At 41.2% G+C, this 137833-nt stretch overlaps 1 protein-coding gene across 3 annotated transcripts; it reads right to left on the reverse strand.

Annotated features, from left to right (window-relative positions):
• Positions 1–8836: 8836 nt before the first annotated feature.
• ARHGEF28 (Rho guanine nucleotide exchange factor 28) lies at positions 8837–109216 on the reverse strand. 3 transcript variants are annotated; one of them, XM_074856354.1, is made up of 34 exons: positions 109131–109216; positions 106983–107273; positions 95586–95769; positions 94175–94355; positions 88746–88818; positions 84788–84834; positions 83199–83259; positions 63788–63918; positions 61084–61385; positions 58480–58621; positions 57068–57179; positions 53716–53755; positions 53041–53164; positions 51527–51659; positions 51096–51151; positions 49553–49604; positions 48840–48987; positions 48616–48734; positions 47612–47752; positions 46904–47154; positions 45863–45985; positions 45358–45475; positions 44226–44480; positions 43201–43277; positions 41427–41605; positions 40657–40748; positions 39599–39781; positions 36832–36963; positions 36065–36126; positions 32166–32204; positions 32035–32082; positions 29771–30250; positions 26600–26900; positions 8837–9910 (listed from the first exon to the last, which is right to left on the reverse strand). In XM_074856354.1, exons 1-34 carry the CDS (start codon positions 109177–109179, stop codon positions 9750–9752), a joined length of 4887 nt encoding a protein of 1628 aa, XP_074712455.1. In that variant the 5' UTR covers positions 109180–109216; the 3' UTR covers positions 8837–9749. The 3 variants fall into 3 exon arrangements, with proteins under 3 accessions (XP_074712455.1, XP_074712454.1, XP_074712456.1); XM_074856353.1 differs by having other exon boundaries at positions 36041–36126; XM_074856355.1 differs by lacking the exons at positions 83199–83259; positions 84788–84834; positions 88746–88818; ... (2 more) ...; positions 106983–107273; positions 109131–109216 and adding an exon at positions 70971–71450 and having other exon boundaries at positions 36041–36126.
• Positions 109217–137833: the final 28617 nt, after the last annotated feature.

Here is a 137833-nt window from a genome sequence, read left to right on the forward strand (position 1 = left end):
CACTTACTTATGTATAAAAGAAACTCTCAGGCTTCAGAAAATGAATAGGCATATTTTGCAGTACTGCGCCTGCAACTCATATCATAAAGGCAATTATGAAAGTATCTATAGCAAAAAGGTATTTCCCCAGTGAATGTACTATCTCTCTAGTTCTGCTACCTTATCAACTTAGGCTCCAAATATGTGTTTTGTCAAGGTGTGATCCCCATTATTTAAATCTTAATGGCGGCTGGAGTAACAGCAGCTGTTACAGTTAATGGAAGAGTTGCTTGTTTCAGTTGTTGGGTGGGCAAGAGACTCCCATTCTCAGTTTTTGGCCTCATGCTCTCTATAGCTACATTGAATGAGGTACTGAACTGGATGTCTCCACCATGATGGTGTCAGGCTGTTCTGCCAGCTGGGTGGCAGGACCCGCTGCTTCCCAGGAATAAAAAGCTCATCTCAGCCCCCTGGCGAAGGCAGTCCTCATGGCCAAAGGCCAGGAGCAACCCATTGCCAACCCAGCCTCTCCCATAGCTAGCACGGCACTGGGAGGCTGTTTGGATAAAACCTCTTAGGCCAGCCTCAAAGAGGGAAGCATAAGCTGTCCCTGCTGTTTTCCATGCAGCAAGTGCCTTCCCCAGGGGCAGCTGCGGGAAGTGACTGGCAGAGGACCCCTGTGCCCCCAGGCCAGGCTCCCTTGGTGGGGCCGGAGCAGGGTGCTGCATGGGGCCAGAATCACACCCGTCAGTTATCATCCTGTAAACCCACAATTATTCTTCTGTAAAAAAAGAAACAAAAAACAAAAAAACCTAACAAGTGACTCAAGAAGGGATTTGAGTATTACAGCAGGTGGGAAGGAGGCAGGAGCAAGCAGCTTCAGACTGTGACTGTGCAGCAGTGACAAGTGGATGGAGGGCACGATGGCTTGGAAAATATCTGAGTGTTTGCATCTCATACACTGCCATATCTTTCCTCTGGATATTAAATTAAACTTTAAACACTGACGGCATACACACAGGTTTGAAAAGAATTATTTTGCTATTGTATGCAGACAACTATGTTGCTCTGAAGATATGTACAAATTAAATGTTAATCTGAGTCTAGGGATAATCTAATTATTGCTTCCTTTTGAAGTAAGAGGAACAGTATTTGCTGAGTAAATTATGGACCTCTACAGGTAAAACTTGCTTTGAAGATTAAACAACACACGTTATTATAACCATTCCTGACCCTTGTTGCTTTGTAAAAATATAAATTAATTTTGAATTTTCACAGAGATGTTGAATTTCACAAGGCACTACTTCATATCCTTGTCTTTTAACAGTAGCTGAAATGGCAACGTAACAGAAAGCACCAAATATATGAGAAACTGCTTGTGTGCTATGTGTAGTTCACAGCTGCTCTGCAATACAGAAGGAATCCCCATTTTAGCATAGAGGGGACAGTGGCAGTATGGGGAAACCACGCTCACCACCATGGGCCAGGCTTGTGGGCCAGATCCCCACATGCTTACAGCTCTGTTCTTGGGTAGAAGAGCCCTGGCCAGATGCCAGCTGGAAAGGGCCCAGAGCATCCTGGTTTTGTGCTGGGGCCGGCTGGGGGTGGGGGTGGGGGTGGGGGGGGGGGGGTGGCAGGGCAATCATGGAGTAGTGATGGACTGAGAGGCAAGACCTGGCATCTCCAAGAATGTTTAGATGGATGGCGATAATCCTTCCTGCTACCTGGCTGTGAATTCTTCTGCCATATTAAGCCCAGTCCATCATATTGAGCTTTACTTTCATCACTAGAGATATCCAGTAATTTAATTATATAGTAAACCCCAGTTAACAAAACCCCCAATCAAATAATAACAAATTATTGTTATAATAATGTAATTTCATAGAACTCCTATATGGATTTTTTCCACCAGTAACTCCCTGAACACTGTACAGAAGAAGTGGTTTCCACTATTTCTTGTGCTGTTTATTTCCCCAATCACTTGTTTTTGATTCAGTATCACTTTGTCTGGCAGTTCATAATCTGAGTTTGAAAAACATCATGTTGCAGTGGAGTATTTTGTCTGAGTCTTTCAAGCTTGGATTCAGGTCTGCATGTTGCAAATATCTGATGGCCTTCAGATCTCTGTTATGTTCAGGCCCATCTCTGTAATTACCCCAGAACTGCTGACAGAAGTTGCAGAAATAATAGGTTGGAAACATCTGAGCTATGTTTAGAGAAATGTTTCTGCTTATCAGAAGACAATCAGGAAATTAAGTGGTGAGCACTAATTGAGTTACATTCAATTGAAATTATGGATGGTAGGACTACATTCTGAGGAATTTCAGTTGCCCAGATATTCTGAGCTCCCAATTTCCCAGAAGGAAGAGTATTTTGAGTTTTGCATCTGTAAACCATGCTCTGTTAGTCATGTTCAGAATATTCAAGAACCATATTGGGACACCCAGCCATCTCATGGGATTTTTAGCTCATGAGACTCCAACACAGTCCTGCCTGCAGGACAAGCAGAAGTGACTAACCCCTTACAAAGAAATTAAAACTTCTTACCCTCTTTTTGTCAGTCTCATGCAATGCTAATATATTGTCCTTGAAAGTTGTTATCCTGATGTCTTTGAAGAATTATACTGTAAATCAAATGAGAACATCTGCAGTCAGAATTAGAAATCGAACTGTTTCTGCTGTGCAAACTGAGATTTCCAGTAAAACAGCTGATATGCCCTACCTTTTGTCAGTAATTACTTTGTATTGTGAAATACCCTTCAGCGGTCAGCATTCACTTTATATTCTAAGAGGTGTTTCCCAGGGCAGTAAGCCACTTCTCACAACCTGCACACAACCATTCAAGATAGGTACCAGAGGGATGAGAGGCAGGCAGGGGGATTACCTGACTGACGCACAGGCCTGAGGCCCCTGGGGCCCCACCACTCTGCTGTGTGGCAAAGCAGGGTTGAACATGCAGCCAGCTTCCAGCATGACCTTTGGCATCAGCTTCAGCAGCACTGAATGCCTTGGCCCTTCCACAGAAAGGTTTCTGGATTATGGCCGACACGGAAGTCTCGGACACAATTTAGATGACCAATTTGATCAAGTTGATGCCACTTTATTAAAGGCTACACAGCAATTTATACTCTATCACAAGCTTCACGCGCCGCTATCTTATTGCTAATAGGCTAAAGCTACTTGTTCACGCGCCCTTCTGCCCTCTGTGATTGGTCCCAGTGTGGTGTCAACGCGCTGCTCTCCCCCCAGGTAGACCCCCTGTTTTCAGCATTCCAACATCTTTATCTCTTGGGCAGGAATGTAGTCTCTCAGGCCATCTCGGCCTTGTTTATGTCCTTGAACACAGCTGCAGCTTGCTGCTACAGTGAGGCCCCTTGGTCTGGATCGCTCACAACATGTCTGTTGTTCTCCAGCGATGCCACAGATTATCAAGCTTCCAGCACCATCCAGCTGACAGCCATGTACCAGCCCCAGAGCTGGAACCCTTCTCTCCACACCCACCATTCCTGTTAAGAGCCATCCGGAAGAACATGCTTCATAGCTCACCTGCAACATTAGCAAGCACCTGTAGTTCTTCAGGGACTTCACGCCCCATCCATGGATCAGCCACAAGCAAGTTTTGCCTCCTGTACCCTTGAGTTTCACTTGATGATAAAAAATTCTGCTGTGCCAGACATAGAAAAATATCAAACATGCCCTCTAGTCTGGAGCTTTAGATGCTTACTGATTATCTTTATAAATCTTTCTACAGAAAACCTGGGCATCAACTGGAAGGTAGTCTGATGTGCTTAAGACAGGTTCCACAGCATTCAACAGCAGCAACAGGATTTCCTACAGTCTCATGACTTACTGCCCAGACATTTTGCATGGCTGTAGTCTAGATATCAAACGAAGGTCAGCCAAGCCAGGACATCATTTCCATGGTGGGATAGTCTTCACATCATCTGGAAGAAGGAAGGGAATCTTACCCATGGATACGGGTATGTGCCAGCTTTTTCTGTCCATAGAGCATCTAGAAGCACTGCCAGATCTCAAAGTAAATGACTGATTTGATGCATGCTTCAAAGAAGGCCACAAAGCTAAGGAGCTTTGGATCCTCAAAGTCCTTCCTTCACCTGCAGCATTGACACTGTTCAGCTTTCATTGAGATACAAGCTGTTTTGCTATTACTCAAGCATCAGGCACTTGGAGATAATTTTCTGAAGTCCATGCCACCTTGCCAGTTCACCTGGTGGTTGCACATGGGTTTAAAATCAGACCACATCTGGTCATGTGGGACTCTGCAAAGGAAAGCAATATCAGCAGAGAGGCAATTTCACTCCTCCTGATATTTTCCTTTTCACTGACAATTTGAGTACATCATGCTGAAACCTTGCTCCTTACACATACGGGACATCAGTAGCATGTACTCAACAGCATCAAAAGCTGTAGAGAGGTCCCAGAGGATGAGAATGGTTACCCTCCACTTTTGCTGATTGCACAAATTTGCTGATTGAAAGCAGGAGATGCTCAGTCAGTGCTATTAAAGCTATTTTTGTCTCTTGGCTGCCTTTGTATCTGGATTGGGCTTGGTTTGATGAGTTTATAACTGATCTACAACAGCTTGTTGTAGCATTCATTCAGCAGTGCTAGGACAACTATGTACATGTAGGAAAAGAGGAAAACTTTAATTTCAGGTGAGGAATTACTTTAACTAGGAACGACACCAATTTCTCATGTTTCTTGCAGTACTCAAGAGGAACACAAGTAGGTCTACAGCTTGACCTGAGCATCCTCAATAAGCTAAACAGAGAATGCAGGTATCCTGCTTGTTCAGTTGAATAGGAGGGCAGGGGACTCACGCTGGTCTTGATAAGCTGTCTCCATGGGACCGTTCATCCATGCAGGCCTTTGTTGTTAGTGGTAACCTGGGTTAGTGGAAGGTTCACACCACTGCATATCTCCTGTAGGCATGGTTTGGCAGTTTTATAGAAAGCTCATAAGAAAGTTCCCTTTAGTCTGTTAAGCAGTCCCCATAGGAGAAACTCTTTGTTTCAACTTCACCGTCACTGTTGTAAATATCTGATCCTCACTCCATATGGCACTGGATTTAAAAAATATGGCACCTAACCAGTCCTCAGATTACCAGTTTAACAAACAATAAGTAGTGTGATAATTACTGGGTTTTTTTCTCCAAATAAAAAAGTTTGTTCCATGAAGGAGCCTAGAAAACATACCATAGTAGGGGACACTCTCTCTGCCTTCTGTATATCCAGAGTGCCTTTTGCATGTTTCTTTTCTCTTCTCCTGGTCTCCACCCAGAATATTTCAAGACCCAATCTCAGAATTTGGTGGATGTTGCAGACCTCCCTGTGTCAGAGCCCTTCCATGTAAGAGATGGCAATATCCTTATCTGAGACTGCAACTGAATGAGCGAGAAGAGGAAGAAACTTCTGCATAGCTGATCCCCAGCATAGGAAACATAGCTCTCTGTGTATCTGGGAGCCAATTACTGACCTGGGTAGAGCTGCTGGCAACACTGCTCTGTGTGTCAGTGAAAAACACTGACATTCCCAGATGACATATCTGGACCATTTCACCACCATGGCCCACAAAACACTTGCAAGTTCCCCCACAATCCTCTTAGTCTTTGGTGATCTCTTGATACAAGCCGCCCAGTAGTCTATTGTCTGATGCACTTTTGCAGAGCAAAGGGCTATATTAACAAGAACACTTTAGATTAATGTCAGTATGGTTATCCTTTGAGGTTTTTCCTTTATACCAAAAAAAATAAAACACTAGTTTCACATCAGCCTGTCAAAGGGAGCCTTTATACAAAATTGAAGCCATTGAATTCAGGCCATCCTCACAGTCTTATCTCAGAACTTTGCAGCAAGTGAGACAGGAAAACCTTTTTTGGAGGTTAACATGTAGCTGTGCTTATGATTAGGATAGCCAAGAATATTCACAGTGACTTCGGCAGTGCTTCTACATACAGATATTTACTAGGGATGAGAAAACAACAAATACATCCATTTACCTTGGCAAAAAAAGTCACAAAGTGACCGCAATTCCCTAAAAAAGAGCAGACATCCAACCTGTTACAGTGCTCTAATGGCCCACAATCTATGCTGTTTCTACCTCTGTAATATAAACTGGGCACAGTGAAGGCTTTGGATGGGAAGGTTTTGGGGTTGGAATTCTTTTCAAATAGAATATTCATTAGAAGGTATCTGAGCAGTCACACTATTTCCCCATTTGTCATCAAACGCATAAGGAAAACTGCCTCATCTGCAACTCTTCTTTGCTTTCAAAATTCAGTCAGAGCAAGCTGTACATGCTACTTACCACAGCACAGCCTCTGCTTTTCTCTGAATGAACAACAGCATGAACATGATTTTACCAGTGTTATGGCACATTACTTCAGAATTTGCACTTACTTGATTAAGAAGCAGTGAAAAATCTTACTCATTCTTTTAGCCTAAATGGGCGGCATATAAGTTAATGCAGCCCACAGGGCACTCTAAGTAAAATGATTCATGTTTCTTACATGGCAAGTATTAACAGATTTTTTTTTAATCACTTTAGTAAACAAGCTTTGGGGAGTTTTGCTGAGAGCCCAATCTGTATTTAATGTAGGTATTTGAAAATTACATGGACAAGCTTTGTGAAAAATCTCTTAAAAATGCAGCTGTGTTGTTTACTTCTAACAGCAGCCAAGTGAAGCATTTGTTCTGTTTTGACCTCATTCTGTAAATGACAATGCATAAATCTAAGGTTCTGGATCCAGCCCACTGTAAGCTTGATCCCTTCATGAATTCCTTCTTTACCATTTTTACAGATTTGCTGAAAAAAGCTTTGTTGGGAGTTTCCCTTAAAAATCTCTCAAAGTTGTCAGATACAACAGCTTTACTAGAATACCACAAAACTAAGGAGAAAATGATGGTCAAAATCTAAGTATTACAGTAAAGAAATCCCCCCTTCACTAGATGATGAAAGAAAGTTAAAAAAAGCAAAAACAGAGAGAAAGCTCAACCCAGTGCAGTGGAGATTTGCGGTACAGCAGCTGTTCCTTTAATTTAAACACTGAAATGAATTACTAAATTCGATTTTGAGCTTTCAGAGGCAAGAAGCCTTGAGAAGCACAGCAGAAAGAAAACACAATATATGGAATGAGTTAAAAATAAAAACAACATGCCTTGCAAATAAATCCACTTCAAAACAATGTAATAAAGGTGAAGGGGAGAATTTCTGAATATATTTTTCTAATAAAAAATAAGATGAATCATTAATATATGCCTGACAATGACTGAAAATGGAGTTTAGCAACTTCTCTGCTAAAACGGCTGAGTCTCATCGGGGTTGCATTTAAATTCTGCTATGTATTAAGAAATGCCTAAATAATGGACAGAGTTCAGGGTGCATAATACATCTTGTTATAAAGAACACCTGCTGAGACCATACTGGTCTATAGTTTAAACATTTTCTACAATTAAAATACCTAAATCTAGAGGCCATCTGTTTCCTCCCTTTGCCTTCTTTGAGTGCCAGAAGTTTTACTGTAAACACAGGTGAGCAAAATAAGATGCTGCCTGATGTTAGGGGACTCAAGGAATTTGCACAACAGCTGAAGTCCCAGCCAGCCACTTTTCAACTCCCAGTCCCTCAAATAAAACTGATGAGAGAAGCAGTATCCTCTCTTCCTCTCCCAGTGGCAAGATGTTTACATGGGAATTCCCGCACCAGGCTGGGACACCAGCTATCCATCCAGCAGCTTGGATTTGACAGTAAGCAGTACCAGATGTTCCAACGAAGGCGTAATAAAATGCAGAGAGAGTAATTGCAGAGAAAATAACTCAGTTTTTCCCAATTTCCGGCTGGTCCCTGCAAAATGCACATATTCTGGGACATACTACATCCCAAGAACCTGGTCAGGCTATTCAGAAATTTGCCAAAAAGCTGTTCTGATGGCAACCCTGAATTTATCGCTGACTGGTATAATAGAGAGGCTGTGGAGTGTCCTTACTGTACGACCCTTAAGAGAGGTTGGATTCCCATTTTCATTTTAGTCTAACTGTGAAAAAGAAGGTAAAACATTTCCAGAAATTCTAAAAGGGTTTTTTCTCTTATAAGGAGACATATTAAAGAAGTGCTGTCAGGTGAGCAGGAGTCTTGAAGGCTGGAAATAGAAACCAGAAAATACATCTGCAGGTCCAATCTTTCCCTAATAACACTGGCACACCAATTAATACCAGGTAGGAATCAGGTCCTACTCATCAAGAACGTCGGTTTCTCAGTTCTTAGCCCAAGACACCAACTGAACAGTTAGTCTAGTAGCCCAGGAAGACTCAACTCAGAAAGCTCTGCTTTTGAATATTCCCAATAGCACAGAAGTTCCTGGAAGAGAATCCTCTGCATCAAGAAATGCTTGCTGACAAACACCTGTCTAGAACTCTGGCCCCTGCAAAAGATTTTCCACAATGCAAGGCTTAAGGTAAAATGAAAACCATACGATGCTTGGGTCTTATCCAGACCAATGGGCAGGGGCAATCCTGTGCTCCTCTGCTCCACGAGCTGGGCAGATGTGAAGCAGCGCTGATCCAGCAGCTGTGCAGCTGCATCTCTGCTGCACCACTGCCAATGCTGTCAGCCAAACTAAGCAGCACCTGGCCAGTCCAGAGGACTGCTCACGTCTTCTTGAATAGGCACATCCTTGGTTTTTCCAGCTGTGGTGCCTGAAGCACAGCTTTGGCTGTGCTGGACCAAGGCAGGCACATCTGTAGCAGGGCAGAGTGTGAAACAGGCAAGGAGATTTTACTTTTTTTGCCTTCTGATTTCAAACTTCTCTGGAGGACCTGACAATGAATTGAAGTTACAGTTTTGCAGAAATGCACAGAATGTTTATTCAAGTCAACAGAAGTGTACAAATATTTCTGAAAGACAAAAAGGCATGAACAGGTCCTGGCTTCTTACTGCCTAACACACTGATGATCCCGTGAACCTAAAAGCAGGAATCTAGCTGGCTTCTACATGGGAAAGCAGAAGAGTTAACTAAAAGCCTATTATTTTTCCCCTTTCTTTTCTTTTGATCAGTGAGATGGCTTCATCTGGTAAATTTTAATGTGTAAGGGCACTTACTGAAATGAGGTACGGTTATAATACAATAACAAACTGATTTACACCATCTCTGCACAGAAACTGGCAGTAGTACCAAAATGATGATAAGCTTTGGGACATGAACAAACACTTACAATTATGCAATTAAGTTGAGACCATAAAAAACATCCTCTTCTGAGCAGTTCCTGAGCCAGGGGATAAGGAAAACAACCCGATAGTTAAGGGTTCATAGCACATTTCAGCAAACACTATAGTCATCATTCTTACATTGCTATATGCTCATGTTATATCACAACTTTTAGAAGGTTAACGATCCATACTCTGAAATCTCAAATAACAGGCCCATCTCTCTTAGCTTGCCCTTTTAAAAAGAGGACTCAAGAGAAAATCAACACTATCTTTCACAGTTCTTGGTGACATCTTTAAAGTTCTAAATTAAGTCTCCTCTGCTACCCATTGTTTCTCACAAAGCATTTGAAATCATGTCATAAATTAAAGATTATGAAACAAAGGCTTCAGAATAACTTAACCATTATATTTATCATGGGGAAAATCTTGCACTGAATATTAAATACTATCCTTAAAGCCATTTGGTCATACAGAGCAACTATGGACATTCAGAAAAGCAAACACAGTTATATTTCCAAAGTGCTACCAAGATTAAAAAAAGAGCCTCAGAGGTAAACAATCTTCTCCTCTACTCTGCCTCCTCCTTCTGCATCTTGCAGGCTCTCAGGCTGGTGGTCCAGCAGCTGTGCTTCTACCCCTGGCAGCTGGATGGGTGCCTGGTTTGGAATGCTTGTCTGGGGACACTGGGTCTGTGATGCATTCAGATCTGTAACACACAAGAGAACGACATTTCACAATCGTCTTCTGCCATGCCTGTACCATCATAAAGAGCAAATTCTGACTTTTTCATTAGCACCATTTCCTAGTTTGCTGCACCTGTCTAGAAAGGAAAACACTGCTATATTACAAATTATACTACAGCCTGGTGAGAGGTACCTTACCCAAACTTACTGAAATCTGTTCAAGTCTGTTCACTGTCATCCAAGGTATGATCACCGACACTATTTTTACAGTAAAAAAAATTTATAGCCCTACTTCACTAGCCAGACACGCAGTAACGGAAAGGCATAAATGCTGTCAGAGATGGGCTGGAGGGAAACATACAGCACATAATTAGTACTTTTATTAGTAATAATACAATTGTAAAATAATAATACAATTGTAAAACTAATAATAATACAACTGTAAAACTAATACAGTCATCACTGCACAGAATTTTATTTGCAAGCCTTCCTTTCACAGACAAAGAAGAATCAACTGAGTAAACAGTTAAAAGTCTACTTGACTAACACTTGCAGTCTGTAACAGATGTATAACCATCCAGCTTTTTCTGCCAATTTATTTGCACAAACTACTCTATTATTGTCTCAATCCTTTAAGTGTGACATGGAGATAATACTTGCACTCAAACACTAAGAAATTATTTCACAAGGATCTTCATTTGTTATCTTCCCAATTTGCTCCTGCAAATGCAGAGGATTAGGTACTTGTTTTCCATCATTAAGCTCTGAAGGCTTTTGTGATGATCTGTGCACTACTTAAAAAAAAAACAAACCATGGTTGGGTTTTCTCCTTAGTCAGCTCCCTGTACCCCTTCAGGCCTTTGGGAACTACCCCTTAGCAGCTGGCTTTTCTACATCTGTATTTCTGCAAAGCAATTTTTACCATAAAAACAAGCTGCATAACAAGGGAGCGTGTATGCTCACACCTAGGGATAAGTAAAGTCCACAATGGACTGGCTGCAATACTTTTGGAGAACTAATTGGAGAAGCCTAATTACAAATTTGAAAAAACCCACAAAAAACATGCAGCTATTTCCCACCATTGGTACTATAATCTTGGCCTGACCAACCTCTGCTATTTCATCACGAGGGTTAACTTTTCAGTCTTCCTTCTGCAAAAAGGACTCTGCAGGAAGAAGGGGAGCTTGGCACTGCTCCCACAGCATGGGTAATGCCAGAAGCAAGCAAACCCAGCAGTGGGGTCCTTTGAGCCTCAGCCATTCATGCAGAGCACTGAAAAGACATTTCGTGCCTGCTCTGGTTCCTACTCCTTCTCACATGCATGTGCAATGAAAATGTATTATAAAGGAGATATTTGGGTTTTTTTTTTTTGTTTGTGGGTTTTTTTGGTTTTGTTTTGGGCTGGGGTTTTTTTGTTTGGTTTTTTTTGGGGCTTGTTTTGGTTTTGTTCTGTTGTGGGGGTTTTTGGGTGGTGTTTTTGTTGTTGTTTTGTTGGGGGGTTGCCTTTTTGGTTTTTTTTGTTTTTGTTTTTGTTTTTTTACACACAATGTCTCTCTAACTGGTGGCAATTTAAAATGACACCTGTCCACATTTGGCATTCCCCCAACACATGTGACTTTCACCAGTCTTGTTGACCGAGGCAGGAGTTTAAGGCAAAACAAGCTTTCTGGCACCCTGCAAAGCCTAGGCTCCCACACTGCTCCCAGCCACGGCCATGTGGAGTGGTGGGAGATGCAACAGACAGGTGGGAACACATCCTATCGCTGCCTCTGCCTTCAGCACCTTCTCCTCTTTGATATTCACACAGCTGGGGGGAGCAAACAGGCTTTGGAGCTTCAGCTACCAGTGTATAAACCACATGTATGTTATACCTGCTGCATCTATACTGCGAGAATGCAGTTACAGTAGCAGAGGCAAGGTATTTATACACAAATGTTGCTTGGTCATGGTGGGATGACACAGCATGTTAAGAAAACTAATCCCAAATTCCCTTTCTTTCACTGTTTTACACTGGATTTAAAGGATCAAGTTTTGGTCTTGCTGAAAATCCAGAGTAAGTCTTGACTGCAGACGAGTTATTTGCAATACATAACACAGCAGGATTTGACTCCCTAACTTACTTGAACTGCCTCGCTTTGTTAAAGATGACTTTTGCATTTATTTCTTTTTGATAGCCACATTAGAAAAATATTACAATTTGCAGTCTGATTTTCTTTATAGAAATTTGATAGTTCACTTTTATTTATTTACTAAAAAGAGCCCTACCAGTGAAAGGTCCTCTAAACGCTTTTATTTTGGGGTAATTTTACCCACATTAATATTCCTTTTAAGTCCTGTGAGTCTATTCACCTTAACAAAGTTATGCGCATAAGAATACCAGGCAGTAAGCACTTATTTGAAAGACATTTCCAAAGTTTATGAAGTACACAATTGGAGAAGCCTAATTACAAATTTGAAAAAACACGGAAAAGAGAGAAACACCTTACATGCAGTTATTTTCCATCATCAAAATTAAACAGTAATTGCTTCACCAATTAAAACAGTAGCTGTTTCCAAACCATTTCTCGTTAACTGTTACAACTCTAAGCAGCAGAGCTGAGCAGTGGAAACTGTCAGTGTTCTGGAAAAACAAATCAGATTCTGTAACTATCAATAAATGATCTATCGGTAGTTTAGCTGCCCTTTTATTCTCCCCCCCCCCCCTTTTTTTTAAATTCTCTTGTATCGGGAGAACCTAAACAGCAGGAGAGCACCCAGGAGGTGAGAGCCCAGCTGCCACTGGGGTGATGAGTGGCTTGTTGGGCTGGAAAGGTTGTGCTTAATCCAACTGAGGAGGGAAGGGGCTCGCTGTGGCCACACTTCAGGTGGCATTCAACACAGGCTCTGCCTAATAAAAGCACAATGTGTCCCCAGGGTCAACAGACTCAGCCTGTTGGTGGGGAGGGGGCCTGGTGCCATGCTGGAAGCAGCCACGCCAGAGACCAGCCGGTATCGCAGGCAACAGCACGATGCACCCCAAGAGCAGCTGCTCAGGGAGGGCAGAACTGCCAGAGTTGGGAATAACAGCCTCAGGTGAAGGGAGAGTGGGGAAAGGGGACCGATCCACCAGTTAGCACTGGTTCTTGTTATGCAGAGAGCAGCAACAGCTGCCAAGAAGCCTCCCCCAAAGTCCCTGGTGCAGCACAAGGAAACTGGATGCCCTTGGCCCCAAGCAGGAGAATGGTAGAAGAAATCCTCCTCTATAAATGATCTTCCAAATCAGGGAAGAAACCTCCAGAACCAGCCTTGAAAGCATCAGCTGCTGCCCACTAAAGAACTCTTGAGAGCTGAGGATACTAAAAAAAAAAAAAAAAAAGTTAAACAAACCAGTTATCCACGCAGACGAGGCAGAGGAGGGCTGACAAAGGGGGCTGCTATCAGAAAACTGCAGCCGGGAAGCTCTCCTGTGCTTTCCAGTCAGCCGGGGGACCCCCAGGAACCTCCTTAGCCCTTCTCTCCAAGCCCTCCTCTGCTGCACTGTGGCTGACAGTCAGAACTCGGTATGGATCAAGGTACATAAGAACCACCGGCCTTTTATGAACCTCCTTCATTGTGACTGTAACTCAACTGCCAACATCAGCCACAAAATGAGTTTCGTATTATTCCCTTTCTTTAAACTGAGCATTTTCTTATGCTTTCTTCTGCTCCCTTCCAACCTGCCGAGTGATGCTCAGGCAGGCTGTGTTCAGCTCAACAGCGCACCCACCAGACCGGCACCCACATCACCAGCACCCAGCAAAAGTGTTCCCACTGCCCCTACCTGAACCCCTCCTGCCTGGACTGGGCTCTGCCCGCTGTCTTGCTCCTGCACCCTGCACAGAAAGGGCAAGCGAAGGTGACTGTACCTGGCCACAGCCTTCCTCTTGCTCATTTATACCTACTTTCCTTCATATTTATATAAGGGCAGAGAATATTCCCAGATTTCCAAAGCTTTAACGAAGCTGAGCTGTACCTCAGGCCCTTCCATGAGGTCTTCTGTGAGAGTCCCAGGTCCCCACACCCTCCCACTTCTGCAGCAGCCAAGGGCTGTTGGCATCTCACCACATGCCAGCCCCTGGAGGTTATGTGCAAACTGAAACACCCTTTAACTGCTTCTCAGTTATGCGAAATTTATTTATCCTACAACACTCCAGGTAACTCTTTCCTAAAGAGCCAGAGCCAGATCCACAGCTGCACCATGTATACCCTAGACAAAACCAAACTGCAGACCAGAAGAATGAACTCTTTCAGTGTTGGGCTGGTCAAACTCCCCAGCAAAAGAAGGACTTACTTGAGGCTGGAGACCAAACATTAGGTGAACTGTGACAGCACTTGCAACATTTTGGGGCCATGTAGCCTGTTCAGCCCAGCAGGGCCACACCACAGCGCAAAATACCACTGAAGTCCAGCTTTTTCTCCTTTTTATCTCAGCTGACACCATTTCATTAAATAAAGAAAACCCAGGCATTCACTGTTGTCTCCCCCATCAATTTTCTCAAAAGGACTTAAGAGTCTGTTTCTAACAAATTCGGGGGGGGGGGGAAATCACAAATTGTCTAATGCACATAGACACATACTGCCAAATCCAACATTAAAAACAAATCTAATTTTTTCCCCGTTTTCCATGAGTGCACCTCCAGTACCATGAGGATAGGTATCAGGAAATTGCAGAAAGACACTCCCCCAAAATAAAAATACTTTTCTAGCAACCTAAGTATAACAATAACAGCACACTGCAGGCCTGTCGTGCGTGGGGCCAGCTTTCACAGGAGTTTTTAAGGGGACCTCAGTTCTCCAAATGGGGCCTGGGTCCAAACTCGGAGAAACGACAGCTCCTGGCTAAAAACATGCTAATGTTGTACAGGAAAGGAAAAAAGGTGGCATTCCACATCCTAACGACCATAACCTACCCTTCCTGTAGCACTAAGAAACAGAATTAGTGGCATCACATAAACTGCTCAGAAGGTGAAGGACAAAGCAATGGCATTTGTAGGAATCTGAGATCAATACATACCAAAACAAACACAGCCCGTGCTGCGGGGGCCAGGGGGGGTGCGGGTGGTACAAAAGCCAAGTAAACAACTCATTAGTCACACTGATTCTCACCTTCTGTCTGTTGTAATAGGATGTAAGCACTTCCACATCAAATATATGCCACGGATTTTCTCCTTCACCCCTCCTCTCTCCCCTGAGGATCAGAGCTCTTCAGGTAAGCTGGAGTGCCCACAGTGATAATTATGGGAAGGACAGGAAGGCATTATCAAGGCACTAGGAAACACTCCAGGCAAAAAAAACCCTGTCAAGTCTGTGTTTTTAATAGACATCCCCAGTTTTTCTCCTTCAGCTCTGACCCTTATTTCACAGCATCACAGGATAATTCAAAGTGGAAGGGATCTTAGGAGGCCTCTGATACAAACTCCTCCTCAAAGCTGGGTCAGCTCTGAGGTCAGGCTGGATTGGATACCCTCCCTGCTGTTTATCAAAAAAAAAAAAAAAAAGAAAAAGAAAAGGCGGGGGGGGGGGGGGGGGGGGCGGGCATGACATTCGGGGGGGGAAGTCACCACACGGATTTTGCAGAAACTGCATATATACACTAAATTAATTTGCAGTGACTTTCAGAGATCTGTGCCATGTTGGCCCTCTTTATGAAATAAAATTTCATTAAATCAGAGATTTATGCCACTTTTAGCAACAAATTTTAAAAATTCTCAAAACCATTACTCCTCTGAAAATAACAGAGAGTTAGGTTTTGGGTAACAAGTTCATCCGGACTGACAGCTGACACATCAACTTCAGGTCAAAGCTATCTGAAATGGCAGAGCTGCTGTATTTAATCCCACCACCGGCACTCATGCATAATGCAAAGAACAAGTAGACACCTAAAGACCAGTGCTAAATCTACAGGGCCTGGGATATTCAAAGGAATTCAAGGGTAACATGCTCTCATTCGCCATTACAGTTCAATAGCAAATGGCAGCCCACAAGCTCCACTGGAAGTCCCCACTGGCAAATCCCACAGCACCTCTCTGTCTCTAATGATGCTCCCAGTGGTTTCCATGCAGATTCATTAGCAACAGCTGATTCCCCAGGGAACTCCAGGCACCTCCACCTCTCTTCTTCCTCCCGAAGAAAGGCACTATGATCAGTTTTGATTGCTTTTTTTAGTGCCTACTAAGACTGTACCAATTTGCAATGGATTTTCCATACCGCAGGTTCAGTTGTTTATGGAGCTGATGGTTGGTGGGAGAAAGGGAACCTCACTCAGCAGCACTGGACCTGCTGGGGCAGCACAGCCCTTCTCCATGGAACAGCCAGGACATCACTGCTGCCACACAGGTTCAGACCACTTGGTATAGAAAATGGGTCTATAAGCATTGAAGATCTGAGGACAATTCCCAGCAGTTTCACTGGGAGTCGAAATCTCAAATACCATCGAGAAACCAGGCCTTCATACCTCAGTAAATCTGATTTCACAGCAGGAACTGAATTTGGTACCAGGTCTCAAAAAACACTGGGAAAAATATTTTGACCCTGAAGCTACACCAAGGAAAGGGGAGCCTAATCTATTTCCCAGCTGACTGAATAAGGCAGGAAATCAATCTGGGAATTTTAACAGTGCTATTTACTTTTAACCAGTTCAACCCTGTGAAAAGAAGAAGCTGCATTTCTTAGGCAAACAAGCACCTTTCACAAAAAGCAGATGAGCAATTAGGCCATAATAGATCCTACCATAATTAGTCTTGTCTGCTTTTCGTGCATTTTTTTTGTTACAAGACACAGAACAGAAAGAATTCAAAGTCTATAACATCCATGACAAATAAGGTCTGCAACATAACTCTTCTTCATGTCTGTACTTTGGATTTTTGATCATGGTAAAATTACTGTAAATGCCATTATTCTGCATGTTTTTGTTCTTTGTTTACTTGTTGGCTTAGGTAAAACAACGCAATTCAGTTTTCAGGTTTTGCCTCATAATTCTTTAGATAAGTTTGGTCTAGAGAATTGGGACCAAATTGTTGGCTAAGGCAAAATTTATATTTATTCCACCAAAACTGCTTTATCATAAAGCTCCATAAGGGTTCCAACTCATGTATTTGATACTTGTCTTAAATATCTAGGTTTTGGAGTCATATGATGATGCAGCTGTCTTTTGTTTTATTAAAGCCCAGTAAACACACTATTTTAACACTGGTGTTATCAAAAAAAAAAATTTAAAAACATCTCAAACTCAAACACTGCCAGTGATAGCACTTTAAGTTCATAGCATGCCCCTAGGTTGAAATAATTTAAAATTTTAACCTACTTACATGGTTATGTATCAGTTATGTCAGCTTTAAAGCACACAGCTTCTATACTATTTTTGGCATGCTGTTTTTTAATGCATATCAATAAGAGACTTAAAAATAGGTCTGACTTGGAATCATAACTTGTCTGTGCATTAAATACCCACAGTCTCACCTTGGCAGGGCATCCTGCCTGCCAACTGCAGCTTCTGCTTAATATTAATTTATTTAGGTGTGAATTCCCTATTAAATTGTCTTTGTGCTAAGCTTTGAAGCTTTAGATGGTCAATTACAGACACACACATGGTCCAACAGGTACTCTGCTAACAATGAACACATGTTTTATTGACCTACTTCTTTTCCAGCTCATTAAACACAGCTGCACTCAAATGATGAAGAGAAAATAACCACAAAACCCCCAAAACACCAAGAATACCAAGGATCACAAGGAATGTAACTGGCTGCCAGCGTGGGGCCGCTCCTCCACCCAATGCAGCAGTGCCGGCACAGGGCACCTCTCCAGGGGCAGGGGCGACTTGTCTATTCACTGATGACAACAGCAGGGAAGCAATGGGGAAACTCCCACAGCCTCTTCATTGGTGTGTCCAATGCAGGTGTATCTGAAGTGAGCTGCAACTGTTGTCCCTTGGCCCATAATCTGCAGAAGACATTTGGCCAGCAGGCTGAAGTCTAAACAAACTGTGGCCAGTGGCTAATGCTCCTGCTTGAACATTGCTGGAGAAACAGAAGCGTTTCCAAAGACTCAGAAGATGAAACCAGACCGCCTTTCTGCCGCCAGCCAGCACATCCCCACGCCTCCCTTGCCCACGTCCCAGTTTGCACCCCGCAGGTGTGCAAAACACTGCAGTGAAGCTTCCTCTCCTTCCCTCCCAAAGACAGAAATAGCTTAAACCCTGAAAAAAAAGTGTTTCTGGCACATAAATTCACTCCCTTTGAAACAAAAGGGGACATTTACACATCAAAACTATTCTTTTGAGCTCCCTGTTACCACACTCAGACATTATTGTGCTGATTAAGTTTGCTTCATATTTTATGGACAGTTTGGGGTTTTTTTAAACTACAATTGTGCTTTGAAATAAACATTAAATCAAAGACCTTGGCAAACAATCAGTTTAGTCCCCAGCTTTTGGACAGTCTTTCAGGTACAACACAAAGGAGCGTAGTCTGGACTTTGGGAAACATTTTCTTGAGTAGCAGAAGGGCACAACTCTGTTACAAAAGCCAAAATGGGAGGTCATTTATAAAACACTCTCAAGTCTGCCCCTAAGCACCTTGGTTTTATACGGTAGTTTCCCAACAACAGACCAGATCCATCACTTCTCACTCACAAAAGCTGATGAAATCAAAAGTCAAGGCCAATACACAAAATTACTGCAGAAGCAAAAAATAAAGCAAAGCACCTGTTTCAAATCCATTACATACTAATATTACCCTTTAATAGAAGCTGCTTCTTGTTGATTAATGCAGGAGAAAATATGGGCATTATTATAAAAGAGAAACCTCTTATCTCATAATCACAGAGATACTTGTTCTCCCTTGAGCTCAAAATACAGGGAAATAGTCACTAATTTTTGACTGCAATTTGAGTATTAGCACAGCCATTTTTATCCATTTTTAGTGTTTGGATGGAAGTATATGCACTGATGTTTTCTTCTTGTAGTCATTGAAAATAACAGCAAAAATTGAAAAGTTGCACATTCCCCAAGTTTTACATCATTCACATAGGAAGTTTCAGGGTGTGATTGAATATTTTCAAATGGGTGTCCTTTTTAATCATTTGCTAAATGCTCTGTGAACATGTAACTGCTGTGAAAACAGTGTGCATAAAAGCTAAAGGGAAAACTGTACATCAAAGCCAGAAAAAAGCACAATTATCAAATAAGTGCCTCCATCCCTTCAGCCAAGTCCTTTCCTTGAGTGCACAGAATGTACTTGGATCCACTGTCTTCTGCTCCCACTTCTCTCCACTATGAGCAACACTGGTCTTACCCTTAAGTCGAAATTCATCAGCACCTCCTTCTACCTTGCCTTTACTAGAAGTTGCCTTCGTCTCCAGTTCCGCAGCTGCATGTCTGTAGACCCCAGCTCTGCTTTGGTCTGACTCTCTCCAGTGCCTTCCCACCCCCTTGCTTCATGCACTGCAGCTCTGCACCAGTCCCATCCCACCACTCCAGAGAGCGGGCCACTTCCCCACAGCACAAAAATTGTGATGCTATGTTTTAAAAACACCCTCCTGCATTCATTTTTACCTTCAGTTCAAAACTGCCTGTGTTTAACACATAAGCCTTTCTTAAACCTTCATCCCCTTCCCATTGCCACTGTGTCGTAAAGGCAAGTTCCTTTGCATAGGAGACAGCTTCTCTGCAGTTTTTGTTGTCAGCAACAACTATCCTGCAATTCTCAACCTCAATTAAAAAACGAACAAAAATCTCTTTTCATTCTTGCCACCAAATGTACTAGTTTCCCTGTCTCTCATATATTCTTTAACATGGAATACATTCAATGACTTTTAAAGGCCATTGGTTTCTTTGATTTTTCTATGGCAGACCCTAAACAAATACAGTCAAATCAAATTTAATTTCTTATCATTTATGATCCAGCTCTAGATCAAACTTCCAAGGGACAGTCAAGGAATCTCGGCAGGTGACTGTTGGAAGACTTCCTATTTGATTAAACTAAAAACAATCTCTATGCCAACACAATGGTTCCTCCCCTCTACTGCCCCACCAAAAATTTACACTCAAAGAAAGGTTTACTGTAGCATCTGGGAAGGCAGAACAAGATACTCCATTAAATCTCCTCTAGCAGCTTGGCTACAGCCAATAGAATGTATGTGGAAGGCAATCACGTGCTCCTGTGATGAATGCCAGTAAAAGTCAGACAACCTTCCCCAGTTTCTCAATAAATATTTAACAGCAGATGCTGCTGAGGAGGTTTCATGCTACTAAGACTTCATCATTTTACACAACATGCTACAGACCATTTCCTGGAATATGTAAAGTACTATACTAAATAATTAAAATTAGATTGTACTTTTCAAAATAAGCCAGACAGATATACTTGGTGATTCAGATTTTACAGGGTGCGTTTGCATACTCAGTATCTTGCAAAATTTGATCATCCATAAACAGCTTCTCCCAGCCATTACGATGCATTATTTATTCACACTTGTGCATCTATTTCAGGCTCTAACTCCATTACAAAACTTACACAAAACATGTTTAATGTACTAAAGCAGGGCACACGGCCATGTCTCCACCCACAGATCACACTACCCGAGGAAAACATGGACCTCCCAAGGTACCTCCCAAGGTACCTCCCTGACATCAAACAACAATTAGCAAGACTCTTGTTTCATGACTGCTTTCCTGAAGTATCACCTCTTTTCCTGCTGCTAAAGTCACAGCTCTGCACAACCCTGAGCTGGAGCTGCTTCTCTACAAACCAGTTGTCTGGCAAAAGATTCCCCACCCAGGGTCTTCTCCTTTGTTTCGAAACGTGCTCCTTTCCCTCATTCTACTGCCCTGAACCTAATATCTATTGGAACAACCTTACTTAAGTAAAGAATAAATTAGCATGTAAGAAATATGTCCAAACCATTCCAGTTTCATTTGTGCCAGTAATTCCACTGACTGCAAAAAACACTGCACTGAAGTTGCTGGAATCATAAATATGAGGAAAATGAGAAACTATCATCCTGTTGTTTAAGAAGTCTGCAGGCAATGAAACCCTGAGTATGGTGTGCAGATTTACACCAACACCAGTGGTACCTCAAAAGGCAGTGATGGACTTCACTCCATTCATCACCTTAAAAATGTGCACTACTTTTAACTTCCCTCCTAATGAATGAGCTCTAAATGAGAAGATACTAGAAACAATAAAATCAGCCATGCATTATACTGGAAATTCTATACTTACATTAGTGTACAAAATAAAACCAGAACATTATTAACTGCTTTAATTAAAAGGTTATGTAATACTGCTGCATCTACTGTGGTTATGTTCAGAAATAAGAAAAAGTATTCTGAGATGAGAAAATTAGTTACAGAACTACAAAATCCTATAGCGCTGCAAAGCTGAAAAGCAAGTGTTACTTGAAATATCTAATTGCAGATGACATATAATGACATACTTTTCACTGCCATGTGATTTAATCCCTTTTGCCATCTGCTTTAAACAAATGGCAATGTTATTCCCAAGAGGAAAAAAATACTTGCCCTGTGATTCACTTCCACAAAGTACCATACAGACACTGATGTCTTATGGCAGAACACGAAACTCAGTGTTCTGTAGTATGGAGAGGAGGCAAATTTGCTGTGATCTGTTGCAGAGTTAAAACCAAGATCTTACTTGTTCTAATAAATTGATGCAATTTTGAACTTGGAAGATGTGGGTGCTGATGTTACTCAACTTCATATTCTTATATCTTTGCATTTCATTTTATTCTCATTATAACTTATGTTGAGCAGTGAATGGGCTCTGTGCTCACCTATGCAGCCATCCGTGCTAAGACTAGAGGGCTATGTTGAACACGGAAAGGGCAATTTGGAATCAACTGCACGTTCTCAATTCAGCATCTACTCAATTAAAAAAGACAAACAGTTTAAAGTAGCTCAAAATATCACATCTGCTCAGGAGGCTCCCTCACAAACCAGGAGCTCCACAGTCATGTCATCCTTTACTTTTAAAAGATTTCCCTCCTTCCCTCTTCTCAAGTGAAAGAATAACAGACAGAATTTGCTCACTGTGCAGAGCACAGTAAAAAAATGGCACTATTCAAAACACTGTGAACATACAAGAAAAACTCAAAATAGGCAGAAAAGCATCTTCACTTGTTATTCTGCAGGTAGCAAGGGGTTAGCCTGCTGTTGGCAGGAGGTGTGCAAAGTGTGTGCTGTACTGTACAGGGCACAAATACATTCCAGCTCAGAACACAGGCAGGTCGGATGTGCTCAGAAAGAGTTCATACAGCAGCAGTAGTACAGAAATTAACTCAGAGTGGTCACACATGCAGACCTGTGATGACTTTTTTTGCAGGAACTAGTCATTATTTAACAGGTTCCAAGCAATGAAAGTGATCTTATTCAACAAAGTTCTCAATATGGGAACCCATTAACCACCTCCAGTGCTGGCAGCAGTGGCTATGCTTATTTGAATAAGGACCTGAGTTAGAGCTTTGCTCCTTGCCAAATCCTGTACTGACTTGGAATCACAGGGAGACAGCTTGTACATCTTCAAATGACTTTTTAACACTGTAGTGTAAAGCATATTTCACCTGTTTTTTTTTTTTTTATCGCACTTGCATCAGCTTTACATTGTATACCTCTTCTGAGAGCAGCATTTGCCTTACACAAATATGAGAAGAGAGCCAGGACCGTACAGCACCATTTTCAATCTCGCTGATGCAAACATATGCAGGTACTTTTATACAATGTCATTAGGCCATAACTGATGTTAAGGTAGCCAAAAAGTAATGTGTTGTTCTAAACCTCATCTCAATTACCAATGGGAAACTAAAACAAATTAATCTGATCTACAGTTTTAAGAACAGATTCAATAGACCAATCACCATTAGCACAATCTGCCTTAAGGAATGGGAAGGGAATTTCTTATTAAAAATAAGGAAAAAAAATGGAGTTATAGAATACTACACATTGTTTCCAGGGTTTTTGCTTTTTCTACTGCAAATTACAGATTTTACACCTCTAGAAACCACTTTCTTTGATGAAAATCACTATAAATGGATTATTTTGCCAAAATCAAACTATCTCATTTGCTTATATCCATATATGTACAAATTTCTGTCCTCTAAAAAAAAGATTAAAATCACATTAGTCAAATAGAGCCCTATTTTTGCTCCCTGGTTTGACATTCGGCTGTTTCCAAGTTTGGCTGTGATCCTGAGATCCCAGTTTTTCCTATGTTCCCCATAAAGATTTAAACTATATTTTTCACTAAATCATGCATAAAGATCCTTCCATGCTAACAGTGCAAACACCTGGGGAAAAAAACCTCCCAGAAGGAAGATTCAGTGCAGTTTTCGAGATTTATCACTTTTCAACTCTGTTCCTGTAGCTACAACATCTGAATAAAAAAAAGTAAAGTCAGTACTAGTGAACAATGCTGTTCACTTCAAAGCTTAAGAGAATTAAAATTGCACTGATTCCTGAAATCAAAGAGGTGAATCCATAGGTAACACCTTAGGCATCACTTCAGCTAGTTAACCTGTCATGTCAATTAAATGCAAGAATAATTTATTCAATTCTCAGTCTAGTCTGACACAAAACCTATACTTCCCGATTCCTAACTAGCCAAAGTACTTGTCTGCTTTCATGCAGATAATTTCATAACCATTAGTGTAGAGCATTAACACATTTTTCTTTCAATCATATTTTCCTGTTGTTGACGACACACCTTTTCTAGTGAGTGTACTTGTGCCAGTTTCAGCTTTGTGGGAACTTGCCGCAAGGTCTTTAGTAAAGTTCACTCCCATACACATAAAACAATGGTATATAGTCATGATGCTAGCTATGTGAAGAGACATATGTCTTACCTTGGAAAATATGAATGGAAAATTATGCACTGGAGGAATGTAGCCATTTACATTTGAGTATATTTATGAAGCTAAATTGCATAGTACTTAACATACAGTGGAATGCAGCACCTTGACATATTCAGGTGGTGCTCCTCATTAAACAATTTAAGGGGTTTTTTTGACAGACCAGACTTCTTACAGGATGCCTAATAATTCTAGAAAAGTTAATAAAACCCAAGAAATTCCTTTTGTGTACACACAAAACTTACTATATGCAAGATCTGGCCATGTATGTGTCTGGTACATGGCTATTTCCAATAAACCATACTCAGTATTTGTTTCTTAGTTCCATTTTGACTTATTATTTAGGAATGTTTTTGAAAGATGATTGTGAGACTTTATACACAGAGCTGGTTCAAAAAAACAGAAAAATGTCATGAAACATTCATCCTCATGAAAATATTGAAAGTTTCAGCTAACTTTCAAGTTCTTTCTAGTCTTTCTCTCATTGCATCTCTGTTGGTTTTACTTCACTTACTACAGTGATCAGAACTGACTATATCCTGCAGGGCTATCAGGAAGTGAAGGCACAAGGTCAGAGATCTTCTTAAACTCTACAAAACTCTCTCAGGGAAAAAGCACAGCCAAAATAAATGAAATCAGCTTCCTTGTATGAAATGTTTGTACTGCTCTGCTTGATTCACATTGCTGAGGCTTCATTTCCATGTGCAGAGCCATTTGCTAGGGCTTTGGATGCCATCTGTCTTTCAGGGGGAAGTTTAGCATTCTCATTCCTCACTTCCCGTACGGTGGCTCCTGATGCTTGACAGAAGCAAGTCTGAATCATGCAGACTCATGCACTGCACAATCAGAGCACAAAATACTTGTCACCATCCAATCACAAATTTGACTGTGGAATGTGATGGCACACCTTCCTGGGGGGAGGGTCTCAGCCCTGTCTGCTCTAGCGATGTACTGTGGGGCTTCACAGCACCATCAGGATGCTGCAAGGATTTGCTGCATTTTGCCAAAGGTGCCTTGTGACTCAGTCAGGGCAGTAACTGCAGATTTTATGGACATGACTTAGCCAGAGAGACTTATACTAGCCTGTTTACCTCTTGGGCAGGCTTTGTAGCCAGTGCTTGACCCCAAGCTGCTGGGACTGCACTGGTGCCCTGTTACCAGAGAAGATAAGGATGTCCACACAAAATGCAGTGGCAGCAGCTGAAGACAAAGCTGACCCATTGTAGGTGAAGAGCAGCTTTACATACAGAAGCTCCTCCAGCTTATCTTAGAATCAGTGGAATTAAACTGGTACAAGCCAGTTTAATTAAACCAGACACTCTCATGTGGGCTCAATAAAAAGTATCCTGGTTAGCTTGCATCTGAACATTTCCCAGTGCCAGCTAATCCACTTTTGAGAGGTATCAACCCACATATGTGTTCCTTTTCAAATCTGCACTAGCTTAGCTAACCTATTACTAAAATGACAACTTCAGTCAAACTAGAACAAGTTTCACCAGGCTAATTATTTAGGCATTTTTAGAAATATTAATCTCTTTTACTAATCAGCTTGGTTTGCTGATTGTGGTGATGAGATAGCCTGCCCTACCACCTTTGATCATAAAACGCTATTTTGGCAATCCATGTACCAAGGCCTAGTAAGGCTATAGTGGATACCTGCTTAATACATTACAAGGAGTACTAAGGAGCAAGTTCCTTAATCAAGGACTTTTTTATTTGAAAAACTTCAAGATTTGACCTAAGACAATTAAAAACCATTGGTACCTGTGTATGTTTTCAACTTCTGATCCTGCTGCCTACTGTTTTTTCTGTGACCTGACCTGTATGCAGCTGGTGGGAGGACAGAAGTTATCCTGCACTGCCTGCTACAGAAAAATAGGAGCTCAGACACTGCTACAGTATTGACTTGCCATGTCTCACCTTAATTTCACAACTGTGCAGGAAAATCCACCACATTACTTAACCTATTACATCAGAAGCATACCATTGTCCCCTAAGACTTTTAGCTGTTGTGTTTTTACAGGCTGCTCTGCAACTCTCACAATAATGAAAGAATGAAGACACAAAGTCAGATCAATACTAGCACTGTGAAACATAGGAAATAAAACCCAGATAATTTAGAGTTTCTCATTAGTGAGTTTTTAAGCCCTTCAGGGAATTTTCAGTGCAATGCAGTGCTCAGCTAGGTGGCTTCTTCCACTTATCTTGATAGCCACTGTCAATAACTGTCATGCAATCTACATATCTTTGGGGGTTCTGATAAAATACAAAAATAAAGAAAGGTAATGCAGTAAGAGCTGTTTTTACTAACATGGAAACTTATTGTCAAAGATTACATTATCCCTTAGAAGGATTTTCTCTCCACAACTACAGAGTCTTTCAAGATATTCCCACTTCATTCTCAATGAAGAAAGAAGAGGATGTTTGACCATCCATTATCATTTTAAGATGGTAAATCAAAAGCTATTCTAACTAGAAATAATCAAGTAATGCACATGTGTTCTAAAATAGCCAATAAAATGCATTTGAAAAGCAAGAGTGACTTCAGCTTGCAAAAAAAAAGTCAAAAAGCACTAGGAAAGGATATGGGGAGAACAACATTCTGAGCACTGTCATGCAGACACAAACGGGGGGGGGGTTTTCAGAAGTTTTCTGGATTGTTCTGTTCATTTTCTCACTTACCTTCAACAAGCTTGCAAAGTGGCATGCAATTGTTTTAGGAAAATCTATTGCTTCCACTGGTAGCAAGCTGTCTTCTTTTCTAGTACTATTCATTCTGAGAGGTGGCAAACTGCCAGTACTACTTGTTAATTAAATAAAGTGTTAATTACCATTATTAAAGGCATCTTTGTTGCTTTTGCAGGAAAAAGACATCTGCTGGTAAGGACCAGTGGATTTCCACAGTGCACTCATTAACGTTGGCTGACAAGAAGTGTCCATTTCGAGGTCGACCTGATTTTCACTAGTCTTTGCCATATCAGAATTTGAGATGTTCAGCCCATACACACCATCCTCATAAATGAAAGAAGACTCTGATCTGTTGAGACTGCTTAAAGACACACACACTACAGCTTCATTTAAGCAGAATGTACTTTTGCCACATAAACTGTCCGATTGATTACGTTCCATTATCTGCAGAAGGGGGAAAAAAAAACCAACATAACAGCATTTTCACCTTTGTCTAGCACCAGAATCATAGAATATCTTGAGCTGGAAGCAATCCATAAGGATCATCAAGTCCAACTCCCTGCTCCCCACATGACTACCTAAAACTAAACCATATGACTAAGAGCATTGTCCCAAGGAATTCTTACACCAGGATACATAAAATGAACTGCCAGACAAAATGGGGATTCATAGCAAACAGTCACCTAATTTTCCAAAAGTTAACCTCAAAACATGTTAAATGGGATATGAGTTCAGGGATAAACAGCAATAACCTAGCACATTTTGCCTTAGCTCCCCTCAAAACACAGGAAAACTCAGTAATAATTGTAGCAAATAACAAAGGACTGCTACTTGGGAGTCACTGAGCTCTGCTGACTCCTTTCAGGGGGTTAATATTTTGCCCTATGGCTCAGTGAGGTACCATTTCACTTATGTAAATCTGTGTACACTGCAATCTAAAAGTAACACTGTACCTCACATAGACAGGTAATCGTAGAGAATAGGACTGCAGCAGTCAAATCGGGGATGGCAAACAGCATTCAGCAAGCAGCCATGGCTCCATGGGGCTGAAAATGCAAATCCTGCAAAGACTTCCTGCCTGCAGGTATTTACCAAGGCTGAGCTCACAAAAAAGCAGGAGTAGCAGTGTGAGTTACTGCAATGTTTGGCCATCCAAAACTAGCTAGGTTCCGTATAATGGCAAAACCACTGGGCTGGGAACACTGGCTGACTGGCAACACTGAGCCACCTCTGCTGCTGCAAGGAAGTGGAATCAGAACAAAGATGATTCCAAGGCCTGGAATGCATCCAAAGCCATGTAGTTTACTTGAAATAAAAATAAAAGTAGTCTTACACATTAAATACTAAGAACTACTATTCTTTGACACTCAGCATTTCATTATTTTGCCTCAATCTGTGTGCAGTCCTGGCCATCCCTGCATCAGACCATTGTCCCTCAACTTCCTCTCCTCTAAAGATTTCAGAAGTCCCATCCATTAAAGCTGATGGGTAAGTTCAGTTTTGGTTTTATCATCCACTTCTTAAGCACTGCTGAACAAGTCAAAATTTTACCACAAGCTATACTAGTAAGAGGTACCTTCATTCTTTGGGCTGGGCAAGCATATATGGATAAGTCGTGTTCACACAGCGTTCACAAAAGCTGGATCAAAAGGAGGAGGTCAGAGGCCAATCCTTCACCCTCTCATGCAGGCACAGGCTTAGATGCCGAATGGTCACTGCCCGTTATGGGTCAGTTGCCAGCTGAAAAACTAGGGAGGTGACAGCCTGAAGAAAGGCCCTACAGATTTTCTTGTGAAAATGAAAACCTGGGGAAAAGACGGCTGTGTGGGTCAGTGAGCTTTCAATATATGCAAAAGCCAGGCAAAATGTTTTGATTGTTAGGTGCTTTAGAGAACAGTAATGGAAGCCAAGACCATACCCACCAAGGCAGGGACTAGAGGCCAGATCCCACCTGGCAGGTGAGCACCCAGACAGTTGAGTTCAGAGTCAGCCTCTATCTTTCACCCTCAACAAAAACTTAATTATTTTTAGTATTAAATGCTTAAGCAGGTTCAGAGCTACTTTAAATTGCATCCCCTAATAATGACCATCTCCAACCAATTATACTGTTAGGGATGGAACTGCACACCAACCTCTTCCCCTAAGGGGCTGCTTGTTTCAGGAAAGTGGGACAGCAGGGCCTAACACATGGGGTTCACAGGAGCCTGGTGTTTCCCACTCCTGGAGCAACTGCTTTCCCTCACTGGAGACAGTGCTGTTGTCCAGGAACAAGGACAGTAGCCAAAGACTTCACTAAAAGCTTTATATGCCTCAAACATTACAATAATTTAACTTTCCTACAAAAGGCAGGAGACACAATGTGTCTTGCAAACACAGCAGCAAAGCAGAATAAAATACAGATTCTCACAATTTCCATCTCCTCAATTTAATACCCATCAGTCAAGTTTGGCTTCTGTAGGCCACCCAGCTTAAAATCCCAGAATGGTTGAGATTGGAAGGGACCTCTGAAGGGTGTCTGGTTCAACTCCTCTATTCAAGCAGGGCCACCCAGACCATATCCAGACAGCTTCTGAGTATCTCCAGTGATGAAGACTCCACAACCTCCCCGGGTAACCTGTGCCAGTGCTTGGTCCCTCTCAAAGTAAAAGAGTGTTTCCTGATGTTCAAAGGGAACCTCCTGTGTTTCTGTTTGTGCCCATTGTCTCTGGACACTAATGAGAACCCCCATGAGCCTTTTCTTCTACAGGCTGACCAGTCTCACCCTTTCCCTATAGGAGAGATGCCCCAGTCCCTCAAACATCTTTGTGGCCCTTCACTGGACACCCATCCCCATCTTTCCACCCCCCACCCCATAGCTCTATGTCTCTCTCATACTGGGGAGCCAGAACTGGATAGAGTATTCCAGGTGTGGCCAGAGCAGAGGTGAAGGATCACCTTCCCTGACCTACTAGCAATACTTTGCCTAATGCAGGCCAGGGGACCAGTTGCCTTCTTTGTGGCCAGGGCACATTGTTGGCCTGTGTTCAACTTGGTGTCCACCAGGACACACAGGTCCTTTTCTGCAAAGCTGCTTTCCATCTGGTTGGTCACCAGCATATATTGATGCATTGGGTTGTTCCTTCCCAGTGGCAGGACTCTGCACTTCCCCTGGTTAAACTTCATGAGGTTCAAACAAAGCCCTTGGATATGCCTGTAACTCAGCTTACTACATGCTCACTACCAACCAACAAAATGCAGATGTACTAGTCTATTCATCAAGGAATGCATTTCTAGGTCTGCAGTCAGGGATATAATTATAGCAAGGAACCACACACCTCGTAGCTCCCTGTCGATGAAAACAGGCTACTTTGTTGACAGTGCTTCCAGTGCAAGAGGAGCTGCTTCTGCATTTTCACGCTGGCTCTTTCTCTCTCCACCTTTTTCTGGCCCTCCTGGAGCCTCTCCAGGCTCTGCTGGTACTCCTGCAGCTGCAGAACCAGTTCCTGTTGGCTCCCCTCCAGCAGCTTCTCCTGGTACCTGCACTCCCTCTCCCTCTGCCCCAGCCGGCTCTCCCTTGCCTCCAGCTCCTGCTGCCGCTCGTCGCATTCACGTAGCCACTGCTGCTGCTCTTGCTGAAACTGCTGCTTCAGTTTGTGTATGTTGGCCAGCTCTGCCCTTTGTTTTTCCAGATTCCAGTATTTTTCTTGTTCTGGAAGGAGGTTTAGCCGAGAACCATGGCCCCAACCAGTCTTCTCATTCTCTTGAAGGAGTAACCTATTGAGTTCTCTGTGGCTGTCCTGGATAGCTAGTGCTGCCTAGACACCACAACAAAATCAAGACACAAATGTTTAAATATTAGTATTAATTCATTTCTGTATTTTTACATAGAAGCATTATATAAAAATGCTCCCTCAACCTCCCATAATATCAGCAGTTTATGCTTTTTGGGCAGTTATTTCTCATGCAAGTAGACAAAATTCTGTGTTCATGTCTTTACCAAGAGGTTTCTAAAAGCACACAACCATTTCAAGCACTTTTGACATGGCTTCTGGTTTACACTTAGTATTATTACATATGTTTATGTTACAGCTGTGCACATGCACTTCAGTTACTATTGGGGTCCTGTTCTGTCAGAGGATGTTAAGACACAGAGGAAAAATGAGTTTTCATGGTTAAAGAGGGCATTAAGGCACTGGGAATGCCACACTCAAAGTATTCCCAACACAGATGTGGCTTATACAGATAAAACTGTACTTTTTCCAGTGCAGCTCACTGCAACCCTAAGGCTCTCCTTGCTAACCTGCAACAGTGCAGTCCTACTAACATCACGCTTACAGGCACCTGCCAATGTAGCCATGTCATCAGGACCATACTGCTACATGCACCTGACCAAGGTATCTGGTGGCAGCAGAAATTGGCAGTACAGTAATGATTTCGGTTTTGATGTTTCAATAGTTTATTTTACAACTGAGAGTGCTATATTCCATCCTTCACAAGGATGTTGTGACATTGTTTGCATTAGAGATTATGACATCCTCCAATAACACAAAAAGATATAGCTAGGATTAAGAAAGAAAAGCAAGAAAGCCTTAGATCTGCTGAGGCACTTATTGCACAGTCTATCTTCAAGAGCAGACATGGGAATCTAGTTCGGCAGACATTCCCAGAGAATTCCTGCAGCCCTGTTACCCCATGCCATCCACCACAGGAGTTTCTAACTTTATGCAATGTGCAGTTCCCACTTCTTGGATCTTACTCCAGTATTGGGTCAGCTCCAGTGATTTGTAAACAGGGCAAGGACAGGATCCTCTGCTTGTTTATCTGCACCTACACTGCCAATTCACGGTCTTAACTATTAAGGAATGATCCCAAGCCTTACTGCCCCTCTGGTGTTAAGCTATCTGTTTTTCAGTTTTTAAAAAAATTTGCCTGAATTAGAGCCTTTTATTTTGCTTTTGCATTGTTTTAATCCACTTAACTTTTAAGCCCAAGGTTTCCAGGATTATTCTGAAATACGCTATTAATAAAAATTAAACATACTTAAACTAAACATTTTAAAATAGAACTATAAAACTGCATCTAAATAAGAAAAAAATGTTAAAACATTCAAACTTAGCATGAAAGACGCAAAAACTTCAGACTAAGGCCCTGCAGAATATATACAATAATTAATTGAGATTGAAATATCTAAAATGGGTTGTTTGCTACCTAAGTGGCAGAGGCACTGTTTACTTGTAACCAGGAGAATATTCTAGACAAAATACTAACATTTTTCAATATTTTGAACTATAATTTCAGGAATTTGTACATGAAATTACATCAGTTCAGTTAGCGCCATGATTTTACTTTCCCCCCAGATTTTTGGAGTGTACCCACATCCTTTTTTGGGTGCACTGATCTCCAAGCAAGCAAGCATTTTTCAGTTCTTAAAAAGAAACCTACCACTGATGTAGAATAAAAATATTTTATATGACAACTTATGCAACAGCCAGTAGAGATAAGTATCCACTGATATAATGTCTAAAAGCAGGGCAACGTGAAAACAAACCTTAAGTTATTAAGACTAATTACTCTACAATGTTAGCAGTGGAGTAGTCACCTGTATGCTGTACAAGAGACAGGTTAAGTTCTGGATTGCTTGTACAATCTAGAAAACAAAAGAGAAGGATTTTCAAAGGTTTGACCACCATTAATTAAATAGTTACTATATTCTGTCTTAAATAAACTCACCTCTGTGCCTGTAGATCCTGGGAAACTCATACTTCCTCCCTAAAATAAACACATGTTGCTTTAAAAAGTAGTTTTTAACTTTCGAATTGTATCATCTAGGTGATTTAAAAAAAAAAAACAACCAACTAGTGGAGACATTCATATTGCTAATCTATGCAGTGCTGAGTCAAACCTTCTTGTGGGTATGTGAAAAAAAACAGAAGCAATAACCTATGAGGACTAATAATTCATCAACACCGGAGTTTCCATGGAAATCACTAGAGATTCTAAGCACAACTGTAAAAACAAAAATATTTCATCCACAATTTTAATCCTCTTGTGACTAATGCTGCACAGAAAAGACATTTCCATTCATTTGTTGTTTACTTGACAGTTTTGAAATACAGTAACCAGACTTCTGTATATATAGCACATTGGGTTTAAATTACTTATAGTAGAATGAAACAGCACAAGACTCTTCAAAAATAGAGATATTAATGTAGCAAGAAGCTGGCAGAAGTCACATTACTGGATTACGGCAAATGCCTTAGATGTACTGTGAGGCACTGAGCAAAGGCTGCGTGCTTGCTATACTCTACAAAATGCACCAGTGTGGTTACTATTGTCCACTGCAGCAAAGCTCAGCCACTTCACACTTTTCACCCTGCTCCCATTTCCTAAGAAGCTTTCTAAATTTATGGGGTGACTCCACCCATAATCCCTTCATCATGAAGAACAGCTCCTCTGAAAAAGATAAGGTGAAACAGTGGAGAATAAAACGTCTCTTCTGAGGCTATGCTGAAAAGACTTCCTGCATGATTTTTCTCTTTTTTTTTTTTTCTCCAGAGGACCAAAGGAGGGTTTGGGGAATATTTGCTCTCTCTCTGATTCTGGTAAGTTCTCTACTGAGACTCATTTCCACCACAGCGAGCAAAGCAGCTGTTCCATTTAGCTGTGATAACTGAAAATGAAGATAAAAAAGGCCAGGCCCCAAAACACAGTTCAGTGCAGACAAGCTAGGGGAAAAAAGGAGCATCAGCTGCAGCACTTCCTCTACTCCTCTTCCTACCTCTCTCATTTTCTCCCTTCAGTATTTCCCTCCTTTTCCTCTCCACATCTTCACCTCCTCCTCCACTTCTCACTGCACCCATGAGTCACATAACTCCTCATCTCTACGGTAAGAAGCAGAGGACTTTGCATGGATGTCTCTGTGCAGTACAAGGCTGACACAAGGGAGCTCCACTGTCCCTTTGCTGGGTGGCCAAGACGAGCAGTGGGTAAGGAGGAAGACCAGAGTCAAGAGGGAGAGAGGAGAAGGAGATGCTGTCAGGATGAGGAGGAGTGAGTGTACACAGGAGAGCCCACATGCTGAACATGAGTGGGGATTCTTTCAGTTTTTGAAGCCCTTTTTAATTCAAAAAAGGAGGTGTACAGGGTTATTGAAGGCTTGGCTGGCTTTGGTATGGCCAAGGGATAACAAGTGGCCAGCCCAAGTACCTCTGGTCTCCTCACTGCAGCACCACCTGAGCACTAGGGGATGAGCCCAAGGCAGGTTTAGTTGTGCTAGCCGGGGTGACAGCAGCATTGCAGCTGCACCACTACAGCTTCAGCACAAGCCCTGGAAGTCCAGCTAGGTCTGAAGCAATATATTCAGCTACTTAACCTGTCCTGCAGACCGCTGCCACCTCCCTGGCACCCCTCCCTACTGCCTTGGTTCAGAGCAATGAGCAGCAGAGGAGATGAGGATGGTCAGATCCCAGGGCAGGCCGTGTGCACAGTGCCTCAGACAAGCCCCGAGAGATGTGATTACAAGGCAGGAACTGGGGGGACGAGATGGGGACCACCTCTCACAGCTGCCCACTTGGGACTTCACATCTTGCACAGACAACGCTCTTGTTTCTGATAGTTGGTCAGCATCTAACCCCTGAGCTGCAGTTTTTTGCACCGGCTGTCCACCTCTTGGTTTCCCAGGCTTGACGGCCTGAGGCCGGTGCTGCCACCCCACAAACCCAGGACTGCACACCCAGCGACTGAAGGCAGGCAGGAGAACATCCTCTACCCTTGAAAGCACTTGCCTTGCCTGTTTTGTTTGCTCATTCTGCCACCTCCTGGTAAACCTGATTCTGACATGGTAAAATGTGACGAGTCTTGCCCAAATAACAGGCCAGACCAGAACAGTAACTTAGGGTGGAATAGTTTGCTGCAGATCCCTTTAGTCCAGCTGCAGCTCAAAGCAGGGCTAGTTTCAAAGTTAGATGAGGTTGCTCAGGGCCTTCTCCAGTCAACTCTGGGATAGCATGAGGGGTAATGGCTTTAAACTGAAAGAGGGTAGATTTAGTTTAGAGATAAGGAATAAATTCTTTACTATGACGGCAATGAGACACTGGAACAGGTTACCCAGAGAACTTGTGGATGCCCCCTCCCTGGCAGTGTTCAAGGCCAGGTTGGACGGGGCTTTGAGCAACCTGGTCTAGTGGAAGGTGTCCCTGCCTGTGGCAGGGGTGTTGGAACTAGATAGTCTTTAAGGCCCCTTCCAACCCAAACCACTCTTATGATTCTGTGGAGACCCCATAACCTCTCTGGACAACCTGTTCCTGCTTGATCCCTCTCATTATTTTTTTTTCTTATATACAGTCAGAATTTCCCTTGCTGTAACTTGTAATCTGGGATGCTCATCCTCTTGCTGTGCACCTCTGAGAAAAGCCTGGCTCTATCTTCTCTATAACCCCAATGGCAATGTTTTCATGTGGAGCTACTGGAACTTTTAATGGGCTAAATCTGAGCCCCTCTATCCTCTATTAGGTTATTTTATTTCCCCTCACCTAGTTTCTGTGTTCCCTCACTTGGACTTTTGTTTTCATCCTATTTTTTTTCCACACACACTCTTCATCCTACACCCTTCTAACACAGCAGTCTGGTAAGTAGGATGACCTAGAGCTGAACATGAGGCAAGTTTATAGGGAGATTAGTGCATTAGCAAAAGTCTTCCAGAAATAGCTAGGAAAAAAACTCCAAGGTTTCAGGCACACAAGTGCTCTTTCAGATCTGATGCAAAGACAGTATGTTAGCATTAAGCATCTCCTTTTCTAGCAAACTTTGCTTTCCATTTCAAGTCACTTATCTTCTCTTCTTCTCTCTCCCCTTTATCCCTTTTGTGGTCCTGCTTCTCCATCTAAGGACTCCACAATTACAGTTCACTTTATTTCCACACAGTAATTCATACTGCTCTTACTCTAACACTCTGCTGCTACATAAAATTTGCCATTCCTAATTTTGCCCAGAACTGACTTTTGATTCTGCTTGTTTCCCAGATTTGTTTATGAGTTACAGGACTTTGAAAAATGGACAGTTTCTCTTCTATTCTCTAATTGCTCCATTTTGTTTTAATTCATAATTCTGAAGCAAGCTGGTGTAAGACAATCCATCCTATTTTATGTGGTTGTTCTCAGGACGAAGTTCTTCCAGTGCATAAGTCTTCCTTGCATTAGCTGAGGTCTCTGTCATTGCAGGAGACTTTCATCATCCTGTGAATAGGAGGAGGGAGTAGATGGGATACTATTGTCAGATCCATAGAGATGGATGTATTGAATGATGACAGCAGAGAACCAGGCTCTTAAGTGGCCCATGCAAGTGGTACAGAAACAGTGGCTGTTATTACAATCCAGCAATCTGTAAACCTGGCAGAAAAATGGTTCTGCATTTGGATTGTTTATGATTGCCTTTTAAAAATTCATTATTAATTGCAGTGACTGCTATTAAATTGAATTATCTGGATTTGAGTGAAATGTGCCTATTCCATGCTTTGTGTTTTGGAACAGTCTTTAGATACCCCATAAAAATTTGGACAGTGCCCAGAGTGGTACGTGCAACACAGGAAGAAAAATTGGTTACAATACCTTATCTTCTAGATTGGCACATACCATTGCCTTTTCAACACTGAGATCGACTTCAGATGGTTCTTCAACTTCTTTTATTTCTGCATCTAACAAATAAAGCCCCAATAAAATGCAAGAGAAAGGTATCAAAGCATATTCTGACTAAAGAAACAAAGGACACACTTTTTTTACAGTTCCTCACAGGATCCTGAAAATAGAGATTTACATAATTTGGAGTTACTTAATGGATTCTAGGCTGGGGAAAAAAAATTTGGAAGCCAGGATGGCACAGGTGGGACAATCCAGTTTTCCTACCATAAAAATTACTAGTGTTTCACTTATGAAAGTTTGGAGGTAAGTATAGCCGTATCACTAAAAATGCTCTGCAGCAATAGTTTTTACAGGACTTTATTTGCATTTTCTTGCAAGAAATCCATGCTACCAATTATTGGAATGTCAGTCCTGGTTTTCAGGCCTTCTCATAAAAATTGGCTGACTTGGAAAATGGTCAGTATAGATCTGCTGTGGAACTGAGCAACAGTGATGAGAAAGTGTATGGAGATACCCAAATCTGATTCAATGTTGCTGAATGAAGGCATATGCTACAAAAAAGGTGCAGTGGATACAAGCCATCCATTTACTTCAATGAAGTTATACGACAGTTTACACTATCTGAGTAGTTGCCCAAAGACAACTTTTGTTACATTATTTTCTATTGATTGTGCCATAGACTGAGAGAGCTTTCCAAAAAAACAATCCGGTATCAATTATTTTAGCACTCTGAAGATGTAAAAGCATCAAATTTTACTCACCACCAGGAACCGATTTCAAGATTTCATTGGCACTAAATCTGTCCTTCACACTTAATTCCTCAATACCTTCCTCTGGTGATCTCTCTGTTTCACTCGCTTGTGATGTCGTTACAGCAACATGTAGACTTTCAACTAGAGAGGAAAACATGCAGAATTACAGAGGCCCCTTAAAAAAATCAGTGACATCGAATCATATAATAATTTAGGTTGGAAGGGACTTTCAGAGGTCATCTAGTCCAATGCCTATTCAAAGCTGATGAAACTAAATTGGGTTGCTCAGAGCTTCGCACAGACAAGCTTTTAACATCTCCAAAGACTGAGACTTCACAGCCTCTCTGGGCAACCTGTTACAGTTTTTGACCACCCTCATGGTATATAATTTTTCCTTTCATTTAATTGGAATTGCCTGTGATCCAGCTTGCACCTGTTGCCTCTTGTCCTATCACTATGTGTCTCTGCAAAAAAATCTGGCTTCTCTGTAACCTCCTACTAAGTCAGCTGAGGACAGCAATGAGATCCCACCAAGACTTCTTCTCTCAAGGCTGAACAGACGAGCTACCTCAGCCTCTCCTCCTCAGAAGTCATGTGCTCCAGCCCCCTAGTCATGTTGGTGACCTACACTGGATTTTCTCCAGTTTGTCAATGTCTCTTTTGCCCGGGGAAGTCCAGCACTGGTCACAGCACTTCAGATAGGACTCACCAGGAGTAAGCAGAGGAAGGATCATCTCCCTCAACCCGCTGGCACTTCTTCTAATGCAGCAGCCTGGGAGGCAGTTGGTCTTCTTTGCCACAAGGGCACATCGCTGCCTCATGGTCAACCTGCTGTCAAGCAGGATTCCCAGATGCACTTCTGCAAAGCTATTTTCTATCTAGTCAGTGTCCAGATTGTACCAACACATGGGATTACTCCATCCCAGATGCAGGACTTCGCATTTGTCTTTGTCAAATATCTAGGGGTTTCTCTTAGCACATTTTCCCAATCTACAGAGGTCTCTCCAGCACATTGATCACCCCACCTCATCTGGTGACAGCCATGAATTTGCTAGGACTGTACATAATCCCTTGGTTAACTTCATTAATAAATATGTTGAACAGTATTGGTCTCAGGATCCATCCCTAAGGGAATCCCCTAATAACATGTTGCCAGTTGGACATCATATCACTGATCACAATCCTTTCAGCCCAGCAGTCCAGCCAATTCTCCACCCAGTTATGCAGTTCACATCTCACCAATTCAACTATAAGGATACTACAGACAGTGCAGACAGTGTTGAAGGCCTTGCAGATGTCAAGGTAAACAACATGCACTGCTCCCCTCTCATCATAAAACCTGTCAGGCTGGTCAGACACTATTTGCCCTTGATGAATCTGTGCTGGCTGTTCCCAGTCACTTTCTTGTCTTCCATGTTCTTGGAAATGGTTTCCAGGAGGATTTGCTCTATTACAATCTCAGAGATGGCAGTGAGGCTGACTATTTCATAGTTTCCTAAGTATTTCTTCTTCAAGATGGGTGTGATGCTTGCCTTCAAGTCATCAGGAACCTCTCCCGATCACTGTGACCTTTTAAAGATTATAGAAAGCAGCCTCACAATGACATTGGTCAGCTCCCTGAGCAGCCTTGGATTTATCCTGTTTCATCTCATGGATTTGTGTATATCCAATTTGCTTAAGCACTCCTCCTCTACTGTGAGCAATGCTTTATTCCTACAGAGTCTGATATTAGCTCAGGGACTTAGTATTTTTGTTTTGGAAAATGATCCCCACAAACTGCCTACAGTGTAAGCAATTGTAAGTTCCTTACAGTGTGCTGAAGAATCCTGAAATCCAAGACATCATCAACATCTACATTAATACAAGAGAAAGTGAAAATGAAAAGTGGGCAGAATAAGGTGTGTAAGTATAGACTGCCATTTTAGCTAAAATGACATTTACTGTTTCATCACTGACTTATATTCCCTACCCAAGTTTTATCAATTTTGTCAATAAAATGCCCTCTGACTTCCTAATGATGATGGAGACTAATCTTCATTGCTTTATTGGTTGAAATGTGATTCTTAGCCCACAGCTCTCAGTTTAGGTGATGCTGAAATCTTGTAGTCCTTCTCAAAGAGTGTATGGCCCATACTGGATATGGCTTAGTTTACCAGGACTCTTTTCATCTGAGTTTAGCAGGAGTTAGCTGAACTTCCAACTAGGCATAGTATCCACAAATACTGTTCCCTTCCTTCCTAGGACAGCACTGTAGGTAGCACAAGACTATCATCTCTTTGTTAGATAGTATGCAGAAAAAACATGGCTCCTACAACAGTTCTGGCAGGTGTGTCTTAGCAGATCTGCCAAAATCACCTGCAGCTTGGTCTGCGTATGACCCTATATGATTCTGATCTGTCACCAAATCAACGAAGGTAGGTGAAGGTCAGTGATCAGATGCAATATCACACTGCATCCTGTGATCTGCTTCACAGACCTGTACTGCAAAGAGGACAGCTAAGGAAACAATCCTCAGGTGCAATCTAACACCTTGTCCCTGCCTGCTTACATATGATGCTAAGCACTAAACATATGCCTTATCTTACAATCTGACAGGTATCATCTCATGCATTTGACAAGTATGAAGTTGGGAGACTTCTCTTCAATGCCCTTTGCTCAGTTTTAACTGCTAGTTCTTGAGACTTGATAGAATCACAGCATAAGGCAACACAGTTGTACTTTGTTACCTTGAATTATCTGCCCATGTGAAGAGTTCACTCTTCCCATGCAAACTTACCTTCTCTGAGTGCTGCTGCCACCAATGAAACAGCCTGTGGAGTTTCTCCAGAATTGGGTTTGATAAGGAGGTGAGGTTCTACATGAACATCTTCAAACCCACTCACACCTCCCAGTTCTGCATAGATACGCAACTTCTCTTCCAAATAACTACAGATTTGATGGTCCTGGTTATTCAGTGATTCTGCCAAACAAAATTGAACGCTGTATTAATGTTTTTTATCGTGCAGGCAAAGTACGTTCCCCAATCACCCTTCTAATCCTTACATCACATATACATGGCTAACACAAGCTAGGCCTTTTTTAAGTGGCCAGGAACCAAATTCATTCCATAGTCTGTCCTACTGAAAGGTGGCACAGATCCTGGCAGAGGGCCAGGCGAGTGCCCTACCCTGATGAGGTGGCCTTGGCTGCACTCTGGGGCCCTCCGCTACCTCATGTTATCCATGCAATGATCAATGCTGGAAAAGCACTTGACTCAGGCAGTCAGAAGATGTGCTGATTCACTGCCTCAATGTCAAAGAAGAACATCTACTCTCAGCAGAAGATGCCCTTCCCTGTGGCTCTCTACAGGAAGGACATTGGTCGAATTTCTCTCTTTGCAGAAGTATAAAGATGTGTAAGTTAGATGTAGGAGAACCAATAAAGCAGAATTTATCCCTATCAGCTACATTTTCACATAAAAATAATAGCAGCTAAGGATGAAATAACATGAACAAGCACAAAGCCACACAATTACTGAACGTTTGAGATATTTCCACCAACAAGGAACTACCTGGCCCTGATGTTAATCTGGGAAATTTGGTGTTTATTCTGAAAGCATTCATTGTTGTTCTTCTTTTTTACCAATGGTAATGTAGAAAAAATATAAAGTGTTTGGCAAAAAAATGGTTCTCTTTCAATAAACTCACATGATACCATCAAACCACCCCAGCCTTCTCCACTGTGACTCTGCCTATCGAGCCACTCTGAACTCATCAACCAGTACGGGCACATGATTCATTCATCCTGAACTCTCAGGATGCAGGAGCTTTCAGAGTGACAGAAAAGGTACTGCACCTTGACATTTCTGAATTCTGGATGCTTTGGCCTCAGCAATATGTCTGTCCTCATCAGATTCATTCATTTTTCCTTCTTCTTCCTGTGGACAACTTCACAGACGAAAGACAAACAAAGGTGGATAAAGCAAAATCTGCACATCATATATTCATCTTCAGTACAGTGTTGCTTTCATAATAAATAGAACTCACCAGCACCAACTTTTGGTACAAACCAGAAGCATACCATTTGTCTGCTTCTTTAAAAGGCAGTAAGGACATAAATCAGACTGAAGGACTCCTTTTAACTCTGTCAGTGCTGCATCATGCAGCAAATGGGTGGCTAGCCCTCAAGCAGGTTTGCTGTGCTAAGCATAAGCTTGGACCCCATGAGGAGCAATGCTTTCCCTGCCATTCTTAAGGAGCTCACACCAAGATAACGGGCATGATTGGGGATTTCCCAAAAATGGTTGTATGGACACCTGCAGGACTCTGGAAAGCATCCAGTGCCAAAAGCAAAGGTAAAGCAAAGCTTACAGTGGCTGGTAAGGACATCTAATGGGGAGCAGGGAGGGTCTGCTGATTCAGTGGGAAACCAGAGGTAACATGGGAAGTTTTGCAGAAGTGATAGTAAGGTTTTGGGGTCTGTGAATCCTGAGCTCAGAGGAAAACCCAACCTCACAGGATGAATCCAGTGCAATGCAGAACAGAGAGCACTCTGCCATGAATATCCAACTGACCTCCCATCTGCTTTGGGCTGCCAGGATGAAAAACAAAAGCCTTTTCCTCTACCTTTCCACTGCATCTTGAATATGCCTCATCCAGTTGTTACGTTCTTCTTTGGAGTTGGTATGAACCTCATACATTTCAGGCCCTGCAGATGAAGTGCTAATCAGAAACATCCCCCTTTCTTCATTGGCTACTTCTCTTACTATGAGCTTCTGAAGGGAGATAACAGAAGGCTTCTGGTCCTGGGGGAAACAGTCACAGCACATGCAAATAACAAATGAGTCTCTTATCACACTTAGAAGAGCAAAATTTTTCAATTAATTGAACTAATTCTAGTCCTGGTATAGTCAGACTACATATGTTCTCACCAGGTGTAAGAGGCTGCAAGTTTGGAGTATTCAGACATCTTTTTAAACTATTTTAAAATACATTCTAAGATTGAGTGCACCCTCATCAAGTTTGCTGGTGACACCAAGCTGCATGGTGCCGTTGACACGCTGGAGGGAAGGGATGCCATCCAGAGGGACCTTGACAGGCTTGAGAGGTGGGCCTGTGCAAACTTCATGAAGTTCAACAAGACCACGTCCTGCACATGGGTCGGGGCAATCCCAAGCACAAATACAGGCTGAGTGATGACTGGATTGAGAGCAGCCCTGCGGAGAAATACTTGGGGGCATCAGTGGTTGGAAAACTGACTGTGAGCCAGCAATGTGCACTCACAGCCCAGAAAGCCAACCGTATCCTGGGCTGCATCAAGAGAAGTGTGGCCAGCAGGTTGAGGGAGGTGATTCTCCCCCTCTACTCCACTGTCATGAGACCCCGCCTGGAGTACTGTGTTCACCTCTGGGGCACTCAACATAAGAAGGACATGGACCTGCTCAAGCGAGTCCAGAGGAGGCCACGAAGATGATCAGGGGGCTGGAGCACCTCCCCTGTGAGGACAGGCTCAGAGAGTTGGGGTGGTTCAGCCTGGAGAAGAGAAGGCTCCAGGGAGACCTTACAGTGGCCTTCCAGCACTTAAAGGGGGCCCAGAGGAAAGACGAGGACTCTTTATCAGGGAGTGTAGTGATAAAATGAGGGGTAACGGTTTTAAACTGAAAGAGGGTAGATTTAAATTAGATATAAGGAAGAAATTATTTACTGTGAGGATGGTGAGACACTGGAACAGGTTGCCCAGAGAATTTGTGGATGCCCCCTCCCTGAAAGTGTTCAAGGTTGGACGGGGCTTTGAGCAACCTGATCTAGTGGAAAGTGTCCCTGCCCATGGCAGGGGGGTTTAAGGTCCCTTTAAACCCAAATTGTTCTATGATTCTATGATTTATGAACAAGTAAAGCACTGGGTATGTGCTAAAAAGTAAATCCCAGAAGCTCAATGATACTGAGGCACAGTATTCATATAACGTTTATATTTAAATAGTTTCGGAACTTCTCTCCATGACTTTTCATACATTTTTATGTGTGCTTACTACTACATTTGCAGTTAAAATTGTTCTTCTGTTTTGTTTTACAGAACCAGAAGTTAAAATTTATTTTAGATAATTGAAGAACCTGCTCTACTTCCTGCCTTCATAATCAGATAAGGCATGGCACTAAACATATCATTCTGTTATTTTCATCCTTCTTCCTAAAAAATGATTTAATTTTGAAAATAAACTTAATTTTCCATATACTGGCATATTACTGTTCTGAATACACCACCAGGATTTTAGAAAAAAAACAACAAACATACATGTGGGAATAACCTAGAAAAGGACCTAATTTTCAAATATATGCAAAAATACAGGAATATACAAATAAAGAACAATGTGTAAATTCAAACATCTGATAATATACTTACAACAGCTGCAAAGATGTATTTTTGATCTTTTTCTTGTAAGAACAGTAGTACATCAGTTAGAAGCAGAGCTAAGGTGTCTTAAAATGAGAAAAGGAAAATAATGTTTTTTAAGTTAAAGTTATTATAATTATAGTTCATTTCCTCTTTTATCTTTAAAAAGGGAGAAGCCCTGATCAATAAATATCTCACAGAATCCTACAGTAAACTATACAAGAAATATCTAGGTTAGCCTATGGTCTGCATGAAGTAACTGCAATTTGCATCTCCCAGGAAAGACCACACTTTCAGCTATCTACCCTCCTGCAGCACTGTGCTGGAGCCCTGGCCCAGTGGAAGAAGAAATCCTCACTCCCATGTCAGTACAGCTTCCCCAGGCCACTCACAGGCAACCTGGCAAAGACTATCCCGCATATATTTTGTTTTGCCTATGCTGCAACATATACTCACAGCACAGTATTACACTGGTAAAAGTATTTCTGGAATAACAATGAGCAGATAGCTTTATAAAGTTGTTCATCAAATATTAGTAAGCTCCAGAAAAACCCAACCCCTACATGTGATTAACACCAAAAATCAAATTCTGGGCTTGAATGTAAAAATCTGGCTCCAGTCAAACGTGACTTCTGACCTTCTGTTCTACTGCGAATGTCCCAGCATCGCTGAAGAACAGAATGTGATTTTTCATGCATTATTTTCAATGGTCAGTACTGTGAACAATATAAATGTACAAGTCAGGACTCTATGTTATGGGATGAAATGGCAAACCAATGAACTGGAAGAAATGCAGCCAATGGCTTTGTATGTGAACTTGTCTTCTTATCCAGATATGCAGTGAATTACCCACAAACCATGGCAGCTTCTGGAACTACTCGTCTAGCAATTAGCAGCATATTCTCAATACCATTACCTCAGAAACTGGTGTTTGCAACACAGCATAATAAAGTGTTTTCATTCTTAAATCCAACCATCTTCATAGGTTATTTGCAAATAAAGTGTTAAAGAACTTCACTCCTCAGATGGAATACCTTTGAAACGACCAGTTGCTGTCTTCCAATACACTAAACCTTCATGAAGAAGTAATATCTCTTTCTTCATCAAGTCTTGCTTCCTAAAAACATGGCCATTTTTCAGCTTTGTATATGTTTTGTTTTCAGTTCTACTGAGAATTTCCAACAGCTTTTGCTTTTTCTCATATTCATTCACTTTCAAATCTACTGCTGCAATCATGTCCTTAATTAGACAAAGAGCTTTGCATAAGTTTTTATGTTCTTCTGTTCCTTCTGTATGAAAAAAAATAAACATGAGAGTAGTCAGCACATTAAAGAAAAGATATAATTCCTTACTTACTGGGAACAATCAGCATGATGCAAAGCTTAAATTGATAAATATGTCATTTTAAGTTGAACCTGACAATTGATCTGCTAGAAATATTGGAAGCATCTACCTTTGTTTGACTTGCCTGTTAAAAGATGACATGTACCTCAGATATATTCATTAGTCAAAACAACACAATGAATAGTTTCTGGCATATTTATGAGCTGTAAGCATTTAAAAAATTTTACTGCCCAAGTAAATCATATAGTATATTACTATTCTGGCTAAGTAAAAAAATCCCTTGAAACAGGATTGCAACCACAAAGGGTTTGCATTTGGATATGAAGCTTTCCACAACACTCATTTATTGCCCATTGGAAGAGGCAATATCTGTATGTTATTAGTATCTCTAAAATGCTCTATAAAATTTCAGATGTCCTTCAAGTTTTGGTTGAAAAACTGGAGAGCAATTTACAAAACATTTGACTAGCCCTACTTACAAGAGATTACATCAGAATTAACTTCAAAGAAGGTGTAGATGCATGCCTGAATTAGGAAAAGATCTTGACTAGAGGATGTGAACTAAAACAAGTATGCTTTCTGGACTTCTACAGCTTACCCACCTGGAATCCTGGAAATCTTCACAGCACTGCCTTGACAAAAATTACATACACCAGACACCCTGCTTAGGTGACATTTGCCCAAACAATAGATATATACATTGCCCTGGTTCTCTACAGAGCAGTGAATTTCATCTTTTGTTATACTGCAGCAATGCATATTCCTTGCATTAGAAACATGCTGGGATTCCAGACATGAAGCAACACTTTAGCTTTTATTCACCTTTTGAGTATTGCAATATCCTTTCAACCAGAACAGGGTATTTGGTGATTCGCTGCGTGACAAGCAAAATGCACTCGGGGATTCCTCGGCGTCGTGCCAACAGGTTACTATTTCTCAGCTGCACAGACACAAATATATACCTTAAGCAGTAAATCCACATTAAACCACCAATTGACTAATAAGAAACACAATCTAAATGCATTAGAATAAGCTAAAACAAAATGCTGGGTTATCTGAACCATCCCCAAGGAACAGTTTCTTCCATGAGGGTTGAGGTGTACAAAACAAAAACATGTGTGTAATACACACTGGATGCCAAAGCTTTCTAAAATTTGAAAGAAAAATGTAATTTATCAGCTCACAGGTTGAGGAGCAAAAAACTTTGCTATTTTATTAGCTATTAAAAGTGAGTTACTGAATAGAATTTCAATCCTAAATCTAAGTAAAAGCTTATCTTTTTCATGAGTATTTTGTCAATAGCAATCACATTTCGATGTAAACTTACTTTAATAAAATTCTGGAACTTCTTGTTTTGTTGCAATTCTTTGAAGAGATTAACAGCTTCTTTTTGATGGCTGCAAAACTCTCCGTATATTTTCTTCATTTTAGTTGCATTTTTCTCTGAAAACTGAAGAAATTAAGAAGTGAATTGTGCTCAACATTGCACCTAACAGGAAAGTGTATACCTTTAATTAATATATTTTGTACAAATATGGAACTTTTATGCTACTTGTTTCTCAAGTTTTCTGAACTTCACTACCAGGGCCTGTGACTGCAGAATGAAAACGGGCTAGCTATTTTTAGGAGCAAGAAGAGGAATGTAGACTTGAGAAAGTACAAGCAACCTCCGCTACAGTCTTGCCATAACAGCTAGAACAATGATTATAACAGCGTTTTCTTCACCTTTTTGCAAACACAATCTCTTTGAGGCTTATTTATGTTTCTCTGATCTTCACGCCACTTCTAGACAAGGTAACGGTTCAGCTTCTTTATTTCAGTGGAGTGAAAACTGACTGACTGAAGGTAAAAAGCCACACTCTCCAGTTTGCAAAGAACTGAAGTGTGACCAGCAAGCAGTTAGTCTGCTGTTCTACGGCCACCATAAACACACTGTGACCACCCCTTCTCTAGTGAGAAACAACTTGAGATGCACCATGCCAGATCACTATGAGAAATGAACAGGTATTTTTTTCCATTATCAGCCAATTCTTCACACCTCTGCTCAACTGTTAAAAAAGTGAATCCATTGCTTCCATCTTTCACAGTCCATGGTATGATGGCAGCAGCCTTCTACTGTGAACAGAACCAAGTTCATCACTTTCCTCATCACTTGTACCATATAGGTAGAAGTTCATCCCAAGTTCATCACAGTTACCTGTCAGTAATGACTTTCTCTCACTGCTATTTCACCCTGCAATAATCTGGAGGGGACACTCTTTGAATTTTATGAGACAACCATAGCCCTCTTCTTGCCCACAGAAGTTTTAAAAGTTAATAAACCAGGAACCTTGACTACCTAAAGGATTAACAGATCTGATGTCTCTACCTGCTGCACAAGAATGTCTCCAATTCTGTTGATGACAAAATTATGTTCACTCCCTGCCTCACATGATTCCTGCCGTCTCTCCTTCATTCTGCAGAAGAACTGCTTGTGCATCTCCAGCAGCTCATCTAAGCAGGGGAATATTCTGTCCACTGTGCTGTGGTCCAGCTGCAGTTCTTCCTTCATCCCCTTCCTGAATATTTCAGACATAATGAATAAGGTATGGATGTGATGCACTTCTGTTTGCATCAGCTCTGCAGTATAAAAGAAAACAGCATAGTATAGTAACATGAACATTTTGCACAGCTTCTAAGATACACTTTAGCAACATTCAAATATACAGTCATAATCATTTTTCCTGTGTGACCCTCAAACCTTATAGATTATGTCAGTAGGAAGACCTCCTTTATCTGGCTCTCTCAACTGTACCCCACTGAACAAACTGGGGTTGCAACTGCTTGAACTGGGGATTGAATGAGGTCCCTTCCAACATCAACCATTCTGTCAACAGGATAGACATGTCTCTGATACTCACTACTCTACATTTCCTTAGGTCTAGGACACATTTAATTTGTGACAAAAATGTTCTTTGAGAGTTGTTATTATTCTGAGTTGAAGCATTCATTCTTCTGGACATGAAATGTGTAGGTTCCCTCTTTATTTTCTATGCCAAATTGTTTTTACACCTACACAAAGCTTTGAAATACTGACCAAAAATTACATCCTGCCTCTTGATGACATCCTTTTCTTGCTTGCTACAGAACATTGGATCCACAGCAAGACTCCAGGACTCTGCCTCAAACTCTCGTACATCTGTGCGGAGATCAGTCCACTGAGACAAATCCACATCATCTATGACAAAATGTATACCTCATTAACACCAGGCATATGAACAGTAAGGGAAATCCCTTTGCACATGCAGATCTATTCATATAGTAAGGGGAATGCGTCACAGGGATGAATTCTAGACAAGGCTTCTGCAAACACTGGCAGTGGCATTACAATAGAGAAGCTTTCTAGATGTCAATATCATCACCAAGGTGTTGAAATGCAAATGTGACAGCGGGGGAGGAGGGGAGGAGAATTAAAAAAAAACCCAACACCCTTCTTCCCTTCTTTTCTCAGGTTAAATCCTTTTTATGCTTCTTCACTTGAAGAAACTTTTTAATATTTAAAAACAAAATTCAACATTTTTCAAAAGTAGATGTACAGTGAGAGATATCTGCACCATCCTTTGTGAGTGAATGCCCTTCAGCTTTGAAATTCAGTCTCACACCCAGCTACAGAAAAAGCCTATTTCTATTCACTTCACAATGATATGTGGCCATTTTAGGAGGGCAGTTCACCAGTCAGAGGTAAGATTTTGGGGCTACTCAAGAGATACAAGTGATGTAGGTTTACATTTTGCAATGTACACTGTCAATGGGGATGATTAGATGAGTGCAGAAGAAAAGTATATTGCTGTTCTGGTAATACCGTACAAAAATATTCTAAAAGTTATCACAGAGTTTGTTACAAGGAAGAAAGGAAAAGTTGTATTTTAAGACTGATTTGTCTGATTGTATCATTTTAATGAAGGACACAATTATAATTATAAAAAATAGGTGCTCTTGTTTTAGCAGATGCAGTAGCTTCCTATAGCAACTAAGGAGTTTTTCTATTTTGCACTTTCCAATACAGGTTATAAAATGCAACATCTGTGCAATACTTCTCACCTTCCATCATAAAAGGATCCATTGAAGCAAAGGTCCCTACTGCTTGTAACAACTCTTCAGACTGTGACTTGGAACTCCAGCTGCTAGTCTCAGAGCCTTGTTCAGAAAATGGAGTAGGTCTACAGCAGGGGAAAAAAAACCCAAAACATTTATTTAATTATTTCAATTTTTCTAGTAATGCTGAATAATGTATTTAACATAGTCCCCCGGTAGCTTCCCTCTACCTTTCAAAACTGGCACTGGGGAGACTTTTGGACACCAAGTGGGACTGTTGCAAGGCTTCCCTACTTCCAGCAGCCAGTCCAATAGGCATAGAGGAAGAAGGATGCACTGGGAAGAGCACCATCTGAGAGACGTTTCCAGGCAGGGAATCTGTGAGGCAAAGCACAAGACAGTATTTTGACAAACAATGTAGAGTATGTCATCAACAGCACACTTATACTGAGAAATGCTATCTGGTGTTCATATTGACCTATACTGGGTATCAAGAGGGTCCGCTTGCCATGGTACAAGACCGTGATGCTCTCCCATGGAATATAAAGATAAGCCTGTAGGCAAAGTGGAATAGCTCTGGTGTGGATATTATTAAGACAAAAACAAAGTCAAATCATACACGCTCTAACATTGCAACCTGAAGACAAGAGACCCAAATATTTGTGCATATGGTAAATGACACAGTCAAAAGCACAAGACAGGACTACTTCTGATGTTCATTCTCACTGAAAAAAAATAGTAAAACTCCCAGTCATTTTAGTAGAAGAGTTAATTCAACAGTAATTTCTTTAAAAAATCCTACTTGTATTGGACACACTCTTTCTTACAAATATTGACATGAAAAATAGAAACACACAAAAGATGCAGGAAAGTGTGTTGTCAGTCCCATGATTTTTAATCAAGGCTTCACTTAGATGTGCTACGTTTACACTTCCTAACTTACTTGTTATGCCAGCTTGGGGTTTGTTTTTATTATGGTACTTCTCCTGAGATTTCTGAAAAAAATAATAATTTTATGAAATTGTAATGAAATCATAGCTGATAACACATTGAATAGTCAAGTCAGTAACTCACTTCCGTATATCATCACACAAAAGGGCTTCAAGAAAGTGGTCCTAAATTATGGTCCTAATTTCTACCAATACCTAATAAATCCGAGTTTATTGGATATTGGTAAACAACAATATTCAAAGTAGAATGCTATTATTTGTACTAAAATACAAAACTGAATCTGCTTGTTCTAAACCAAGTCACTGCGTTGCAGCATTCTACTACGAATACTGCCTGTGAAAGCTGCAAGAAAAGAGTTCACATTCATGGCTTTATACTCAAATACACTCGAAGCATTTGTGGCAGGGCACTACGTGAGCAAGCCTGAGTATCAGAGGAAGAATCAATCTCCCTCCCAAAGTGAACTTTTGCAAAACCTTTTGCTACTGCTGTGCTTAGGCATGTATTTCACTTGAGGTGGGTCAGTGAACATTTTCTGCACCTCATTCTTGTTGAGATGAGTGGGAGGTGGTTTGGGCTCTTGTTTCCTGTTGACAAATAACCCACCAGCCCCAGTGATTAAACCTGCCAGTTCAGCTGTCCTAATGCCCTAAAGTTGCACAGAAATTTGTACAATGATGTGACAGCTATAACCAAAATAAATAAAACCACCTGATATACGTCCAGTTTAAAGCTTGTTTACGCTGAAAGAGTCTGTACGGAAACATGTTCTCCCTGCAAGCTGCCATGATGCATAAGCCAGCTACACCAGAAAGACACACTCCACTAATTTGAAAAATGACCTGTATCACTGTGGCACGCTTTTTTGCAAGTCCCACTTTATTCCATGAGAGCAGAAGCCTTACACATCTGGTTTTGAAAACTGTCTTTGTCATGATAATGTCACTATACATAGATTCCTATTTAAAAGAAGGCAGTATCCATCAGCTCTAGTGCTGATTTTGCCCTGTCTGCAGTGACAGCTGAACACTGGGAGCAACTGCCTAGGCAGGTTGTGGAGTCTCCTCCAGAGATTTTCCAGAACAGGTCAGACAAACGTCTGCCCAAATTGTTACCTAGAAGTGAGACTGCCTGAGAGTGAGATGGACTAGGTCGCCTCCCAAAGTCCCTTCTCTGCTTTCCATTATTCCAGATACAGGATCCCTGCTTCTACACAAGAAGCTATCTGTGGTTTTGAGAAGCTTTTCTTTTTAACCCCTTTTGCATCCCACCAGGCACACAATTTGAGCTTGCAACTCTTCAAAAATAGAAATATCTTTTTCAACTCATTTTTGACTCTTTTCTAAAAATTGTTATTTAAGCACAGCGCTTGCTCTGTTGCTCACGTTAAGACATTTTGACATCCTTTCAGACCTTTGCATACAGACACTGGGTCTGGGCAGACTGTGTGTACTTTCTTTTTTCCTTCATGATGTTTCCAGACCCCTTTGAAAGCAGATATGCTCTAGTAAGAACAGCGCAGTATAGAAGGTTACCTTGGTACACACAGGAGCACACTCCCTGCAGCTCTTATGCACAATCACGTTGCAATCTGAAAGAGAAGGCATGTTTCAAAGCCTCGCACCTAACAGGGTCCCCAGCCTACAGAAAATAGTACTCTGAGGCTTCACCTTTTTTCCTCCTCCAGGTCTGCTTACTAAAGTAGTCCTGAGGATGCTTTGATGTTACAAGCCCCTGGCAATGAGGAAGTTTTTGACTAAATATGGCTAGGAGATGGCCATGGTTCCTTCTGAAGCTGTCATCTGCCATACTTCCTCTCTCTCCCTTGCCATCCTCATGTCATTACAAAAAGGAGGTACATCCAAGTCTAGGCAAGGTTTCTTTTTGAAACAAAACACTGAACCAGGATCTCAAAGCAGGATTTGGAGCACTGTAGGTTCACATGTGAAAGCCATCAACTACTTACGAGAGCACTGCAGTGACTCCTTTCCTAGGAGGGCCTTTTCACAGGCCATACATGGCATAACTCCTGAGAAGGTCCCATTTGTAAAATTGTGTCTGTTCAATTTCTCTTTATCTTTAGTCTCTTTATTTTTTGTCTTCATCCCCAACACCAGAGGCAGGAAAAAAGAAAAAAAATAGGGGACATCAGAAAAGAAGATAAAGCGATTCAATCTTAAAAGCACTAAAACGTTCCCTTTTAAGAGGAAATTATTCTAAAACGTTTATTCTGTGTCCTGAAAGACTTGTAACAGTATACTGTATTATTACATCCAACATCGCTGAATTCCTAAAATGATGCAGGCATTGCTTTCACTGGCAGTTAAGCCAGCATGCATTACCATGGAAGACTGGCAGAAATACATTTATAAAGCTGCAAAAAGGCCAGAAAATAAAAATTTAAGAAGTGTTATTGACTCGCTGCACGCACAAACAAATATCAATGCCTACAACTCCCTGAGGCATGCAAGCAAACTCATGCCTCTGTATTTAAAGCTGCAGTTGTGTAAATTTAGACAACTTGTCTTTAGATCTTAGAAAACATTAGAAATAACTATTTTTAACAAGTGTTATTTAATAAATTCTACCTATTTTCATAGTACTCCCATTGATATGAGTATACATTTCTCCAAGCATCCCTGGTAGTTATACTTTAGGAGATCACACAGACACAGGCTAACATACAGCTGCTGGACCAGACATACATGCTCACAGCCAGTTCTGCCACTCATGAAGATTGCGTCTCAGTCAACCATCTTCACATCCATGTACAGTAGGATATGCTGGGGCACAAGAGGGTGTACTAGAAAGCCTGCAAAACTGCTGAAAGGCCAGCTGGAAAAATCCTGTAGGCCAAATCCATCTGTCAAACTGCTAATTGATGCCATTAATCTATATTTCAGATGTCTCAAAATTAAACCACAGGTAGATTCTAATCTACCTTCCATGGTATGTATGTTTGACTGTGCAGGCCACAAATCTTCAACTTTCGATCACTAACCAGTGCTTACTCATGCAAGAAGTCCCATTAACTTCAAATAATGCAAATTCAACTGGTTATGTGCCAGTGTAGAAGTTAGAGACTCAATTACTTGTTGAGAATAACTGCAAGAACAGTCCCATATTTCTTGATTTTATTTAACAAAGAAAATTATTTCTTAAAGGCAATTTATGCATTTAAACTTTGGTTTAATCATCAAATGAGATTATTAATAACATCAAAAAAATGTCAAGGGAAATACTTGACATTGCTCAGCTAAGGCTATTGTTTAAAAGGAAAGCTGGTTTTTAATATGAAGGCCATTTCAGGGTATCCTGCAGAGGTTTTAAAATTAAAGATAAAAGTTCCTTCCTATTATTTATGTGGTTTTGTAATAAAAACCAACTTATCATTAGATAAAAATTTAGATTCTCATTATAATTCATTTAATTACAGTGACATAATTATACATACTAATATAGACATAAATCCCAAATTACCTTGCACTTATTCCGTGTGCTGGTCATTCTGTTCATCAGAAAGCTGAAAGTCCGACTCACTTTACATTTTTCAGAGTCATTTTTTGAGGGTACAATATATTTATACCAGTCCTCCTTCTGAATCCTAAAACAGAGACCAGTGAAAAAACCTCATTCCAGTGGGAACAGCCCCTTAAAACAGAGCAGAACCTGGATGGAGCTTGTTTCACCTAGTATTTATAATTAGGTGTTTTATTGTGGGTTTAGTTGATGTTATTAAAAAGACTGCAATCCCTCTTCACAAAAGGGAGTAATGCTAGCCCACGGAGTGCTCTGAATGTCCAGTGTCTTACAAGCTCACCTAGATCATGGTTGGTATCAAAAGCTCCCTTCCTTTTATTATGGTGTTTTGGATATTCCTACAGTGGATAGGAGCATATCCCTACTGTACATGTCCCGCAGTGGTGTACAGCAAATCCCCGCTGCAGGACGTGCGCAGCGAGAACAGCACAGAGAGAGCAGTCTGAGCTCAGCACAGGGTTTAAGCATGGGCTTACAGATCCCCTGGGCAGGGAGTGCTCCCCTAACTCGCTGCTAAAAACCCCGTTGCAAGGGGTGCCAAGGCCTCTTCCCCACTCTGCTCCCTAGATGGCATTCTTGCCCAGACCTGCTCCCGGCTGTAACAAGAACCCATACCTTTTCTCTCGGGACTGCTCAGGCAGACTGTATGCTCGCTCTGCAAGACATAAACAGTTATCAGGCACTCAGATTGAAAGGTTATCAGGTTCATTTGAAACACATGACCTCCACCAGGCCAAAAGCTTGTCATTAAGGGCTTGCAATGTCATTTGAAAATTAGGAAAGCAAAAACATATATACATGAGAAGCAGCTTTTCCTAGGGTAAGACCACTGCCTACTAAGCTTTGTTTAGTTGACAGAATCTGCCAGAATTGAGAAGGATATCAGTGAATGCCAGTCTCTACAGTCTGTTTTTAAAAAAAACAATATTTCATTTTTCTTAACAGCCCAGACTTGAATGATTCACACTTCATTTTGCTTTTTACATAATTTGTTGTAAAATATCTTAATGACATTCTTCTAACACTTGCAATTACCTGTTTTAGGCAGCTTTATCTATAGTATTAAAAAAATTTTAAATCCCTCTATCTAAAGAGGAATATTACTACTCTATGTATTGCACAGGACATGTAATGTGTTACAAGTTTACATCCTAGAAACAGTAGAGAGGACTCAAGGAGATACTTTTCAACAAACCGTCTAAAAAGCAAAATAAAAGATAAATAATGCTGTTGGGTTGTTTGGGGGGGGAAAAAAAAAAAAAAGAAAAGGATAGAGACCACTCTACCATTTCAAAATTAGGAGCTATTCCCTTTCACAGACATTTTTTGCAAAGCTACTGCAAGTATGGTTCAGAAAGATACTTAAACCCCTGCCTAAGTCAAAGCATCAGACTATTCTTTAAAGTTAGATACAAACTTAAACACACTTCACTGAATCAGCATGTCTTCAGACAAATGCAGACTTCAGGTTAGTGAGAGCTAGAATATTTACCAAAGAAGCAGCGAGACTAAAAGGGCATTTCAGTTAGTTGCCAGGCACAACCTGTGCCACAGGATGCTTTCGGAAGAAACAAAGGCCATGTACCCATGGGAGATGAAGACAGCCTCATGCAAAAAAGCACTGTGGGGTTGGCATTGAGGTACTTACTACAAGGGTGGAGCAGAGACACTGACTTAGAGAGTGAAAGAGCCTGAAGGAGGGACTGACCACTGTTCATGAGCACACCATCTTCAGAGCAGGGACAAATCCTTTACTGTTACAGCCTGGTTAATACTTTCATGAATAAAAGCAGGTAGTTGTTTTAAACCTGAGCATACTGAAAAGCTTCCATCAGAAGTGGATGGTGATTTCCCACTTTCTTCTTTTACTTGTGCAAGAAGACCATCCTGTTGCCATCTTGCATTTGTCTGCTGTGGCTTACATTTCATTGCAACGTACAACGTCAGCTGCACCTTCCTCCTGCAGAGCTAAGGCCTGAGTGAGATGTCCAAAGCAGAGGGCAGAGGGGAAGGGGCAGGTTTTCAGTGTGCAGACACCTGCACAGGCCCAGACACAATCCCACTACAGCCCACAGAGATCAAGATGAACTATCTGACCTAGCTTCTTGGACCAAGCTCTTGGGCTAGTCCCATACTCAGCTGCAACTGCTCAAAGTGAGCACAGCTGTGCCTACCTCACACAGTAATCACCACTGCCAGCTGCCAAACTCTCTTCAATTCTCCCATCCTTGCAAAATGCTGGCAAGGAAGGGATAAGGCAGAAATCGCTGGTGGCAGGGAAGCACCAGCAGGCACCTCAGCAGCGCACCACCCTCCCTCCCAGCAGCGCACTGTATCTATGGTGTGGGCTGCAGAACAGCCTGTTTCCAAAGCATGAACAGGAAAGGGTTTCCACCTTCTCCACAAGAGAGGTAAAGGTCCAGCACCCAGGAGGAAGGGGAGAGAGAATGAACAGGACATGGGCCTGAACCCAGATCAGGCCAGAGCAGGTAATGGCATCTGGGTGAAGCTTAATGGGCTGTGACACCAACAGTCCCTTAGCTGCAAGGTCAAAAGAATTCTGTTTTAACTTTAAGCACACACACAGCTTTGCTGATCTGCCATCCTCTACTTCTGTGACATACCTCCCTCTTTTTCTTCTGCCTTGTTTTGCCAAAGACTTCTCACCTAATCTGTTGGATACAAACGGTTACAAATACATTAAGTGATGTGGAAAAATACAACACAGCTGTGTGCTGCAGGCTGCAGTACATACTCCTTACAAGGGGACATGAAATCTTACAGCGAATTTGAGCAACCACAAACAAGTTATTTGCTGCACTGCTTAACACAGTTTCTTAAGGAAAAAAGATGTCTGCAGTCACTATATGTCTGCCCATCAGCTTCCTCCATCTCACCTTCCCAACAATTTTTGAATTTGATAACTGGTTTCAAAGTTAACGATAACATTCTCACAACTTTTTTGTGTTTTCACATTCAGTGTCATAGAATCACAGAATGGTTTGGGTTGGAAGAGACCTTCAAAGATCACCTACTCCAATCCCCTGCCATGGGCAGGGACACCTTCCACTAGAGGCCAGGTTGCTCAAAGCCCCGTCCAACCTGGCCTTGAACATTTCCAATGACAGGGCATCCAAAATTTCTCTGTGAGTTCATCCCATGTGGTTTACTGTAATTCCCATGTCTTACCTCTTGCTCAGGACTAGTGGAAAGCTAAAGGTATACTGGAGGGAGAGACAAGCTGGAAGTATTGCAATGGCCAGGGTTAAGGGACAGAGGCCAAGTTTCTTGAAATGCAAGGGTTTATGTGATGTGATCTACATGAAAAGCACAGTATATGTATTTCATGTTTTGCATGTTTTTCAAATATAGCCCATACCTTTACTGCGCAAAGTGTGGGTTGCATTCTAAATATGAAACTATGTGTCTAGAAATAAAGCATGTTAGAAACAATTTGTAAAAAATTACAAGCTTCTTGCAGAGACATCTCTGACTCCACTTGATGGAGAAGATGGGTTCTGCTTCCCAGCCGGTGGAGATGACAATAGCCCATCCATGTTTCAGAGATTCCCCGGGATCTATGGGAAGCTGGGGCCATCTACCTTCTTTGACATCTCTTCTGTGTCATCTTGAGCTTCCTCGTGGTCTCTGCTGGGCACACCCAGTGGGAGGCTGGGGTAAGGATCTTCTGAAAAGAAGAGTACTGCCCTTGCCTACATTACTTTTTCTCACTAATGGTCTCCTAGTTTGTGTGTCCTCCCAAGGATCAGATATCAGGGAAGGCATGATGAGGCAGTAGATGGGAGAAGAGCAAGGGATGATGGTAGGGGTACCCAAAGGCAACCAAACCCTGCTTTCACATGGCAAGGTCTGTGTACACAACAGCCCTGAATAAAGCCGTCAGCACTGGGCCTGAAGCCAGCAGGCACGAGATGAGGCTGTGTAGGTGCAAAGCCACAGCACTGACCTTCATTCGAATCCCCAGCTGCAAAGTCCTGAGGAATGCAAGGTCTTCCTAATAAACCTTTGGGCGAGGAGTAGGAATATGAGCGCGACCGAACCCCAGACACTGTGCATTCCTACAAGAAATTGCAGCAAATTAAAACTTGTGTCATTTTGAAAGTCATCAGCAACAGAAACAAAATAAATCAGTGACTGAATTTCTGAAAGACAGATGGCTGACCACGTGTACACATTTTCTTGGCTTCATTAAAGCTTTAAGTTGAAGTACAATTTTTGATGACTTCATTTGAATTCTTAGGAAGTCTGTCATATTTCCACTATGATAAATTTTTGTACATTACAGGAAATAATTTCTGGGTGCAAGTTAGACTATGAGAAAGCTTACATTCTTCTCCAGTTTGGTGGCAAGCACCATCCAAACAGTGTTGTTGGCCATTATTTCTGATGACCAAGCTATCTTCTTTTACCAAGCCAGCCATTAATCTTAGTACTTTAATACCTCAAGACATTTCATGGAGACTAATGCCCTGCTTGGCAATTATTGATGTCAGAGATTCAAAAGAAAGGCGTGAGCCTCCTTCTCTTTTCTGGGTTTCTTTTGTTGCGCTTGAAAAGATTTTCTGATTCCCAAATATGTCAATGATAAGGCTTGAAAGGAAACCCCCTGATTTTTGATACATATTTACATTTCAACAGAGCCTACTCCTAAACTGCTTACCTTACTGTTTTCAAAAGTAGCCCTAACAGAATTCAGTGTTTGTGTTGGACTCTTTCTCCCTTCTTGTAATCATTTGCTGAAGGTCAGATAAAACTCCACAGTGACAAGAAGTCTGTCTAATAAAAACATAAAGAATCCATACGAACAACAACTAACTCTATGTATGTGTCTGAAGATCTTAGAAACGGCACCATGGTCTAATGAAAACGAATGTAGCCAGGATACTTTAGAAAGCCATTAATAAAGAGGAGAGATTTGCACTGGTCAATGCACAAAACCCAACTGATTTTCCCTGAGTCTGGCAATTGTTTTAAAACAGGCAGCAGGCTGGTTTTATACTTTACAAAGCTGTTACCCTTTCACATAACTACAGCTGGTTAAACATTTCCTCACTAAATATATTTTGGTTAGAAAATGCTGATTCACTGAACCTGAAATATTTCTTTTGAAACACTTCTGATAAATGATGCTTTTTTCAAAGCTGAAGTACATCTCTGATGGATCCTTCTCATGGCTACTGCCAACCCGAGCCACAAACAGGGATCTCCAGCTCCACAACCCTGTGCATGCTGCTCTCCAGAGAGACTAGCACTGCCGAATAGGAACTCATTTTTTGCCTTCAGATTCAGATGTTTCTCACATGTTTTCAGTGATTTACTTAAAAGGAAAACAATGCAAACCAAGATAGTATCAAATACCTTGGGCTGCAGACTGGTAGGTAAGTCTAATCCATCTCCGCTACAAGCCATGGTCTCTGAAGAGGCGAGGGGAGGGTAGGGAACACAGGGTCTGTCTGAAACACCGCTTCTGCCATCTACTTCAAGGTCACTGAGACTTGTGCTGAAGCAGAAAACAAAGTCTTTAAGTCACATGAATTCTAGTAACAATCCATCTCAATCTTAATGCAAGCAAAGATACTGCTGTAGACTCTGATTAGTGACAACCCAAACCACCATGATTATGTGTGCCCAGACACGCTCCGAGTCCCCTCTCAGACTTGTGGGAACCTGGTCAAGGTCCTCAGCCACTCTGTACAGGACTTGTCTGACCCAACCTTGTGGATCTGCAGTACAGACATTTGCATCACCCATGATCATGCAGACTCCAATGATTTTCAGACCCATGTTCAGCATCTCCCTTAAAATGAGATGTTTTGTTCCACACATGTACCTACGTCTCTATATAGATAAGGAGTCGTGAGACAACTAGCTCAGATTTCAATATGAAGATATGTGGGTATATATGGATATTTTGTGCATGTGTGTATTTGAAAGATATGATGTGGTTATTCACACACATCTTTTTTTCTACATCTGTGACTTGATGCAGGATGGAAGAGAAAACTAACAAGAGAGATGAAGGAGGGTCTGAGATAGTTTATGAGATTCATTTCAAAAGATATAAACTTAAAAACATATAGGACTACAAACAGACTGAAAAATCTCTGGCTAAATCAATACTTCAAACACCTAAAGACTATTCGATTGGTGAGGGTTCCGGAGCAGGAGAGTGCAGTATCGTTTCTCAGCAGTACCAGGGTTTCCCAGGATGGCTCCCATTAGCTGCAAGAGCAAGTTCATGGTCTCTTCATCAGAGTGACCAGAAGGAACGGTTGACTGATTGCAATAACATTCCAGCCTTACAACATAAAACTTTAAATTATGTGTGGTATTTCTAAATAGCCAGAGTTCCTACCAGGAATAATAGCACAACAATTCCTTCACACACCACTACAATTCACTTTGTCGAAGAGCAAATCTATTGATACTGTCCAAAATTACTTCTTTATTACACTTCTGAAGACCACCTTTTGCAATGTTTCCTAGTAATAGCCCATGTGGCGTCTCAGAAACAAGTTATTTAACTGCATTATCAGTTACTGTCACATTTTAAAATTGGAAAAGTAACACGTGTCTATGTCAACAGACAAGTGTATATGTCTTACTGGGGTTAACTTACCTGGGGAATTTTTCTGGCATAAAAAGCTGGTTAAAAATCTGCTACATAACTTGCCACATCACCTCAGATACTTCACGGAAGGTGCTGCTGGAATTACATACTAAGTCTTTTTTCATGTGTAATGTTTGAGTCACTCACCATTGACAAATTAAGGTCAATCATATCTCTCTGAAAATTCATATAAGCTCTTAAAGCTCATACATAGGTACCTGACCTAGGTCTTACAAAAGGTGGGAATATCTAAAAATGTATAGGAGAAAAATGTTTATGACAGAGAGGCAGAAGAAGATTATAGTAAACTACATGATATCCCCATAGCTAGCAAAAATAAAAGGTTTGGGAAAGAACAACTCTTAGTCTGACATTTGTTGTCTTATCTGTGTTAAAAGATTCCTCCTAGTGGGACTTTACAGTTGCATAAGAAACTTAAAATTAAGGTAGAGAAAACTGTTATTGTACACTTTAATCAACAATGGAGAGACACTACTGCATCCTTACTGTTTTTACATAGAACTGATGCCCTCCCTCTAACTAGTCCAAACACTCTTGAAAGGTGGAAGACAGATTCAAACTTCCTCCTGTACAAGAAGGAACTGATTTCATGTCTCTTCTATCCAAAGAAGCAATAAAGCCCTTTTACTAAGGAAATCTACTGATTGTTAACAACAAAAATTATAGTTTCATCTTCAAAGCTCTCTGCATTCCTGAAGCCAACCAGTTCCCAGCATAACCTGAAGCCACCTGGAGGAGGGTCCTCAGACAACTGGCTCTATTGGCAGCAAACCTTGTGTCCCAGCAAAAGAGAAGAAAACAGCCTAAACCTATCAGAAATGTGAGCTGTACTTTGCATTGTGTCTTCTGAGGTAAAAAAATATATGCAATCAGGAATAAGTTGGTCCATCTAGAGGCCATGCAAAGAATGGAAAGAATCCCAGAGAGTTCAACAGATTTTGGAGTATTTTCTTAATGGAAGATGTAAGTGAGGAAAACTAGGGTGAAATTCTCATTTCTGACAAAAATGCCACAATGGAAACTCTTATACTGAACAGTTGTTTGGTTTTTTTTTTAAAAAGAATACATACAAGAAAAAAAGGTATATAAGTACAAATTTGCATTAAAAATTAATTTACTTAGAGGACACCTTTTATTTGTTAAAAATGTCTGCATAACTATTTTATGAAAACAGATCATTCATTTAAATTTAATTTAAATATCAGTAATTGAAAACAGTGATTTTACCTCAGTAATAGTATTTATTACTCCAGACTCTGCTTCATCTTTTGAAATACAAGTTTATCATAAATAATCCTTATTGTGGCCATATCATCAAGGCAATTTCATACCTTCTTCTTTTCATGTCAGCATAAAGTTGGCCCCGATCCTTAGTTAATCCCTGGGTCTTTAATGGAAGGTATGAATCTGCTCCACATGGATCAGAAGTTGAAACCGTATGTCTTAAACCTGCATTTTCTCCATTTTTCACTGGCCTTTGATTTCCTGCATTTGGAACATATATATATTGGTCATTCTCCTCAAGGGAGGGAGATGAAGAGCTCTTAGCCATCAGGATTGAGTTGGTGGGATTCAGACATGTATCACCGCTGACACCATCTCCATGAACATAGTTAGTCTCTATATCTCCAGCCTGCAGAGAAAAAAATGAATGCTTGTAAGAGGCAGTAACAAGAGGTACTGTCAGGGAACAAGGACCAGATTAGTTTGCCATTTTATTTATGGTTATATATTTTGTCTTTTTTGCCCTATTACTTTTTACAGCACATGAATTGAAAGCAAGTTATGTGGCTAAGAGATTGCGAGAGCATTACTTTTTTCAATAATTAGAGTAGCCGTGAATTGGTACTTGCAAGTCTAATGGATTTCTCACTCACATTTATACCTTTTGTTAAATGTATCAGTTAATATATTTATAGCTTTTATTAAAAAATATCTTTGAGTCAAGCAAAAAATATGCATAATACATTAGCATGGGAGACATACGGAGGAGAACTCAAACACTGTGCAATTTCATTTGGAAAAATCAGCCTACACATCATGCACTTTTATTTTTCCAGCACCAATTTCCTAAGCTTTGAGATAAATATACATGACCTGCAACAGAGGTTCTCCAGGGGAAGGAGGGAAAGATATCTTTATTTTTTTGTCATTAAGCAATTATGGGCATGAAACACCCCTCCTCTTGCACAAAGACAAGAACAGAGTTGGGAATTATGATTTCTCAGGTACAGGGATCAGCATCTAGATCCTGGTAACAATTCTTTGTGCAACTGAGGTTGAATTCTCCTGTTGACTCTGCAGAAGATACTAAAATACAATTTATTCTCAGTCTTTTAGTTAGATGTTACTGTCATCTATTTAAACACTGAATAATCCTGAAAAGTCACGTGGCCAGTGAAAACACTCAACCCCCAAAAAGCACCTCCATGAAAACAAGAAGAAAGAAAGGATTGCAAGCCTCTCCAAAGCCCTGGTCTTTCAGATTGCTGACTTCCTCCTCTCCAACCCCATTTGAGATGTGCTTTCATCCCCATCACAATGATGGTTCTCTTAGTAAAAGACAGAAAGAACTGCTGTCTTTTTTACAGCAGCCCGTATTTGCATTCAAAGATATGGCCCATGCAAGTCTGGAAGAACTTCTGTTGCACTGTGCAGATGAGATGCACAAAGGTTAAATGCTTCTCTCAGGTTTTACGCAGCTGTTCCTCCCTTCCAAATTACTCAAGCCCGAGCAGAGTTTCCTCTCAGCACCAGAGGGACTTCCTCTGGCAGTCGCTCCAGCTCCTGCTGTGTGGTGCATAAGGGAGAATTTGGCCCCAATCAGCAATTTAACAATGTTGAACATGGCTATGTATTTAGCAAAGGTTAGTAATCCAAGGTGAAAGATTCTTTAGCAATATACTCAGGTAACATCTGCATCTGTAAAGGAGCTGCACTTCTGCAGCTCTGTCCTCCCAATCTGGATATTGTTAAAATCAAGGGTTTACAGATTGCATATATAGTCTCCTGCCAGGTGCTCACTCCTAGGTCATTATTTCATGCATCTCTCTGTAACCTTAGGTGTATTTTGAACATGTTGGCCTCTGACTGAAACTTTCATCTCAGCTGTCACAATGAACTGGATCTGCAGTGAATGCAGTGGGTGAAGTGTTTTGAGAAAAAAAATAAGAAAAAAAAAAAAATCACGCTTGTAAGGTCTCAGCCAACTTCTAACATTATGATCTGATCATTTCACCCCAGGGAGAGTCCACAACAGCTTACAAATAAATAAAACACTTCACCCATCACTGAAACAGCTACAGGTCACCAGAATTTGGTGGCTGTTTAACTACACACAACCACTATACACAAGAGTTGGACTATTCCCCCTTGCCCAAGTTTTGATATCTGAGTGTGACCATGGTGAAGGGATTTCAGGTGCAACATGGTGATGTAAAATATAATTTGGTCTGGACACTCCAGCTCATCTCCAGTGCTGGTGACAAATAAATCAGAAACATTAATACTAAGCCAGGATCTCCAGCATCAGAATGCTCCGTGCCAGCTGTAGGACATGGACTTCACCTTTTCAGCAATATCTCATTTTTGCTGAGCCTATAAGCTTAGCTATAAGCTTATAATTAACTTCTGAAATTAGCCAGCATCAGCAAATTTGTCTCCTGTGAATGTACATACAATTCAGAAAATCTGAAGTTCACATGAGCAAGTTACATTGTGTTAAAGTTTCTTAGAAAGAAGCAAATACCATTTAGCTCACAAACACACAGAAAAGATACTAAGAGCTGCCTTAGAGTTCTCCCTGCAGGCTAGGGATAATAATTCTTATCATCAGCTGAATCTGTTAAAAGGGACCTCATAAATGGGTTAAAAAATGAAGCTGAGAAGAGTAAGGTATTGCCATTTTTATTTTAGAGCTCTGCTAATTGAACCCACACCACTTCTGACAGATCCAGAAGATCCTACTACCACACAAATAAGCTACTTTAACAGAAGACAATGAAAAATTTACCAAAAGTTCAAACATAAGCTTACTTGGTCTACTACCATGCAGTTTGCATACACTTCATCACTTCCACTCAGCATGGCAGAAAGTCTGGTTGCATCAAAGGAAGTAGGTGGAGCCTTGAGTTTTCGGAATACATCAAGAGTAGAGTGTCTCTGCTCTGGAAAAAATAAATTGTGGAAAACATGCCATTAAATCTCAAACCGTTTTCTACTCATGTACATATACTGTCATAAAAATGGCAAAGTTAAACATTAAGCACCAAATATTAGGATTACAATTTGAGTAATATCCATGTGGCCACTCAAAAATCTGCCCATTTTGTAATTGCCTAACACTTACTATATGTTCCAAGAATCCTATAGTTGACAAGACTCTAAAAGGTACCCCAGCGTCATTCATATATCTTAAAAATAAGTGTTCCTGTACCTTGGTTAGCAAAACATTTTATTTTCCACCTAAGATAGAACTTCGTAGAGATCTGTGGCTGCAGAAGTACATAGGACAAGATTTATGGGCTGGGATGAAATATGCATGATTCTGGCCTTTATGTTAAACACCTAACATCTGATACATTATATAAATGGAATAGTGTTCAATTGCAGTCAAATAATGACTCTCCTAAACCATTCTACCTACTGGGAGCAACATAAATACTAACCTTAAACCAACAAAGCAGACTACTGTTCTTTAAAAAAAAAAAAAAAAATCAACAAAATTGTAAGAGGGATGTAAATAAAATACCACTGATAGTGCTTTTACAGGGTAACAGCAATCTATCAAGATATGACCATGAACAAGACGTTTGGGATGAAGACTGCATCTGATCTGCTTTTGGTACTGAAATGAGAAATTATCAGTTTCACCAGAAATCATTAACGGAAGTTCAGAGTTCAGTTTTCAATAGTGTGCTCATGACTGCAAATATTATAAAAAGCTGCATGGGCTGACTCTTGATAAAGAGGCTTTGAGCCGCAGAAAACTTAACCAAGTGGTACAGAGACATTGTCAGTCTGTCCTGCAGGCCCACTTCTCTTAAAGCTGCTTACAAGTATGAAGATCATGCACCAATCCAGCATTTGAGCTGGTACTCAAGACCTTGTATTATCTTCTGATTGTAAAATGAACAAAATTTGACAAAGTGGAAACCAGTTTTGTTCTAGACTGTGTAAAAATAGGCTAAAAAAAAGAATTTAAAAAAATCACAGTTGTAACGTAATTTTCCTTATTTTAAGATGCTGTAAGTCAAGCATTGCCACTGGACGTCAACTGAGATAGACTAGCATAAGAACAATGTGATAGAGAAAAGTATCATATATCCACAATCAAAACTCTTAATAAACTTAATTCCTGTTTGTTATTGAAAATTATGCAAAAGATCCTTCTCAGTCTGCATCAGAAATTTATTTTCTGTAAAGGTGGAAAAGAAACGATACCACTTTCCCCAGGCTACATTCCTAAAGTAGTGTAACTGCTTTTAGAAGATCACAGAATTATATAGCATGGTTTGGGTTGGAAGGGAACTTTAAAGATCATCTAGTCCAACCACCCTGCCATGGGCAGGGACATCTTTCACTAGATCAGGTTGCTCAAAGCCCCATTCAAAATGCCTATGGCCATGAGATTGTAAGAAAAGATATAATGAAGAAATGGCACTGGATTAGAAACTATACTTGACAAGGTCTGGGGCATTTGTTCCTTTGGAAAGAAAGAAAAAAAAAAAAAGAAGTCCCAGACCACTGCCAAAACTGCAATGCTACACCACAGCTTTTATTTAATTTTAAGATGCTATCTCATAAAGCTCAAGAACAGTAAGCTCTGTACTTAGAGAAAACTGGAAATTCCCATTTAGAAATGGCACACTATGAATTATTTGGTTTCTAGTCCTGGCAGGCCCTGTGGGACCTCATACCACTAAAACATCCTTACACTTCTCATTTTGCTTCTCCCTCCTGCCAGAATTTTAACATGATTTTAGAGACTTCCATCCTGCGAACTGCTAAAGCTACAAATCATTTCCTTATGTCTGCCAAGATCCCAAAGCCTTTGTTTATAAATAGTAAAAAAGCATTGTTTTCTGCAGCAGTTCATCAGACTTTGGCAGCTAGAATCATATGGAAATGTGATTTGGCAAAACTGGCAGTACTTTCTTGTGGCAAGGAAATCTTTCCAAGGGATGGTCTTAAACCAATGGCCAGGAAGAATAAAAATGTCAGACTTTCCATTGCTTCTTTTATGCTTAGTACCTTCCCCAGCACGCACTCCCTCTCGTATATAAACCCACTGGGTACAACTGGCAAAGGCAGTATTCGGCTCCAGTGCTACTCTGCACAGGTTCAATACATACCCCTGAAGAACAGCCCAGGCACTAGGGATTCCCGAATCATGGTGTAAAACCGAGCCTATGGAGACAGTTTCTTGACATTAGCAACAGTCCCCACTGCTGGGGTCTTCACAGACAGTTAATGGACTGCACTACAAATTATACATCCCGAGCCAGTAACAACAAATTACTTCGCATTTTTATTTATATAGCAACTTCTAATACCACATTTTACATTATTTTAAAATTCTGTAAGAGAGTAACAACCTAAGTAACAGCTTCTGAAGCAAGCTGCTGCAAATACAAGAAGTTATGTTAGACTATGTTATCTGCAGTACTTTCCATGGGTAAATCTTTGATTATCGCTGCTAAACACCCTATGTTTTTCTGGTGATGGTCCAGTCAGTCTGTTGTTAATGGTGAGATGTCTAAAAAAATTATTCACTGGGGTTTTAAATGAACAGACATAAGGTAGTGGGTTATTTTGGGCTTCAATTTGCAGTATGACCCCACTGTACCTCCTTACTCCCACTCCACCCCCGCAATCTCAAACATGCATGAAGGGACGACTACATCAAGCTAACTTTGTAACATGAGAAGTATTTAAAGACTTTGATGAATGCAGAGGAGAGCATAATTAATTACACATTGACTGTGCTAGTAATTTATTTCCACTGGACAGGCCTGCATAGTTTAAAAAGTGACAAAACTGTCACAAACATCCACATCACACACTGCATTCATACAGCCCCACTAATTGCCTCCAGCCTGCCTCACTGGCTACAAGTCATCTTGGTCTTATGGGCACTATCAGCAGACCTTCCTCCAGGTTAACACGGCAGCAAGCAATATCTCGCTGCACTGGGTACCAGTAGTAATATGCAGCAAGGCTGTCCTTGCCTGAAAGATGAGTAGTATCAGCAAAATACATTTTCAAACGACATGTCTCAAAAATCTTCCCTACCCATTCAAAATGCTTATTCTCATTGCAGATGAGCACTTGAGTAGAGATTATGGAAAGACAGATAAGACTGTCAGGGCAAACTGGCACTTCTTGTAAGAGCGAAGGTGTCCCAAAGTTTTAGCTCTGAAAGGTGTTGGTAATGGATGTCAACATGCTTACTAAGGTAAAAATTACTCGAATACAACACAGCAGAACTGACTCTGGTACCAAAACAACGCAGCAAGTACAGCTCACCAAGCTGATCCCACTGCCAGAGCTGAATGCTCTCTGGTTGTATACTGTGCCATGACCACAGAAAAATAATAAAATAAAGGCATGTCTCCTTTAGCAGAGCCTGTGGCTCTCTGCCATCTTCCTGGTAAACAGTCAAGAAAGATGTATGTGTTATTTAGATGTAGGTGAACAAAAGCTACAGTGCTGGGAAGGATAATCTCCAAACATGGATAAAATAAAGATCCTTGATCAACGAATAACTAGGCACAAGATCTTTACATCTTCTGTAATGTTGTCATCAAAGCAACACAGCAAAGGCTGCACATTTTACCAGGCACAAAAGCTTATGAAAATACTTTAAAAAAACCACATGATCATCATAGCAATAATTCGAAACATATTTTATGTTGGTGTAAGAAAATGTATAGCCTTGAATGACCTGTGTTGGAAAATGGCAAGAACGTAACACTGACTGATCCATAAACATCAAAACTTAAATCATTCTATGAGAGAGCACACAGAAAAAGAGGAGTGAAGTACATCAACATCACCAAGCCAAGAGCCAGGATAGAAATTACAAATTCCCTTCTCTAGATACAATGAATAGTTTTCAGACAGCTCATCACATCTACCCCCAGCAATCTGAGCAGGCGTTAATGTATAACTGGAAGTAACAGAGCTAAGGAGACAGTGAAAAATGCAGGCAGCTAAACACATGGGTCATGCAGGACTGCAGAAATACTCCTCTAAATCTAGAAGTGGTCACCTGAATTTGGAGAAAGAAGCCCACACTTTCCTGGTGAGGGGTAAACCGAAGTGACATGCACATCTGTAGATGTGGACCATACAACCAGTTTCAATGGGAGATCTTAATCCCTAATCCAGGTGTCTTAGTGCTTCTTTCAGACAATGCAACTACTCATAACAGCAAAATTAAGCGAGTATATAAGAATAGCATTATACAGAGGGTATAGCAAGGTAGGCTTTGAAGTGCTGTTGTCATAAAGATGAACATTTAACTGTCCTAAATCTACAGAGTGGAAACCAAAGAACTCTGTTTCCTATATATTACATGGAGAGAATCAGGCATCTGGATGCTAGAAATCATACCATTATGTTCGAGACGTGGTCCTAAAGTGGCCAATAAGAAGCACTGAGGATAAAGGCACTTGTCAATCACTGACTTTGATCTTTGTCACCTAAAGGTAGGATGTGAGAAAGCATCTCTTTCCAACATAGGATTCACAGTCCTGACCTCCCTCCCTGAAACAGGCACCTTACGTACTACACAAATGAATATAGAAACAGAAACAAGTTGATGTCTCATTTTATACAACAGCACAACCGATAAAGTACTTTGATGCTCAGTTTCAACTCCCACTCTGCCCAAGTGGACTTGGTGCATAACTCCCACCTCCCAGCACAGTGGGAGACTTGTCAGAGACAGATATTCTCAGCACCCCTGAAGGTTGATAAAGCCTCCAGAAAGGCTCTGAGAGTCACTGCCTCTGAACAGGTAGGACTATGCAGCGCAAGAGGAAGGGAGAAGAAGAGACCTGCTTTATGGCCATTTCACATTAAATAACAAAATAAATAGCATTAGGGATCTTGCAGAAAGCAACAAAACTTAGACCCCCCTTTCCAGCCCAATCACTAAGACACAGTCATGATCACATTCTCTGTTGAGTCTAATCAACCTTTAATTATGCCATGCACATGCAGCCTCAGCAGCAGGGAGTCTGCAATGCACAGCCCAAAAGGCGCACAGCCTGCACTTGGCTCCTGCCAGCCCCCAGGAGTTCAGGGGGAAGACAGGGGCTCCACCAACCAGTTTGAGAGGTCCCCAGGCAGGGACAAAAGCTGACCTTGGGGCATGCAGGGAACTTAAAATCTGAAAACACTGATGCGTATGGTGCAAAGTGGTGTGTGAGACTTTCCACTTCGGACGTTCCCACTGGAGGTTTGCACAGTTCCTCTGCTTCCCAGGGGAAACAACCCCAGACCAGGAAACCAACAGCCTGCTGATTCAGAGGGGAAGGGAAGAGGCTGACATTTCATTGCCCATATTAGCTGGAGCACCCTGCACAGGTACACAATGACTTCATGATTTTCAGGGTGGGGAGGAAGAATACTGCACTGTTTCCCACTGGGCACTAAAGTGTCTTGTTCACTGAGACCTGAACTTCTGCATGAAGTAAGTGCAGCTGTGAGGTACGTGCCCCACACCTGCATGTCAGGATCAACTGGCCATGTCCAGATACTACCAGAAAAAAACACAGATCATGAGCATAGATCATGAGTCTGCTGTTCCCTTGCAGAGGCACTTCTTCCACCCCGCAGGCAGACAGGATTTCAATTCCCCAAGCACAAGTGAACCCTTGGACTTTACCACTAAAACATGCACCCAAGAGCACCTTCTTGCTCCAATATATTGTCAGCTGTGCATATAAGCCACATGTGTTGGTATACTATTAACAGGGATGGGAAACAAGATGCAATACTATAACATGAAAACACCAGATCTGTATACAGTGCTTTACAACAGGTGAAGTATTAAAAAACAAAAACCAAACCAGTCTAAAGGTAAAATAAGTAACAACAGAAGTGCCATGGAGGATGGGTGTGCTGCTACAGCATTTACAGATAAAATGAGTCCTTATGAGAGATGTAAAGAACACACACCATGCAACTTGCAACCCACTTCATCTTCTTGGCAAAACTGCATGTTCATCCATACACATTGCAGAAACTCCTATGTGCTTGGGAAATACTGGATTTCCTCATGAATAAAAGTAAAAAGTTCAGAAAGTTTTATGCATGTTAAAATGTGCATTCTGTACACATTTTTCACTCTAAAACTAGTTCAAAGTCTCAGTCTGTGTAAACATGATTCTCCTGGCTCGCTGACTTTAATGACACTGATGAATCTTACTTCTCTTATTTTTCCCCTTTCTGAAACACAAAAAAGCAGTTTTATGGAAGGAGGCACAAATTACATTTTTGCCATTCTTTCTCTTCATTTCTTTGCTTTTAAATGTAGCAAAAATTTATCTTTCCTCATTAAAGCCTTCAATGATAATTCTTTCTAACATAAACTTGCTGGTCAGTGACTTTCAACCTCCTTAAAACCCCCTTTATCATACCGACAACATTTATAATGCTGACCTCCCAAAGGAGGACAATGTCTAACTGTGCAAAGACAGTAACTGACCCTGCCACCAAAAAGAGTAACTGACCCTTTCTTTACAGAAAGCGAAAGATTTCCCTCTTTTTCTGGTAAGATTTTTGTACATAATTTAAAAAAAATTCCTGTTAGCTGTTGAGGTGTATTTGAATTACCAAATTCTCCCTAAATGAAAACTGTAACGAGCAGAGCTTTCTGCAGCAACTGCCATGCTGTGTAGCTCCCAGGGTGTCAGAGCTGCTCAGCTAGAGCTACACATGCTACCAGTAGAAAATAAAGCCCTAAGAGAGTAAAGAAATACAAGCAGTTTTAAAGAATGGTACATAATTTGAAGAAAACACTTTCTTCTTACTTAACAAATTCCAACACCATTATCTACAAAAGCATAACTAGCAGTGAGGTAGTCTTCTGATCGGAAGAAAATCTACCTTATGCAAACTGTTTATAGCCACCTGCACACAACCAGACAATGAAAAAGAGGCAGAGCTATTAAGCAAAAGTCATTTAAAAGAAGACAGCTTTTTCTACCTGATTTGGATGCCCTTCTTCGAATCCTCATTTTTGGTAAGGAAGGCCAAGAGTAATTAAAAGGTGAATCAGAGTCTGAGTCCATTTTTGTGCTAAATAAACAGAGAGCAGATTCCCGAAGTTGCACTTTGTTGTTCTCAATAGCAAGTCAAGTCTAAGAGTGATGTAAAATAAAGGAATGGACAAAGAAGTATCAAATTGCCCACTAAACACAGGGGAGGGTGAAGCTGTAAATGTTTGCTCTCTTCAGGCGTCCAGGCATGTAGACAGATCAGGCTGCAAGTATTAAGGCAGAAGCAAGGAGGTTAAAGTATGAGAGCTTCACGTGGAGCTGTTGCATCGTGGTCCAGAGCTATTTGAAAGGTCACTGTGTGCCAATGAATCATTAACTCACCTTTCCATTTTGATGTAAATGAAAACAATAGGAGCCGAGTAAGAAATGAGAGAATACATCTCAAAAGTAAACAAACTATTGAAAGCTTTTTTAAAGCTTTGTTTCCATGTTAAAAGTGGGATTTACAAGGACTCTCCAATTAAGGATAGGCAAAATGCTAGAATTAAAGAAGCCAAAGATTAACAGTAAACTGATAGCACTAATCAATCTGCTGAACCCTATATTACTGCAGAGCAATACCCACCCCCCCCACACCGCCCTCAGCATTTCCAACTTTGGCAGACCTTCGGATGTTGCAGCTGGAAAAGCAGCGATAACCCACTCAAAATCTGTCACTCCCATCTTTCTAGCTCAAATGAGCTTAAACCTTAAGTGTTATAAAGAAAGATTACACTGTCATTAGAGGAGCTGTCTTTCCAATACTATTTAGTCTGAATAGTATTTTCTCCTTCACACAGTCACCAAGTTAGACAGTGAATCATAAGGATTTTGTAGAGCTGGCACCTTTACAGCTCTGGTCTAACCTCACAGCAATGCACAATACTGCTAGTGACTAATTTACAACAAATCCTCCATTCTTATACAGTCTCCCTGAACAACCCGTAGGCAATTAGTATTCAGTAGGAACTCATTATCCCTTCCCCCAACATCTTTACACTACACAAACTACTTTTTTTTAAAAAAAACAGGCTCAAATGTGGCTATACAAAAGCTAACGCAAAAATAACACGTCCACTGTTTCTTAACCAACTCCACCAAACATTTCTTTTAGTTACCCCACAATGTATGTGTTCTTCTATTCCACATAAAGGGGAAGAGAGAATGTGGATCAGCTTAAATGTCAGTTTTTGGAAGATGATGACAAGCTTGTTAACATTCCTTACTTCACTTCAATTATTTTTCAGGCTGCTGAGGTCTGCAACACTACTTCTGTATTATGTTTCAAGTGATTCCTCAATCCACATTTCAGTCAGAGATAACAATGTATTTGTTGAAAGAAAATAATGCAATTCAAATGCAAATTTAATTCAAAACCCATTAGAAAAATATCTATCAGGTTTTCAGGGATAAAATAATTATTCTACAAGTACTTCATAAAGTGCACAAATCACATAAAACACAGTTGAAACACATCATTGTTCAGGCCTTCCCTTAACTGAAGTTCTGCCAGCTTTGTTAGGCCTGAAAAGAATAATTTGCCCCAGACACTGGAAGCCTTAGACTTTCACTTTAAATATTAGACACTCCCATAGACTTTGTTTGATTTATATATATAATTAACAGCCCCAGGGAATTACAACAGACAATGGATGACTGAAAATACAGACAGGATATAAATCCATGCTTTAAGCACCCACTTCAAAATATCTCCACTCCCTGGAATGTCAGGTTCAAATTGCACTGATAAATCCCCTGGGCATGCGGAAACACAGGCACTGACATACACTTTCCCACCTGCACACCATTCAGGGCACTTGCCTGCCTCCCATCACAGCCACAGTTTGAGAGAAAAGGAAAGGACAGAGCATATTTTTTGGATAACTTTTTCACGTAGGAAATGTCTTCCCAACTGCTCCAACACAAAAGATTTCCCCTCTACACAGCAATTTTCCCTATCCTCTCTCACATATCAGATGTGTTTAATGCCAACCGGAATGAAAATCTTAATTTCAGATGCGTACAAAAGGCAACCCACTCCATGGGTGAACAGCAGTTTAGGTTTAGAGAGAGCTGTATGTTTTACACTGGCTTTAAAGTGTCTCACCTTTCAATTTTAGCAATTATTCCTTTGTTCCACTTTATAAGTAATAGTAAATTTTGCTATCTCCATTTGTGCATCTTTTCTCTAAATGGACCAATTCTGGCTTTTTTCACTCATATATTCAACTAAAATGCACCTACTCACTCCCATTGGTCTTCCTGGACTTCTGTTTAGTCCAGGGAGGGATAACTAGAACCAAACAGAACACTCACAATGCAGAAATGCAGCTGATGTATTTAATGGCATTAAAATATTTTACATGCCGAGACATTTACTTTCCTGAATGACCTCTGTATGCTACATAAATGTTTTCACTGACTGCTCAGTTATTGCCTGCTCCCTCCCTTAAGCTAGCAGCGTTCATTTAGAACCTCCCAACACAAATGAGTAATTAAGGACTGTTAAATATTTTTTTAACAGCAGCCCTATTATGTAACATTCAGAGAATGCAGCTACTAAATTTCTGCTGTGATAAAAACCTGATCATTTACTCCTGCCATTTACCCTCTTTTTTGACCAAGTTCTTGGGCTTTTTTCAGCCGCCTACTGCAATCTCCCCCAAATAGGATCTTGTACCAGAATTTGTCAATGGCAGCCTGAAAGTACAGATAAATTATCAACGTTAACCCATATTTCTGAAGGGTTAATTGAATATCACTCACATTATTTGCTCTGTTCGGGCCTTGTGAAAGATGATTTTTTCTAGCTTGTAAAACTTTATGCAGCCATGAAAGACCTCATGCTGGTTTTTGCCACAAAGCAGGGCTTTGCCTCACAGTATTTGGCTAAAAATACTTTTCTTCCCCATTCTTGCACTTTGTGGGATGATCCAACCCACTTTTCACCTGCCGCTCTTTGTTTCCAAAGTGGTTTTGCATGCAGCTGGCACAGAGATCTGGCAGCTTATGAGATAAAAGGTGCTTTCTAGCTGGAAAATATTAACCTTACTTTCCACTGAAAAAATGTTTTCAATTACGTATACCAAGGTATAGATGTGAAGATAAAGAACAAGTGGAGTTTTTGTGTGCATTACCTAAGGCTAATGCTTCTGATAAATAATGTAATGCCTTAAATTCTTTCACTTAATGCTTGCCAAAACATATTCATATGACATAAATGTCTTTCAGAGATATTACAGTCTATTGTCTATTGTCTGAGTACTCCTGCGTCTTGTGGCAAGACGGAAGGAAGCAGAGGAATGTCACTAGCATCTGCAGTCTCCATGAAACAGCACTGTCACCTCCCCAGCACACTCAGAGGACAGCCCCGCAGCACCAAAGCAGGCGGGCTCCCTCTCCCCAAACGCTGTTAAATGATGGGCTGAGACCAATCTGTCTCTGGCAGACCAGAAGGTGACAACCCCTCTGGGCCCACTGTCCACTCCCCAGATGGAGAAGGGATGTACATAGCATGGAAAGCTGGACTACTGACCCCAGAAACAGGGCTGGAGAGGGTCACTGTTGGACACAGGTGAGACAAGAGATGAGAGCTGTCTGAACAATGACTCTGTCAAAAATGCCCTGCCCAGTTTGCTCTGGGCAGAGTGTCCCCTGACATTAGGGATGAAGGTGATTCCCCTCAGTCCCAGGACCAGTAGAGCCTGCAATCATTCCCCAAAGCTGTGGAGAAGACTCTGACAAGGAAAGACGGTGTAGACAGGTGATCTTCTCCAGCAGCCTCTGCGACCCACTGGCACACGTGGCTTTCCTGTCTTCTTCACTCCATTGTTTTTACTAATTAGAGCACATCTTTCCACAGAGAAGACCAGCCAATATACCTGGACAAAATATCTGCACTACCCTACATAAGACTTAACAATCATGTTGGCAGCTCAGCAAATGTGAATTAAAAGCAACTAAAAGCAAAACGTTACCAGCCAGATCCCACACACCAAGCACCCTCCAACTCTAATGCTCTTTCAACCTGTCCACAATGATAACGCAATGGCTGTGCAGAATGCTGTAAGCAACAGCCTCACACATCTTGTAGGATGCCTTGTCACACACTTTATTTTTACCACTTCTCCACCAAAGACCTGAGTCTTTCTTATGAAAGTTTGCCACATCACTATTCTCCCCCTCTCCCTTTCACAAAATTGTTGAAAAACACAGAACCAAGCCCAGATCCTTACGACCTTGGCAGATGACCTCCCTCATTTGTTTTTATGATCGTCTGTATTGCTAAATTTCTGATGGGTGATTCATGAGTTCAGTTTAGGAAAACAGCCCGTTTATTTCTTTATTTTGTGAACAGAGATCTGTTGAGGTCTCCCACAAGTAACATGGCAGTTTAGGATTTAAACTGTTCAGCAGTGGATTGCAAAAGGTCCAGGAGGGCAGTCACTGCTCATCACTGCCTGACATATGACAGAATTTGGTGGATCCCACCTCTCTCACTACTGCGCTGTGGCAGGCTCACCATTCCACATCACCTGCAGAGGGGCAGGGCTGGAAAGGACAGGGAGCAGGGCAGAGGAAGAAGTGACAGGGAGTTTCTTGCACTGCACACTTCCCATTGCAAACATGCCTGCTTTCCACTGTTTCAACCTCAACAAAGCCACAGCTTTCAATAAGGTGAAAGACCATTAGTGTTCAGCATCATGGACTCTCTTCCCCCCACTACCAGTTTAACGCAGCAGATTTTGCTCTCCCAGAAACGTGTAGCCCTGGGTGAATTCAGGTATCAAACTGACATGAGAATAAATGGCCCCAATCCCCAAAGGCCCCAAACCTCCCACACACACCTCCCCTTATGCAGGTGTTCTCCACTCTTCCATTCAAACAGCTGATGACAAAACCCACCCACACTAGACCCCTTTTCTGTAACAAGTGTCTCCTATAGATGCTGTGTAGACAGGCGCCAGAAACACTAATGAAAAATACAAAGTAACAATATGGTACTATACATTTGGATCAATTTTTCATTGACTTATTTGTGCAGTTTCTCGGACACTAACCTGGAAATGAACACAAACCAGCTGCTGCCTTCACAGACACCCTGCTGACAGCGGCAGGTTACCCTACCCATCTCCAAAAATGCTGTTCTACACAGACCCCCAAGTCTACTGAAACACTCCGCAGTCACAGCAGGCTACAGGATAAGCAGAGTCAATTTGTGTGCGCCACTTTCTGGATTGCTTTAAGATAGACTGCCCGTCCAAGAGCTTTTATGCTCCACTGCATTTACTTTCATAAGGATATATCCTTTTACCAACCTCAGACAGGGCACATGGAATAACAGTGCTGCTTCAAACCATCCTGGCTGAGAGGAGACCGTGCCATCTAAATTTTCACCTTACTATTCCCCAGCAGGTATATTTCTAATTATAATGTGAATTATGAAACTAATTTTTAAGGCTGTTCTTTTAATGTTTTCTTGAAACCAGGGTGACAACTACAATTAGAACAGCTATAACAAGAATAACACTTCCATGCTAAAAATATCATGCTCGTGATATTCAATGAATGATGCGTTATCCTACAAAGAGCCATTAGCAATATCCTCTTTTGAAAAGCAACTGTTTGTAAGTGGTGGTACTTAAATCTTTTTTCTTTGACAAACTATAGGAGCAATGTACCTCTAAAATTTAAGAGAAAGAGTTTGTATAAACTCTACCAGTACTGTAAGATCCTTGGAGAACACCCACAAGATTGGGATGAAAAAGGGGTCAGAGTTTTTAAAAAACTGAGGCAAAAACATGACCTGTGCCCAGTCCTGACTCAACGTAGCTCCAAAGAGCCAGGAGACATACACACTGCACTATATCAGGCTTTGTCTTAAACTTTTTGTGTTGTCCTGCTGTTAGGATTTTACAGTGTTCCTCCAACTCAGAACGTAGTCATGTCTGGTTCAGGACTGATTGCAGATTTTTTTTTTTTTTTCCTTTTTTTGCCTCACCATTCATCTGATGTGGTTTAAGATAACAAGTTCAGTTTAGGATAACAAGATCATTAATACCACTTTCACATGACAGCGGTCAGTATGCCCTGACTCTTGAAACAACCACTGAGCACTTCCAAAGTAGTACATAAAGAGATAATTTGCCTAAAATCTCCTCTTGTCCAGTATCTAGTCATGTCAAAAGACTAGCTGGGATATGCAGTACAAATATGGATGAAAAGCTCATCGCTTTTTGTCCCACACCCTGATGAAAAGCTCCCTTGAGTTTATTTGCAAAAGTTTGAGAACCAAGGTCTAGAGTCAATAAAAATCTCTTCCTGGTTTTGGCTTCACGGAGGCCCGTGTGAGCCCCAGCAACACGGAGAGAGCACATGGCCTCACACGAAAGCAAACCCAAGTTTGACTTGGGCCTCACTCCTACTGAAATTTCGCCAGTGACTTGGTTGTTGAGTCTACACTTACATTGGCAGCCTACGCTGTCAAAAAGTTCACCAAAGACCCATCTCATTAGAAGTCCAATTTTCCATGTTTCAGGGAAGACTTCAAGGGAAGGGCTGCCTCTCAAGGAGGGAGAAAGCTGAGAAATGTGTTCATGTGTGCACTTTCAGGAATACAACTGTTTTCTCCACAATGTATTTCTGGGTTGTATTTCACATTAAAAGAGTAACTTGACATTAGATATATGCCAGATTGTTTATTTATGTTAGCGTGAAATAAGACCAGGCAGAAGACAGGCAAAAGAGCTTATTTAAACATTAGGGAAAAAAAGAGCCTCTTTTTGAAGGATTATTTTGTTCAGCAAATTTGTTTTGGATTCTAGGCAGAAGAGGAGGACAAGTTCTGGGAAGCCAGACAGCACATGTTTTTAACTTGTTCATTTTTCGTTCTGTCTTCCTTTTGAGGTTAACTTGAATTATAATGTCTCAGAAAATCAAGAGTGGAGGAAACTCCAAGAAACAAGAACAAGCTTGTTTTAGTGCCTAATGCTGCCTCTTCCAGATTTCTCCATGGCTTTTTAATTAAGCTCAGTTCAGGCTCACATCCCAAGATTTTACTTCCCACAACTGCAATCTTCAATATTTAGTGTAAAACTATTCTGCAGTCTTCAATATTTAGTTGACAAACAAATAAAAATATATTTTACCTACTGAAATAAACTACTGCCATGTTTAAAGGTTGTTTTTGGCAGCACTCTGACAGATCAACCCCAAGTTAAGCCTCTCTTCTTCAATGTGCAAGAAACCATGCAAAGGTTTTGCAAAAGTAGAAGCAGCAACATAAAGATCTCTGAAAACTGCAGCAAAAAAGGACAGAGTGCAACTGCCATTAGCTGCAGCAATAACTCTGGAGTTTTCTTCAGCTATTACTTTTCTCTGCAATTTTCAGACCACCTATGTTTTGACTAAAAATGAGTTTTTAAAAAAGCCTCCTTTACCACAGACTGACCTTCAGAACATCTTCAGCACAACCAGCCTGAGTATTTGCACATCTCCAGTCATCCAAGTATTGCAGTGCTTCTTTCTCACCTCACTCTCTATGGTCTTCCTTGTTTCGGTTGAAAAACTGAGACACAGGGAAAAGATAAGTGACATGCCCAAGGTCCTACTGTAAATCCGTTAAGGAAAGAAACTCAAGCAAAGGTCTGCAGCTCCTGGACTAGAGATGCTACGGCTGGATCACCAAACCTCTCTCAAAGCATACGTAAGGGAAAAATAGGATTGAAAGCTGCCAGGAAAAGATAAAAATGACCACAAACAGAAAAGATCTGCATAGCCTTAATCACAGGTCTCTTGTAACTGTCTCAAATAGGCAACACTTAACATGTAACTTTCACTTTTATCTATCAACAACCATAAAATTATTTTCTGTAGTTCCAATGTCAAAACAGGCACACTTGACTCAAAACACTTCCAATGCAAACATTCTGCCCACCAAAACCTAAAAACAAACGAATACTAAAAAAGGAGTGAAAGATGTGAATGCAGTAAGTAGAAAAAGGAATCATTTTACAGACCTGACCAAAACTGTGCAAAGGCAGGACTCCAGTCAGGAGGCCCATGCTTTTTTCTATCTTAAAAAAAAAATCACCTTTTAAAGTCTTACCAGTTATGGTAAGGAAATCTAATTAAAAAAGAATAAAACAGCAACATTGAAAACAGATTTTTCTGCAGATTACAGTGTAGCCCTACTGGTTTACACAGAGAAGATCATTATGTTCTGTTCCTTAAACTGGTCTGTGGTTAAACTGGGATTTCTGTGGAACCATGAAAATCAAAGGGCAGACTCTACTAGAAATGTTTTGTAGCTGCCTGGTCACATACAGCGAACTGCCAAAAATTTGGCATCAGTATTTTTATCTCTCAAAGTGCAAAACGTGGCTTACAGAACTTTTTCACCACCGGCAGAGCAAACAGAATAGATTAGACAGACACCATTAGGTCACTGGCACTGTAACTAGGAGAGCAGGGAAAATATTTTGAAAAATTAACATCATCCTGCCTTCCTAAAGTTTGGGGGGTAGGGAGGGGGGGTGGAAAAAGCTGTATTTCCTTGGAAGGAAAACTGGGGGTTAGATTTTTCTTACTGGAAAAAAGAAACTTTTGCAGCTTTATAAATGGCCTTGTGAAAATCCTCTTTCCAAACCAGCTATGCAAAACAGGAAGGAATTATAAATGTTCAAAAACATATGCCCAGCTAACACTGTCACATGCCCAACAGTAACAGCATTCAGCTGTCACCTCCTAGACTCCCTCCCAAAATGTACAGGGTTGCTGACTCTGAGGATGACAATGGCTGGCAATAATACATATGCTTAATATTGAAAGGAAAAAAAAAATCCTTTTTTTGTTGCTTTCCATTTTGCTTCTTTCATTCACTCTCCCCAACTGATACTGGTTTTGTGTCTCAATCTTTCCAGTGTGTTTCTTTCAATGAAAAAAAAAAAAGTTTTATTTTTTTCTCTTGCAAACACAGAAGACACCTCCAACAATTTCCAGGGGAGACAGAGAGGGGGAAGAAGATTGGCAGGTGTGACTAGCACTGAACTCAGGAGTTTCCATAAAATCCCCTGTTCACCCTGGTCCAAGATGCTGTTGTGTCCCACAGTTTACTCCTACTTCCTTCAATTCTTGAATATGGCAAACCCAAAAACGATCATCTGTAGCTCACATGGCTTCTTATTGGCCCATTCCCACCCTGACACTCACAGGGGTAGGACCTCACGGGCTCTGCAGCGATCCTGGATGATGCAAAGCCTCTTGCACAAAAAAATGAACTACAATTCTCAAAATTGAACTACAAGACTCAAATAGTGCCTAAGGCAGCCAGGTCCCAACCCAAAGATGAAGAGAACAGGGAGCAAGGAAAGTTGGTACCCTTTTAAAATCCTACGGACTGTTGAGAGCGCCCCTGCAAAGGTATACTCCCAAAACTTTGTTGGGTGTGGGGAAAAAGCCGTAACAGTCAATATGCTTGAAAGGGCAGGCTGGGGAAGAAAACAGCAGGAACAGCAGAGGCCTTCCAGGAGACACCACTTCTTTAAAGGTCCTTTCCAACACAAACCATTCCATGATGAGACTGATTTTTGGTAAAGGTTTCTAAAAGCAAGAACCACATAGAAAAAGAAGTGAGAAGCAGAAGTTCAGGAATTTGTACCCATTCAAACAGCACTCACATTCTCACTCTTAGAAGTCCTCTTTGATTTACACATCCAACTTCCTAGTGAGATTCCAGAGTTTGTTCATTTCTATTCTTCACTCAACCCTCCTTAGCTGTTTTCCCTCTTCCTCTCCCCCACTGACAACCATTTCCATTTCTCTCCTTATCCCCTACTGTGTGCTTTTCCTGCCAAAAACTTTGCCATTTAACAACATTGCCAAGCAAACAATTTCTTTAAAAGTAGTTTAAGACAATCCAGGATAATAAAACTACAATATTTAGCAATAAGGTTATGTGAGTCAGGTTAGAACAGATACTGATTTTTACATTCAAGTAAACCAATAAAACCAGCTTAAGTCAACTTATAAATTTCTAGTTGTCACCAAACTCTATTTTCATCCTTCTTCATCCCTCCCCACTTTCACCTTTTATTGCATATCTGATAGCCCACTCACTCCCCAGCCTGCACTTCAGCCGCATGAGGTCTCATACGTGGTGCTGACTGGAAGCCCTCTAGGCTCTGCTGAGGTCAACGGCAAAATCCCATCAGATGTCTATGCTATGAACATTTTAGCCAACTTCAGTATGCAACTGGGAGATGGGCAAGGAGAGACCACAGCACAGCTGGCAGCAAGTCCATGCTCCAGTCCTTACATAGGGCAACCAAATTCTCAATTATGGTAACTTACTTCTAAAACAAGCAGAACCAATTTCACTGTAGCTTCTCCACAAACAAGTCAACTTCTTAAATGTACTACAAAGTAATTAGAATTCAGGGAAGAGACAGAGGGTTGGTTCTTTTTCAGGTAAGAGGTACAACAGGGAATTTTTCTTAGTTTAATATAAGCTGAGCCTGTACTCAGGACAAAAGGTATTTATATACACATGTATATGTATAGATGTATGTATATCTACACATTTATATCCATATTTATAATTTTACTTTATACATAAGATGCCTAAGCAAATATACGTAAATCAAATTTTAAGCACCTAAATCTTGTTGCAAGTTGTGTGCAAATTCACCTTTTCTTTTGTACCCTAAAGCTCCTCTAAGAATCTACACTCTACCACTCCTAACAGTACGAATCATGGCCAAAGTCGCTTGCTTGTCCCCTGTGGACTCAGGATCTGTTGCAGCTGCCCATCCAAGCATCAGAGAGGAGATTGAGCTGGTCTGAAGCCAGAGGGCCTGGCGCCTGTTCCAGCTGCCACAAGTAGCACTGTGCAAATGATGCCTTAGAAGGAAAAGGCATTTCAGGGGTCAGAAAAAGAAGTATCAGCTATAATTTCAGGGTGGAGAACTTCCACTCTGTCAGCTTTTAAACTACCTTATGTTCCCTCCAGATGGTATAACTGGAGCAGAGACTGGAGCAGATGTAGCTTCAGATTAGCAAACCATAATCTCCCCAATGGCTCCACACCCTCCTACACTGAGATACAGTCAAATACTTTGGTCTCACTTGACAGAACAGATTCGATCATATGGGCAGTAACATTGCGTGTATGTGCACCACATTTTTGAGCGAGGCAAGGACTGCTATGCTGTCCTGTGCTCAAAGGCACTAAAGTCAGGATAACTGTGACTACTAATATTTTTGCTACTACTCTCAATTCCCTTATGCAGCTCCTGTATTCCCTGGATGAGAGACTGTGACAAACATGATTAAATGGTTGAAGTACTGGCATTTGACATAACAATGACTGGAAAAATAGATAACTAGATGATTATTTTAATGAGAGATTATTAAATCTGTCAGCTTCTTATTTCACAACTGTATCTCTGAGTTTACGTCAGTTCATTTCCCTCTAACATGTACCACCCCCATTTATGCATGTATATCCCCTCCCTTTCCACACACACAGAGCAACTCTTCATTTTGTGGCCACCAAAGTTTGCATATGGCCTGACTGAATGACACCAGCTGGGCTGTTCTTTCTGAGCCCAGCACTGGACCACAGGCAAGTGATGCTAGCCTGACATGCTCTGCCTGGCACAGCACCTCTCACTGGCAGAGCTTAGTTACTTGTCTTTTTCCCCCTGCTGTGTTTTGCATGAGTCCATGTCTGCACATTGTTCTTGGAGCCTTCCCCAAACTTGAAAATACCCACCTTTCCATTTGAGTTTCAGTCTCTAAATGTACTGTCCAGTGCAGCTGGCTATATTCTCCTACCAGCCCCACAACTCACCACTGTGGCATCTAAAATTTCTACATGCTTCATTTCATCTTCAGTCATGTATATTGATTTTGTCAGAAATTATTTGGAAGAGTGTTGTTCCTAAAACAGTTAATATACTACTGAAAAATCCTAGGGTATCATGATACTACCTATCTATAATAGAGATGCTTTGAAAGATGTTCCCTTTCTGACACAGATATAATTGATCTTTTGCCAGGCTAGGCTGCAATGTCAGTGACCTTCACCTCTTTTAAAGAAACCGCCTTGTGTGTATTTGGCATCACAGTATATATCAGCAGCTTTTGCGAAGTCAAAATGATTAATTATTTCTTACCTATGCCCAACAGGACATGATCTTCATTTTCTTTAGAAGCAGTCACAGAGTCTCGGAAAGGCTAAAAACAAAAAACTTGAGCTATATCTTTGAAGACAAACAGTTGCATTTGTGCTTAGTTGCAAGCTGGGCTATAGGCTTTTAGAATTCAGTTCAAACACTACCAAGCAGTAGCCACTTCATTTTAGCCATTTTAATAAATGGAACAGATAGAGCATGCCAATTCCAGACTCTAAGATACACATATGAACCCTATGGACTCAAACTCTAAACACAATCAAAGAAGAGACCAAACCATATCTCACTTTCCATGCAAACTCCAGTTTTCAGCCTGCTCTTCTCTTACAAAGTTTAACTGTGTCCTGACTAGCCAATATACAGTGATCTTGAGGAAAGAGCAATATATTTCTAAGATGCCTCCTTCTCTAATGCCTGAGCTGTTCACACCTGTATAAATATCATAGGTCAGTTCATTCATTATAGAGTCAACTACGGCCCTTCTGCTAGATCAAAACAAGAGACAGTCAATATGGTACCAGAACCTTTGCCCCCATGCAAAACTCATGAGCTGCAACACTTCGCCTCAACATATGTTTTCAACATTGACTCCAGAATGCACACAAACTGCAAAGATGTAATTCTGAGATGACATAGATTACAATAGAAAAATGTGAATCCCAAACAAATGGTCAATCTTCTGCACAGCTGGCAATCAAAGAAAAAAAACAAACTAGAGTTCATCACTTTTATAATAATGAACTAATAAAAGTCCAACAACATTCCACTAAATTCCAATGTTATTCAAAAAAATCAAGTCATTAGCTATTAAGAAGATACCACCTTTACCAAATTTGCCAGATTTTACCAATTTTGTTTCTCCCAACCTAAATCATTTTATTAGCTTCATACCCAGTTGAGCTAATAATCAAGCTCCTGCTTTAAAAGGGGATAAAAAACCACTGAGACAAAGATTTTCTGATTTTGTAAGCAGATACATATAAATAAAATGCAGAATATAAGACTATAGATCATATACAACTGACTAACCATAATGGGACTTCTCACAAATACTGGTCCCCCCACAAAAGCTGTTAGATACCTCCACATGGAAGACAATTAAAGTGCCATTTTTTACATCAAGTATTTTTCCCAGTTAAGTCCAGTTAAGGACTCACAGTTACCCATAAAGTCTCTCTCAGAGACTATCTCCTCAGATGTAATGAATCATGCCATCTCAAGGATGAAGCTTTTGCAAGACAGGTTGTGCTCCCTCCAGACTGGCAGCTGAGCTGCAAGCTCCCTGAAGGCACTAAGGTTCGCCATAAACACAAGAGCTTTCTGGTCCAAAAGCAAGCTTGCTTCTCCAACCCAACTTTCTGGCCCACAACCACATACAGGTTCATTCAAACAATAATCATCTACACATATAACTATTCCTGCAGGATAGGAACAGGCAGGAAATGTTGTCTGACAGACATTAGTCACCTTATTTATTTGTTAGCTCTGGGAGGTGCTCAGCCAGCCAGGAAGAGGTTGCTGCTTCTCAACCTAAATGGATCTTAGCTATTTGTATAAGGAGAAATATGTACCTTTGCATTATCTTGGGACAATTCATCAGATGCCAACTTCAGAGGACCTGTAAAAGTCAAGATTCCTGCCTTTAATAACAAGCAAATTCAGTTTGGGTCTGCTTTGGTTTCTGCAGCTGGGCTCTCTGCTTTTTCGAATAGGAGGGGGAACACAAGGAGCAGGCAAACAGGCAGGCGAGCCAGAACAATGGACATGGGAGCCCATGCATCTCCCCACAGTGGCATTCCCGTGGGCAGCATTCGAGCTGGATATGCACAACAAGTGCTATGTTATTGTCACAGTTACATCCAGGCTAGGCAAGCACGGCAATTTGTCAGCCAGCTGCTGATTAACCCCCACATGCTCAGGAAATTAACAGTTCTAGCACCATGCCTCACACCAACTCTGCAGAGCAGCTGTGCTCTGCTTTTCCTCTGCAGGGGTTTCATGTGTTTTCTGAACTTAAGAGATTGCATTTTCACCCCAAAAACTAAAATATAACTTAACTTCTGTCACTCTTTTTCTTCCCAGGACTCTAGGGAAGCTCATAGAAAATGCAAAACAAGGACCACACTTGGCAAGTTTTGCCCAAACGCAGCCTCATGAACTATTGTGAAACATCAGAGAGGAGTAATCTGGCTACAGGAATGCAAATGAACACCAGCATCACTCAGGCTTCCAGGAACATTATTATTATTATTTGAAATATACTTATTAAATAATTATATAGCCAGAGTTATGCTGGTAAATGTGTTTCATTTTATATTGCATCTTTCAACTCAAGGTTTGCTGTTCTCAGATACACAAATCCCTCTCCATTTTCCAGCTCCAGCAAACAGTTAAACTAAGTATGAGTCAGCAGTCAGCAGAGGGTGGATTGGGGGGGACTGCCTTGATGAATGTGGGGTTCTGGGACCTCTGTCCTTTCTTGGCATTGCACAAAGTCTATACTCAAGTTTTTTTTAAAAAGAGCTGTATCAATACATCTTTGGAAAAACAATTCAAAGACAACTGCCTATTATCTAAATTGCACAATCTTCAGTAACAACAACCCTACCTAACCTGCAGGTCTCTGAGATGAAGTTCTGGGACACAGTTATGGGCCCACTGCAATCAGTGCATCTGTTGTCCCTGACCTCAGCAGTGTCCCTGGACGGTGGCAGGAGTCAGGACTGGGTCCATGCTGATCAGTATCTCAATCATTATTTTTTAATTAATCCACCATCTTTAATTAACCTTCTGCAGCAGTCACATATACACCTCCCCTTGCATTCTAATGGAGTGCAATCAAAGAGCACAAAATCACTAGTGTTATCAAACAAAGCGTCCCAGGCATCATCTTTCAACTAGATGGAACAGACTATTTCTTCTGTAACTGCAGAAGCTTACTTTAAAAGCTTCAGTAGGAAGATATTTTTTACAGTATTGTCATGCAATTGGCATTATTATTATTCAGTTTCACAGTTCTCAGAAATAAAAAGCTGTTTGCTCTATATCTAATATTCTGTAGAAGCAAATGGCTTGTCCTCCAGATAACAGTATTCAGTCAACTCACAGGCATGGAATTTCAAGGTCAGAAAACAGAAAAAAACCTACAAACTACTGAATTAGACAAAATATCATCTATTTCACCTTTTGTTCTGCATCCTCACTGGATAATGTATCACTCCATGTATTTGAATTTAATTAAGTTGCTACGGGAGATTCACTGCTAAACTAGTAGCACCATCTTACGCTGACCCACTGCTTTCGTATGATTGCATTTCACAAGAAGCAACATACTGCTATAGCAACCTCTGCTTGATAATAGCTCAGGGTTTCTGATAGCATTGTGTTTTAAAGGTCTGTTGACCTTGACTTTAGGCCCACCCAGAAGTGAGTAGTTACTACTTCTTGGAATGGCAGCAGCTTTAAAATCTATGGGGAATCCTTTCATGACATGAAAGTGCCAAATTAATGTCCTGAATTTAGCAGCCACTTTCTAAAGGAAATCACTGAATGCAACTGAGAACGTAGTAAAAAGTATTCTGTCAATCATTTCATATCGTTTCTGCTACTAGCAGCAACAGTTTTAACTCAATCTTGAAAAAAGTTCTTTTGGTCTCCTGAATGCTGGCAAATGAAGAGTGTAAAACAGGCTACTGGTCACCAGTAACGATCATTCCTGATTTTTCAGAATCTGGATTTGGTGGTGGTTAGTGAAAGAGGCCAATATAGAGAAATATAGAAATATGGTAACCAATGACAATATCAAAACCCAAGATTAAAAAAACCTTTGCTGCTCATCAGCATACAAACAATAGTTACGGGCTCCTCATGTCTACAAGTAGATAACACAGAGTGTAAAACATGTGTGATTACTACAGTTTGTTTGTACAGGAACTGAAATTATATTTTTTTAAAAAAACAGACACAAAATAACTCTGATGCATAAAGGCACAAAAGTGGATAGCTTCCATTGAAAACACAAATAGGTAAGTGTGCCTATGCCAGTATCTATGCTAAATATCCTTGGTGTAAAGTGAGGATGAGAAGCTTTACAACCAGAATCCAAAATGAGACTAGACATCGTGAACTGGTGATTCTCTCTCTGGACAATCAATATCCACCAATGTTCATTATCTGCTTGTGCCAAGTCAGCCTGAATTAAAACTGCTTATAGTGCAAAACATCAAAATAACCATCACCTAGAAGTTGTATTGCCCAAGCTACTGCCACATACAATGCTACCAATCCAGGCCATTCACTTTCTATCCCCCAAGAGCAGCATAAAGATCACGCTGCTCAGAGTATGGCACTCAGATGAATACAGAGTCACCAAAGTAATAGACAAACCTTGTATGGTAAATTGCTGCTTACATTTACAGTAACAGATGCGTAGTTTGCAACTGTTAACAACTCCTTATCATTTCTCTACATATTTACCTTCTAATGGCATAACACTTGTTGCCTGAACACTGCTGAAGAGGTTGGATATAAAATTCCTTTTCCAGCACTAACAATGGCAGCCTACGTTTAAACACTGAGCTATACAACAACGGTGTCCCCATTTTATCCATTTACTTAAAGTTAATAGCTGATGCCACCTGGAACTTAATCCCATTCCTTTCCCTCAGTCTGGTCCTGATCCTGTTGGCAGATTCTGCAGGTGCTCACATTTCTGCTGCCCTCAGCAGAGCTGCCTCCAGCACAGCCACAGAGCAAGACCAAGGCTCTCAGAAAGCTCACAGTTTTCACCTTGTTGCTTCATCCAAACATACAGAGCCAGCCACACAGGCAAATGACCAACTGATGAAAACTTTTAATGAATTCCTAACAATCATGAACAAACACACAAAGCATCATACTTCTGATGTGGAAGAATGACCTTTTTTTGTGATTTTCTTTTCAGGTCTGAGAGATGCCTGCTCCGAGTACACAGAGATGTATTTTGGTAATGAAAGAGCATTCTCATCAGCAAGCACAGTCCCGCAATCCTTAGAGGTAAACCTCTCACCAAAATATTCAATGTCTAACTGAAACACATGGGAATTTTGCCACATTAAGAAGTCTGGGCCGGATCCCAAAACTATTCATACAAAACGTTGCTCTGCTTCTATCTTTATTAACTCGTCTGGCTTTACTGGAATTTGAAGGTTGGAGTGTTCATTTAGTTAAAGACTGCCCTCTCCTGGAATCTTCTAACATTTTTCTGACTCTTACAATAAAACTAGCTGAGAGGCTTTTCCAGTCACTATAAATGCCATAACATTTTATGAACAATTATAGTCTGACACTGGAAACCAGTGCTCTGTAGGCAGCATCATGATTTACACCACTCTCGTAGTGTATGACTTACCTATTCCACTGTTTTCCACTTACAAGTCTCTAATGTCATATGAAACATGTGATCTTCCTGAATAAATAAATAGCGTATGAATCTGTGACAACTTTCCAGAGCTTTTAAAGACTGCAACATTATGGAATAAAAAACCGTACCTTCTACAGAGCTTGTTGTACTGCAGGTTATTTTTGGACCTTCCATTGTCTCAACTTGGTTTGAATTAATACTCTATAAAAAAAAAATCAAAATCAGAATGACAGTAACTGTATTTGATGGCCATGACATTTATCTGAAAACTCAAAAACAGTATCAAAGACTAGCAAACAAATATGTTATAAGCAATACTAAAATGATTGATAGAGATTACACAGAGTATTTTATCAGTTACCCTCCAGAGGAAACTGATAGCAAATTCCTTAAAAGGGAAACTGATAAAATATTTTTGGCTACAGAGAGAATTACTTTCTGCTTACAGTACACAAGGAATGGAAAGGATCAAATTTACCATTTGTACATCATTGTTTATAACATCCTTCTCTACGATAAAAGCAGCACAGCAGCTTTGCACAACAGCTCTGTTCAGAAGTCTAGCTAACCTTGAAAGCATCCCTATAAAGCAAGCAATTTGATGGATAGGCAATACAAAGAGCCTAAAGCGGAACTAACACTGACTACATGGTAAACCCAGCCTGGAAGGCAGGAGCTACTCTCTCCCTGTATCCATGGCCCCTGGTCGGCCTGACCCCTTGCTCAGATACACTGACTGTATCACTCCTGCTCAAAAGGAAGAGGGGGCTAAGATCCAGTCCCTTATTTTAGCAATTACCTTCAAAGATTATAAGCAAAGGGGGTGGAGGAGACAATTTCTCCTTTTGCATAGTTCTATTTACAACTCTGCTTGCTTCTAGTATTTCCCTCTAGCTAGGTTGCCTGTGTATTTGCCATCTACCAGAGAAGCAAACAGAGAAAAGGCATTGTAACATGAACACAAAAGAAAAACTCAGGGACCACTCCGGACTAAATATTACAGCCAAACTTATTTGAAAGCCACACTACTGTCAAGCCAGCTACACGCCCCTCACCTCAGTGGGGCTAGCTGCAGTTTCCTCTGCTCATAGGTTGGTGTGCGAGACATTTTTCTATCCCACACCTACCACACAGAAATATGTGAACTCCTCTGTGGGAAGCTACTAAATCTGTCTACCACCAGGTAACACAATTACATAAATTATCATAAAATATTTTAATAAATTTGGATTATTATCCTGGTTTGGCCTTTTTTTTTTAATTATTATTATCCTGACACCATTTCACATGTGTCCATTAGTCCCCAGATTTGTTTTCATCTTGTGGAGGACCTCTCCCCTGAAAGGCTGTGGTGCCTTGGGAAGCTGAGACAAACAAACACCATCTCCGCATGCTGCTTAGGTCTCTGCTGGAGGTGCGTGATGAACCACACGGCCTCACTGACAGTTGTTGCTACCACCACAGCAATTTCTGCCCCACGGACGTTGCACAGAGTTCAAGCAATTCCACACTTTTCCTCATCATCTTCAGAAATCTCTTCTCTGTATTGCCTAGCACAGCACAAAACCTATGGGTTTACAATTTCTGAACTGCAGAACCCCTGAAAGTTTCCTGTGAAGGCATGCCTCCTGTACAGGTAACTCTAGCTTACCAAAAGCTTGTTTGTTTTAACTTTTCATTTTTAGACTTGAAAGGACTTGTAAGTCAAGGGACTAAAAGAACCCACAGACCAGGGACTGAAGAACATACTTGAGAAAGATTGGGATTTTCTTGCATGAATAAATGCAAAAATAGTTTGTGCTGCTTTTAGCGACTTAGGGTCATACATTTCACACACACAAATCCAGTGCTGCATGCCACCATAACTGAAACAAGCTCCTTCTCTTTAGTCCATGTCTTCCTGACCCAAGCCTAAAATAGCAATGTGGTCATTTGGGAGCTTTGGCTGGATCTCAAGAACAAAAGGAGAATCTACTGCCTTTGGAAGAGGGGCCGGGTCTCTCATGACGACTATAAAGATGTAGTGAAGTTATGCAGGGAGAACATCCGGAGAGCCAAAGTGCAGCTAGAGCTGAACTTGGCTGCAGCTGTTAAGGATAACAAAAAATGTTTCTATAAATTCGTTAACAGCAAAAGGAGGATTATGGAAAATCTCCCTCCTTTATTGGATGCAGAGGGAAACATAGTAACTGAGGATGAGGAAAAGGCTGAGGTGCTCAACGCCTACTTTGCCTCAGTCTTTAGCAGTGGAACTGGCTGTTCCCTGGACACCCAGCCTCATGAGCTGGGAGATGGGGAGGGGAAGCAGATTGAGGTCAGCACAGTTGAAGAGGAGGTGGTCAGAGACCTGCTACACCACCTGGATGCACACAAGTCTGTGGGACCGGATGGGTTACACCCGAGGGTGCTGAAAGAGTTGGCAGATGTGTTGGCCAAGCTGCTGTCCATGATTTACTGGAAATCATGGCTAACTGGGGAGGTCCCATCGGACTGGAGGGTGGCAAATGCGACACCCATCTACAAGAAAGGCAGAAAGGAGGATCCAGGAAACTATAGACCTGTCAGTCTGACTTCGGTGCCAGGGAAGGTCATGGAGCAGGTCATCTCGGGTGCCATTAAAAGTCATATAATGGACAACCAGGGGATCAGGCCTAGTCAGCATGGGTTTATGAAAGGCAGGTCCTGCTTGACTAACCTGATCTCCTTCTACAACAGGGTGACCCGCTTATTGGATGAGGGAAAGGCTGTGCATGTTGTTTACCTTCACTTTAGTAAGGCCTTTGACACTGTTTCCTACAGCATTCTCCTGGCGAAACTGATTGCTTGTGGCTTGGATGGGCACACGCTTCACTGGGTAAAAAACTGTCTGGATGGCCGGGCCCAAAGAGTTGTGGTGAACGGAGTTAAATCCAGTTGGTGGCTGGTCACGAGTGGTGTCCCTCAGGGCTCGGTTTTGGGGCCACTCCTGTTTAACATCTTTATTGATGATCTAGACGAGGGGATCGAGTGTCCCCTCAGTAAGTTTGCAGATGACACCAGGCTGGGTCGGAGTGTTGATCTGCTAGAGGGTAGGGAGGCTCTGCAGAGAGACCTGGACAGGCTGGAGCAATGCGCTAAGGCCAGCTGTAGGAGTTTCAAATAAGGTCAAATGCCGGGTGCTGCACTTGGGCCACAACAACACCCAGCAGCGCTACAGGCTTGGGCAGGAGTGGCTGGAGAGCTGCCAGTCAGAGAGGGACCTGGGGGTGTTGATTGACAGCTGACTGAACATGAGCCAGCAGTGTGCCCAGGTGGCCAAGAAGGCCAATAGCATCCTGGCTTGTGTCAGAAATAGCGTGGCCAGCAGGGACAGGGAAGTGATCTTACCCCTGTACTCGGCACTGGTGAGGCCGCACCTCGATTCCTGTGTTCAGTTTTGGGCCCCTCACTACAAAAAGGACACTGAATTACTCAAGCATGTCCAGAGAAGGGCAACAAAGCTGGTGAAGGGTCTTGAGCACATGTCATACGAGGAGCGGCTGAGGGAACTGGGGTTGTTTATTTTGGAGAAGAGGAGGCTGAGGGGAGAACTCATCGCCCTCTACAACTACCTGAAAGGAGGTTGCAGAGAGCTGGGGATGAGTCTCTTTAACCAAGTAACAAGCCATAGGACAAGAGGGAATGGCCTCAAATTGCACCAGGGAAGGTTTAGACTAGATATTAGGAAGCATTTCTTTACAGAAGGGGTTGTTAGGCGTTGGAATGGGCTGCCCAGGGAGGTGGTGGAGTCCCCATCCCTGGAGGTGTTTAAGAGTTGGGTTGACATAGCGCTTAGGGATATGGTGTAGTTGGGAACCGTCAATGTTAGGTTAATGGTTGGACTGGATGATCTTCAAGGTCTTTTCCAACCTAGACGATTCTGTGATTCTGTGATTTATGCAGTCTCAAGATATAAGAGACTACATGTACAGTCTTAGTCTGCTGTAGATGAGATGAATACTCCAGTACAGCATAAATTCCACCTTTATTTTTAAAAGACTATGTATCATGAAAACTCTAATGCCCACCTTATGCTTTGGATCCAACTAAGGGCTGCAAGTCCTTGTTTGCAACAGAAAGAAAATTCATTTTAATGTACCTTTTGGACATAATACATAGCCTAAACATGACAGTTTGATCATCCCCCCACATACACTTCAGGATGATATCTGGTGTATAGAAAATTAACTAAGCCATGTGATCTTCCCAATTATTCTGGCTAATTTCTGCCTTATTAGAAGTAGTGCAACACTGATGCTGGGTGGGAGGGAATAGGGTCCCCACAATGGAGGATCTAGACTGTTGCAACTAGAAGAATGGCAAAAGGGAAACCCACAAGTGAAAGGTAACAGGCTTTTTCTTGAAAATACCAAGTGCAGAATTCTGCAGCCTTTAAGTCTTTGTCTCGAAGAGCTATGCAAACATCTAACATACCACACTTTCTTTTTCCATTTCAAAGACTGAAAGAAGAACAAGGATTTGATGAGTGCCAGAAAAAGCCAATAATATCAATAACAATACATTCTTCACTACAGTCTTGGTTTTGCTATTCGATTTACTATTGTTTCCATGGAAAAGCCACACACAAACTGTAGGTATTCTGCAAGCTACAAACACAGAATAACTTCTTTGTATTGGAACAAATCAAAATCTTGGCAGTGCAGTTACACAAGATTATACATATGGACTATACAATACATCACACCTTAAGTTTTTGTGTTAAACACATGTGGTTCATTTTAACTTAGAATGTCTAAGTTTAAAAAAAAATGCAGAATGCAATAAATCAGGACACAAATAAGGAAACTTGAAGTTAAGCATAGAAAAGCAAAGACGAATTTTAAGACCAAAAAAAAAGAAAAGCCTATTTTTAATGTGCTTTTAGTTCCCTAGTTTTACATAGTCATGCAGTCTCAATCTAAAAACACACTGAGCACCTGCATTGCTATTAAAAACCCTGTGATTTCAAGTGTTCTCTTCCTCACTTTACTGAAATTGAGAGATGTCCTGAAGATCACAGCAGTGCTCCAGACACCTTACACCAAAATAAGACCCACTACACCAAAACTAAACTCTATAGCAAAAGTCTGTACTCTGTTTTTCTGCTGTAAATAGTAGACTGGGGCTGACTCTTAATAAAGCCTCCCAGGCATTACACTACTAGACAAACGAATGGAACTAAATTAAATATTTCAAAGTACCAACGTGAATACAATAACAATGCAATTAAACACACAGAGATTTCAGGAAAAGATATTCACTGTGGAGTCCACAATGATTCAAAACCAACTTCGGAAGTAAAGGAGGCTTTGATAAAGTTCTCAACATCTCTTATCCTCCAGCTTCACATGTACAATGGGCTACACTTACACAAAGCAGAAGCCCACAACAGTAATCCTACAATTACACTGGCCATTAGTGACACAGGCAGCTTAAACTAAAAGCCTACTCAAGAAAAACAAATCCAGCCTGAAGAGTCTATAGCTGAAAATTACTGAAGAAAATCTGTGACAATGTCCTGAGCTAGATAGGCACCTACCTGGTAAAGAAGAGGTCTGTCCCAGAAGTATTTTCTGAAAAGCTTTATGTCTGACTCCAGCAAGTGCTGTGCAGTGTGGCTGAATGTCAGCGTCAGAGCTCCTGATGAATGAACAAACTGCACGCAAGCACCCTCGCTGATCTCCACTCTTGATATGTCCAGTGGGTGACTGCCCTGGAAACTGGAACGACATGCTCTTTAACTAGATGCTCTGTGCACAGGTAGAATGAAAGCACTCAGTAAGCTTCCTGCTCGCCTTCGGCACGGCCCACTGGGATCCCAACACACCCACTACAAAAACTGGAAGCAGAAAATCTGAGACATCCACCAAAAATACAGCTGGGCAAACACTTACCAATGACTCCATTCACGCCTAAGAACATGGAGCTACTTCTAATCATCAGCAGGGAAAAAACAATGTCAGCTCTAGATAGTTACTAGTAAAATAAGACAGAAAGAGCAAACCATGACAACATCTGTTTCTCCTTACTGCTGTAAATCAGCAATGGTACCTTTTCCTGTTCAAGCTGCCACTTATATCGGTAGGATGCCACTGGCAGCTAGCAGGTGTGTTATATCACAACAGTGAAAACCAGAAACTGTCTCAAGGGAATACAGCATTGTTTGGATGTTACAAACGAGTATCAGTGTTGTAAGTATCCTTTTTTCAAACTGAAATACAGATAAGTCTCAGAGAAACTATATGCTGCATGGAGCTAGAACCGAAAGTGCCACATACGGAAATAATAATGTAACCCAATTAATGTGTATTACTATTTGCAAGGTAAAGCCAACAGTGAGAAGGGGTGTCTGATGCTGAACATTTGGTACCCCAAGACACAGAAACATGTGCACCACGCAGATCCTCAGCTCTGTACAGAGGAAACTCCAGACAGCTGAAACATGCCAGAAAGAAATTTGTCCTTTAAGTCATTTGTCAGTGTGGCAGCTCTCCAGCAAAATAGTCATGGCTGCAGCACTGACTTTGCTGCTGACCCTCCCTTATTGATTCAAACCTGAGCTTTACAGAGGTCACAAAGTCTCCTGAGGTTTTGTGGAAGTCAGATCCTATGGTTCTGTTTCTATGTAAATATTTCTCTATATATATTTTAAGGGATGTATTTACTTGCTGGATTCAGCTGTGATAGTGCTAGGAGAGGTACTTTACGGTGCAGGTGGTCCTCTGTCACTTAACTGACTATTAATTGATTTGCAAATGTAATGAAGGACACAAATCATAAACTTCTTTTAACTGTAAATACAAGTTTTCCACTTAAAATGGTAATAATGGCAAAAAAAGTGACAGAAACCAACACAAAATAGGCAACTCTTTTGAGAAAAACAACAGTACTCCTCACATCCCTTAACTGATAGGCATTTTTCAGAGGAAGCAGCAAACAGTTCTGCTCACCTGGCAAAGACATCAACAAGTTTGGAGTGCCCATTTTGTAAAGCCAAATCTAATGGTGTTGCTCCATCCTCATTAGGTAATGCTAATGCTGATGACCCTCCAGGCTGGGCTGCTAAGAACTGGGAAAGCTTAACCAAGCCCAATTTCATCACAAGGTGGAGGAGAGTTTCTTTATGTTTAAGCTCTGAAGAAACACAGCAAACAAACAAAATAATCAGTAACAAAACCCAGCATTTTATTTGCTAGGAAGCATCAAAAGAAACTTGTTATCATCTGCAGAAATATCACAGCTCAGGTTCAGACCTACAAAAGTATTTTGGCAGAATCCGACTTTCACTGAAATCAACAGTTAGGATACTTAATCGCATCTGTGGAGCTATACTAGGATACCCAAATACCATTTAATTTCAGCAAACAGTTTGAATTAGATAATCTCAGTATTTCTCTCTTTCTCTGTATATTGTATAGCATTCAGCATAAGAGATGCTCCAGTATACTGCAGAAGATAATTAAGAGGTAATTTTCCAGCTGCTTTGCATTGCATTAGCAACACAAAACATCTGGCAGCATGTCAAATATCTCAATTTAAAAAAAAAAAAAAAAAAAAGAGAAAGAAAAAGAAGGGTGTGATTTTTCAAGGCAGGCTGCTTATCAGCACAGTAAGAGAGCCTTAACAGCACAGTGAGCCATAAGCTAACACACATGTGGGTAAAATATATAGGATAATTCTTGTGTCTCTCTTTTCAGAAAGGTGACCTCACCTGTTAATACTTCCTCTCCACTTTTTAGCACATCATAAAGCTCAATGGGATTAAGTTTAAAATAAAAGAGGACACAAGGATGATTTAGTCACTAGATGCCAATAAATAAAATTAAGCTCAAGTGCCACTCAACCTGCTCCTTACACTGGTATTTTGGTATGAAGTTAAATATAAGGGTACTTGCACAGGGTCAAGTATTTAAGGGCCGTTACTCTACAGCTCTCAGAACAACTGGCTGAAATCTATTAGGTTTCCAGTGATTTATGAAATTCCATTGAAATTTACTGAGCTGATTCAACTGACTTTTTCCTCCCTATTACTCAACCAGTTCAGAATACGTTATTGAAAATTATACGATCCAGTGGCAAAGGAAATGTGAGGCTTCTGAAGCATATTAGTACGTGCACACATTTATGTAAATAATACAGCTAAAATCAACAGCAAATTGCTGTCAAATTTCCTCTCTGCATCAATATTTACAAGATAAAACTGTGTGATGGAAAGCAATCCCCCAGCAGGGAGAGCAGTTATGTAGACATAAAGCTAATGAACATGTTTTTCAGAAATACTTTAGCAAAGGTATCATGTAGTTACACACAAATACAGTGGCTCATGGCTGACTCTTACTCAGTTTAAGTAGTCCCTCTGAAAGTGTCAGGAATATTTATTTTATAGAATCATCAAAAAAAACCCCTTTGAACAGTTCTCAAGAGGTCTCTAGTCCACTCCTTGCCTTAAGGCAGAATCAGCTCAACCTAAATCGCTCCTGACAGATGTTTGTCTCATCTGTTCTAAAAACCTTTCAACGACAAGAGGTTTTCATACTTTTACCCTCACAGTTACGAAGATTTGAAATGCCTAACCTAGCTCACCCTTTCTCAGTATAAACCTGCTGCTTCGTGTCCCATCTAAAATGGGCATGAAAAATACTCCTTTCGCTCGCAGCTTCCTTTTACATAATTCAAGGCTACTGTCAAGTGTCAGCTGAGTACATCCTCTCTGGACACTTTAACAGGAAAGTTGCCTTTTGGAATGTCCTCTCAGAGCCGGGGGCCAAAATTATTAGCCTCCTTTGAAAATGTTGGACTTGAAGTGTTACAATATTTAAAAAAACTTTATCTTTCCATCTCATAAAACCAGAATGGCAAGGAACCTAAGGAACTTGCTCTACCGCTCCAAAGGGAGAAACAATGGGATCTCCACTGGTGATCAGTTTTTGCTCTGAATATTTGGTAGTAACCCATCCAGACTTTTTACCTTTCTGTTTCAAGTGGAATCAAAACTTTCAGATGGAGTCAAATCACAGAAAACCATGTCAAGCTTCCTTCAAGATATGAAATAAATTCCAAACATCAGAGTAAAAGGGAGCTTCAGGACACAGACTCTAGCACCGCAACAGCCAGCAAACCTCTATGTAGCATCTGAAACCTTTATTTCACTGCAGTTCTATCAGAAGCGGACACATTAACAAGATGCAGAGGGGATTCATTAAACCAGAATATCACTAAACATATACCCATTATATACCTAAGTATTTCTAGAACACACATATAAAATGTGTCATTTATTTTTTAAAAAAATCATCTTCAAACTTCCATCTTACTTGTGGCTAGCTCACATTGATCTGGTGCACTAGCCTGCCCATGCAACACTTATTTTCTCCCCTGGTTTTGGGCAATAAAACTATTTCTCAGCATTCCCATTTCAGATTCTAGGCAAAAATGTGTCTAACTGGACACAGGATCTGCTGCAGGATTCTAGGCCACAGAACAAAGTAGGGAACTATGGGACTTCTTCCTCAAAGGTCTGCAAAATATTTCTAATTTCAGTCTTTGGAGACAATGATCATTGCTGCATTTTAGTTACCAACATTAATCATTAATGATATGAATTATAGTGTTTGCATATCTATTAAGTGAGATGGCATATATGTTTCAAAGTTTTCAAGTACATGCAACCTTTAAGTCCACTGAATCCGAATTAAGCATTTCCAGAACTGCTTTGCTAAACAGCGATATGGAACCATAGCATGGTTTGGGTTAGAAGGGACCCTTAAAGATCACCTAGTCCAACCCCCCTGCCATGGGCAGGAACATCTTTCACTAGATCAGGTTGTCCAAAGCCCCATCCAAACTGACTTTGAACAATTCAAGTAATGGGACATCCACAACTTCTCTGGGCAACCTGTTCCAATGTCCCACCACCCTCATCATAAAAAGTTTCTTCCTTATATCCAATCTAAATATATCCTCTTTTGGTTTAAAATCACTGCCCCTTGTTCTGTTGCTACAGGCCCTGGTAAAGTCTTTCTCCGTCTTTCTTACAAGCCCCCTTTACATATTGAAATGCTGCAATAATGTCTCCCCTGAGCCTTCTCTTCTCCAGGCTCATAGGAGAGGTATTCCAGCCCTCTGATCATTTTCAAGGCCCTCCTCTAGACCCACTCCAACAGGTCCATGTCCTTCTTGTGTTGGGGACACTGACTTGCAGAAAACAGACTCTACAACCCGAACAGAGTTATAAAGCAGGTATGTTTACTCCGGCGCTGGGGTGCAAGGGGATTTCTCCACAAAGCTTGCACACCCACAGCACCTTTTACCAAAAACTTATAGAGTGTGTATATACATATTCATTGATTACATAACACAAACATACATATGCATGAGTAAGGCTGGGTTAGCCCTAGAGGCTGGTGTCAGCAGTTTATGTTCTCTTTGCACCTGCGCATTGCCTCCTGGGGGGCGTCTTCGGGAGGAAGGCTCGTAGTCTTTCTCACCTTGTTTTTCCCTCGGAGCATGCGCAGATTCTCTTAGTCAATTTCTTGAACAACAAAAAATATTTTTCAGCCGGTTTACTCATCCTATCTTATTTAAGGGAACCAATGAAACTTCTACAATCCGTATATGACTATCTTTACTCATTACTGAGGCCCAACTAGTTACAGTACACCTGTTCTTCAAGGACAAAAACATGATTATTTTGCTGAACACTGCAGTTCTTGGTAGATTTTCACAGTAAACTGCTTTGTTTTGATGGACACAGTAGTCCTTGGTAAAATTCCACAGAACAGTCTGGGCAAGCAGGATTCTTAGCAATATTAAAAATACTATAAGTAATACTATAACTTGCTATAAGTAAGGAAATAAGTTGCTAAGCCGTTTTCTACAAGTAAATAAGTAAATAAGTCTTAAAACAAGTAATCATTTCTCTGTATCAACCCCAGACGTAGATGCAGTACTCCAGGTGAGGTCTCATGAGAGCAAACCCACACAGTGAGAGGCTGGCTAAAGTCAGCCCATAGGGAATATGGAGGCATGAGGATCTGACTTCAACCCACAGCTTCAAAGCCCAACCAAGCACTACTCATCAAATACTTTGGTCTGCCTGGATCTGAGACCTTCTTCTATGGAGGCACATTTAAATGTGTAGGGCTCAGGCTTCCCAAAACCCATCCAGAGATAGTGGAAATGATGGCTGATGTGTCACTTCAAAAATGGAAGACCTCAGTTCAAATTCCTCCTCAGCTAGATGGGATTTGAACCCACACACATCTTCAAACTTCCTCTGATCACTATTCTGGTGGGAGCACGCCCTGTCTCCTCTGTTACAGACTAAGTGAAAATGGGTCACGGCGCAGAAGGAAACGCAAGGGATGCAGGGCAGAAGACCAAGAAAGCAGCAGACTGACTACAGTGCAACAATCAGGTGGGAGAAGCCTCTGCTGCTTGAACACGGATGCATTTCTCATTACACTGTCATCAGATGTGAAAAATGATGCTGGGAGCCCAGGTGTCTCACTTGCTCGGAGAACGCCCTCACCAGTCAGACACAGTATGAAAATGCGTGCCGGTATCTTCGGTCTCCCTAGCTGTGTTTCTGAATAGAGATTGGTAACATCATCTGTGCCTCAATGCTATTTCTGTACTTTAGTCTCCCCCTCAAGGATTTTAGCAGACTCAAGGCTATTCCACCTGTCTGAACCCCAGCAGAGCACCACTGGATGCCAGGCACCAGCACGCCCTTGTCTGGTGTGTTTATATGTACAGTGGGAGTTCGAATTTAGATGCCCAGGGAATGCTGTGGTCCAAAACATAGCCCCTGAACAAACCTCATGTATCTTCAGGTTAAAATGTTCACTAAAAAATGAACTTTCAGAATTGCTCATTGGTCTGGAGTAGTTAAATTCTGCTGAAGTCCCACTTTAGACATCAAAGTGGGTTCTTTGGATGCTTCCAACTAGACCATTTTTTATATATATAGTGTTAATAAGCAGCCAGCACGTAAGTTCATCTAATTAAAACACATGCAAATATATCAACCAGTATTAAGCACACTAAGCATCTGATTAGATACTAACCACACCCCAACCCTCAGAGTAAAAACACAGAAACAAAAAGGCAAACTTTACTCTGAAGTCCATCCTCTGATTAAAACTTTGGCCTGGGGCTGTTGTAACACTGTAAAAAAGCCAGATAAACTTGCTGTGGGTAAGGTAAGATTATGACTCTCCCACTCAGCAAAAAGGGAGCCCTTAGGAAGCCTTCCCTAATGAGGGATAGCCTTCTCTCTGCTTTGACACTGTGGCAAATAAAGTTACTCTTCTGACGGCCAAAGCTTAAAAATGGTGCAGTATGATTATGTCTGCTACAAAGGAACTTAATTTCAAAAACAGCTAATAAACAGTAACTAATCTCTGTGGTCTTAAAACACCATCTACAATAATACCTTCTATTATCTCACCACAAATATTCTAGTAACTAATTTTTATCTGCCCAACCTAACAACCTTCCTCTAACCTTAGGCTAAATTTTTTTCTGGCTAGCTTGAATGCACATGGTAGCAGAACCACCCAGCAGCTCCACCAGCTGCTTTCACCCCTGATGTACTTCGCAACAGCACTCGCATTCCTCTGCATCCTTCACTTCTATAGACTATGTATTTGCTGGGCTACTCTCCTCTTACTACTCCCACCTGGCTTGCCCAGGAGTAAGCAGAACCTGTTGACATAAAGCAATTACTAATAGCTTCATGATACTACAATCTGAACTACAAATTGTAAAGTCAGAAGGATAAATTAAAAGGTAACATGATCCTTCAATACAAGGAAAGTATTTTTCACCATGAGGATAGTCAAACACTGGGACAGGTCACCCAGTGAGGTTACAGACTGTCAGTCCTTGGAGGTGCTCAAAACCTGACCCTGAGCAAACTGATCCAAATCTGAAGCTAGCCCTGCTTCAAGTGGAGGGCAGGACCAGGCCATCTCCAGGGATCCCTTCCATCCAAATTCTGCTGTGGTACTACTCCAGAATCAGCAATATCAAAGCAAAAAACACATGATGATTGGTAATAAACTTTTTAAATAGACCTGCCTAAAGATAAAAGATTTGCACTTAAAAAAGGTGAAGTTCTGAAACAACTGGGGTTTAGCACTTTTTCTCTTGAGAACAATTTCCAGTTTCAGTTCTTCTCTTTTACCATCTCCTCTTAATAGCTCCTCCCTGTCACAGAACAAACAGCATTTTCCCACACCTTTCACTTTCTTTTCCCCTTCCCTTGAGGAAGATTTCAAATGTGGCAAAATGGGGGGGAAAAAAACAACCAAAGAAAAAACATTACAAAAAGAAAAACATCAAGAAATAAGAAAGAAAACATGCTGTGAAAAAACAACATAATTAATTCAACTGCATTCAGTGGCAAACAGGAAGAAAATAAGGAAAAAAAATGAAAACACAAGGCTTCTTTAACATATTCATATTTAAATGGTACAAAATACCATTTTCCATTAAGACACAAACCCAACAATTCATACTAGGTCAGCTATTGCAAGACAGGTGGTGCTGTAAAAGATACACACTATCAGGACATTGTTTTGCATCGGATCCCAATTCTCCAGCCAAAACACTCTGAGTTACACTGAGCTGAGCCAAACAGAGTCTGGTTTAAACATTAAATAAATCCTTTTGTTCTTTCTTGCACCTGAATCCCTTCCTATGTCCAAAATAATAAACTAAAAACAAATATTTCTCTCTGACAGAAATGACTAAACCTTTTCTGGGCTATGAATCTCATTCATTTCCTGGAAGGAGACTAAAAACCTCAAGACTTGTGACTTGAAAAGCAGGGGGAGACATCAAAATTCACTGACAAATTCCAGTTTTTCCTGGCTTCATACTTTTATGCATTACTGTTCAGTTTCTCACTTTTCTGTTAGGTATGAGATTGTTCATAAAGCAGTCTTCAGTGCACCCCACTGCTGCAAAAACACACACAAGCAATTTTGTGAATAGTGGCCACAATGCACAAAGTCAGGTAGGTGGTATCTGAGAGCAGGGCTGCAGTGACATCTCCCCTTTCCCCTTAACAAATATCTGGAACATCCCCCTTTTCTTTAGTTAGTTCTCCTATTCATCATACCTTTACCAGGTAAGCCCCTAAACTGTCTGACCAAAACAATATTACCTCTCCTCACAAATCTCAGCACACCTAGAAACATTTATCTGCTGTTACCAGTGTTTTCCTAATTCCATAAAGGAGAACAGGCACTTTGTCCCCCTCTCCCCTCCCTTCTGCAGGGAAAAAGAAATCTAAAGCTCCAACTGAAGAAAAGACACAGAATTTTCTTTAATTTAGATCAAATATATGACATGTATCAGCCAGGTTTGAACTGGTGCAGCTTAGCAGGAAAATGTTTAACACCAAGTGGAAACAGTAACAGGATTTACAAAGGGCAGGGAGAGGACAATAAAGTAAAAAATGCCACAGAAAATGGAAGTGTTCCCCAAACGTAGACTGTAGAGCAGCAAAGTTCAGTGCTTCAGTTCACTCCACAAGACCTATTCCTAGAAAACAATTATGAAGCATTTATGAAATAAAATGGAAATTCTCCTTCTTCATGAAAGGGAATTAAAACAAGTATAGACACTGTTCCTTACTCTACAATCCACAGCTAATTTTTATAATTCAGGCTATAATTTTACTCCTTCTATTAATAGCCTTAAACCTAAAAGAGCACTCTTCTTCTTGAAAATAACTGTAAATAGGGGCAAAGCCAGCAGCAACTGCTCTTGTTTGATTACCAGCACAGTTAAGTCACCCAGACAACCTGAACGCACCCTCCCAGCAATGCCCTTAAAAAAAACAGAAACTGAGATGCTCTCAGCCTCCTTTATGTAAGGCAGACTCCTTTGCAAGGTCCACACTCCTGTTCTTCCACTCCCCCTCCAACAACCAAGGGACATAAGTCTGAGTGTGTTAAGGACAAAAAAGTTGCAATGAAGACATTGAACCTATGTTTGATGATCCTTGGGTGCTGCCAATCCTAAAAGACCTCCCTAATCTGATGGTACTAAGAGAAGAAAGTGGAAGCACTTTTCTCATCCAGATTAAACCACTCAATCTTTCTTCTTTTATTGTGGTAAACTAAAAAACTGTGGGAAGATTCTCTTTTTTGTTTTAGCAGCTCTAACAAGTTATTTGGCTTAATATTTAATATTGATTATCTCCACAAACTGAATAAGCCAATTTTCGGAAGGAAAATATCCTTTATGAAGGTGCAATCAACAAGAAAATCAGCTTCTCCCTCACCCTCCTCCCTACCACTCCTTCCCCTTTCTTCAAACCAACCAACAAATTTCTAAGCATAGCACCTCTGTTGGGACCCCAGTTTCCTCTAGCAGCAAACTGCTTGTGGTCCAGGTGATTTCAGCATCTGACCAGTTTGTGTGAGTGAGCAACTCCTGACATGGTTGTCACACAGGCACTTATTACAAGTGAGGATTACAGAAAGGTTCATGCTTTCTTCTTTCTTTTGTTGAACTTAAATAATGTGGCTAACAAGTCCTGACCTGTGCAACTGCACTAAATTCCTGAATTATTTGCAATGCTCCCTAGACAATCCAGGCTCTCTCTTTATCCAATCCTTTTTATACCTTATAAAGGGAATACAAACACTTTTTTCCAAATACCAAAACCCCTATGAATAAATTATTCTTCTATCTTTCCATCAACCCATATGCCTCTAAATCCTCATAAAAATGACTAAGGTCCAAAAACACCAGCTGGTGCAATAATTTTCTCCAGCAACGTGTCACTCAAAAGTAATTTTCTTCCAATAAAAATAGTCCAGCAGCTCTGAAAACTGACAGATCTCACAAGCATGAGGTCCTAACTAGTGATGGATGATAGCACCCACGTCTTTCACAACAACGATACTAAAAAAAACATCCTGACACTGCCAAGTGTCAAGACACCATCAGACCTTTGGGGCAAAGAATTTCAGGGACAGCAGGCAGGGAAAGAAGGTCTCTTCCTCTTTCTAAATCCTCATAAATTCCGTTTCTCATCCATTTTGATCTTTTGGAGCGTGGGGAAGAAATGGAGTGCTGGGACAACACTTAATCACCTCATGGTGGAAGGCAAAGAACCTTCTCCTTCTCTCACTTGTGCTGAGATCTGAATCCTTCCTGCCTCAGTTCATCCCCTTTTTCCTCCTTCTCCTTCCCCTGCACACACATAGCTCCCTCAGCCACATGCAACCCTCAGCTGTGCTTTGCCTCTTGGCTTTGGGGACAACAGCATGAGGAAGCAACATGAGTCAGTGCTTCTCAGAGTCAGGTGAAAGGAGAATATGGCTGTAAGAACAATTAGAACTATACTTTCAAGAAGGAGAGAGAGGATACAGGAGCCAAAGAAAACTGCTTAAGAGGATACCAAAATAGATGTCAGGCCCAGCCCAAGCCCAGACCTCAGAGAGAAACAAAGAGTATGACTGATCTCCCCTGGCTGAAGGAGAAGCTGTCTGGAAAGCTTTCAGGAGCCCTCCACTCAACAAGAGTGGCCAGTAAGCACTGCCCAGGCAAGACTGCACTGAGAGCTCCTCACTGTGCATAAGCATCACTACCAGGCCTCAGGAACTTGGATCAGGTTTTGCTTTATTCAGACACAAGGGGAAAGATCCCAGCTTCATTTAAGAGCAATGACTGGGTACAAAGGGAGATGTCACCTTTTCAGTGCAACAGTGCCCATGAGGCAACCACTAATGCAGCATGCTCAAGACATGCTCATCTAACATTTCAAATGTTCACAGAGACTTTGCATAGTGACTGGAGCATACACCCCTGCTTTTCCACTGTATTCAAATTTTGTTTATATATAGTATTTAAATCTGAAAAGTGAACAAAGTATGAAAAAGACACAGAAACAAAAAATCACAAGTCCTATAAAAGTCTCATGAGGGCAACATACTCTTTTCCATATAAATGTTCCAGTACACCTGAAAATTAACAATTAGCATAACTAGAAATGAAATAATTTTGCCATGGATAGCAGCTGGCTGGTATCCTGCTGATGATTCTAGGTTGGGCTTCAAGTGGTTTTCATGAAAAGCTTAGCCAAGTCTGTGGTCAAAACTACAACTGATTTCTTCAGGCTTTGAATGAAGGTCTTCATTGCTCTTCCAAGATCCAACAGCCATGCCAGCAGTTGAGTAATGTGAACAAATATTTACTACACATCGAAATGAAACAAGTAACAATTTTTTTTTCTCTCTCCTGTCTAGCCAGTATTTGAATGAGTCTTGCTATTTGCTTTTATATCTCTTGAAAGAGATGTTTACAGCAGACAGACACAAACCAACCTTCTCCTGAGGAAGGCAGTAGCAGATTTCAAGCTATCTGTCATTAAGAATTAGAAAGATTTAAGACAGGAAAAATGCTCTCACCCAAAAAAACGGGCTAAGTGCTGTGTTTTTACTTTGCAAAAGCTTACATGAATCTCTCTTTCAGTTTGGCTCATATGGAAACTGCCTGTCCTCCAATTTTTAGCAATTTAAAGTACTAAAAGCAAAACAGCCAAAAGTACCAAATTTTCAATGAAAAACATGTGAAGCCATGAAGTTTAACACTGTTTCCAACCTCAGCTATAAATCAGCTGGGTCTGCAAATAAAATTATACTCTTCAGCAAAACCTAACTACAGTTTTCTGTTTGCAATGAAACCTGAAACCGGGAAAATTTCACCTAAATTTGTTACAAAATTTTTCAATAGCATACCCTAATGTAAGTAGTTTCCTGTATATTTTCATCCCACTTCCTCTACAATTAAAAAAAAAACCCTACAAAACTTCTTTAATGATCTTCTCCCCAAGGAATGACCATAGTCATAAATAAAGCATAAACACAGACAGAACCGTGATAAAAATTATGTTTACTCTGTACATCAGAACGCCTACAGTAACACATTCTTCTGGTTTATGACTGTCTCTTTTTTGTCTGCGTAATTAAAATATCTCACTTGGTTGGAACCATGGTGGCAAAGCTTCACTGCCACAATTCTTGTGGTTTTTAAACAGACAGTTCTTTAATCTTACAAAGGCAGAATCTATAAATAAAGAACTGCATTCACAGTGAGTCAAGGCATAAAAAGCTTCTGGAGAGACTGAGTTACAATAACCATTATTATCCTTTTAAAACCTCTGGGCATAAACCAAACCCCTCTCATACTTGAACAATTTTTCATCTTAACCACAAAACAAAGTATACGAGTTGAGAACCTGGATAAAAGGTGAGATACTCTGCTCTGAACTGTGCACCAAACCACTGTTAAAAGCTTTCCAACTTAAAATAAAACCTTACCACCTTTTGAGCAGCTTCCAAGGATGTTCCAGGTTGATGGCAATTCTTCATGAGCAATGGCCATCATCAAATCATTATCCAGGGACTGCAGATCTTTTATCCTTAGCCCAAACTTATCCAGCAACATCTTGTGAGTAGCGGCAGTGACACATTCTGCATGATTGACCAGAAAGCGAGACAACTTGCAAGATAGATTCTCTCTGTAAGTGACAGGGCAGCTGCCAAGGACCACAGGTGAGTATCCCTTTGTGTACATTAACACAGAGACCGAAACTGCTTCTTGGCATCCATGGCCTGCAATTATAATATAAATTAATTACTAACATTACCTATGTTCAGAAAATACATTAGTTTTTCCTCATTTCCCCCTGCCTCTAAGAGCTGTGACTTCTCATCCAGAACTATTTTATTCTTCCCTCTAATTACACCTATTTGTAGGGCATCCACCAACCATCTCTGCTGATGAACTTGGATTCCACTAGACTGTGAACTGTCAATCCTCCCAATTACACTGACATAATTAATTCTAGAGCCAGTCTTTTCAGGTGAAGATTCTTTAACCACAACAGGAAGAAGAGGTAACCACATCAGGATGAAATCTCACAAATCAAAAGCCTGAAGGTTCTTGGATAAGAATTAAGAAAAATGAGACACTCATTAAAAAAGTGGCAGAGTGGGCTGCAACATGAACTCTGAGTAATATATCAACTTATTAACACCCATTTTGTACCTACCCCATATCTCCATATAGGCCAAAACCAGAAGCTGTTAGCTAATACATGCTTTGTGCTTTTGGCAGACAATTAAATGCTGTATCAACTCTAACTTACCGCTGGGACCCTCAAAGTCCAAGGAACTTTTTCTCTCGAACCTCTTAAGCACCTCGTGCATTCCTCCTCCCCCTTTGCCATCTAAGCGAGGGTGGATGTCATACATCTGAAAGAGGTGCAAGCTGTACCTCTCACTGGAGAGCTAACCATGACATACTATGGGTGCAAATCTAAATTTTCCAAAATACCCCATATTAACTACAAGTATATATGCAATGTAGTAAGTGCAAAAGAAAGCATGTACTTACCACATCTGTAGTTGTTTTTTAAAGTGCTCTGTGTTCCCTTATGTTTAATTTGGCCACTACAAAACAACACTAACATCAGCAGGGCTATATTTTAACATCACACTTTATTTTCAGCTGTTCATGGCTTCTGTTGGGAACAGGCAGAGGATTAAGTGTTGCCTGTAGCCTCTTGTTTTTATTCCTAACCCAGAACCAACCATTTAACAGTGTCATTTCAAGCCTCTTCAAAAAAAAAAAAAAAAAGACTTTGCAATCCTGAAATAAGTCTAACATTGCATCTTCCCCAGTTGTAATCCATGACAATCATTTACCGTTTATAGGATCAGAGGAGCCACCATGTAACAGCAGTGAACTTTCCCTTTTTATACTCAGCAGTTATTTTCAGGCTCTAAATGCCCTTTAGAAAACAAGAACAAATAACAAGCTGATCCTATTGCACAGGTACAGCATGTCTATAGCCACCTACTCACACCAACAAAAAGGTCACAAAGCACACTATAAAGGTGACAATCAGGGTTTATGTTACATACATGAGGGGAACAATGCCAAGGCAGAGCACCAGCTGTAGCAACACAAAGCCCCCCTGTTTGCAGCAAGGCACCCCTGGAACAGTTTTCCCGACATGTCTCCACTCTGTACAGCTCCAGCAGAGCTCCAAGCATTGCACACCTCCACCATAAGAGCCTTGCAAGCTGGGCTCAGAGGCTCAGACAAAAACATGACTTCTGCAGGTGTTAGGATGCCCAGAGGCAAACAGTTGTGGCACACAATTAATTCATTTTAAAATGATGCCATCCCTGAAGACTGCACTTCAAGTGCACACCCAACTATGCAAGACCAGTAACACTGTCTATGCCTGATACTGTGCTGATGTGCATTGTTATGAAAGGCAGGATCACCTATGGTCAGTCAAACTCAGCCTGGACCCTAAAGACCATCTTTCAATTCCCGCATTTCCTCCATTACATAGCCATATAACAGAGTTATACCAAATCACCCAGTTGTGCCCAGCTTTGCAATGGGGGTGGGGTATAGCAAAGAGATTAAAAATGTAAACAGGAGCTAACACTCACCTGGAACAACGGACCGAAGAGCATTGTCACTAACTCGCTCAGCAAACATTATGTGCCTCTTCAGGGATCCATCATAAACAAAATAAAACTCAGCATCTTCCGGGAGGTAAATCTCCTTGTCAAATTTTGCATGTATAGTCACCTGTCCCTGAAAAATTAAAGAAGTTTCAGAAATATGCAGTAAATTTCTCATCTCCAACAAACCCATTGATATATACTTCAGATGCAAGTTTATTATAACCTTTTCAACTCTGCTATAGAGATGCTGTGATCCAATGACAAATCTGCAGTTTTCTAGTTCCACTTAGAAAATCACATTGGTCTTATGCCTGCACAAAGAAAGGCGATTTTTAAAACTACCTTTTAAACAATGCCTTTCAGCTAATTCCTTTCATTCTGACCCCCACAAATATAATTGACTTTTTATTTAAAATGCATCAGAACGAGTCAGTGAACCCGAGTATTTTGCTATTTACAAAAGCACACATTGTGTTAAAAAAAATTAAAAATTCAGAAGTGCTTGACAATGATCTTAGACTCAGTTTACAAAACAAAAGCACTGATGTAATTCTATAACTGACTATGCTGGTTTCAAAGAATACTGGTTCCCAGATATCTGTCCATGGGTTTCTTTATAGTAAATAGAAAGAAACGAGCCAAGAAAAATCTGTCATACAATAGCTTCAAAAAAGAACAGGAAAGGGATCTGAGAAGCAGCAAACAATAACAAATGTCTGACATGTCTGAGGGAGGAAATTTAGATGAAGTTGCTTTTCCTCAAAGAGGACAGTGTGCTCCACCACGGTCCCTGGCTGCCACAGTTGTTGTAAATAAGACAGAATTGCCCCAACATCTGGCAGAAATGGTGTTTTCTGGAAAACACACTGCAGAAGAATATGTCAGACATTCACACTTCCAAACGTTGCCTGCCTTGCCTCTACTCAAAACAGTTACGACAGCACTGACTCCACTGGCTCCACAAACAAGTCTGGTAAAAACCTGCACCAAAGCACGACACGGTCGCACAGGAACTTCCATGGTTGAAAACCACAGTTACGCCCCTGACCATCCTGACAAGCATCTGGCTTCTTTCTCTGTTCATTATATGGAAAACATACACTTTACTTCAGTGAGAGTCTTGCTGCCCCCCCCAATATCACACATGCCTTCCCCAAGGACATCTTTCTCGTCACTCATAACAATGCGAATCCTGCATTTGTTTTCCTCTTTAATACAGGCCGGTCTATTGAACTAGGAGTGAACACGCAAAGGCTAGTTTCAGGCACAAAATCTTTCTTAGATAGGATTGTTCCTGTAAGGATAGATGTAAACAACATTAGGTGTCCAGTATCGAGAGAAAACATGCCTGTCATCTCCAGAAACTGATAACCAACTCTTTTTAGGAGCCTGAAGTGTTATTACAACTGCCAAGTGTTTTTTCCTATTTCTCTTTGGGGTTTGCACTGTTATACCCATAATAGCAGCAATAATAATAACAATAATAATAATCATCATCATCATCATCATTATCGTTATCATTATTAAATTATAATTATTGTCATCATTATTGTCGCTGTAGAGATGGACAAAGTGACACACACACACTCACATGGGTGAACAAGCGGCTAGTTTTTTTATTACTAAAAGCATGCATTCTTATATATTTCAGGTGCCAGAGTGTCACAATATAATTGGTCAAAAAGTTGTTTTTAACATTCTCATTGGATAACCTTTATCAGTTATCTCCCTGCTTACTGCTATCCTGCTGTGTAGTCTGCAGCTCCTTGAAAGTTATTTGCCTGAAGCAAAGCTTCCCTATCTCATGGGTACATCAGAATCTTGTCAAGGTCAAACTCCTCTTCGATCAGGTTGCTGGCAGACCAGCTGCCTTCCCCGACACATCATCATTATTATTTTATCATCCTTTTTTAAAAAAATCTTTTTATGTTAGTTGTTAATATCTCTTTTTTTTCCGTTGAGCAATACCATGGATGGCTATTCTGGGGTGATAGTGTCCTGGTTTAACCAGGATAGGGTTAAGTTTCCCCAGCAGTGGGGGGGAAGCTCTAGCCGGGTTATTCAGATACCATGCAGACATCACATCCTGGCGCTGAAGCGGGACAGTCGGTTACCGCGTGTACTGTGGGATTTGCTCTGTTCCCACTGCTGTATTGGTAGATATTTTGCTCTGTTCATTGTTATCATTGTTACTGTTATTGTTATTGTTGTTGTTTGTTGTGTTGCTATTGCACTCTTGTATTAAACCTTTCCTTATCTCAGCCCGGGGCTTTGTATTTCACTCCCTCTGTGGGGGAGGGGCAGCGGCCGCGTGGTCTCAGACCGCGGCAGGGGCTAAACCAACACAGATAGGAACAGGGTAGGTCCCTGAAGACACTCTATGGACTGCTCCAGTGAGTGTTTAGCTGACAGCAGCCTGGTACACAGGAGCACAGCAGAATTTCTTCCACACAGGCACTTCTGGCCACAACCCCCAAACCACCTCTATACTCTCTGGACACCTAAGGCTGAAGGACTACATAGCCAGCCAGATTCCACATTTTCTTTGTACTAACTACGCCAAACAAGAGAGATATTTTCTGGCAATATTTCTCCTTTCATAAGCCTACTCTTGAAACAAAAAGATCAAGCCCAAATTGTAGCCATTGGCTTATAGTGCTACTTTTTAAAAAAGGTTAATTTAGACTCAGTAAGGACAGAGGAACATCTTAAACTGATCACACTGCATAACCTACAGGCATGAGGAAAAATTTCACAAGTCCTTGTCTTATAATGGGTGAAGGAAAAAAGCAAGAGAGGAAAAGATAGAGTGTAAAGCTCGTGTGTATACAACAAAAAGCGGCTTTTTCATAACCCACTCCTTCAACCCTCCAGAAGAAGAAATTACTGATAATTTAAGCAAAGATTTTACAGAAGGAAGGCAAATTGTCAGGTAGCTTGGCCAAACGATTCATTTAGAAATTTCTACATGATCCAAAAAGAAGGTTAAACCCTGTCTTACTAGAGAGGAATCAAAGATAACAAAGACAGTAACTTTCACAGGGGAATACTAAGCTACACCTTTTTTGATTCTGGATGATTACCACACCTGGCATCAGAAACAGTTATTTCACAAAGGACAAGCTTCTATCATCATCTCCAGCACTATCCTCTTGCCATCACATCCATTCTGTCTTCAGACATTCTTATTTCATGTTGCTCAGTTCCATCACCTTCTTCCTTGCTGCCACTACCAAAACACAACAGTTTGCTGTTCAGGCCACTACAAATGCCTTTTGCTCTAGCTTCAAAGTATGTTTCTTCTTCTCACCTACTCCTCTCCAAAATACCCTTGGTGTGGTTATGTCATCTTCCCTTCTCACCACCTGAAAATCTTTTACAACTGCATCGTACTACTGCTGGAGTTCACCCCTACTCTTTCATCCCTTCCTGTCCCTCCACTGCTTTGCACAACACTTGTCCCATGCAGCCATGCCCTGTACCAGTCATGCTGCTGCCTAGCCTCGCACTGGACAACTTCTCTTCCACCACGCATCAGCCCATCTGGTCCCCTCATCCTCTCCTCTGAGCTACAGCCTTCACCCTGGCTTCTGATCTACACATGGCAGAGCCTATCTTAGCCTGTGTTTGGGAAGACATACTTAGTCTACTTTAGAGACACATTAATACCAACCCCCATGGTAGCTTTGATCTTTATAAGGTAAGATATGCTAGCCACCCTTTGGAAAAAACATGAAAGAAATAAAATAATTTGTACACCATGGCTGTTCAAAATGTATCTAATACTACATTTAAACCTGAATACTTAGGCATCTCTTCCTTCAGCACAGTCTTCCCTTAATTCAGAATTACATCTATTTAATGTCAGATTTGAACATAAGCAATAGTTTCAATAAAAGTGTTAGGGATCTATACGCTGCTAAAGAAACTGAGTTCATAGGACAAAGTGAAACCAGAAAGAAGAATTTCATACTGTTTGGTAAACTCCTTTCCTACAATTGCAAAATCTTTTTTTTTTTTTAATTTTAATATAGTTATTGTGTAGTTAATCTAATTATAGACAATACGCTACATATATAGCATACATATAATCTACATCCTTATATATGTATATGCACTAATAAAAAAAAGATGCTGGAATGCAGCTAGACAAAATCACAAACAGATGTGACTCTGATGGAGTTGGCTGCACCCACAATCCATTTGCACTGCTGGCACAAATGTGTTTATTTGGCAGACCAGTCTTTCTCACTCTTATGACCACTTGCACTTCTCTTGAAACATTGCTGGCAGAGGCTCACTTATTACACACATAACAGCAAAAATACCACTGAACTCACAGGATGCTTTTATTGTCACCAAGAGAGGTGTCCCCATGCATGCCTATGCACACATCTAGGGTGCTTTCCCATTCCTTTTCACAGCTGTGAAGCAAGCTGCAGTGAGACAGCACTGTAATTAGCATGGTGTTCATTTCCTTTGTGTGAGCCAACTTTGTTACCAGAACTATTTAATTTTTTTTTCTTCAAAGATCACCTGCAGTCCATTCTAGAAAACTCCTAGGTAGAAAAATAGTTGGAGAAAGTAATGCATGTTGTGAGCCTCCTCTAGACTTTGCAGCTGGAAAAGGCAGAAGGATTCATCCAGCTCCCCAGCCCAGACCAAAATGCAGCCTTTCAGGGTAGAGAATGAGGAAGAGGAGATGAGGGAAAAGTCCGCCAGTTTATTTAGTTCTTTGCCGAGTTCTTCGCCCTCTGGGTTTGGATGTATGACCCTTCCTTTAGTTGCATTTAAATGAACATCACTCAAGGGCATTGACTTTACCCTGCTATCAGCTCTGCACACAGCCAATTCACCATTTTATTGAGAACTGTCAATCTTACTAACAACTGCACATTTCTTCCACAACTTTGATCAACATACTGAGGAGCTTTGGGCCAAAAACTTCTCCTAAGGATGATACACCCCAGCATTTGTCACATGAAGGTCTGGGGAAGAGACTGATCCAGAGAACTTTATTAGAAGGAAAAAAACCAAACACCTTAGGGTGTCCCAGACCATATACAAAGTGTTGAAAAATACATACACTGTAAATAAACCAAAATTTCAGTGCCACAATTACTTTGGTCAAACATGGGAACAGGCTTCCTAGAAAGGTGGTCGATGTCACAAGCCTGTCAGTGTTTAAGAAGCTTTTGGACAATGGCGTTAACAACTCACTTTAACTTCTGGTCAGCCCCGAGTTGATCAGGCAGTTGGACTAGATGATGGCTGTAGGTCGTGTCAAACTGAAACAGTCTATTCTATTCTATTCTATTCTATTCTATTCTATTCTATTCTATTCTATTTATATTTATATTCTCTATATTCTATTCTACTTTGGATTATTATGTTTTGTAGCGATTGTTAAAGCTCAGTATTAGAAAAGTACAACAGAGCTTCAGAAATGTGCACGAACTTGACCTCTATCAGCTTCTTTGCACACACAAAATAAGCTCACCCAGGCAGAAACCCAGAAGTCATACATTAGCCCTTTAAGAAAAGGGCTTATTTTATTATCTTAAATCTGAGGGATAATTTATATGTTTCCATTATACCCATACTCTGTGGAGGCATTTATTTCCTGGTTCCCTCAAGGAGCAAGCAGCCCAGGGAACAGGTTGCAGCAGGAACTACCCTAACAGATCTTTCCTCTGCAGACAAATAAACTTGGAAAGTGACAGAAGTGGGAGCAATTCCAGCTCCATCCTCCTCCTCCTTTCCTAGCAAGGAACACAGAAAGGATGGAAGTGGGCTGGATCTTGCAATGAGAGTCAGTAATATATTCCTCCACCAAAGCAATGACTTTCTGCTTCACAAAGCTTCACAGAGGTTTTTGGGAGATGCCACCTCTTTTGTAACAGAGCTTCTTGGCAGAGCCTGAGTGCTCAACCCAGGCTCTAGATTACTGTATCCACTAGACTATTACACTAATTAAATAGTGTAGGTAAAAAACAGTGAAACACTTGTCCAGTAGTTCCATGAGAAATTCATACTCACAGAAAACATTCATTCAACACCACTCTCACTTCTCCACTGCTTCCTATCCCATACTGCAAGGCACGACCAAAGCACCTTCACAAAAAACCTTTGACACTGACCTATCTCTAAAGCATGAAAAGATTCAAATTACAGTTAGCAGCATTTAAAAGTAGATAATCAAGACCTAAATCACATGTCAGTACAAAAGAGCAAAACCAACAGAAATAAACTACGATATATGCACTACCTGAAATGGAGACACTGCTCCTACAGAACGATGTTTGTTCTGAGCTCATTCCAGACCCTGAAGCTGGAAACACAGCCCATATGGCATACTACTTCTGCATTTCTAAATATAGAACCAATTTAGAGGATAAGAACACTTATTCTCTAGGCACCAAAACTCAGACCACATAAGTCACACAAGTGCCTCATCTTTGGAAAACTGGCCAAGTGGACTGAATATGGGCGGCTGTGAGAGTGTGGACCCAGAGGACTTTGCTGAGCCAGATTCCTGACAATCCACCAGTTGCTAGGTGTCTTTGACAATGTTTTTGTAAGTTCATTTGTCTAATGACAGTTCAACCTCTTTTTCACTCTTTTCTCTCCCTAACAAGCTTATTTATATCCCCATGAACTTGGAAAAATGTAACAGGGAGTTACAGATTTATGTCAGTGTAGGTATGCTTAAGCATGCTTCTCAGGGTCCATGTGGACCTCAGATAGTTCAATCCCCATTTAAACAAAGCAAGGGGAAGCATGTGCCACTTCACCATCTCAGCAAATAAACACAGCCCCTGGACACAGCTGGTTTCTCAGGCAGCTGCTAGGGAAGGTCCTTGCCCTCAAGTTCACACAGTGTTGATTCTGATGGACTTGTAGAAGAAACAAATTTTAAAGTCAAAGGGCACTTATTGAGACCAGCCAGCCATTATCTTACTGAGATTTACACCTGAATGGCTCAAAACAAGTTCTCAACTCTATCCAACTACCACAGGGACATATGGGAACTGGAGATCCCTCAAACACCACCCAGGCCTGTAACAGAGAACTTCAGGCAGCCATATCAACATCTCCGACTGCAAAAAGATACCAGAGTGTACAGAAGAAAAAGAGCATGGGAGAAACCCTCAGTCCATTGAAGTCAGGAGGAATTTTGCTACCGATCTATTGAGAGCCAAGATTATCATTACAATCATTGAAATAAAAAACAAAAAAAGGATGCAGGAGGATTGGGGAGAGAAGGCTGCAGCTTCAGGGCCATTAAGAGAGACACCAACTCAACTCTAAATGCATTAAATCTGTAGCTGAGCAAGTGTTTGGCAGTTTTGACTTCTCTGAGATTCATAAAGGAAAGCATACCTTTTACTACCAGTGAAAGCACTGCGCTGGCACTGGCACCAAAGAGATTAGGAAGGTTTGTGGTTTTAACACCATTTATAGGTCTATGCACTTTTTCAATGTCACCAAACAGGTTTTTCAGACATATGTTTTCCTTTGGCTTCTCTAGGGCACTTGAGAGCTGACTGGATCAGGCACTGAGCAGCAGGGTCCCCTGAGTCCCACATCCTGGGCAGGAAGCAGCAAAGACCAGACTTCCCACAGCCTCAGAAGAAGAGCTCCCACCTCCAGCCATGCTCTGACCCTCTTCTGCATCCCATCAAGAGATGGGGGCAGGCTCCCCATGAGGAGAAGAGGGGAAGGGAGGTAGCAAACCCTCACAGCTGATGCATGGCAGCATCCAGGCAGGCAGAACAGGCCAAAGGGGCAACCACGATACTTACAGTATGCCTGATCCCTACTCTGCTCCAAGTCACCCCATGTCCTAATAAATAACTGGCCCTTAACTTGAATCGAGCTTCTTCCACTTTGAATTCATTTAGGTAACACCATATTCTTCTCCAGCAACCTGCCCCAGCAAAACAGGTGCAACACAAAAAGACCTTTAGTGGGCTTCCAGATCCAGGTCATCACACTGGCTAACACTTAGACTTCAACAACTGGTCCTTATCCTTGCATACACAGTCTGGATAAATCTATTTTCCCAACACCCTTTCACCATAAAAATAATACATTCTAAGGTATACTAAAAATGTCTTTACAAAACTATATAAACAACATAATAGCTTGAGAAATAATGTTTTATCTAGCATTTTCAAGAGTATTATCTGTAAATATGGTATGAACAGACACATTTGTAATTACATGCTCTAAGAAAAATATCTGCGTGCAGGAGTAAAAAACATAGCTTCTTTGTTCCCAAAATGCAAGTCCCAACATCTCAAAGTAAATGCAAATCCCCAGGTACTGCTAGCAGTAATGGGGCTTTTTTCGTCTATGTAAGCTGTCACTAGCCACTACAATTTAACATAAATATTTCCTTATTTATGTTCAAAAGACTCACTTCAGAAAATATTTCCATTTCAAGGTGAATTGTTTAAACATATTCTACTTATTCTTAGGCAAGAATCATGGCAAAATATTTTCCCTGAGCAGCCATACAGCTTTAATGATCTTTGCTGCAAGTTAGTTGCAACTACAGTCCTACACAAAAGATGCTAAAAAAGCAGTAGGGAAATTGTAAATAAACACCAAAAAAATAACATAAATCATTAATAAGAAGGACAAAATTATAAACATGCCTTGCTAATGTTCAGTGATATTTTTATAAAATTCACAGGACAGTTCTTGTCAACAAATTGTAGTAAACATTGGCATGGACTTGTCTAAGAAAACATGTGCCCTATATAAATGGAATGGAATGCAATGGGATTCAAGGCTACACACACAATGAAACAGCAATTACACCCAGGGAAGGAAAGGAATAACAAACTGAAAAACAAAATAGGAGATAAAAGCTGAACATTTCTCCATAAGCATTAATTTTCTAACTGCATAGCTAAAAACATCTTAAACAAAAATAGGGATTTTTTTTCCCCAACTGAATGACTTAACAGGAGAAGCAACGAGTATAATTAATTTCTTTTCTATTCAGAGTAACAGAACAAGCATAATTCCATGTGCAGATTACAAAGGATGTGATGATATGGTCATATTTAGTATTACACAGCGCCCAAAAGCCTACACATAGATTTTTATAAAAATTAAATATGCATGTACGGTTGCTTTGAGAAGAGCCAGTCGTCTGCTGATTTACACTGCAAAACTCCACCAGTACCCTGAGAACCTCACTCATTCGCACCAGGTAAAACACTGGTCTTCAGCCTCCATGCCTGTGCACAAGACACTGCCGGCATGTCGGAAATGTGCCATGGCAGATTCTCCAAACGACATCAGCTTTACACACCAGGTATTTGTAGGTACTTCTTCAGCATGAGGCAGCTTTGTGAGAAATGCAGAGGAAGCGTTTGCACAGGCCCACATCTTTCTTAAATTGAACACAGTACTCCAGGTGGGGTCTCACGATTTTACAAGAAGCATCTCCCTCACATTCACTTAAGGCAAGACAGCACAAGGGAAGCTCGCTGACTGGCAGCTAAGGCAGCTCTCCCTTCTTATCAAAAGAGTGAGAAGAGAGGGTTTCGGTAACCACTTGTGTCCCAGAATATAATCTGAAGGATGCTTCTAGCAAGGTCCCAGCACACCCTGAAGAGAAAAGCACTAACAAACGAAGAAATTTCCTAATGAAGACTGGTAAGCTGCTCTCTTTCGTTATGAAATATCAGCAAGTTCATCACTTCTGTTTAGATGTGACGCCTTTTTGAAAGGGAAACCAAGTATTGGTAGAAGTTATTGTCACCTTTTTGACTGCTAAGTAGCCCAAATAAACTGGAAAAAAATAAAGCCTTCTGTTACAGCTATGAGTCAGAAGGCCACATTAAACAATTCAGCACAGCCTTCATAGCTCTACAGCTGTTTTCACACATAAGCTCAGTTCTAGCCTGTTGAAAACTTTGAAGCTGGATTTTTTTTTTTAATTGGGTTTGAAGAGGAGGATGAAGGGTAGTGTTTTATTTTGTTGGGTTTTAATAAGAGACCAGCCTTAAACCTTGTGGGTTTTCAGTCAAGCTCATTGCAATATGCCTTGCTCAGTGACAAACTGAAGTACATCTGCTGTACTGGAGGTTTCTGAAATTGCATACACCAGTATTTTCCCAAAGCTGATGCCTCAAAATAAGCTACACTTTCTGCCTCCTCACAATAGCCTTGACACAGGCTCACCCTTTTCACAGATATAGGCAGAAGAACAAGTTTCTTGTTGAGAACTGCAAGATTTGGGTCCAGGAAAAGGAATTAGAATCCAACAGAATTTAAAAAAAAAAAAAAAAAAAGGCATCTAAAATACTGCTTATTTACTGCAAAACCCTATATAATACCTCTAAAAAGAAGAAACCCAGTAACAGGTAATGACAAACATATTTGTTGGCAAGTCTCTATGCTGCCGTTCATTGCTAAGTTGCCTTTAATGTTATCCACTTTAAAAAGAAACACGTATTAGACATATTGATGCATTTCATTCAGTGCACATATAATATGCCCAGGTGCTTCCCAGGTCCCTATTTTCTATATCACAAAAAATTGCCCTCCTCAGTCCTGTTTCTACTGTTGCACCCTCTCCTTCAGCCCTTTGCTTTTTGTTTAGTTTCTGTCAGCCCTTCCAGCTCACATTGCTTTCGTCTGTGCTGCAAAGCACTATCCCCAAAAGGATGTCAAGCACAAACACAGCAGGAGTTTATGGTTCACCAAGGTTGCGAAGGAAGTCTGGCACGGTTTTAAGGTCACAAACAAACAGCACGGCATGCAGCAAGGAAGTGGTCAAAAAACCACAATGTTGCAATGCAGGTGTCACATAAGCTTTCGTGCTGCACTGCTGTACTAGTATACAGGTTGATGGCAGGGCAAATGAACAACTACGCTTCTGAAGGGATTAACTCATAATGGAAGATCAAAAAGCATATAAATATACTATAACTTGAACAACCAGATATTTCAGAAATACATTCTAGTGCCAAATGCAGAAGCTCAGACACTTTATATGATCACAAGTAGGTGGCTGCAGGAACTCAGCCAAGAGCAAGAAACCCCACAATGACTCTGCAAATCATGAAGATCAACAGAATGAAAACATCCACTAATTTCTTCCTCAGCACAGGCTGCCAACATTGATCTCTCACATAAAGGTACCACTGGCGGCAAGACCATTTACATATCACCATGAGCAATACCCAGTCACACTAACCTGACTCACGCCAGACCTCGGCACACAATCTCATTTTTGTTGAATTAGTGAGAGCACATGATACGGAGCTTATGTCAGCTTTGTGCTTTTTATGCCTGCTGTATGTCAGCAGCAGGAAAACAGACAGTACCTGATGCGGCTCCTGGAGCTGAATTAATCTACCAATGTTTTTCAACAATCTGAACCAGAGAGCAAGTTTATAGCAAATGAGCATTTGCATCACATAGCCACTATTTTCTTTAACTTGTCACCAGTGGTCTTAAAGCTGTGTTTAGTGCACCATCAAACTGTGACAACAGATAAGGTGGACAAAAGTTTTCAGTCTCCCATATAGCGAAGTAATCATTACTTGTGGAGAATAGGATATCTTCTAATTCTGGAACTGATTAATAACAATAGCCTGGAGCCTATTTCTTATCAGAAAGAAGGGGGGGAACAAAAAAGGAAGAATATGAAGAAAAATCTTTTCAAGCATTATGCAGTGCCCAAACATGTATTAACATTCTTGCTGGTCTGTCATTAAAAATATCATTTAGTGTTTTGCTGTTAATGGCAACACAATTTATGTTGGTGCATAAAATCATACAGAGGAATTAAGAAGCTTGGGAATGAGCTGTTCACATACACAGGTCAGAAAATTTCTGCAATAGGCATATTAATAGAAAATGAACATTCATTCTGACATGTAACTGTTAAACAAAAAAAGGAGTTACCTCTTTCAGCTGACTTAATTTAAAACATGTAAATCAGATTACTTATTATTCTCATGCCGTATGTGACATCAGTGCTCTGCTGTTGCAGGCACTACACAAATACATGTAAACACAAAGTCCCTGCCCAGAAAAATCCCAGTCTAAGGACTGAACAGGAAAAAAAAAAAATGGAGGAAAAATAATACACCATGGGAGCAAAAAATGATCCAACTGCTGATGGACATGCTTTGAAGTACCCGCTCTTTTCCTTCGTATCTTTTAAAATAGGTCCCATTCTTTCACATGCATTTCCTCAGTCTCATACTGGCAGCAAGTCTCCATTCAAACACAGGCCAGCCCATGCACACTCTTCTGTGTGCCCCCATGCAAGCTGCCCACAATGGACCTGACCAGGCTCCCACACAGGAGTCAAAACCAAAACACTCATGACTCCAGTCAGTGTTGGATCAGCCCAGCGAACACAGCTCTTGCATTAGCAAATGCACACCTGAAGCCTGACACACATTTACACTTTAAACCACATTTCTCTTTTATGTTTTGAAATCAACATCCAAACAAGACAGTGGTTTCAGCCTGGCTGAACACATAGACTGGCCCGAGATATGGCCAACCCTACTGCAACAGCAAAGAACATGAAAGCACAGGATGGGCAAGACAGGCTAGAAACTGGCTTCTTTCCACAAAGTGCTAGCTAGAAGAGACTGAACATATGGGAAGAACAGAAAACCCAAAAGCTGTATCCCACCATGGAAAACTCTATCCCCCTCCACCCCTCTTCCCACCTCAACTCTTCTTAGTTCAGCATGGAGGAACTGGGAAGGCTTGGCAAGGCAGATGATCATTTTGGGATCAATACGTAAGTCCTACTGCCACTTCCTACTCATATCATGCAAAAGCATGCTGAAATCGTATATCCATTTGAACTTCACTTCAACTATTTAGAAAACAGAATAACATAGCTGAATTAGTTCTGTGAATTCTGTTTCCTAGTTCTCATGCACATGAAATCCATGCATTTATAAAGAAGGTAACAATTACAGCTCTTTGTCCCTCTAGGTCTAACTAGGCATACAAATAAAGTACTTTAGAAAAATCATTTGGAATTTCTTCCTGCCAAACAAGATGATACACAGCTTTTTAACTGTCTCACCAAGTGTTTTCAGAGTTCTTCTGTCTATGAACTTCTGAACATTTTCCAGCAGATGTGCTCAAATTATTCCTGAACACACTGCTGGAGTACAAATAAAACCCTGTTTATTTAATCCCCTTTTGCATGGGCCTCAGTGCAGAACTGAAAATTTCAGAAGCCTTCAGGATTGTGTGAATACCAGAATGCACTTCACCATTGCCTTCAGCTGGAGCAACGTCAACCAACACAGAGCACTTTGGAAAACTCTCACCTTTGAGGTTAAAACAGCCCAGAAGATTACAAGTTGCTGTCAGAGTACCAAATGAATCCAATCCCTGGACATGCATTAAACTCCTCTTTTCAAATTGAACTTTCTATCATCCTTTTCTTTCTGATCTTTCAACAGGACTTTGACTCCTAATCCAAAACTTTTGTCTTTAATTTCCTCTGCTGTAGAACAGCCATGTGTATTCTAAAAGTGGCCTAGAAGTAGTTTATGCTAATGTCCCTTATGAAACTCTGTAATTATTCTTCCCCTTCCATGCCACTGCTGTCAAGTGTGCAGATGGTACAACAGTGCCAGGGCTATTTCAATGGAGGAGCATGAAAGTCACCAATGGGGCAAGGCAGGGTGGCCCCTGGCAGCTGGCTGGACAGAGCTCCCTTGTTTCATTCCTTGGCCAGTGCCTACTTCCTTATGTCTTTTTTTACTGGATAATGAAATGAACCTATTTGTGAAATAAAATATTTTAGAATTAATTCTGTTTCACTATGTTTCTCACCTACTGAAATCCAGGTAGTTAATTTGTCCATCAGTACAGCAGGCTTTGCTCTGAAGAACTTTAAAAATCAGTACAGGCATCTGTTGTTGTTGTCTGTGCCTCTTGGGTATAAAATATGTCCCTCATTTAGTTTTCTTCTCTCTGTTCCTTACTCAAATACCTTCTACAGCCAAAGTACCTGTGAATAAGCAGTCATGTTTTCAACTGGGTCCCAGGGAATTATGCCAGCTCATCCTTGAGGAACCACAAGGTCACAGATTAAGAAAACAGTGAAGATGGTAATTAACCTGGCTGCAGACCAGGTGTTTGCTCAAAAACTCCTGGAGGGAAGGAATATCCTTTGAAAAAGTAACAAAAGACCAAAAGAACTTCAAAATTGTTATTTAATGACAGAACAAAATAAACCAGCATGGATCCAAAGGATAATCAACTGAGGTTGTAATACAGACATGCCTTTGTAGGGATAGGCTACAGGTATATTGCATGTGATAAAAAAGCTGCCAGACTGTCTTGCCCACACCAGCATTTAACTTCCAATTTTGCATTCCCACTCTCTCTTAAGAGAGTCAGTCTCTTGGGCCAGCAGTTAATGTGGAGGCAGCAGGGAAGCTATGCTGTCATCTCAGCTTGCTCGGAGCAAGTCCACCTGGAAGGACAGCCACGGCCACCAGGCTGCACTCACTCCTCCTCCTTCGCTGCTATCGAGGCTGACTTCCAGCAGTGCAATAGTGAAGGAAAATGCTGGTGTGGATGGGGCCCAGGTTTGCACGTGCATATGAACTAGCGTATGAATTCATGACATGCTGCCTCAAGTGCTCCAAACCCTCTTGGGAACAGCTCTTGGCCTCAGTACCTCTTGCTTCCCTGCAGGACGACGGGACAAAGGTTGAGACATGATTCCTCTGACTCCCATTTATTCTAGGAGGGGAGATGGCTGTGAATGCACTCTCAAAGCAGTTCCCTGTTTCTGCCTCTCTCTAAAGCAGCTGCACTCCTTTCTTTGAAACTATAAATGAGATGGGATGCACCTCCCCTGATGGGACATGCCATGAGCAAGCTGCATTAGAAGCAGTTTCCACTTATCATCAAAACAAAGCAAACTACCACACACAAAAATGTTCTTCATACAGACATATTTAACTTTTAAACAGGTTACAGAGGAAGGATGTTGCCCCATCCTAACATCCTAGTTAGGATCTGAGAAACCTGGACAGGAGTGTGTTTCACCACACCTCTCTTACATTTTAGGCACACTGCTGTACTTACCTCCTTTGTAAATGAAGTTAAACAACATCTCCTGACTATAAAAGAGTATTGCGAGGAATGGTGCACTACAAAGATCATCAGGCACTGACATTATTACAGTGATGGAAAACATAGGCTCCTAGTATAGACAGCCAATATCACATCGCCTGGAGCAAATCACCGACCCAAACAAACAAACAGCTGGCTGTCCTGGTTTGAGTGAGTGACAGGGGTGATTTGGTAGCAGGGGAGGGGGCTAGAGCAGTGACCTCCTGTGAGAAGCTTTTCAAAGCTCCCCCAGCTCCAAGTAAGACCTGCCTTTGCACCAAGGTCGAGCCAATAGCTGCACTTCTGAGATAATGTATTTATGAGGGGGAGCCTGGGAGGAGTTGTGAGGAGATGTTGTGAGGAGAACATCTGTGCAAACAGGTGGTCAGTGGGAAAAAGGAGCAGGAAGGCGGGGAGGTGCGCCGGAGCAGACACTCCCCTGTATCCCAAGCCACCCATGGAGGTCTACAGTGGAGGAGATGCTAATTTGCACCCTGTGGGGGGCCCCACACCGGCACAGGTGACTGCATCTGAAGAAGGCCGGGACCCCATGGGAAGAAGCCGCCACCATTGTAGTTCAGCACTGGGAGGACTGCAACACATGGGGGTGACCTACACGCCCGTGGGAGTGACGCATGTTGGAGAGAGCTTGTGGAGCACTGAGTCCTGTGAGAGGGGGACAGCACTGGAGCAGGGGAGGAATGACAGAAGTTCCCCCTTCTGGTGGAAGGTGGAAGAAGTGGTGGGACTGACTGCACGCCCTGTTCCCAGTCCCTGTGCTGCTGGGGATTAAGGTCTAGAAATACCGGGAGCAAAGCTGAGCCTGGGAAGAAGGGGGGGGGGGGGGTGGTGAAAGGTGTTTTCAGGGTGTGGTAATGCTTCTCACAGTCCTACTCTGTGAAGTGTTGTTAGTCTCCGTATTAAATTTTATGTTGGATTTTTCCTTCCGCTTATGAGTCTGTCTTTTGCCTGTGCTGTAATGGATAAGATCATCTCTCCCTGTCCTTATCTCAATTTCCTTGGCCTTTTGATTTATTTTTCCTTTCTCAGAAGTGGGGGGGGGGGGGGGGAGAGTGAGCGGCTGCATGGTACTCAGTTGCCCTCTGAGCTCAAACTATGAGACCAGACAAGCAAAGAACAGGCAGGATCATGCAAACTCCATGAAGACCACTAAGAGGAAACATGATGGACAGAAAAAAGTCAGGGAGAAAAAAAAACTAGGAAACTTGACATGCTTAGCACTCTGCAGACCCAGTTTAGGCAAAGACTCTCCAAGCTGGGAGAGTCTCCAGGCAGTCAAATGCTCTGTGGCTGCGAGCAGCCCAGTGCTACGTCCTACTCTCAGCCCTCCCTGACCCAGTCAGAGGAAAACCTGCTAAAGCCTCACGGTTTGTCAGAACACTTCAATACATCGGTATTAAACAGTGAGTACATAAGCACCCCTCCCTCCTTGGCACCTATGCTTCACCAAAGAAGCTGTAACAGTGTCAGAAACAAAATCCAACTCCAAACAAGAACAAACTGCAGATACACTTAAGAGGGAGACACTTGGTGTAGCAGAATACAAAAGAAGTTAATCAAGCTTTACTCTCAAGCACTTTTAGCCATCTCCAGTGGTTGTAGGCATGAGCATGTGACACTTCTCAGGAGAGTGCATTTCGAGAATAGTAAGCAATGTACAGTACAGAACCAAATGGAAGTTTTATTTTCCATGAGATCTTGAGTCTCGAAGATGGGAGCCCATGTTACTGCCTCTTCCCAGAGAATTAATGTCCAAATACTCCTTTGGAAAGACAGAATGGGCATGTAACCTCCAGTATCTTCTTCTTGGGAAATGAGACACCTCTGATGTCTACAGGGAACTGCTGTGGATATCCTCCATGGCTCAGCATCTCTTTATTTCTCTCTGCTGCTCCCATGGGAAATATTCACCAGGCTCTCCCCAGAGAATAATTTACAAACTTCTGAGATCACTTATTTTCTGGTCTTGAGAGTTGACTACTCCTATGGTATGTTTGTTCCATGGCAGCAAGATATTTTTTTGCCAATGTCAAAGATCAATGTTGGTAATCAATAACGTTTCTTAAAAAAAAAAAAACAACAAACAAACAAAAAAATCCCACACAAATAAACCAAACCAGTAACCTACCATTATTAAGAAGGAAGAATTTTCCATTAAAGATTTGGTTTTCCACACTACAAACTGCTTTCAATATATAAATTCTGCCATATATAAAGTGCTTCATCAAATATTTTGCTTTTTATCTTTCATGGATAGTCTTTTTTTCCATCTACAATAAAACCAGTGGCCACCTGAAGACAGCATGGTGTTTAGCATACTATAAAATGAAAAGACTCAGCTTACTGCTCTCCTTACAGAAAGGACTGAATAAATATATTTTTATTTGTATCAGTTAAAAAACTAAGTTAGAAGAGCAAAAGCTATTTAAATTCAAGTTCTACTTATTTAAGCAATGTATTATTAGCATTGAAAGAAGAGAAAGCATGTATGATGTTTCAGTCTATCCTTGGCTAGTCAATCCCAAAAATCAGACTGGCTTATAAGGAGTAATTTAATTATGTAGTTAACAGCATTTTGCTGTCTAGAAGTCGGAAACAGGCTCCTCAAATTAACTGAAAAGTATGTGCTTCAAATATTTAATTTTACATTTCATTACCATTTATTTTTTAAATTATGGCATTTATGCATGTTGTAATTAGATTTTAATGTATTGCTACCACAAAAATTACATATAAAGAGAACTTTATCAAAATAATGCATTTTTGAAATGGAGTAATTTCATAGAGTATTTTTAAATTGTATTTCACAAAAATTATATTATGCAGCAAGGTCCATGAGCTTTCTGAATGCATACCCTCTTATGCAACAAAAAAGGAACAGCCACCACTCAGCCAACCAGATTACACATAGTGTTTTAGATTTGCAAAGAAATTCAGTACTGACGAAGTGTGACAGTTGGAAGTAACGGTGCTGAATGGATGCATCCTCTAGCTGTGTAACAGCTGCTCACATAGAGCAAGTCAACAAAGTACCTTGCATATAATCTTTAAAAATGTCTATTATAAACAGAACTGCAGTTATTCTCAGATAATTTGACATGAAGTACAAGCCTCTCAGACATTTTTGGAATAAAGAAGAGTGTAAAATCCACTTGATACAGATGTTAAGCACATTTAAATACAGTGTGAAAAGCATCCTAAGTTTGGACTCAGCATACAACAGATGTCTTTCTCTCAAAGAACAAAAACCCTATGCTTTCACAGAGGCTGGAAAGAAGGGATTACTTCCTGCCTTTTGACCACTTCCACTTTTCCGACAGAAAATGATGTGTTATAACCATATGCCAACATTTTTAAAGTTGCACATGAACAGTATGCAATCGCCATGACAAGGTATTCTATAGTTCCACTGTGCCCTTTAAAAGGGACTAGGAACACATCAGAGAAATACCTGAATTCACTGCAGTCCAAACACTTGTCATGTTCCCTCAGTCTTCACAAGAGATGCTTTCTCTATCCCTGCTTATGGGTGAAGATTCAACAGATTTTAGACAAGCTCAGTCAGAGAACTGCTTAATGAAAACTGTCCAAGGAACCACACAAACAGAAAGGACTTTCACACCTAATTTAAATGCTGATTTGATAGTGTTCTTCAGCAAAGTCTTCTTCAGCAAAGTCATGCAAACAAAGCAGAAGCAGTTGGAAGGAGTTTCGAAAACCAATGAGGTAATTGGACGGAAGAAAGAGAAATGTCTTGATTCAGGGACTTTTTCAAGATGGACAGACCTCTTTGATCTTCCCAGATGCACTGAGAAGTACTCAGATTAGGAACAATACTGTGACAGGCAAGACTGTGAAGCTGCAACACTTTCAGACACTAACTCACCAGAGCAACTACATCAACCTCAGATGATCAGTATAAGATCTGCCAAGACCTCCCCAAGTTTTAGATGAAGGTTGAGAGACAACCTTGAATCTTTCTCAATTACCTTAGGGTGTTCACACAGCCCCTTCCCATACCCTGCAGAAGCCCTGAAAGCTTTACATACCCTTTACATACCCTTGACACACACATGCACTCACCTAAACAAAATAAAGGAGGCTGTTAAAAAATTACTATAGTCATAGTTTCTGGGAGACTCACCCCAGGTGCTCCCACTGCAAGTCTCTGGAAGTCCATGTTTCGCCACTATCCTCAGGTTTGGTAGGACACTGGGGACCCAGAAGAAAGACACCACCTTCACCTGCTCCCACCACAAGAAAACAAGTTGGTGACCGCCTAATGGCAATCCAAACCACTTTCATTTGGTTTCTAGCAAGTTAGGAGACCCCTCTGGGATTTACCCACCTGGGCTGGTGAAGGCTGCAGATCACATCTAGCAAGTTACAAAAGCTCCAGACCACAACCAGCAAGTTATCAAAGTTCAGGTCCGGTACGGGCTTGTGCAAAGCTTAGGGTGACTGTTCCCAACTAAAATCGGATTCTCACATCCATCACTCTACAGGTGACTAATACACCCTAAGTTCTCTCTGCCTCCACCGGATAAGTCACTAGTTCATAAAAGTGGTATCAGTATTAGTCCCCAAATGCACAGCTTTGTACCATGTTCTTATTAACTGGAGTAAATAAAAGCTGGGAAAATTCAGTCTTCCCACATAATAATTCAATTCTCCTCAGTACTAATCAGCATTTCCCAATATTATGATGTCCACAGTTTTACACAGATTTCACAAGCCTACATCTGGCTCTCACGGTTATAATCAAAATATTAAACAGAACTGGCCTTAAGTATGATCCTTAAAGAGTATCACTTGGAATACCTTTCTCTCTACCCTAAAAACTGTTCTTGCAGTATCCATATATCCTTCCCTCTTTGTATAATCTCCACCTTCTTTATCTTCCATAAGAATTTCCTGTGAGATGCAGTATCAAATGTTTAATTTTCAACAACTTGGATGAAGCCCATTGCACTGCCCTTCTCTAAGTGGTCTGTTATCTTATCATGGGAAGATATCAGATCAGTCTGACGCAGCCACCTGTGATAAAATCATATGGAATTTTATCCATTAGCACCATGTCCTTGATTATTCTTTCTGTCAAAATCTGTTTTTAAAACCTTGCACGACACAACCAACAACACATGAGCAACCCTCTCAAATCCCCCACCCGCCCACCACCTTTAAAGATATTGCATCTAATTTTTGTGAGCTTGAAGTTCCCACTCCCAAACTGACAAATACAATGAAAATGCATTCTGGTGCCTTAGCAACCCTATGTTCCTTCAGTACTCCGGCGTACAGATTATTTGTACTTCTGCATTTCCATCCCCATCTCAACACACTAAGCAGATAATAGTTTTGTTTCTGTCTTTGTTTCACCTTTTACCACCCTTTTGAAAACCATTCAATGCCCTCCCACTACCCTCCTAGACACCAACATTCATGGACCCCTGCTACTACCATTCTCATTGCAAACTGCAGCAGAACAAGCCAAAAAAGACAACCATGATTTATTATTAATAGTGGCTAGACTGCCTAAGTTTTAATCCTCATACTCACGTGCCATTGAAGGCACCAACTAAACTAAGTTTATCTAATGCATGTCCTCACTCCTGTTACTACCTGCTTTTGAAATCTCAGTTCAACTATTTTAAACAATCACTTCAGGTTTTGCAGAAAAAAAATCCATTTGATTACAAACCTCAGCTTATTCTTTGACAAAACATACAATTTCCTACCTTGAAAAAGTGAAGAGAATGGTAATTCGAAATTTTATAGTGAAAAAACAGCCACAAATTGTGAGACAGTGAGTGGTGTCTCTTCACAGGCAGTAACTCTGCTTTTGAAAACTGCAACTGAGACTACTGAAGGAGAAGAAAGTAATGATCATAAAGGGGAAACCATTTTAAACTTACTTCAGAGAACTGAGTCACAGTTCTGTGAAAACTGAAAACCATCTACTGATAACCATCATCCCGACACATGCCTGCATCAGACAGCAACATTCAATGTGGAGCAGTTTGCTAACAACTGGCTACGTGAGAAAGGGCACAGCACCGAGGAACTGCTGACAACGGCGACGTGATGGGAAAATACCGAAAAGTATCAAAGAAGAACAAAGAACAGAAGCAGGACTATGTAGAAGGCCTTGCAGAAATCATAAGGGGTGGGATTGGTATTTAACCTTAGCAACCAAGGTATCTAACCTTAGCAACCTATAAGGAGCTCGCTTTTTGCAATATGTATGAACTAATTATTGTAGATATAAAAGAAGTGTGAGTACTAATAAAGTTGAGCCTTTGTGCATTAAATGATGGCTGGGCTCCCTCTGCGTTCTTTCAACAAATGGTGACCGCGACGTGATACGTGCCAAAGGACGTATCAGGCACCACGAAGGATAAAGACCAGAGAAAGTGGTTCAGGTCCTTAAGCAGCGAGGACGGCGAAAGGCGACTGAAATAAGAGAAAAGGCCCGCACCCTGGGTGTCATAAGAGGTGAACCCTGCTGATACGTGCTGCCGAGACCTGGAAAGGCTGCAACGGAAAAATTAAGGTATGGACAGGCAAGCAGCATATGATTTATTTGCATCCTGGCTGACACAACGCCGGGTTGAGGGAATAGATGTAAAAAAGGATCTTCAGGGGCTTTTAGCTTATGGGGTAGAGCAAGGTTGTTTTATTAATCCACATACAGTTCATGAGTTATCGGAATGGCGAAAATTTGGAGATAAATTATGGGAATTAACATTGAATGATGATAAGACAGCAAAAAAGTTGGGAAAGTTATGGAGGGTGGTTCATAATGAATTGCTAAGGTATCAGGCTGAAAAAAGAGCTGCACAGGGCGCAATTGCGGCAAAAGAGAAAAACACCAGATATGGGGAGGAGGAAACTAGGTGGCCATTACCGCCTACGTTTCGTGAGCTTGTTTTACCACCTTTACGTTCCGAAGAGACGGGACAGGAAAGCTCAGAACGAGTTCTCCCTACCGCTCCCTCCGCCCCTGCCCTGAGTAGCCCTGACGCGTCCAGCCACACTGTGACGCCGGAAAGCGAGAATTCTACTCCTGGCTCAGAAGATGGGCTGGGGATAGAGATCGCTAAAGAAAGGTGTCGGGCTTGGAATGCATTGGCACGAGAGGGGTTAGAAAAAGGGGATGAGGAGATGACTCAAATGGCGACAGCAATGGCTTTTCCAGTTCAGTTTCAGCCGAACCCAGCTGGTGGAATAAATGCTACTGTTACGGCATTAGATTGGAAGCTTTTGTCACAATTGCGCTCTACAGTGAGTTCTTATGGTGTTACTGGTGAACCGGTTCGTCAAATGTTAGATTATCTCTGGAGCACTCAACTTCTTTTGCCTACAGATTGTCGGGGTATAGCAAAGTTAATTTTCTCTCCTAGTCAGTGGTTGTTGTTTAATGCGCATTGGCAAGCGAGAGTATTAGAATCGGTAGCGGTACAGCGGCAAGCAGGAGATCCATTACAAGGGATCACAATGGATGAATTAATGGGGTTAGGACCTTATGCTAGAATAGAAGCTCAAGCATTGCTCGGTCCGGATAAGGTGAGAGAGGCAATGAGGTTAGTGAGAGAAGCCATAGAGCAAGTGAAAGAGCCAGGCGGAGCTCCAATGTATATGGGGATTAAACAAGGGAGAGAAGAGACTTTGGGCAGTTTTGTAGATAAGTTGGTAAATACAATTGAAAGAGCAAGAGTACCTATCTACATGCAGGGTGCTCTCTTAAAACAATGTATTTCACAAAATGGCAATCCTGCTACAAAGAGTTTACTGAATACATTAGGGGCAAATTGGACTGTAGAGGAGGTACTTGAAAAAGCGTCATCGATACCCACTGGACCTCAGGCTTTTCTTGTAGAGGCAATAAAGAAATTAGGGGAAGGAATGAAAGAACAGGCTCAGGCTACTCAAAGTCAGGTTATGGCAGCCCTTGCGCCTCTCCAGGCTTCGCCAGCAGGTAGAGTGCAAACACCTCAAAAGGGGCAGCTGCGGTGTTACCGATGCGGAGCTCCAGGGCATGTACGAAAGAATTGTACAGCCAGAAACGTATGGTGTCAAACTTGCCGATCCAACTCCCATAATGAGGGGGCTTGCCACAGACGGTCGGGAAACTCCACACGGAGCGCGTTCGCCGGCCGCCGCGCGACGACAAAAGTTGCAGCCGCAGCGCAGTCCTTCAACCCGCCACCCGGGGAAGTCTCGGGTTGGACCTGGCAGCAGCAGTAGATGTTACCCTGTTAACAAATAATCCTCAAACAATATCTACGAACGTACGAGGACCTATCATCATTAATGGGAGAGCCATGGGAGCTTTATTATTAGGAAGATCATCGGCATCACAATGTGGACTATTTGTTTTACCGGGAGTTATTGACGCAGATTATGAAGGTGAAATCTATATTATGGCATATACACTGAATCCACCAGTAAAGATTGCACAGGGACAACGGATTGCACAGCTGGTGCCCCTGCCACAAGTGACTCAAACAATACGACCAGTAACTGAGGAGAGTCGCGGAAACAAAGGCTTCGGATCCACAGGAAGCCTGACCCTGCTAACACTGAATCTGAGTACGAGACCCAGAAAGACTGTTCACCTGTCATTTCAAGGTAACGAAATAACTGTGGAAGGGTTGTTAGACACAGGCGCAGATTCCAGCGTACTGTCGCCTTCTTCTTGGCCACAAGGCTGGCCGTTACAAGAGCATACCACTACCATCACTGGTGTGGGTGGTTTAACCTTAGCTAATCGAACGCCGCCCCTGCAATTAACAATTGAAGGACAAACAGTCACAGCAGTGCTTGCTGTAGTGCAATTACCTCCAGGGGTAAACTGTTTAATTGGAAGAGATGTGTTAGCACAAATGGGAATAGTTTTGACAAACGATCACCATTTATCCTAATGGCCATTGCTTGGACTTTCCCGATCCCTATAACCTGGACATCTGACGATCCAATATGGGTAAAGCAGTGGCCACTAAAAAGGGAAAGTCTTGAGCAAGCACACTTGCTAGTACAAGAACAATATCAGCAAGGACATTTAAGATTATCTACTAGTCCTTGGAATACTCCGATATTTGTCATAAAGAAGAAATCAGGCAAATATCGACTTTTGCATGACCTTAGGGAAGTAAACAAACAAATGGAACCAATGGGGGCTTTACAACCAGGTATGCCGAATCCAGCTATGTTACCTTATGAATGGCCTATATTGATTGTGGACTTAAAAGATTGTTTCTTTACGATTCCGCTTCATGAAAAGGACATGCGCCGATTTGCTTTCACTTTACCAACAATAAATAGAGAAGGGCCAGATCAACGGTTTGAATGGACAGTTTTACCACAAGGAATGAGAAATAGTCCAACTTTATGTCAGATTTTTGTAGATGCAGCCTTACAGCCATTACGTCAAAAATGGACTAATGTTATAATTTATCACTATATGGATGATATATTATTTGCACAGAAAGAACCATTTACAGAAGCACAGATAAAAGAAATTGTAAACACCCTTGCAAAGCAAAGATTGGTAATTGCACCAGAAAAGATACAAAAAACAGCTCCATGGAAGTATTTGGGATTGTCTTTGATGAAACAAATAGTAGCACCACAAAAATTGACAATTAATCCTGAAATCTCAACACTGCACGATGCTCAGAAGCTATTAGGAGATTTACAATGGCTAAAACCTATAGTGGGCATCCCAAACGAGCTTTTACAACAATTACGACCACTGTTAAAAGGAAATGACCCTGCACAGGTGGTGTCTTTATCAGCAGACCAGAAGAGAGTGATACAACAGATTATGGACCGTATTACTTCTGGACAAGTGCGTCGGAGAGATGCTGAGCTCCCCCTGGACATACTTGTGTGGATGGGTTCACAGCATTTGCTCGGAGCTATTACGCAGTCTAAAAAGAAAACGGGGGAGACATGGGTGCTAGAATGGATTACGCCAGCATTACAACAATCAAAATCTCTACTTCAAAAAATTGAGGCACTAGCAAATTTAGTAAAGAAACGTCGTGTGCGAGTTATTCAAATAAGTGGAAGAGAACCTCAATTCATATACTGTCCAATGCAGAAGGAAACCATGCAGTGGTACTTGGTAAATAGCACAGCATTGCAGGAAGCCATGTTAAATGGGCCAGTGATGTTGTCAACTGATCAATTATCTATGGAACCTTTGAGATGGTTGGGACAATTACATTGGATTGAACAGCCAAAAAGACAAAAGGCGCCGATCCCGAATGCCATCACAGTTTATACAGATGCAGGAAAGAAATCTCAGACAGCAGCTATAACGTGGCAGGAAGATAATACATGGAAACACGAGATATTAAAAGCCACAGCACAAGACACACTACAAACTTTGGAACTGTTGGCAGTAGTTTGGGCGATGGTTAAGTTTAATGGACCATTGAATATTGTAACTGATTCTATGTATGTAGCGGGAATAGTAGCAAGGATAGAAGATGCAGAAGTCAGGGAAGTACAAAATAAGCGTCTCTATGAGCTATTCTTACAATTACAGAGGGCCATAAAAATAAGGGAGCAACCGTATGCTGTAATCCATGTTAGGAGTCATAAATGGGATATAGGACTTGGGGAAGGTAATGCTCGAGCGGACAAGTTGGTATCCACTGCTGTACATGTTCCCATGCCGAAAGACAAATTGGCAAAAGAAGCACATGACATATTCCACCAGAATGCAAAAGGGCTAAAAACACAGTTTGGCATCACAATGGCGGAGGCAACGGCCATAGTAAAAACATGCCCTGTTTGTAGTTTTCACAATAAAGGGGTTGGTATTGGAATAGGAGTCAATCCTAGAGGGACGAAATCTAATGAAGTATGGCAAATGGATGTGACTCACATACAAAGCTTTGGTAAACTTAAATATGTACATGTTACTATAGATACTTATAGCAAATATATATGGGCCTCCGCGCAGAGTGGGGAAAAGGCCACACAGGTAATCAGACACTTAACATGTTGTTTTGCAATAATGGGAGTCCCGAATACTATAAAGACAGACAATGGACCAGCATATGTTGGAAGTCGAATGCAGAGATTTTTAAGCAAGTGGGGAGTGAAGCATGTAACAGGGATACCGCATTCTCCCACAGGACAGGCCATAGTTGAGAGAGCAAATGGTACCTTGAAACGTTATGTAGCAAAATATCAGGAAATACAGGATGTGCAAGAAAGATTAGCAAAAACATTATTTGTAATGAATCACTTGTGTATATTTGGAGACGCAGAACAACCACCAGCTATGCTACATTATGAAAAGGCAAAAGTAAGTGAGGGAAGGAAAGAGATATGGGTAAATTATAAGGATCCAAAAGATGGGTTGTGGAAAGGACCAGCTAAAGTAGTAATATGGGGAAGGGGATATCTTTGTGTTTCTACACCAACAGGCACCGCATGGGTTCCAGCGAGATGGGCGAAACCTGCCGCACCTCCCAATGACGTACACAGGTGTTAGTTGCAACTATTTTGCCAGGAGGAGCGGCTAATAAAGCCATGAACTTAGCAAAACAGATAGGATGTTGGGCAAAAGATGAGCTTAATCGCACTTCTGAAATTTTAGATCGGCTTACAACAGATGTAGAAAGTGTTAACCATGCAGTATTACAAGATAGAGCAGCTATTGATTTTTTGCTTTTAGCACAAGGCCATGGATGTGAGGAATTTGAAGGAATGTGTTGCATGAACCTGACAGACAATTATTCTTCAGTCCATGCAAAGATTAGAAAATTGCAAGAAGGCCTGCACAGCTTGAAACAAGTAGATGGATTAGGGATTGAAAGCTGGTTAAAAGAATGGGGACTTTCAGGATGGTTAATATCTCTGATCAAATCTATAGGGGTAGTGATCTTGGTAATTGTGGTTGTACTTTTGATGTTGCCATGTATTGTCAGTCTTCTGCAAAGGGCCCTGCAGAAGACTGCCTCTGCAATATTTTTAGTACAAGCGCAAAAAGAAAACGGGGGAGATGTGGAGCAGTTTGCTAACAACTGGCTACGTGAGAAAGGGCACAGCACTGAGGAACTGCTGACAACGGCGACGTGATGGGAAAATACCGAAAAGTATCAAAGAAGAACAAAGAACAGAAGCAAGACTATGTAGAAGGCCTTGCAGAAATCATAAGGGGTGGGATTGGTATTTAACCTTAGCAACCAAGGTATCTAACCTTAGCAACCTGTAAGGAGCTCGCTTTTTGCAATATGTATGAACTAATTATTGTAGATATAAAAGAAGTGTGAGTACTAATAAAGTTGAGCCTTTGTGCATTAAATGATGGCTGGGCTCCCTCTGCGTTCTTTCAACAATTCAACAGTCTGTGGTTTCATAAAACCAGAGAATGGTTTTTGGTTTCATACACTCTACTTTTGAACGAGCTGTTACCCAAAAGAAAATGACTCTCCAGTCAGAAGCCTAGTGTTGTAGAACTTACATAAAGAGGTACTTCAGTGCAGCTCAATTCCATTGTCACAGCATCTAGAAACAGAATAAACCACAGAATTATTACACACCCATCAGGAGGCATTGATATCATTATACCCCATGCATGTCTGCCAAACTAAGTCGACATCTTCCAGAATTAGCAGAAAAAAAAGGTTATTAAGCTAATCAGCTATTTGGTTGCCCCAAATTTCCCCAGAATGAGGAACCGCTGGTGTAATGATGCCCCTGTAAGTCTGGAGGAGGGGTGGCTGGTCTTAGTTAACGTGCTCTGTGCTTTTCACACAATACACACAGTAAACAAAACAGGTCACACTGAGCCCAGCCACTGAGACATTTGTAGTTGCAGCAAATGAAGTAGTGGGAATTGAAGCATTTTGTATCTCCAGGGGCAAAAAAAATGGAATTTGACCTCGAGGTGTAGTTGTAGCAACTTTTACTCCTCACCAATGTCCCAAGTGTCTGGTTTTTTAGCAACTTCTATGAAGTTATTCCCAAGGCAGGTCACCTTAACTACCCTAAACAGCAAACTACTGATACAAGTCATCACTGGAATTACTATAATTACAGTCATCATAGCAACACTGATTTCTATAATTATATTTCAAACTCACTACATCCTCAAAATTCATACTCTAAAAATAATATTCCTGTCAAATGATTAAAGCATACCAGAAGCAACTCCAGATTTTTAAAACAGCAAGGTGGGCTCACCAACTATGCACAAGTCATCTTCTACTTGCTGAAACAGTCTACAAAAAAAAAGTCTGTCTTACGAGGAGGCTGTCTCAGCTCAGATGTGGCCTTGTTTTTACAGCTGTACAGTTTCCAAGAACAACACAGTTGTGCAGCTCATTGCTTGTTAACACATAGGTACAGCCCGCTATGAGTCAGATAGGCTTTGAGAAGTTCCCTGCAGAAATTAAATGCATAGCTTAAAACAAAACCAAAAATCATCCCCCACCACACACTCCTTTTAAACCACAAGTTTGTTAATACTCATCTCCTGGTGCCCATCAATTCATCTACATTCA

Source organism: Strix uralensis, chromosome Z (assembly GCF_047716275.1).
Source record: "Strix uralensis isolate ZFMK-TIS-50842 chromosome Z, bStrUra1, whole genome shotgun sequence".
NCBI classification, from domain to species: Eukaryota; Metazoa; Chordata; class Aves; order Strigiformes; family Strigidae; genus Strix; species Strix uralensis.

Bases quoted from the DNA above. Each gene is read 5' to 3' on its own strand.
- ARHGEF28 (XM_074856353.1), bottom strand. From the start codon at position 109,179: ATGTTTGCTGAGCGAGTTAGTGACAATGCTCTTCGGTCCGTTGTTCCA. The intron at 32,205-36,040 runs GTATTGTAACCA...TGTTTATTTTAG, and splicing joins GTGCCAATCTAGAAGATAAG to GGAGGAAGTATGAGTTTCCC. The intron at 9,911-26,599 runs GTAATTAACACT...TGTGTGTTACAG, and splicing joins CAAAGATGCCTTTAATAATG to ATCTGAATGCATCACAGACC.